This window comes from Scatophagus argus, chromosome 19, assembly GCF_020382885.2.
Source record: "Scatophagus argus isolate fScaArg1 chromosome 19, fScaArg1.pri, whole genome shotgun sequence".
In the NCBI taxonomy this organism is placed as follows: Eukaryota; Metazoa; Chordata; class Actinopteri; family Scatophagidae; genus Scatophagus; species Scatophagus argus.
The window spans coordinates 13,020,533-13,122,836 of record NC_058511.1 but is presented as its reverse complement, the minus strand read 5'-3'; the positions used below and the strand labels follow the sequence as shown (position 1 = coordinate 13,122,836).

The window sequence follows — 102,304 nt, the reverse complement described above, 5'->3', positions numbered from 1 at the left end:
CTATTGGCCTACCTCGTGAAATCATCAGTGAACTAAATGTAAGTAAGGGAACTAAAGTATGCTAAGGAGAGGTGCTTCTGTGCTTCCTTTCTTATCTTCTTTAGCATAGGATACACTGGATCATCATTTGCAAAAGGAAGAGAGAAAACGGTAAAGGTTTCGGGTCAGTCTGATTGCCTTAGCAGCATGATTGTCTTTTCTTCAGTCTTTATGAATTCTCTGTCACATCTTTCCTTGACCTTATGATATTTTCAGTCGAGACCAAAAAAGGGCATATGGAAAGGAATAGAGCACAATGTTGTTGACTATTCGAGTCCAGCCTATGACTGAAGTTCCTTGTCTACAGGTGACATGCAGTTACCATCTCCAGTTTGCTATGCAAATGGGAAACTTATCTCCTTTTAGTTGTCCCCAGTTTAATAATGATCTCAATTAAGGATTCAGATCGGGTGGGTGATTGAGCTGTTGTTATCTCCGCTGAGTAAACAAGGTTTCTTTCTTTTCATCCCTTGGCTTCATTAGCAAGCATAACACAAGGTTGCATCCTGGCCCCCATGAAGACATGAATCCATAGCTCGGTGTGGACTCATACACACAGGTATAGCCACGTGGAAAGATGGGCACAAACACTGGCTTTTAGTTGAATAAAAGCTTAAAAAACAGGGCTTGTCCTGAGGCAAAAGTTGATTGTTTTACCACCAGTAGTGTGTTTACTCGCCTCAGTCTTAACTCTAAATGTATATATCTTATCCAATTCAAAAAAGACTTCTCAAGGATTTTTCAGGTCCTGCTTGTAAAATTTTTGTAAAATGCTCTCGAACTCTTTGGAAACTTGGAAACGATATGTTATACTATTGCTACATATAGGAGGAAAGATAAATCAGTTTTGTGCTTTACAGGGTCATTTGTGTGTGCTTATGCGCTGTGATGCCACACCCGTTGTTCTCCACCAGACAAACACTCATACAAAGGCAACAAAAGAACCATGTCTTTCTATTTAGTTTACGAACATGATTATGAGGAATAACGGAAAAGTACATCTGCTTACAAAAAACATGAGATTTATCAGTCCCTCTCACCTATAGCCTACCCTGACTTTAATGACCCTACTGATATTCATTTGGTTAAAATGAGAAAAAGCACACATTATCCCTCATTGGCCCTCCATTTCACAAATATATGACAACAGACACCCCTTCCTATTTTATCAGTTCACCCCTCTCTCTCTTGCTCTCCCTCTCTCTGTGTAAACTGGGAATGCTTTTCATGCTTCATTAAGACTAGCAGTGAATTTCCATTTAAATCTATTACTTCATAAAGCTCAGCGATACACAGTGGTGATGATGTTCTCATAACCCCATTTAAGATTTCATTGCTGCTAAAATGAGCTCAGCTGTAATTCATAAGTAATAATGACATTTGGACCACTGTCGCTACAGTTTTGTGCCTTTTTTCAATTTCTAAGGCATTTCACCAGGCAAATTCAATGGGGCTGTTCCACCAAAGCCTATTCAGAAGCATCTCTGGTAATTCTGCATAATACCAATGCCGAAAGAGGACACCATACAACATGTTCCTCATCAACTGCTGAGAGGAACACTCATAAAAGTAGTACTAACTCTCAGAAATGAGCAAATGTAATATCTCCAATCATTCACAGGAACAGATGATGTGAAGTTCATTTTGACGATCGACGGCCCCTCTGGCTCCCCTCTGATGGAGCTTGCAGAGGAGATGGCTGCAGCGTTTATTAACACTGATAAACCCCTTACCTGTACATTTCCATCCCTTTTACCTCTTAATAAGCTCAGTTCATCTGAATTCAATTTGACCACAATCAGCCACAGTGATTTCTCACTCTTTCTTTCTCTCTCTCCCGCTCTCTCAAGGCTAAATTACGTCTCGTATATCATCATTTTGTTGAGCCTAAGCAGATGCGCCGAGCAGAATGAGGTTGGGAAGGGTGCATCGAATTAATCTAAATAATTGGTCTTAGCTTGTTTGAGCGAGCTCTCACGCTGATCTCGGACAGTGTAATGAAGTTGCAACCTCCCCACAGAAGACGCTTGCCATTCGGCCCCAGCTCATGTGTCGCATGTGTTGTAAGCATAATTAAATGGTAACAACTGAGGGGAGATGCAGTGACAGTATACTCCTGACCCTAGCACTCATAAATCGTAAACTCCATGTTTCTGGCCTAATCTAGATTATAAATAACACCCTCAGGACCAGAGCTGCTGAATTATTCATATTTTACTAATAGAGGTATTTAAAGATATTCTGTGGGTCCTTACATGTATAATGTGTACACTTACTCTGGTGGCTCTAGGGATGTGTGCAGCCAGGCATTAGCAGAAGCTCACAGATGAATTTCTTTTCTGAAACAACAAGGACCAAGGTTGTTATCAAGGAAAACACAACATGACACTGAGCATAGTGATTTGATTAAATTAGGTATTGTTACTGTATCTCGTAAAAAGCTACTAGCTACCAGCATTCACGCTTTGTCATCCAGTGGCTCATTGTGATGGTTTATTCTTCTGGATACCTGGGAAGATATTGGCAATAATTGTGGTTTGTTTAAAATAAAACAATACAATTTTAAAAAAAGTATAACAGGTGCAGTCATGTCAAGGGCTTCTTCCTTTGCAATCTCAACCTGAAGTTCAACAAAAGATTAAATATTTTAACAAGCAGACATGATAAGCAACACTTGTCTTGATTAATGCAATAACAACGCAAAGCTTTTCGTTGACTAAACAATAATTCCTGAATTTTAGTTTATTAAGTTTATTTGTTTTCAGCTCCACCTCCTCCGCAAGCTGAAGCTCGCTAAGCTAAGTAACTGCTACATTTAAAGCTCAAGAGAAGGAAGAACCTGTAACCACAATTAGCAGCACCACTGAGTTTTACCTGACATTGTAGGCCTACCAGTTGGCTGAAGAGGTAAAACATCAGTATTATTCAGTCCAAAAACTAATGTGTATTAAGACTGTGTCAAAGTCCATGGTTGGCAGGCTTCAATTTTACACAATAGTTAGGGGAAAAAAACCTCACCTCAGCCACATCTCTTCATGGCAGTGGGATTTTATGCAGATTGTTTCAAACAGAAAAACAAGACTGTCCCATTTGTTTCAGATCTATGTCAGAAATCAAACTGCTGCCTCTGTGGAGGTTTTGTGTTGCTATTTTGCCCTGAAGTGGCTTTGATGAAGTGTATACAAAACAGTAATTGATATGGAAAGGCTGTAGGGAGAGGTGAGGAAAAACTCCGATGATCAAAGAGGTGTGTATAGTGGAGAGGGGAAATGGGCCTTACACAGGATGCTTCTCTTTAAACTGCTTTTATAAATAGGACTGAACCTTTTGTCTTGCCCTACAGTCATAATCTCTGACATTTATGAATTAATAAGTAAACACTAAAATATGCATCTGCAGGTTTGCCCAGATAGCATTTGTGTTCAGTGTACTCCTATGCCTTTCTGCAACTGTAATGTACATACATTTTACAGACACACAATGGGGAACACTTTCTCCTTTGGTTTGCTCTTTCCCATTGCTGTATGCACACATTCACAAGCATACAACAGCATAACATCAGCTACTCCAAACGAGGTCAACACATATGCCAGATACATAATGAAGAGTGTACCACTGTGTATTCAATAAAAATGCCCTATTTTGTTTCCTGCATTGTGGAGCTTGAGAGAGTGTATGGATAAATGGAAGGAGCTCTTGCTGTTCTCTGAGCAGGAGGGGGATAGAAGCATGCAGGGTGCTACTGTGATTTGCTATGACAGCCATGCCCCAGTGCAACATTCATTTAAAGCACAAAGTAAGCTTTGTCCATTTGTTTCTGTTGGTGTGTGCATGGGGGTGGGTACGCACAGGGCAGGCAGAGACTAGATGAATGCAGAAAAGTGTACATTTCCCAGCCAGGTGGAATCAGACAGTGTCGTCTGTAAATGACAGATGAGCTTGGAGACCATCTACATACATCATGTTTTGCCAGACTGATCAGTAGAGAGAGAGAGGGTGGGGGAGGGAGCAAGACAGAGAAATCCCAAGAGCACAGGATTTTAGACTTAATAATTTCATGAGAGGCTGACACTGTGAGAATTACACCAGACACACAGAAGAGCCTGTTTATTTTCAGCACCAACTGGGTGGTAGTTTTACTCAGACTGCTTTTTCCGTTGAAATACATCGCTAGGTCAGGCACACAAGCACTGTGCTATTCCCTCCATTTTGTCCCATCTGTTTAACATGGCGCATCACTAACACAATCAGCACATCTTGGCACAGTGTGTGCCAGACACTGGTGGAACAACTGCCACAGAAGCCTGCGTTTTCACACCACGTTTTCTTTCTGTGTCAACCGATTCATTTAGAAATGCTGTAACTCCTGCAGGGCCAGAATTCATCTCTAATCTGCTTTTGTGTTAGGCTACACACTCACCAGACATCTCAGGTCAGAGACTGGTCTGTTTAATAGTGTAGCAGCAGTAGTGTAAGTGTAAATGTTGTATTAAGTTGTATGTATTAAGTTCTTACTAAATTCAAAGCAACTACTAGCCAGTTTCAAACTAGTAATTTGCAAAATCTTATTGTGTTATTAAAATTTAGAAAATGTCTAACCTAAAGACTAAGTAAAGTGTAATCAGCTGCATGGGAAAATCTGTAGCACCATCAAATCATAAACTAGAATATAATTGAATCAACAGTGAAAAACTGTCAGGCAGAAATATTGAATCTACTTTGATGCCTGACATTGAAACTAAATTGAAAGTGCTTGTTATGTTTCATATTGAATAGACGTCAGATATTCAATCATGACTGACACTGAATACCGAGTAATGATCCACCCATTACCTACAAAGGTGCTTGATTTTGATATACTGAAACCATCTTTTGCAACATGAACTTGAAACTTTGCTTTCATTTTTAAAAAAAGGTCACAAACTCATAAACATGAATAAATGATAGGACATAAATTTATTTTTTATCTTGTGCTAGCCGACATCACGGTTTTCAGCAGAATATGCAGCCATATTACAGTTAATTTAATATCCATTTACAACCAGTAGACAGCAAGATAGTGGTATGTGTTAAAAAATTCTGGTCTGCAACATTTATTTATTGATTTTTTTTTAAATCTATTCATTTATTTATTTTGCTTACTTAGCTATAGTTACTTACTTCCTGCCAGATCACCTTCAAAATAACAAGTATTATGATCGATGTAAGGTGTAAGGTATTCCCGAGTCAGTACTGCAGCTATAAGATGATCATTTTGAATTTTCCTTAGTTAAAAGATTAAAATGACATGACAGTTATTTTGCTGGGTTATTTTTCCACAGTTCTTTGACTTCAGCCATGTTTCATTTGTTTGTGCTGTCTGAATTCCTCAGCCTTCCTATCTCTCATGGCACTGCCCATGTCCACGGCTCTGAGAACCATTTGTTATGCAGGTTCTCGAGATCAAGTGGGTGTTTGTCATTCCCTAACTCACTCCTTCACAGTGGTTGGCCGCCTGTCTCCCTGCGATACCACAGTGAGGAGAAAACTGCATGACATGGACCACGGTTGTCTGCCTCACAGAAAGGGAATGAGGCCACGTACAGAGGCCACTCATTGCAGCGCTCTGATTTGCTCCAGTGTTATGTTGATTTCAGGCGAGATGGTCAGGCAGACGGTATTTGCTACAACGGTATCATTCTGCTGTCAGTCATGCAGCAGCTGCTCGTGCTCTGCAGGAGATAAAAGAGATGCACACTGGAAAAAGCAGGCTCACACAAACACACACACGCTCATCGACAGTCACAGCAGGCATGAGCGTGACCCCACAACTAGTGATGAGGTCATTACAGCCGAAGCAGGCAGAGCTGGAGCCTGGAGGCTGAGTGGCAGTAAAACAGAAAAGAGTACAACATGTTCTTCAGAAAGGCCAGAGGTCAGGATGTGCTAGTCCCAGTGCTTGTCCTTAGTGGTGGGAACAGAGGACGGGAAGCCGGTGACATCACACAGGGCCACTCGCAGTGACTCACAGACACTAATTATGGTTTCACCCTCCTGCTCTCGCTCAGTTTGACTCCTCTCCACCTTACTGCTGACATTTCCACCTGCGACATTTTGACAATCTCGCAAATCTCTCGTTCTCTCTTGCTTGAACTTTTTCCCTCACCTTTCTCTGTCTGTGTGTCTTACTTGCACTCACACATCCTGCATGCAACAATTAAATACTTCTCTGCCTTTCCTCGCTGTCTCACTTTCTCTCCGCAGACCTTGCCCTCTTTGGAACCCACATTCTCAGCTCCTGTGAGATCACAGAAGCAACTGTGAACTGCAGCTGGAAATGGACTGAATGGGGATTTTGCTCTACCACTTGACTTGAAAAAAGGCAACACATGGTGGGGTAGATCAAGGCCTTTTTGGTCAACTCTGTTGACATCCTGTTAAGGGTTGATTCAGCCCATATCCCTTACAAACAGGTGAACAGAGAGTGGTGGAGAGGTCACACAGTGAAAGGCAAGATGTGGAAGGACGAGGTGATGAGAAGATGGGAATATAACAAGTAAACTTTATGAGAAAGGGATTTATATATGGGGAGAGGAAGTACTTTAATGGGGTTGGTCTGAAGCAGCAGTTGGTTGGGTTTCTGTTTGCGCTCCCGGTTAGCTCTCAGCCAGCTGATATGAAGGAGCCTTGGCAGAGCAGTCAGCCAGCAGCCAGCACACCTGAGGAGTAAACATGACAGATGCTGATAGACCCTGACACAGACTGATAAGCGCTCTCCCTCAATCCCCCACTGCTGTCCACAGTGGTGCAGAAACCTTATCATGTGCTGCACCATGCCAGGCCTGCCTTCCCTCACATCACCACCATCTCAGGCGGCGTGCGACCACCCTGATAGGTGGGCGGAGCCAAGCTATCCCCTCCCATCGTGTGATGTAGACTGCACATGGTGCAGCTGGAAATTATACTTGATTTCTGCGATTATTCATCTCATCACAGTGACCAGCATATTTTATTAACATCCTGGGGCTTGATTGAGCACCACTCCAAATCCAAGTGTAATGATGTAGAGCGAGCTATCATAGACTGAGAAAATGAGTGATGAGATGCCAACATTACACCAGTTATATGCAAATTGGCCAATATAGATGTCTCTCTATAAAATGATGTGTAGGCTGAGAAATAATCAAACCAGACACTTGGCTGGTTACTGTAAAACATTTCTTTGCAAAGAGAAGTAGAAGTAGCTGGGATTGGCTCAAACGCCCCACAACACTGCAAAGGATAATCAGTTATACGTGATGGATGGATAGATGGATGGATGGATGGATGGATGGATGGATGGATGGAGAGGTAGTGGTGGCAATATTAGAAGTTGTAGATGCAGTTACCATAGAAATACTAGCAAAAGTGTTAAAAATGGCACTAAGCCCGTGTTGCCATGTCCCCTTGGTACTGTCCTCATCATATATAAAAAGGCAAAAATAAGAATAATCGCTATTCACACACACTAAAATAAGGCCCTGCCATTAATCATTAACACCTCTTAACTCTTGGTGTCACTCATTGGTGCTTGTTAAAATGCTTATAATTTATATTGACTTATTGCCATTGATCTCGCTATCTGTTTATACACACACACCTAATCAATTGTAACCTGGCTCTAACTGATCCCTATCACTCTCAATTACGCCATTCAGACTTTGGTCTACTGATAGCCTCCAGCCTCTAAATATGTGCATCATGTTAACTGGTATCGGATCCTCTGGTGGGCGGACAGGCGGGAATCAATAAAAGCAGAGAAGATCCCAGTGCAGCAGCACACAGCAGAGAGCGGGCAGGTCACGCTGCCGCAGGCGAACAGACGGTGAATCTACTGGGAAAGATAAATCTCAGCACCAAACAACAATGTACCATACTTATCCATTTTGCTGCAACCAAGTGATTTAACCTGTACAGATCCCTGAATTCATGGAAAATATATAGTCAAAGGAACATGAAGCAGTTTCTGGGACTAAAAGTGGACTGACTGTACAATGCATTGTGATGTGGAAAAATACATAATGAAAGTTTACATAACTTCTCATCAAAAGCACTGTTTTTCACAAGGACATGTCATTACTAGTGAAATTACAGCTTTGAAAGGCTCAGGAATTGTCTCTGTCCCACGTGTGACTGCTGGGAGGACATCTTTTTAGAACAGGGAGGCACTCACTTAAAAAAAACACAGTAAGCAGTGAGTGCTGAAAGGTCACAAAGGCAGTTCATGCAGAGACAGTACAACATGACAATGCACGCTTGTCGATCTGCATCTTAAATGCATCTCTGAGTGGCAATTTAATGTGTCAGTGAAAAAAGGGATCAGCCAACAGCCAACCTTGTGAAAGAGCTATCTTCCTATGTGTCTGTGGATAAAGATGGTCACTGTGGTCTTTTGAAAGAAGCACAGTAGGGAGACTGTGAAATTTTGGTGACTAAAATGCTACATTAGACCTGTTTGTCTAAAAAAAAACATCTGCTCTGTACCATCCTCCATTTCACTCAAGAGGAAAATGGCCCTATCTGCAATGATGGCACAAGGACTGTGTCATATTTAACGGCAGTCATTTTCTGACATGTTGGTCAGTCTGCAGAGATGTTGTGTGTAATAGCCAAAGGCGTAATGGTTATGGTACGAGTGGGGGTTAATAAAAAAATAAGAAGGGCTGGAACTGGAGTGAGCAGAAAAGTGTGCTCTCAGTGCCTCCATCTGAGATGCTGGGTTTTACACAGCTCTCTCTGATCCACTCTGGCTGCACCATTTGCACATTCATCCTGGAAAAATAGAGCTGCATCTGTCACATTGTCAATCCATCTGAATTACCTCCTTCAAATATTCAAAGTAAAGAGAGAGAGAGAGAGAGAGAGAGAGAGAAAAAAAAGGTTTGGATAGAAAAGTCTCACTTGCCCATTACTCCAAACCCGATCGGTAGAGCTGTTGTCACGGAAACCAGCAGTCACTTTTAACAATCAAACATGCGTGACAGTTCATTTTCTCTCCTGGATTAGAAGTACTGGCACCGAAGTGTGAGCAGAGAGACAGCAAGGCCGAGCAGCAGCATGAGTGTGACAATCAGATGGCGAAGACACAGGCATTTCACAACTTGAGGCACAGTGGAAGGAATTATCAACTACTAATAAGATCAGTGAGCAGCAGCTGCTCACTCAACATCTTCAACATCTGCTTATCCTATCAAACAATTCAGCAATTTACAATTCAGGGGACGCGATTCTGCAGTGGCGCATGACAAATGTTTAATGTTACTGACCCATTGTTTCTGCTCCTTCTCATGTCATCTTCCTCTGCGACTGGCACCAATGCATACTGCGAGATCCCCTGCTTCTTTACGACTTTGGTATGAATTAAATTTGTTCATTCAAATCATCTTAAATATTCACGTTCGCTCATGCTCTCTCAGAGATGTGGGTAATGAGAAATATTTAGTATGGGTCATACTCGAGCCAGACGTTGTGAATTCAAAGGTTAACATCCAAACCAATGTACAAAAGAGATTGACAGACGTGGTTATGGGCGGAAATTTCAATATTGCAGAAAGGGTTATGGCTCTGCCTAGTCTCTCAGAGGCATGAAGTCTGAATACACCCATATTCACACCTTTAGCTTGGTGAACTTATGCTGTATATGCGCGTGACCGTAATGGGGGATTACAGCAAGAGAAAGTAAAGTATATGGAGTGATTGCCCCCTCATGACCTATGTGAGAAATAAATTACAATGCTGACGGAACATCACATCCTCTTAGCCCGAGGAGAGCAGAAAGACGAGGGTCCTCCATGACACCATTTCTCTGCGGACTGTTAAATGCCACTATTTGATCTTTTCCATTTATGAGTAATTTTTTTTCCCGCTGCCCCAAAGCACTATGGTGTGCTAAGCTACATATGGCAGGCCAGTCAAATACAGAAACAGGCACTGACCTCCTGCCATCGTAATCTGCTTCCAGTGAATCTCCGAAGCAAAAGTTTTAGGTTGTTTAACCTGAATTAACCAGTGGTGGACAAAGCACACAACCTGTGGGGTCAAAGTGTAGAAACCCAATAGTTTTTTAATGCGAGTGAAAGTTTTTCTGTCAAATTTGTACTTGAGTTGAAGTGCTGGAATACTCACTTTTGGGAATGTAAAAAAAATGTAGTCAAAAGTACAATTTTCTTTTTAATGTCGGTGTATTGACAGGAATCCACCACCTTTGCATGAAGTTAATAATGCTACTGAGATCATTTGACCAGATATAAAGATATATTTCTGAAAGGACTATATGTCAGCAGTGGATTCACACAGGATTCTGTCCCAATATGACAACTTGGCTGGCAAATCCATAAAAATCCATAAAAAGTCATTTCATTTGACCAACCACAGCACGTGTAATATAGCAAATGTTTACACACCTCAAAGAGAAAATTCATCCTCTCACCTCAAAGCAATGCTTCAAAGGTTATGGGAACTTTCACTTTCACAGAAATGTAGTGGAGTCAAAATTACAATATTTGTTTGTCAATGGCAGAGAAGTTAAATTCCAAAAAAAAAAAGATGAAAACTCATATAAAATACAGGTACTCGAAAAATTTGCATAAGTAAATATACTTCATTACCGTCCACCTCTGGCTGTGAGTACCTTCCCTTAGCCTCAGTATGTGTTCTCTCCTATCATCCACTCCAACCCTCAGTTCTCCTTTGGTCCTATATTCTCCTATCTGGTCATCTCTTTTCCTTTCCTCTCCTTTCCGTTGGCTCTCCTCTTTTGACCATTCATGAAATTATCATTTTCATAAAAACTATCACAATCGACAGTGTTATAACTCAGTTAACATTTATATTACATTTAATACGATTTTCCACTTTTTAATATATTTGAAAGCAATGAAGCGGAGAGACAGGACAGTGTTTCGCACTGGTTGTACCATGGCCTCTGCTGTAACACCGCTGGGACAAATCACCCACAGAATTTCAGTAATACTAGAGCTGGTAGTAATAATAATGGCAATTTGTTAAGTTTAATTATGATTATGGTTACATTTGTTAACAATTGCTTCAAACAGTAGTGAATGCTTGCCTGTAGCAGCAGAGACTTTTTTTGTTTGTATTTTTATATCAATATATTTGAAGGGCTGTTGATGCTGAATGAGCTCATCTTCATATAATTAATACCTTGCCTCAAACCATCCTCGAAGACAGACACAACAGCCTCTCGTCCGCTTTTTCTCAGACGTTTCTATGCCGCCACTTGCACCACATACAACAGAGCAAAGATCACAGTTATCCGTTTGAACATCTTCTGTGCTCACTCTTTGATTTGTCTTTTTGTTTGGCAAAGTCTGTGCTCCCTCAGCGCCTGCCCCACGATTTTCTTTTCTGCTCCAGCTGTACTCCACCACTTCAAATGGCATGGCGTATTCAATTAGATATGCCCAAAGCTGACAGCCTGATAGAGGCTCTGTGTCTCTCTTTTTTCAAATTTTTTTCACTGCGGGTGCTCCTCCCCGGAGATTTGCACAACACCTCCTGTCACCTCACCTTGCAGTGCCACTTTTAGTTTAAGCTGTGGTGCAACACTGCCCCCACAGGTGTGTTTGGGTTCTGCAGCCTATTTTTGCACTGAATAGCAGAGGGAAGAGTGTGATTTATTGACAAACTCGTGAGAGTTGGTGTCCTATATGATTATGTGGGATGTTAAATCCCATCACTTGAAGGGTTTTTTTTATTGTTATTCATAGAGTAGAAAACTACGATCTGTGGCATGCGTGTAAATCTGCCTTGTAGGACTTTTGTTTTAATAAATGAAGGTCAACTCCAGCTTAGCTTTCCCTTTAAAAACAAGTACCAGACCTAAATGCTATACACATCCATGGCTTTGTAAGAACAGATTATCCACAGCTGTGCACAGATGTTTGATGGATTCCTTTGCATTAGAATTGTGCCAACCAAGTGCAAGTACAGCACATGTTGAATATCAAAAAGCATTTTGTACAATATTTTTTTCTATTTGTCACATTAGTAGTAGCAAGCAACACATTTTTAATCTCTGGCTCTGCATGTATTTTCTTCAGCTGGGAAATGACATAGTCATTCAGAGGTGTGAGTGCAGATCACCTGCCTAACTTTTCAAATAGGTGAGACGTTTCATATTCTCTGGTGATCCAATTGTTAAGAGCCCTGCCTGTTAATATTCAGGTGGATGTTGTTTGTCGAATCCAGCCTTTTGTGTTTCACAGGTGTATAATTTGCTTTCTTGCTATAAACTCTGTAAAGTGTGCAAACTGGCAAATTGTGATGCACAGCGTCTGCTTAATTAACAACCATCCCATTATACTGCCTGATGTTTTGCAAGAACTGCTTGTATTGCCGAGAGTTTCAGTCGAAAAGAATCCCTCGTGTAGGAGGAGGACTGGATTCTTCCATGGATACAATATGCACAGACAGATTTGTGATCACCATGAGCCCTTGCAGATTGCATTCATCTGAGATACATGAAACACACCTTAGAGACATAAGCCATACCTGACTTTGCTAGCAATTTGCTACTGCAGTTCAGTCACATGCATCTGGTGGCACCGAGACTTGGCAGCAATGATTTGAGCTTCTGTTTAGGGATGATGCTAAAGTGTAACCTGATTGATACTTTCTGCATTAAGATAGATAAGTAGTTTTAGGAGATTTCAAAATCAAGGATCAGATTTCAAAATAAAGGATTCAAAAATTAAAAGTAAAACTTCTGAGTATTTCTTTAGCATATACAGTTCTCTATATTTATTTTATTTTATTTTTTTTTTTTTTTCTTATCTCTGTTTTCTATATTTAGCTAAGAGTTTATCTTATTATCATACCTGTTTGCAAATAGCTGTTGTTTGTAAACTGCACTGTGTGCTGCTTCCTTACTTTATAAGCTGCTGGAATTCAATTTCCCCAAAGGCATCAATAAAGTGAAGTCTAAGTCTAACTCTGTAAATGAAATGAATACAAGGACCAATAACAAACACCTTATGCAAAGGTTTGCCCAATGAACCTTTTTGGAAGCAAGTTTGAAGGGAATTGGAGGACACACACAAAAAGACAAACACACACACAATCCATTCTCCAATTATAGTAGTAGGATTACCCACTAATTTGTTTCAGCCTGACATTATCTCGCTGTATAGTCTCAGATAAGAGTCGGACACCATTAGACTTAGACTTGCATCCCTTTACCACAACAGTTTAAAGATTTTTTTTGATCAATTTCTTTAGCGTTTTTCCCTGAAAACATGTATAATAGTCCTGCCAAATTACCATAAATTTGCTGTGAAGTATGACATGCTCAACTAAAAATGGGCAAAATGTTGAGTGTGAGGAGAACACACTGACATCTGATCGGGAAATCCATCCATCCATCCATTTTCTAAACCGCCTATCCGTCAGGGCCGCGGGGGAGCTGGAGCCTATCCCAGCTGACTACGGGCGAGAGGCGGGGTCCACCCTGGACTGGTCGCCAGTCAATCGCAGGGCCTGATCGGGAAATCATTTTGTTAAAAAAAATTATAGTATTTTGTTAATTAATTAATTTTTAAAGTAAAATTTGAAAAAAGGTTCAGTCTTTTTCATTTGGTGTCCCTGCAAAGTCACACTAAGCATGTCAAACTCGTCTGTGCCAAAAATTATTCTTAACAGCAGACATTTTTACTTGTCGTGGCAGGTAAAGTACAGGTGTAACTAATAACACTAATGATGGCTCTGTTCCATTTCCATGCCGTAGAAATTCATTCCTGTGAGCCAAAATGCAGCAGGATCTTGGAACAAGCTTGTCTTAATGGAAAGCAGCCATCATTCGTGTTATTAATTACACCTGTGCATTTCCTGTGGCGGCAGGTGAACCACAAATGAGTCAAACACTTTTACTTCGGATGTGAATCTTTCGTGAGCGACTGATAACACTGTAACGCAGTATTTTTTTTATTATTAATTTAGATTAGCCTGAAGATTATAGACACATTTTCTCTGCATTACAGGAGCAATTTCTCAGTTTTCATAATCCCCCCGAGAAATCTATGGAGAAATTAATGTTTGCAAAAGCCATCGAAGCCTAAATTGAGGCTTTGCAGCAGTGGAATGTGTATTCCATGGCGGTTTGAGCGTTAGGACCTGTTTGACTGGAACAATTGAGTAAACCAGGTGCTGCTAACTGGACTGTAATAAAGCTCAGTGTGGTGAACATCACACTTCTCAAGGGAACACATTGAAGCAAGGGAAAATATGCAAGAAAACACTCCAGTCTGGAGATGTTTGTGGCTACAGATATTAGGTAAAAACAAGTACTTTCTCAACCTCTCTATTACTTTTGCTGAAATAAAATGAGGCTACTGTGAACAAAACATCAGCTGATTATCAATATTTAGAGCTGCTTACATCTCAGCCTCTTAGTCACTGCGGAATTTCAGAGTGAGAATAAACTGCTCCTGCCTTTACTGTTGCTTCTTTTTTTTTTTCAATTAATCTTTCTGTTTGTTCTTTTTGTCTCTGGCTGCTGCACTTTTTTTTATTTCCTTTTATTTGCCATCACTCAGCCAACACCGATCCTGCTTTGTTGAAACTGAGGGAGAACAAGTGTGTTTGCTCACCGGCCCTTTGAGGAACCTTGCAGGGAGAAGTGCTTCTTGGTCTAACAGTTGAAAACAGGCAAACCCAGTGGAATATTTCCATGCCAACAGAGCACTTAAACACCCTGAATTCACTTATTTTCCCTATAATCTAGAAGATGGATGGGGGACCTCTGCAACGTGCCTGGCTGTCAGTCGCAGCAGTACCGAGACTCTGAGCCCCAGCCACCACATGAGGGGTCCCTTCTCAGACTTGTGTTTTATTCTGGTTAAGATGTGGCTGTGTCCACAAAGTGTGCACATGGTAATATATTTATAAGGGACTGTGTACAGGCTTGGCACTGTGTGCAGTGTACAGTATAAGAACAGTTTAGGTGTGAATAAAGCAAAAAATAAATAAAAAAATCTAATTCCTCCTCCAAAATATGTTCATTCATACCCATAAGTTCTGATAGGGATTTAGGGTGGCACAGGAAATGGTTTACACCCCTGTTGTTTAAAAGTGTGCTGTGTACAAAACACAACAGTATATGAAAATAGAAAGACTTTTGATTTTCCAACACACAGTATGAACTGCAAAAGTTAACCATGAGGTAAAACTTGAGCCTTAGAAATCAAAATGAGACATTTCCTCTTGTTTTGACTTTTTACTTAAAGCACATTTTGCAATGTTGTGTAAAGAGAAAAAAAAACATTTTAGGACAAGTCCTTCTCAATGTCTTCATCACGCTTAGATAAATGTTGGGCTTCTGGTTTGTTGAAGTGATCTTTGTGCACACAGTTTCGGTTTTCTCCTCTCTTCCATTTAATGTCTTTGCCCACCTTTCCTCGTCTCCTCTCGCCTCTTCTCTTCCTCAGCCACTTCCCTCTACTTTACACTCTCAAAAAAAAAAAACAAATGATTGACAAAAAGGAATAACAGGTAAAATCTTAAGAGAACAAAGGTGAACAGAATGAATTATTCATTAATACAGTCGTTCTGATAAAAACATTAAATACATTGATATTTATCTTTTAAATGAGAGCTTGCTCATCCTATTGCCCTGCATGACCTCTCCACCTGCTCTCCACCTCCTCTCCATCTCCTCTCCTCGTTTCTCAAAGACAAACGGAAGTCAAGGAGGGCTATAAGTAAAAACTTTACATATCAGGTAAACACAGGTATAATTATCACACATTGGATCTTACAATAACATGAAATATGCATTTTTTCATACCTTGTTGCCAATACTATTACACCTTTTACAAGTACTTGTTCCAGTGTGGACCAATGTGAGCGCTGACAGACATCCACCCCTTTCCTATCTCTGCACAGAGGAGGGTGTAACACACTAGAGACCCCCCCCCCCCCAAATCATAAGTCATAGTGCAGCAAGGCCTCATCTCATCCTTTAATTCAGATTAAGTTAATATAATTCACTTCGGTTTAATCTTCATCAGTTCAAATGCATGTAATCATTCTAGTTGAAAGCAATTCAGGTATATTTAATTCAAGTAATAATAAATAATAAATTTGGGTCAAATAAATTCAATTTAAATAGATTTAATTCAAATAAATTTCATTAAAATAAATTCCACTGCAGTTCAGTTCAATGTAAAAAATAAACTGAATTCAAATTCAGGAGGAGTGAGCGAAGGAGCTGGTGCTAAGAAAATATCTAGAGGGAGAGACAGAAGAAGAGCTACCAGAGGAGCAAGTGGTGGGGGGACCAATGGAGGAGTTAGTGGAGGAACAATGGGAAGATCCAGGGGGTTAGGTAGGGGCAAAGTTGAAGGAGGCTCTAATGGACAAACAAAAGGGAGATGTTTAGATATTTGGACCTAGCCAGGGTCAGAGCCAGATGGGGAGCTGTGTGAGCAGCCAATGTGGGAGGTTGGTGCTATGATCCCTCAAAGTAGCCACAGGGCTGCTGGGTCATCTGAGGTTGGGGATGGCTGTCAGTGTGTAGTGTTGGTCTGTAACAAATACAACCACCGTACTATAATGACTTTATGTAAAAGTTATCATGTCACAGACTGAGGTAAAAGCATCAGTACTTCAAAGTAATAATACCCCTTTAAAAGTAAATGTCATGCACGTTATACATACACATATATATTACACACGAACAGCACATATATGCTTTTTTTCGCAGTGTCATTATCACAGGAAGCCTAACAGTGTTCTCTTATTGTCACCTTACACACCATCAAGCACAAGGCTAGGTTAAGTAAGTTTGACATTAACCAGGGATTGGAACAATTTCACTATAAAAGCATCATGACTGTGTGTGTGCTGGTGTCTCGCTGCAATTTGGCTGGTGCCCTTTTTATTTTTTTTCACCCCGGTACCTGAGGCAGCTTAAATCTGCCACTGCTTACTAAAATGGTGTTAGATGAGAGACACAAACTGGGACTGCATTTCAGCAGCAAACTGGTTTATCCACACAGAGGCACTGAACTAGAAAAGAGAGACTCAGCTAGCTTGGATGAAACAGAGTTTTCAGCGTGTTGTATCAGCCGCCTGTCTTGGCAGCGATGTGCTGAGGAGGCAGCATAACCAGAGCATTAATAGACTCGTGAAAGAAAAATGAAAATGAACTGAACATCAAAGACAACACCTTCCTGCCGCCTCCGTGAACTGATGCAACATGGAGCACTTTTGTGTTCAGGTCCTCCTGTCCAACCAGCACACACAGTCCTCACAAACTCTCTTTTAGGCCTGTGGGTTAGAGCTTATATAATATATAAGTAAACATTTTATTTACACATACATCCTCTATGTTACATTGCACATACAGTGACTGTAGTTTGATGGGATATTAATGTCCATATTTTATTCCTCATGCATATATAAATGCATTAGGTTTAAAGGGTACATGCTGCACATACTGCATGCACCGTTTTTTCATTGTATTGTATATTTCATGGCCACTGACATTTATTCATTTTGTACACAGATTGGGTTTTCAGTACCTCATTATAAAAAGCACTACTACTCGAATTTGGCACACTGCTTTGCTTTTTACATCTGTCTTAAATCTTTTATATTGCATTTTCCTGTGCTGAAATTGTAGCTCGTGTGTTCTTACAACCCTCATTTTTGCTGTGATCTTGTTTTTTTCTTTGCCACATTCCACCTTCCCCACCGGGATCATTCAAGTCCCATCTTACTCCTGCCGTGCACAAAGAGATCTGTTATTTATGATAAACAGGACTTTGCCAAACATCATTTATTTGTTGCCCAAACCTCAGGCTGATAGTCCATCAGAGTTCAAGTTCTGATCTAAATATACCCCGTAGGGTCTGCATGGATCACAGTAAATGTTTCAAATGATTTAAAAAGATAAATAAATAACAGCATATCTACCTGAGTAAAATATTTCCTGTGCTCTTTCTGTCTTCCTGTGCAGAATCCTTTTGGTGGTTGTAACCTCACATTAACCACACACACTTTCTGCCAAGACCTTAACTTAATCTTCTGTAGCTGCTTGGGATGAGAAAAGGGGAAAAGTGGCCAGTTATCTGCATATGATAAATGCTGAAGAATGTCTGAATGGTGCCATAGGCGTTTTCTCCATCGCTTGTCTTCAATAAAGAACGTGAAGTGCTGCTGCCATCTAGTGCTCCACACATAACCCTCTTTTAGAGAGGAGAAGACATGATCACAGATCTGTATAGAATCCCACCTGCCTATGAAAGTACTGTATATTGAGCAGAGCTGGCTTGAGAGAGCACAAAACTAATTCTGAGCACTGCTTAATTTGAAAGAGAATAGTTGCTAGGCTGATGTTTTGCTGACTTTGCTCAGTATTTTAAGTTTGGTAGCCTGTGGTCATAAGACATAAATCACGTTGCCGCACTATAGGGAACATATCAGATTTCATTCATTTTGAACCAGACCAGTACCTCAGTGCGTCACCAGATCTTTGCTGTGAGGGAGTCACAGCCAGCAATTGCATGCTGATATGGAAATTTATCAGTTTCTCTTCACTGCAGTGCTGTTTATTAGGCTGCAGTTGCAGAGATCATTTGTGCTCTCTCTCTAAATGTAAACACCTCTGCAAACATCTCAAGTCACTAACAAGCTAATGTGACAGCTTTATCAGAAAAGTCTGCAAGCTTAGTTTCTGTCTCACAAATCTGATATCAAGGTGGCCTGGTTTATTTAATGGATGTTTTCATGTCAAATTAGAACTACTATATTCTATTTATACCTTCTTGCCCAACCATTGTGCAAACTGATTTCCAATGATACCAACCATCTCCCTGGTGTTATTCACCAATTATGTGGATGTCTTCAATTACTACCTAAACAATGGGAAGAAAAACACTTAACCTGCAATGATACACAACACTACAATTAGTCTCGTAACTCTGTACACTGTGCTGTTATACTGGACTGGCAGGTGTCACCTACACCCAATCTATGTCACAGATTATCACAACACAGTGTAGCGACAGAGCAACACCGTAACATGCAGCCCCAAAAACTAGCCGAGTCAACAAAAACATTAAATCTCGCAATGTATTTACGGCAGCACTGCTGAATTTTATTTTGCCAACAGTGTAATTTCAACGTTCAGTTGGTATCAACAAGGTACCCACAGATGAATGATCAGCATGTTCTGTCTCAGTGTGTTCAGTTGTTGCGAATAGGAAATGAATATTTCATGAATAAAAAGACAGTACATTTAGCTTGGTCAAAAAACACAATTTATTTGCAGTGCTGATTTATCCCATCTTTGCTGCCCTTTCAGAGATCAGTTAGCCCGTCTGAGGACGTGTCAGCACCAGACATCTAGTCCAGCTGTGTGGGGGGGAATAAATAAAAATAAAAAAAAAAAAAAAACATTAGTGAAGGTGAAATTACATGCATGCAGCATTGCTGTTACAAATTCAACCAACCAGTCATACAAAATGAAAATGAAATGAAAACACAATAAGTGCATTGCTGACTTAATAATGCTGAATTCCTGCAAAGATGTGCTACCAAATTACAACTTATGAAAAGCCAGTTTGACGTAACATTTAGAGACTACTCCTTAAAATCTAAGTTTTTAAACAATCAAAACTATATTTGTACATATGCTGTGGTCGTAGTTCGCCTTAAAATAAGTAATGACTGCTTACAGGGAGCCTTTACTTAGTCATAGCCTGGTAATGTACTCAGAAAAGTAACCTCACGTAAGGTAAAAATGGACAATACTTGCCTTGACGAAGCCGATGTCTTTAGCGTACTGCCTGAAGCACTGGCGGCACATATTGAGACCGTATTTACGGATCAGACCGTGTCTGTTCGAGCATACCCGGCTGGAAGAAATAAGAAAAGAGGTTGGTGGCCTATCCTCGCATAAAAGAGTATAATGTATCTGAGGTTAGCCATCATTCATTCATACAAACTACAGGTTCGACAGGTAACACACTGTCAGTCTCTATGACTTTCTCTATGCATCTCTGCTAACCCTAACCACATTCTGAAATTACTATTAATAGCGTACGGCTTGCATTATTACAACAAAATTAAATTTATTCTAACCAACTGCGCAAGCCCTATTTGAACATGTTTCAAGCTTTCTGGGGATTCAGTAATTAGGTTTCAAACACAGTGAACGGCTAACTAAACACGACGCTAGCCCCATTAAGCTTGCTGGGTGCATCCTCCACCGCCATATTAGCTCAGGAGCAGCTTCCATGCGGTGCCTGTTTGGTGAGAAATTCTTTGATCCTAAAGGCCTCAGACATCTTAAAATTGACTCGTTTTAGTCCAAATGTCGATAATTGATATATTAAATTGAGGACTGACCAGGATCGGGATCCCTGACCGAATTTTCTGGGGTGACTCCAATAGAGCTGCTGATGGCCCATCTTGTCTCTTTCGCTCGAGCGCTGGAAAGGAAGAAAATCGGGTGCGCGTGCGCCAATGAAGCTTTCAGATGCCGTGTTTCCGGCTGTGGCGTCATTGTGTGGCGCCCACCAGTGGTAGAATGAAGTGCTGCATGTAGCGGGACGGCCTGCTGGCGGCGTTACAGCAAACCCAGTGATGAGTGGAGGTATTTAAGTGGACAAAACCCGAAGTAATGCAAATACTGTAGCTGTTAGTACCAAAACCCGGCTACTCAGAGTTTTAAAAAAGTCGTTAAAGGTGAGGAGCTACAGGCTGAATATGAGCTCTAGTAAATTAATTTTTACATTATTCGTACATATGCTCTGATCTTGACTTGTCTTAATTGGACAGACATTTCATTGTGACAGCTGGGCAAGACAAAATTTTGAACATACATTTATTTTCTAAATGGATTAAATACGAGACTGTATGCAATTTGATGATCTAAAGCCAATTTGTTACTTCCGCCCAAAAATATTCTTTTTTAAAAAAAAAAATTAATTAATTTTAATGATCTTTACACGCAACAAAGTGTTGACCATAAATCTGTACATTTCTGTTGGGAAATATTAAGCAAAACAAACGTTAATCAGTAAACTTTAGTAAAAATTATCATGATGAAAATATATCACCAGTAAAAAAAAAAAACAAAAAAAAAAAAACACCTGCAGTTACATTAATTTTCTGTTCATATTTATACTTGCTTTTATACTATTTTGAAAACAACAACAAATTATAGAGTGAGAATTTTTAGTAACTTGACATTAATAATTGCGTATCATGACAGAACTTAAAAAGAATACTTGTCGAATACTTTCAACGAGTAACAGATGTTTTCTATCTATACTGCAGGCAGTAGACAGCCAGGAGTGGAACTCCTACAGTATACAACTGTGACACAAAACTGTGCTGGATAAAACAGTTCATCATCCACAGGCTACTGATGCTCTGGTCTTTAGCATAAAACACAGTTGTTTATGTACTGGCCACCATCATTGGCGAACACAGTGTGAGCAAAATTCCATTTTAGGGTAACTTGTCCATTTAAACGTATGTATTAAACCTTGCTATGAACTTATGGAATAGCCTACATGTCTAGTAAACCTATTTCAGCCGATAATGTGCCAAAAAACCACACTGTCAGCATCAGGGAGACATGATATTTAGGTGTCTAGGGTGCCCCCAGCTGAACCAGTGCATTGTGGGACAGCAGCAGCCAGTGGTGGTTCCGTATTTGGGTTTTTTTAACAGCTAGCTGATAGCTGCGTTTCCATGCAGCCCGCTGGAAGGTATGGAGGAGAATGGGACGCCGCCGTACTGATGTCTCTCGCTGAAAGGACCGCACGGCTACTCCAGTTTTAGGTGAATAGTGCAAAGGTGGTTGTTCTGGTGCCCTGTGGACACTGTTGTTGACGAGGTTTGGTCTGGACGGACTGCTCGTATGTTGCTAACAGAAGGCGTTGCTAACTTGCTGTTAGCATCGTCGGGATGCTCGCTGCCAGAAAAGACCGAAGCAACGTCGGTTGTTTGCAGTTACTACGAGAGCATCTTTATGTATCAGTCGGAGAAATAACAGTAACGGTACCTCGTCATAAAATCGATGGTAGCTGTCGCTGGATCGGTGTGCCAGGACACAAAAACTAACGGGTAGGCTTGAACTGAATCGTTAACATTGCATATTCACGGGAGCAAAGGAATACGACAGACACTATTATGTGTATTAGAGCGGTTCGTGTGAAATAGAGTGAATTTAAACGGCAGTACTTTGCGATGCGGATCAAGCGTATGTGATTCGGCAAACCACTGAACGTGAAAAAGCCGTATAGAGACATGCTCATTGCAGACCTGTACCGGTTAGTTATCTTTGCTTTTGCCATAAACTCCTGCCTGTAAGGTGTAAATTAAATATAACTAACCTTATGTTAAAATGCATGTTTACTTGTAGCATTTAATTTAGTTTGTTGAGTTTTATCGTATCTACCAGAAATGTATTTATCATATTTGCCATTATATTATCACAGACTCGTCCACCGTCTCCAGACAGGGAGAGGACGAATGAAAGGGTCCGGTAGGAAGCCAGAAAGACCACTAATTTAGTAACAAATTTCAAAAAATGGACGTTTGCGCACCAGATCTGAGCAGAAAGAGCTAATCAATATTGGTGATGTAGTTAAGGAGAGAGATTTATTGAGAGAGAAAATGTAGAAGCGTGTTTGGAGCAATTCTCAGCTGTTAATGTGACTTAAGGGCAGGAACAGAGAGATTAAGCACCAGTCAGAGTGAAGCATGTATTAAATAATGGTTGTGGATGGGGTGGTTCTCATCAATGGTATGATCCGTTTATGTTGTCCTTTTACACATTTTTGCCATCCAAATGAAAATGTAATCAAATTAGTGAGGTTTCACTTTTCAACCACTCATATTTACTAGCTTGTTCCAAAGTAGCTTTCCACTGCATCTCATGGCCCTCATCAACAGAGTATATCATTCTAATGTAGTGTCTTCAGGTTGTGGACTGTTAATCGGACAAAGCCAGGCATTTAAAGATGTCCTCGTGCGATCTCAGAACTTGTGCTGTGCTTTGGGTACATTCACCATACTGTGATGTGCCGCATACTAATCAGAAATTATCAATATTAAGACTGTGATAGTGATTTTTAACTGTATTGCTCAATCCTATCTAGCTTTCTTTAATTTCTTTCTATTTATTTTTCATATAGGTGGTTTATGCTCACTGCTACCCTGCTGCCTCCCAGCAACCGTCATGCCTTATGGAATATTCATCCACTATCAGTGACATTCCTGCTGGATCCATGTTTACATCAACAGTTCATTTTGCCAACAATTAGCCTCACAACAGCTTCGTTTTAATCAGGTTTGCTCCTCGTGCAAAGCACACCATCACAACTGCAAACCTGCACTCTGAGTTTTACTACTTTTCTCCTTCTGCAAGAGGCTGACTCCCTATCATGAGATTCCGAATCTACAAAAGGAAGGTGGTGATACTGACTCTGGTGGTTCTCATCTGTGGCCTAGCTTTCTGGAGCAGTGGAAGGCAGAAGAAAAACGACAGTGCATCGTTTCCCAAGGAAGTGGAGACTGTGAGGAGAAGCAGCAGCATTATCAGCAGCAGTAGTAGCAACAATCATATCCAGGTGCAAGTCACACCTGCAGTCAGCCGGGCACCTGTTCCACCTCCTGTTATACAAGAAAATGACACAAACCAGGAAAAAGGAAAGAGTAAAGAGAAGATATCCAAGCCAGAGGCAGATAACACCACTTTAGTTTACCGTGGAATTGTCTTCCAGCTTAACTTCGACCAGACAATAAGAAATGAGGAAAAGTTTAAAGCAGTGCGACAGAAGGACGATCTTGTTGTGGTGGTTCAGGTCCATAACCGACCAGACTACCTTAAGCTATTAGTGGACAGTTTACGGAAGGCCAGAGGTGTGGAGAGCATACTGCTGATATTCAGCCATGACTTCTGGTCCCCTGAGATTAATAAAGTGGTGGCCTCTGTTGACTATTGTCAAGTACTTCAGATCTTCTTCCCCTTCAGCATTCAGCTGTACCCCCAGGAGTTCCCAGGGCATGACCCCAGGGACTGCCCAAGAGACATTCCCAAAAAAGATGCCTTAAAGCTTGGTTGCATCAATGCAGAGTACCCTGACTCATTCGGCCACTACCGTGAGGCAAAGTTCTCCCAGACTAAGCACCACTGGTGGTGGAAACTGCACTTCGTATGGGATAGAGTTCGGGTTCTGAAGGACCATAAGGGTCTGGTCCTACTGATCGAGGAGGACCACTTCATGTCCCCGGATTTTATCCATCTATTAAAGCTGATGTCAGCCCTCAAAAGGGAGCAGTGCACTGACTGCGACATTCTTTCCCTGGGGAGCTACAGCCACATCGGCTACTCCAGCAAAGCAAACAAGGTGGAGGTGAAGGCCTGGAAGTCCACTGAGCACAACATGGGGATGGCTCTGAATAGAGAGACGTATCAGAAGCTCATCCAATGCACCGACACGTTCTGCACTTACGACGACTACAACTGGGACTGGTCCTTACAACACCTGACTGTGTCCTGCCTGCCCTCCTACTGGAAGGTCATGGTGAGTGAGGCGCCACGGATTTTCCACGCTGGAGACTGTGGTATGCACCACAAGAAGGCTTCCTGCATGCCGATCAGCCAGAAAACCAAGATTGAAAACATCCTACAGAGCAGCGGGAACCAGCTGTTCCCAAAGAACCTCCTGATAACAAAGAGACTGCCAGCCAACGGGGCCGGAGGGGTGGCTCCACATGTGAAAAATGGGGGCTGGGGGGATATCAGGGACCATGAACTCTGCAAGAGTTACGTTCGATTACAGTGACCTTAATTGCTACTATTATATATAAATGTCTCTTTTGCATCCTCTATATAAAAAAAGCCTTTTAAAAGTAAATCTTTATGGACTATTCTTCATATTGCCTGTTTTATTGGACTGTTCCAAATAAAGATGAAAGTTGGATTTTCGGCTTCTTTAACACAAACATGTCTTTACATCATATTATTTAAGTAATTCCTTGCAAGTCTTCTCTGTTTTGTAAGGTGTGATTAATAACATATGAAACAATATATTGTGCTTTCTATAATGAGGCTTCCTGATAAGGAGCACCTCTAAGCAGGCAGGTGTTCATCAGGGCAGTCGTAAATTTAGAAAATCTATCTATCCCACTGTGCACGCATAATTAGTTTCAAGATATTTATATCTCATAAATTTGCTGAGATCAAAGGAGATCCTTTGAGACACCTTGTTCCATATAAATAATCTCCCAGTTATCTTCAACAGGTTTTCTAGAGCACACCAAGACATTCATTCCTCCTGTGACTGCAGAAAGGGAGTCGCCTCGTAGGTAGACAGCATTAGCCAGTGATACATCATGGGTCACAGTAAAAACTACAGTGTTTTCTGTAAAGCTGTAAGAGAAAATGCCCATTCAGGTGCCTGTATCTGTAAGGTGGAGATTTTGATTTCACAGATAAATTCCCACGATGCACCTGGAGGAATGCCAAGGCACTAATACAGCTTTCTTGTTTGTGCCATTGCTGTTGAAGACACCTTTACATTTTAAGTGCTTAAACCACAGCTCGGTATGAACGGTTTCCACTGAGGCTGGAGCTCAGTGGCTACTCTGAAGCTGCATCGATCCCTCACACCATCTCGGACAATGTCTAACAATCAGTTCTGCAAATTGTTCAAAATCTGAAAGAGCTGCAAAATTGTTGCTGACTGGACTCTCCATATGGTTCATAAAACCAAACCAACTTAATTCCAAAAAAAAGTTGTTCTGCTTTGTTAAATGGAAGTAAAAACAGAATGTATACATTAGAAAATCAATTGTGTTCCTGACAGTGCACAATTCCACAACTTTTTAATTTGGAATTAGCCATTATTTACAAAAAAACAATGAAGTTGATGTGGTAAATCTACTGTCTTTGTACAGTTTTCAGTCGAGTATTTGTCAGGAAGGATTATCAAATTATCCCATTCTGGTTTATGCTTTACACAATGCCCTAGCTTTTTTGGAATCAAGGTTGCATTAAATACAGACTTTGCTTGAGGCCTTTCTGAGTCTCAATATAAAATTCCTAAATATTACGTGAATTAGGGCATATACCCCTAGCACAGCTGTTAAATAAGACAAAGGTTTGAAACTGGGTAACACAGATCAAGCCTAACAAAGCTTCCTCTGACGACCAATCTCTGCAGGGTATGAAGTGTTGTCGTGTTGCATATGTGTGAACTTTAATTCCTAATGCAGTGTAAAGACGTGACTCTGGGACTGCTGTGCTGAGGTCATGTGACTGGCAAATCATGCAGCTGCTCCCATGGTGGAGGCTCAATTATTGGGCCCACATCTCAAGGGAACTGGTCTCAGAATAGAATTGAGAATGGGAGGAAGTGGCACTTTGCTCTTGATTCTTGGTGACTAACGGCAAACTGAAGCTGGATCCCCTGAAACTGTACAGCAAAATGCTCTACTTACTTTCATTTTTTAGAACAAGTGAAAAGAAAATACGCTCTTTAAATTGGGCATACAATCTTCTGATGAGGCAGTGATGTGTGGTGCCCAGTAAACCAGCAGCTATACAGCACTTTAATGCTGAAACAAAACAATCAGACAGCCTGACCAATGAGATAGAGAAAAACAAGTTTGAAGAATAAAACTGCAAACAACAGCGATAAGTAAAAAATATATGCCAGGCTTATGAAAGGGCTGTGTTTAAGAAAAATCGATCACAGCTGTCTGCTATGATTTAAAGGTAATCATTGATTTCTGATGTGCCTCGAGGTAGCCACAGGGCTAGCCTTTCCTCTGAATTAATTACTGTAAAAGTGGAAAGCATGTGGGTTTTCCTTCTTCTTTACTAACACTCAGGTGAGGAGTAATAGACTGGAACATGCAGCCAAAACACACTCTTTTTTTTTGAACCATAAGGTTTCAGTGATAACATGATTACATAATTAAATACACAGAAGGGAATAATTTAATTCTCATTTTAACAGCAGCTATAATCACTATCTCGCTGTTAACAATGGATCAAATAACTATGTGTCATAAGAAGTCATTCTTAACGATGAAACCAGTTATGACCTGACTTCAGTTCTCCTCAGCTTATGGGGTGATTTAATGTACTTAAGTTTTTTGTTTTGGATTCTTTTTGGTTTTGTGCTCATAGCATTGTTGACCGGCAGCTGTTAGCTGAAAAGCTAACTTCTGGCAACCTGCTGACTTCCTGCTAGCAAAAAAAAAAACGTTTGCAAACTGACTATGTGCTGCCTGTGGTGGAAGGTTAGCAGTAGGCTTTGGCAATCCACACCCACACACCTGAATACCCTGCACTCCTGTTTTGTTCTGTTCCTAATCCCCAGACACTGGTGGTTTATTTTTCTTAATCAACAAGGTGCTGTGTAGAACATTACCTTTATGCTGGAGTCCACCCTCCCTGGTTGCCAAATGCCAATATAGCCGTTTCTTAAAAGGATGAGCATGAATTCAGTTGGTCCAGATTCATTTATCATCCATTCAGTAGCCTTACTCCCTGACATTACTCAGTCGTTCAATTCTGAACTGACTGCAGGCCTCAATAATAAGCTAAATAGGCATTCCTGTGGAGTTTGTGAAAAACTAGGTTAATTTTATCATTTCCATAATCTGACTAGTCCTGTTTGTTCAAAGGAAAACCATCACTGACGTAACTAGAAAGTGACTTTGCAAACTTATTTGCATATCTACATTTTCTCGGTCCATTAGATTTTGCAACACAATGGACACAGTTTTGAGACTATATTGATCATTCATAGCCATTGCACATATTGCTGGGTTTAAAAAAAAGATACTGGGTCAATATATGGAGGTATGCATACAAGGGAACTGCATCACCAAGAAGATTAAAGCAGGACCTTATGCAATAGGATTCTCTCTTAATCAATTGAGTGGGACCTATTTCCCTGAGGATGCAAGATAAATGTAGGTGATTTCCAAACCCCTGCTGGATGACACAATGGTTTGACTGTTATTCAGGGAAGCTAAATGGATTACAGGGTGGTTGTGTTTGTATATAATGAACAAATGTTGTTTACACCATATGTAGTTCAGAGAAAAGAAAAACAAATTAAGACTGCATACATTACAGACAGTGTGATGTTTTTATGTAAAACATCTGATTAAGCACCAATCCTGACTGATACCTGCACAGCATTAATGTGTGCAGCTCAGGGAGGATCAGACAGTGAGTCAGAGGCCAAAATGATTTGAGTGACACCCTGAGAGGACGACTGGGCTCCTCCCGCTTGCTGATCACACTCCCCACCCTTTCCCTCACTGCCATGCCACAGGATACTGGTTTAACGGCTGTGAGTGATCGCATTTCTTCTAAAAGTGACTCATAAATTATGGAGCAGCAGTTTTATTCCCCACTCAGAATATAAAATATATATGAAGCAGTAAGATGAAGTAGAAAGAATGCATTTGTAAAAAGATTGCAAAAGACAACAGGATAAATATATACGGACAAGGTTTTCCCGAGATGATCAAGTAATAGCTGTTTTAAAGGCAATTTCACTTAATCCTTAGGAGTTCTCAAGCTCTCTTTGTCTGAGCAATACTGCCCCCCACTGGCCAACCACAACACAAACATTATACTCAGTCTTCAGCTACAGGAACGCCTATGGGCGGCAATGGAAGAACTATTCAGTAAAAGTCCTACCTGTCCTTCTGTAAAAGAACATGGTTAGCATCATTTACCTGAAGTATCTGAAGTAAAAGTGAAAAATAACCCTTGTCAGTGTTTTACTATTTACTATTTACTACTATATGATGGTTTGGGATTATTATTACTGATTACATTAATTTGTATGTCACATTTACTGTTATATGTTAAAGATTACTGTTTTCACCTTTGTGATGGTGCATCTTCCAGCTAATCACCAGTGGTAAGAGGAACGTTTGTGTAGATGAGTCTAAAGAAACAAAGGTAAGAACAAAACTTAATGGGTGTTCCGGGTCAGTTTAGTAACATGTTAGTAATAAATTAGAACATTTGAAGTTCAACAGAACCTCATGTAACAGCTTTAATAATGAAAATAACATTGATAAAATGCACAGATAAATGTAAGCCATCATTAATTTGAATGAATCACGCCTGTGCTGCGTCAAACGTCTGGCTTATCGACATCTCCATCATCACTTTCCAATCTGTTGTGCACAGAGCATTTCTCCTTCTAAACGTTTTTTATTTTCATATAGCATGTTTAATAATTATCTCTGAAAAACACTGAATAGTAATGAAAACAATAAATGTTTATCAATATCATATATGACCAAAGAGCTCCATATCACACAGGCAGGTCCATGGAGTAAAAGGCTCCATTGTGACATAAGAGGAATCAATCTGTTTGCCTTAGTTGGAGGTAACAAATTATTAGCGTCAATACTTCAGTACAGCCAGCAGATGGCGGCAAAAACCAGAGATTCCACCCGAATCCACCGTATTGAGTCAATCTGGGGGAACCGTATGGAAGCTGCTCCTGAAGCCTCTCTGAGGACTTGTTTGAGGCCACTCCCTGTCCAGAACTATGAGAAGAAATTAAATATATCTAACTCAGGTGGAACTAATTACACTTGTGCCTTTAATAATTGTTTACGGGGTTGGGTGAACTCATGTAATTCCCAGCATAGGTTTAATCAACCAGAGCAAGTGAAAACACCTGTGGAAGTGTGCAAGGTTTTAATACATGGACCTCAATTCAAATGTTCATGCAAACAAAATTACACTGGGTTAAATGTAAGAACTGACTCAGAACTAACATATTACTTTGTATTTTCAATTCTTGTGAATGGCCTACTTTGCTCTGGATTGAATCAGCAGTAGATCTTTTTTTCGTTTTTTTCTTTTTCATTCCCTTAATTCCTAATGGTGATGTCGGGACATGACCTGCCTGATCTGGTTTAATTGCCAGTGTTCTCAAAAAGAAACACGAGTGTGTCGGTGGGACTTTGTTTTTAAGTCTTTTGCAAAATCTTTGTCCTTTCTTGTCTCTTAGAATTACAGAATGAATGTTATAATAACACACTGGCTGTAAATAATGCTACTATAATGGAAGTGTTGCACAGTGAAGTGATGCTGCGTGATCTCTGGCCTCATGTAAAGTGGAGCACAATGCTACATTCACAACTAACAAAGTATCGCACTCACATTAGGCAGTGTGAAGATATTGACTCGTGGTGAGTACAATGAACTCAATAAAGTAACACAAATGGAACATGTAATCTGTCAAAGCTGTTTTAATTAGGCGTCACATGAAGGAAGAAGCTCCCACTGTTAAAATCCTGTCTTCCTATGCGTGTGCTTGAAAAATAAACACACTCACCTCACGCATTTATTCCAATATCAAACACTGACATTAGTCAGCTGGTATTCAACACAGTGTCAAAAATTTTTGTTCAATTCAGCACAAGTTCTCTATCAGTTCAGTAATTATTACTCACAATCACAGGACTCAGATTTGAGCCCTGTCTGCAGAACATGGTTATCAGTCTTTATTTGTTAGTTAAAGTGAATTCACACACATTGATAGATGAGACTAGTGAGGGGAACTATGCCAGCGTTAGTTTTCCTGTGGTTTACCTGAGCTCGGAGTGATGGCTGAATTAGACCGCTGCGTCTGTCTGCCTATGTTGTAAAAGGAATCTGCAGCGACAGACTAGCTAGCATTCAGCACTACCTGTTAGGTAAGAGTTCATAGACATTTCCTATACCAAACATTTTAATAATAAAAATACACCTGAATTCTCTTTATGTACAACAGAAAACATTTTCGCCTGCATATTCAAGATTGATTTTAATATTACATATAGATTTTCTGTATTAGAAATATTACTATTTTCTCAAATGAGGATCATTGAACTAACGTAATAATGATCATTTCACCCATAGATCACTGAAGTACAATATTTACATATAATACAGAGCCCATTTAATCTGAAAGAATATTAAAATAAATGTTCAATAGATACAAAGGTTTTTTTCAAATTCTATTTATATTTCAACCTTGTCAAGGAGTCCTTACACACTCCAAAAAATGTAAAGCCATTCTCCTCTAACAAACTATTAAGTGCAAACAATTTTTTTTTCCATATAAAAAACTATGATTGCAGCATCCAGCGTTGAGACAGAGGGCAATAACAAGACGTTTCCTCCCCAAGTGCTTCCAAAGCTGTCTTCAAAGTATTTCAACTTGTGTTCCACCGTCATGAATTCAAAAATGGGAAAAACAAAATAAACAACAATGAAAGTAAATCTGTGCAAATTCACTATAAAGTGTGGTACATGTGACTGAAGTATTTGTAAAGGAAGTAAAAAGCTCCAGTCTCTCTTGAACAGGTGTCTCTAGAGGACTGGGGCTGCACAAGTGATGAGCCCAGGAAGTTACAAACGAAAGAGACTTGGTGTTGGGGATATGCTGCTGCTCTGAAACTATCCCTCATCTCATTCCCTTTTATATGTGAATGCATTTGACAAACCAAAATACAAGAAAAAAAAAAAACAAAACGTCTGAATTAAAGCCATACAAAAAGGATAGGGTGAGGCATCTCCACAATACGTATTGGCATGTCTAGTCTGTAAATATCTACAGGCACAAAGGACTGGTACTAGAGATTATTATTTTCAGACTAGATGCGACTTGATATGACAATAGATGGAACAATGATCCAGACAACCAATCCCATAAACCTCCTGGACGATTTAAAGCTTGCACTATTTCACTTCCAATAGCACCCATTTAACCCCCCAGACAGAAGGGGTGAGGGTCAAGTTTCTAACCCTGGCTTGGCCGTCATCGGTTATCTAAACATGAGCAGTAACACAAAGAGAGCTGGGTGGCTGTAGTGATGAGAATGAAGGTGACATTGGAGGTCATGTGGTGTGTGACAGTGTGCGAAGAAGCGCTGCAGGGCCATGGCCTTGGTCATCTCCGTCTCTGTTGCACGGAGCTGTCACTAGCAGCACCAGCACTGTGGCTATACTACTGTTCCACTGGGGGAGTTCGCTGGGTTGTTTTGAGATGATAGCAATCCCTGTGGACAGACAGATAATACACATTGATAACAAACAACAGTCTTCTTTGAATGTATTTAAAGAGCCAGAATAGTGAGGTTTGTGGTGAGAGAAGATGTGCTATAAACCCTCAGATTTTTGATGGTTAAATACAAATAATTAAAACCTTTGGCTGCACACAGTGACATTAGCAGCTTTTAAATGCAGTGAGAAAAATGCTTGTACTTTATACAATGCAAGTAAAGAGGTGTCACATGACAGTATCCTCGAGAGGTCTGTCACTCACCACTTTCCCAGGCCTAGCCCATGTGCAAACGAAACCCTCCTGACAGGCTGTTACCAGACAGTCCTCAAGGAAGATTAACACAGTGAGTCTCTCGTGAGCAATCTTCTTGCACACCAGCGGCTCGAGCAGCGGCACGTCCTCCATGCGCGGGCACAGCGTGGTGCCCAGAGTCTTAGCTACTTCTGTTTTTGCCGTCCGTGATGAGCTAAGCTGGTTGAGCTTGTCACTGCTCTTGCTGCTGATGTGACCCATGCTGTGGTTTCGCTTGTGGTCCTTTTCGTGGCGCTCCTTACGAGAGTCGTGTAGTGACAGAGTTGCAAACTTGCTGACGCCAGTTGCGATGAATGCACTGTCGATGATGCTGTTTCCCTTGGTGCTGCTGCCGCTGCTGCCCGTGTGACTATTGGGGGTGTTGCCCCCTGTTGGGGCAGAGGAGTGTGGCAAGCTGTTGGACCGAGGCAGGGTGCTAGGGAGAGAATTAGCAGGGTTGCCACTCGTGCTGCTATTGCTCACACTGTCTTTACCATTGGTGCCACTGGGATTTGTAGTGGATACAGTAGTCGTGGTTTGTCCAGTGGCTGGAGGGCTTGTGGCACTCATGACATTAGTGTGAGTCCTAGTGCGAGACAAAGGTAGGTGAGGGAAGAGAATGTCCTCTGTTAGGTCCCACAAACACAGCTGGGTATCCTGGCCCACTGAGCCAAATCTGTAGGTCACACTAACAGGTCGACTGTCTGTAGAGTTTCTCTTAGAAAGACGAGAATGAGAACTGTTAGCTCGGTCTCTGCCTGCACCAAAGTGTATGTGCTCATGGAAGTCCTCATCACTACCACTGAACTCAGCAGGGGGGTCACCGTCCTCCACACTAGTGGTACAGTGGTCAAATGCCACCACACTCACCCACGACTTGTGGCCATGCCCCCTTGCAATCACTCTGCAGTCTGAAAATGACCACACCGTCACCAGATCGTCCTCCCCTCCTGCCACAATATATCGTCCGTCCGGGCTCCAGCAAACGCAAAGCAAGCCACCGAAGTAGCTCTTCATTGTTCCATGGAGCTCTGCAGCGTCAAAGCCAAACACCCGCAGGAATCCATCCTGGCTTGCGCAGGCCAGAAACTTGCCATCTGGAGAGAAGGCAAACTCATTCAGCGCCCCTTCACCCACCGTCCAGCGCAGTAATGGGTTGCGAGCTGACTTGCTCTTGCAGGTATGCACAGCATAGTTTTCACCCTGCTTAAGGAGCTGGTAGTGAGGTGCCGTGGCCCCACAGGTGTTTTCCACATTGTACAAATACATGCTGCCACTGGAGTGAGCCACCAAAAACAGGCTCTCTGAACCAGGAACCCATCGTACACATGTTACTCGTGACTTGTCTATAAGTCTCTGGGGGAGAAGGACAAAGAAAGAGAGAAAAAGAAAAACAGTCAATCAGTTATTCCTTTTTTTTTTTTTTATCCAAAGCCCATTTCACTCATGTACGGCTACCCTGAAACTGTTCACTGATTATCGAAAGTCTCTTACATTTGGCCTAAGTAACAGAATATCAGCAGTAATTGAAACCCACCTCTTCATTGAAGAGTTTGCTGGTTTCCTTCTTTATTGGGTCTATGAGCTGCACCTGGCCTGCTGAGAAGCCCACCAGCAGCGAGACACTCTCTGCTGTAGCTGTGAGGGGGTTGAAGTCATGACATGTGGGCTGTGTTCCTTTGTATATCCTCTTGTCTATGGGCTTACTCAGGTCAGCAGCCTGGAACAAAATACATGCAAATGAGTTATTGTGATGGAAATCAATTTACTACTACTACTACTATTTACTTTGTTCAAAATAAAATCTAACCACACATGAACTATATTTCAGATGTTGCCTCCACACCTCAGCACTTTTATTTTCCAAACTTTTCTCTAAAGATTTCTTGTATAGGAAGATTGATACATTTACCATTTATACTTCTTAGTCTTAGTAAAGAACAATGAGCCTATAAATTACAAATGATTCTCTCAAACACCACATGGGGACAACTAGATCAGAAAGCCAGAAAAAGGGTCAAGTTTAGTATGCATAAAAAATAAGCACTTTTTTTAAACTAAACTCCCTCAACCCTCACGCAAACACCTCAAGAGCAGTGTAATCTGCCATCTACTCTTTGTTGGTGTCTGCAGAGCGCCTACCCAGTGTTCTTGGTGCATGATAGTGATGAATTGTGACACATGGACAGTCATTATCCAAAAATAGAGAGGAAGAGCAGCCCAGTCAGACAATACAGGTTAACTGTTTAGTCTGTCTTCCAACAGGTGGTTGCCAACACAACTCAAGTTTAAGCCAAACATGACAGAGTGACATTTTGATGTAATTAAAATGTGGTGTTCTAGATCTACTTTCCCACAGGTTATCTATTTCCCCACACCATGATGACCACAGTCATTATCATCAATCATTGTGCAAGTAGACAAGACAATTAGCTAAACCTGTAGTAGGTCTTAAAGGAAAACGGAGCCAATAAACTGGCAGGAATATAGTTCTTATTGGAGCAGAAAAGGTGACAGATTTATGCTTGGTTGCATAAGTTTCATAACATCTCACTAAAGGACTACAGATGAAAATTAGCTAACACTGCACATTTACTGAAATGTTGATTAATGTGCACAGTCATTTTAAATAAACAGATGAAATTAAAAAACTAAAACTTACTTGTGGTCTGTGTCATGCATTAAAAGAGGCAGAAATAAACCTTACGGAACGTATAAAACAGTCAGAGTCATCAACACAAGGCAGGTCTAAACCAGAAAAACTGAAATTTATAATGCTACCATAAAGTTGAAAAACTTGGTCTAATAAATATACTTCACATTATTCCAAGACTGAGAGAAAAAAAATATTCCAAAACAGTGTCATAAAAGCAAGCGAGAGACAGCTCAAAGATGAACAAAAAAAGCGAAGGGTATAAACAACATAAGACCTAATCATTGTAGATCTTCCCTTTCTCACAGACTGCCTTGGAAATGGTTGGCATGTTGCTAATCAAGTTCAGCTGTTCAAAAGAAATCCACACAACAGTAATTAAATCAAATACAAGTTGGGTCTTGACTACTGGCTGCATACACAACAGTAAAATGTTGAAGGCAAATGGGGGGGTGATTGTCGAACACATTACAATAAATTTAAGCAGAGAGTTAAATGAATATATGTATAGTATTTCCCCAACTATTAAGATAAATGGGTGGGTCACACACTAATGTTGACAACTTTTCCGATGAGCCCAATCTACACTCAGTATGTTTTGTACTTCTGTAGTCCCTCTCCGAATTTCATGTAACAGATTAGCACTTTCCTTGTTCTCTGACCCGCTCTCATCTCCTGTGGTATCAGATTTGAAATTAAGTCAGAGGTAAATGTTGGCTTTGTGATGTTTAAATATTGCATGAGAGGAAGGGTGAGAGAAGATGAGGTCATAGTGAGTTTGTTAAACCAAGAGCTGCAGGGAAGAGGGGCTCATCACAACTTGGTGGAACAGCCAAGACATCACCAATGTAAACAACACTTTTAGCTGAACAGGAAAACATCTGCATCATGTCTGCATCCAAGAATGTAACTGAGGTTGTAAAAAGTATGGCACAGCTATTTTACATCCAAAACTGAATGCATCACACTTTCACTCTCACAGTCCAATTACTCATTAGTCATCTCAACCCATCAGTCCGGCCATCATTGTAAGGAATAGTGGTGCAATGAATGTCAAAACCCGTGGTTTGGATGGTATCACTGCTTTGAATCATAGTTTGGATCATTTTTTGGGGCCAGCAAAAAGTAAAAATTTAGGGTTAATGTTAGAAAAATTTAAAAATATGCTATTTTGGCTCTGATGTAGATATCTCTCTCCGTATGTAGTTAATAACATAGATGTGACAAATATTTTCATTTGATTTATTGTTTATTAGCATTTTTTAATTACTTTGTTAAGTATGGCATTATAAGCTCTTATAATACATTCATGGTCATCACTGTGTTGTCATGCTCAGTGTCACGACCACAGCACCTGACTGCTCAACATCACAGCCTATCAACACTGATGGATACTATGCTTGATGGGCAAAAAGAGACTGTGGCTGCTCTGGTGAGAGCAGAGTTGCGTGTCAAAAGGATGGCAGCAGTTATTTGTTGAGTTGCAATAAACATCACAATCTACTTCTACGATGACATGATAGCTTGCCCAGTTTCCCAGATATACCACTGAGAAGTCCCAGCCAACAGGAATTCATTCAATCGAGGCGAAAGTGGCGGCTTTTAAATCAGTCGTTCGCAGCAATTCACAATAAGATTATCTAGAGGTGGGTGATATGAAGATTTTAGATTGTATTCAAGCTTGAAGCTGTCCACAATGTACTTTTCAATTGAGTCATGTCATATGATTAAAGCAATAGCGTGAAGTCAGTAAAGTCAACTAGATGGCTTTCCTGACTGCATGAATTACTTCACATGGCTCTCCCTTTGGTGATTTATTTCAAACAGCAATGTGAGTTACAGCTCGCAGCATGGCGTATGATGCACTTGTGCCTAAAAAGAACTATTTTTAATGCACTATTTTGTTTTAATGCCAGAAATGGAGAAGTTCATAGAAAATTTCAAGTCTGGCTATAGCCTGCAGAGTATTTCAAAATTGAGGAAAAAAAGGTTGCAATTCAGAACTTGAATAGGGTTGGTGATTAAATAGATTGTGATATTTTTTGGCCGGATTGCCCATCTCTAAGGTGATCCAATATTTTATCACCTATGATGGCTGCTACCAAAATACATCATCAATATACAAAACCGGTTGTGTTTGAGACAAACCAGTTTTATAATTATCAAATAATTTTTCTTTTAATTAAACTTTGATTATATAATATTGCCCAGAAATAAATCAACATACTTAAGTCATAATCAGGTACTTATTATATTGTAAATAACACAGATACTACTTCTAAAGCTCACGTTAGTTGCAACTGACTGATGCATATTTTTGTACACCATAAAATCAAATACTCATGTTCACTCTATCTTTGATTGGGTGGAGTCTACATAAAAATGTAAATAAATGCTACTACCTCTCATGTTTTTTATTTTAACCATACTGCAAAATAGTGAGCAATCTCTGAGAGCACGTAAACTGGAGAACTAGCAGCAGAGTTCTTACTGGAGGGCTAGACTGCTGCTGTTAAGATTTCATATTCTGTAGCTGAAGACAATCACATCATCAGAATAACCATCCCTGTCAGTCACCTCCCTGCTTATTAAGACCAAACGTAGTTTGCTGCAATGACATCATCACTGTGTGCAACCCAACAGTGGATCACATTGCATCACATTCAAACCCTGAAAGCAGAGTACACACATCATTACATCACGAAAAACAAACCCTCGTTGCCACTCCCAAACCTTCCAATGTAAACATTAAGTTCTGTAACTTAAACACCTGAACAGACCATGCTCGTGAGCACTGTTGACAACCTGCCACCCATACGTAGCTTTGCCATGTAAAGAACGAACATAAACAAACACATCATGAGGCATGACATGACAGGCCTTTTCTCACACTATTTGGTTCACTGAAAAATCTCATCTCACAGCTTGTCACTGACTTAGTACTTAGCTGGCGGACTCTTGTAAGTCTACACAAGTCTCATAAAGGCAAAACAACTACTGTGGCGATGTTAGCTAAAAATGCTAATTAGCTCCTAACTTAGCTAGGTCTGCTACATGGCCTTGTCTTGACAATCTGCGCACTTCAATGACAGGAGCTAACAATATTGACAGCCAAGGTGCAACACGTCTGAAGGAGACAAATCAATGAACTGCTTCCTGGACAACGCGGGCTTCGTCGCTGCAGTCAATACTGTTTACCTTTCTCACACCTTTGTAGATATAAAAGTACAGTTCCCGGCCCACATTGAAACAGATCCTGTCACCGTTGCCGGACTGGTCGTTTACATTGACGAAGGAGACCTTGACGGGATTGGAGCCCTGTGAGTTGAAAGGCACCCTGTTCGGGCGGCTGTATTCGGAGTGAGTGAGGAGTTTGTAGACACCTTCTCGAGTAGTGAATTGAGTTTTAATTTCGTTCATCTCCTTCCCTCCTCCCTCCGCCGCCATCTTGGAAATTAGCTTTCATCCTTGTCGAAGCCCCGGATGTTACTAACTGCGCATGTGTGGACTGTTGAAGTCCGGCAGTCATGCGTACAAAGTCATGTGAGAGAAAACTAGAAAAATAAACAGTGTAAACCAGCTTCAAAGACTGTCACCTAACGGACTAATCGGCCTAATGCGTAGTCAGTACATCTACAGATTGCATATATTTAATAGCGTGCACTTCCATACAAATGAAATGTATTTTATTAATTTAATTTCATTTTTATCGCATATATTATTACATAAAATAGAATACCTGTTAGAATCCTGGAGCTTGCCAAAACAGAGACACTTAAATGAAAGGGCAATATAAAGCCGTGTCTTTACAGAAAATATAACCAAAATCTCTCTATAATAATTATAAAGCAATGAACTTGTGTTGCATATGTTGAGATTTACTGAAATTCTATTTCTCTCTTTACCCAGAGAAAAACCATGAGCAATAAGTAGAAAAACACAGATCTAGTAGGTTATATTATAGCTAAGAAAAATAAATTCATGTTGACACAGAAGTTAGAAAATTCTCATTGACAAAAACCAATTGAGATTGAAATTCATGTTCATGGAAATTATTGAAATAATGATATCAGGCCATGACATACCAGGATATAAACCTCTAATCCATTTCTGTTTCACAGTTCAATTTAAATGTGCATGGACTTACCATCTCATTCTAGCAAAATATTTAATTTATGGTGAATTTGGCTTTCTGTTTCAGAAAGTATCATCTTACAGCGATTGCAACAGTTCTCCATGTTTCTCAGTTACATGTACAGTCAGCTTCTAGTAGTGTCTGCTATCAACTAGGAACATTTTGATTACATAACAGATCTGCAACAAGTGCAATATAGTGCCATCCTCTGGTCAGCTGAAGTCACGAACACCCACACTGGACCAGAGAATTCTAGTTTTCTGTTTTATACAATGTTGGATTTACTGTCCCACAAATGAAAACCTCAGTGCGTGAGTTGTTTATGGTATGTTGTAAGTGTGATGGACAGTGACAGGTTCAAACTGCAGTATGCTAGTGAGTGTTCACCTTTTCTCTTTCTCTCATGAGTCTGACAGCTCTCATTGACGTACTTTGTGTTTTGCAATTTTGCAAATCATAATTTTGAGTAGTTACTGTTTAGCACTCCCTTGATTCCCTAACAAATTATGTATCGCCCGTATGCAAGAAGCTGGTTCTGACACATTTTACATTTTAACAAAGTTGAAAACTCTTCATGTTTAATTAACAAATACTGTTAAAACATCTTACAAATTGTGACACTGAAAGTGAACATTTTACAATCCACAAGGTCAATAGTCAAGTCCATTTAAAGATGAAAGTCAAAATAAGTGGCTGAAAGCTTTGGAAAATGTGTAATTAGTGAACATTGTTGTCACACTGCCATAATATATTTTTAAAAAATATTCACCGTGTTTAAAAGATGACAAATTCATAGACACTCATGTGAATTCAGGGGTGAATTCTTGAAATAAGTATCTCTTTTTCTGTTTCTCTGAGACATACTTCACAAGAGTTGCATTCATGAGTCCAGCTGCTTCAAAAATGTGAAACCTGTGAGATTCACCCCAATCATGCATGCCAAAAAAAGAAATGGGCCTGTAGTCCATACGAAGCCCTGTAGTATGTGTGTGTGTGTGTGTCCAATGAGACACTACGACAGCAGGTGATAGCAAAGGCACTGCACAGCTGTGATGCTTTCAGAGGAGTATGGAGCCTAAGAGCTAGACAAGCTATCAGGAAAGCTCTCATTGTGATTGACAGGCACTCCTTGTGACTCTGTATCCCTATATGGGCACATAAACTTTAGGGCTCTGGTGTCTCACATGCTACCCCCACCTTAACACTCCCCTCACTGTAGTGAACGTATCTTCTGGAAGCTTCTGAATGGGAGCTTCGAGAAGCCACCCCTTAAGTATAAAAAGACACCACCATGTCGTGGGGTCTGCAGACGAAAAGCAACTCACTTGAACTCAACTAGAGAGGCGTACTGTCCACAGGAGCCCTTCACAGAGAGAAGACAAGCTCAGTGATACATTTGACTATCTTCAAGAAGTGACTGCAGAAAAAGAGTACATTCAAGGTAAGACAAGAACACCTAAAATCAAATACAACTGTGTCTCTGTTTTCCAGTTGAAATGAAAACAAGTAGCAAATGGTAGAAGCACAGGCAGAAGAATACTTGCTTGGAATAAGTTGGAATAACTGATAAAATTGGAATGAAGCTTAAATAAAAGTAGACATAATTTGGATGTTTAATGTCAGCTATTTGTAGTGTGGCAGAACAGTCTTTACCATTAGTATCTCAGACTGACTGCAACATGCAAGGAGCACATGGCAAGCAGGGTGACCCTGAGTGTGAGACCAATGGCGGGTGAGCAGCAACCAGTTGGCACAAAGGGCAGATACACCAGTTTTGCATCTTTGGGTAGAAAAATAATAGGGTCTGTCCTGAATGCAGTGATAGATATAAACTTTGTATGGCCTGTTTTAACCATGATAGTCTAAAACCTCAAGAAGCTGAAGAAATGTTACCACAAAGCAGTTTTTTTTCTCATGAAAAAAGGATTAGATTATTATTAGATTATTGCTGCCTTATAGTTTAAAGTGAGATTTAGTTTTTCTGCTATCTTTGAAATCCTAGCGTTTATTTCCTCCTTTAACATAAAAGCTTTGAATGCCACATGCTGAAGCCTTTGGGGGTTGGGGGAAGCATCTGATCTCCACCCATTCTGCAAATGGCAAGACTTGATTGACAGAGGGAACACGTGTTCCTCTACCATCAGCAATTGCTGCCCTCCCCAAGTCACAAGGGGGAGAAATACATTGAAAATAAAACTGCAGAAAATGATCCCCAAGATATCTAAAACCTAAATTAAACATGTTCCTTAGAACATTAGAAAAAAAAACTGGTGTTTTAGCATGAGAAGCATAATCATGAATTCAGAATAAAATTTGATTAAATATAATATTACATATGTTTTCTTTTAGATGCCCGAGAAATCTGCACACGTTATGGAGGAGGACGTGGAGACTTTTGCCTTCCAGGCTGAGATTGCTCAGCTTATGTCCCTCATCATCAACACTTTCTACTCAAACAAGGAGATCTTCCTTAGAGAACTCATCTCCAATTCCTCAGACGTAAGTAACATCATCAGTTTATAACCACACCTTCCTTTGTTTTTCAAATGTAAAAAAATCCTGATATGTATGAAAACAACCATTTTAACAAGCTTTTTCTTTTTTGGACAGGCCTTGGACAAAATCAGATATGAAAGCTTGACAGACCCTAGCAGGCTTGAGTCCTGCAAGGAGCTGAAGATTGAAATCAGACCCGACCTGCATGCTCGCACCCTCACCCTGATTGACACGGGTATTGGCATGACCAAGGCTGACCTGATCAACAACCTGGGCACAATCGCCAAATCTGGCACCAAGGCTTTCATGGAGGCTCTGCAGGCTGGGGCTGACATCTCCATGATCGGTCAGTTTGGTGTAGGTTTCTACTCAGCCTACCTTGTGGCTGACAAAGTGACGGTCATAACCAAGCACAATGATGACGAGCAGTACATGTGGGAGTCTGCAGCTGGGGGCTCATTCACAGTTAAACCTGATACTGGTAAGTTTTAAGTTTTCCTTTTTCCTAATAATGCTAATTTTCTTTTTCCAAGTCATTTGAATGATGAATAATGTGACTAAATTCCAGGCTCTGCTCTCATCATCTTTTAGGAGAATCTATTGGCAGAGGCACAAAAGTGATCCTTCACCTCAAAGAAGATCAGACAGAATACTGTGAGGAGAAGCGCATCAAGGAAGTTGTGAAGAAGCACTCACAGTTCATTGGCTACCCAATTACACTTTACGTAAGTTCTGACATTCATTAAGAAGAAGAATTTGCCATCTTAATACCTAATAGTAATCAAAGATATTAACATGCTTTTCATATACCAAAGGTGGAGAAAACAAGGGAGAAGGAAGTGGACCTTGAAGAGGGAGAGAAGGAAGAGGAAGTTGAGAAAGACACTGCTGAGAACAAGGACAAACCTAAGATTGAGGATGTGGGCTCTGATGAGGATGAGGACACCAAGGATGGCAAGAACAAGAGGAAGAAGAAGGTCAAGGAAAAGTACATGGATGTTCAGGAGCTGAACAAGACGAAGCCAATCTGGACCCGGAACCCTGATGACATCACCAACGAAGAGTACGGAGAGTTTTACAAGAGTCTTACTAATGACTGGGAGGACCACCTGGCTGTCAAGGTAAGATAAGTCTACTACCGATAAACATGCCAAAAAAAACACCCCATGAGTACATCTTTGCTACTTGCTATCTACTATGCTATCATCACTTATTGTAATATTTTTAAGCTAATGAATTCATATTTATCAATATTCATTCTTGTCTCTGCAGCATTTTTCAGTGGAGGGTCAGCTGGAGTTCCGTGCCTTGCTCTTTGTACCCAGAAGGGCTGCATTTGACCTCTTTGAGAACAAAAAGAAGAAGAACAATATCAAGCTGTATGTGCGCAGGGTCTTCATCATGGACAACTGTGAGGAGCTGATTCCAGAGTACCTCAGTAAGTAACATTAGTAACACACAATATCATTCACATACAAATCCTTAGTCCGATCTGAAATATGAAATGACAATGAAATTATGCATTCTTAGTCATAAGTCAGAATTATTTGTAACATTATTGTGTTTTAACTTTTAATAAATGAATGTCGTCTCACTTTGAAAGGCTAAGCAGTTTGTATCTTCTCTGTTCAGATTTCATCAAGGGTGTAGTCGACTCTGAGGATCTTCCCCTGAACATCTCCAGAGAGATGCTGCAGCAGAGCAAGATCCTGAAAGTCATCCGCAAGAACCTGGTCAAGAAGTGTCTGGAACTTTTTACTGAACTTGCTGAGGACAAGGACAACTACAAAAAGTACTATGAGCAGTTCTCCAAGAACATCAAGGTATGATTACCCATCTTAATTTATTTCTTGAACTCTAACCCTTTAGACAACAAATTTTAATTTAACTCATATAATGCTGAAATTAAGTCACATACTACCTTATCCTTCAGCTTGGAATCCATGAAGACTCTCAGAATAGAAAGAAGCTGTCTGAGCTGCTGCGCTATTACACCTCAGCCTCTGGAGATGAGATGGTTTCCCTGAAGGACTATGTTTCACGCATGAAGGACAACCAGAAACACATCTACTACATCACTGGTTAGCTAATCTGCTAGATTTTGATTCATTCCCTTTTACACTTAATGTTTCTTAGATGTCTTTTCAGAAGAAATGAATTTGTATCAACTTCTTTCACAGGTGAGACCAAAGACCAGGTGGCGAACTCTGCCTTTGTGGAGCGCCTTCGCAAAGCTGGTCTTGAGGTCATTTATATGATTGAGCCTATCGATGAGTACTGTGTCCAGCAGCTGAAGGAGTATGATGGCAAGAACCTGGTTTCAGTGACCAAGGAAGGCCTGGAGCTGCCTGAGGATGATGAAGAGAAGAAGAAGTTGGAGGAGCTCAAAAATAAATTTGAAAACCTTTGCAAAATCATGAAGGACATCCTCGACAAGAAGATTGAAAAGGTAATGGCAGAAAAATTATCTTATTTATTTTAATGATCCAATACTATTATGCTAACATGTGATCACTTTGTCCGATCATGACAATGGTACAACATTTCACTGCTGACAGGTCACAGTGTCCAACCGCTTGGTAGCTTCCCCATGCTGCATCGTCACCAGCACCTACGGCTGGACAGCTAACATGGAGAGGATCATGAAGTCTCAGGCTTTGAGAGATAACTCCACCTTGGGCTACATGACAGCTAAGAAACACCTCGAGATCAACCCTCTGCATCCAATCATTGAGACCTTGAGGGAAAAGGCAGAGGCTGACAAGAATGATAAGGCTGTGAAGGACCTGGTCATTCTACTGTTTGAGACAGCCCTGCTGTCTTCAGGATTCACACTGGAGGACCCACAGACACATGCCAACCGCATCTACAGAATGATCAAGCTGGGCCTTGGTATGTTTTTTCTCCTCACCTACTGACAATGCATACATCACAGTGATTATTCTTCTGATATACATTAATAAGTGGCTGTGGTTGCTAATGATTGCATTATCATTCACAGGCATTGATGATGATGATTCCGCAGTTGAGGATCTCATTCAGCCTGCTGATGAAGATATGCCAGTGTTGGAAGGAGATGATGACACATCAAGAATGGAGGAAGTTGATTAAAATAGTTAGTAGACTCTTTCCTGCTTTCTTCATTTTTATTTTTTGTAAGTTATGCTGTTTCTTCGGAAAGACATTTCATTCTAACACAACTCTGATCTCTTAAACAGTAGCCTATTCTCCAGTCAGTATACGTTAATAAATGAAGTTAATGTAGGCCACAGTGTGGTTTACTCCACATCCTATAAGCTGCTCATGTAAAACTACTGACAACATTAAGAGTAATATAAAGTCACTGGGAATTTGGCTTATGTCTCTTTTTGTAACTGTTACATTTTTTATGAAATGCATTCAAATTTGTAATAAAATGTATTTAGAAATAAAATCTGCAATCTTTTTTACTGAGTGAGTGTTATAAAGAATTGCATCACTTTGTTGGGTTGGTATTGGTTTAAAACTGATATTCATAACACAAGTGAAGTGACATTGATTTAGCACTTCATCCTTTGTTTTATTCAATGTTCTGGAATTTTCAGTGAGCACTGCATGGTTCATTCTGGTAGCACGCCTTCCTTTGCACGGTTCCCGAATGTTCTTTTCGTAGGACGGTTAAGGAACGGTTAAGAAATGTCCCGGTCTACTCTTCTTTTGATTGGCTAGTACTCGTTGCCTTCTTTGCTTGGATTGGTTAGGTTTATGCTTAGTGAGGGATGGTTGATTAGGATTGGGATAAGAACACCAGGGTAAGCCAATGATAGGCAGAGCAGATTGAGCAATTCCTTCGTCATCCTGAAAAACAAATATGACACCGTCTTAGCCACCCAGATCCTCCCCCTTCCCCCTTCAGTTGCGAATGGTCGCAGGCGTGTGTACGCATAATGATTGACAGCCCATTGGGCCTGTCAACGACCAGCACCGAGCAGTCGGTAGGAAGATTCCAGATGGTTCTGGAAGCTCCAAGCAGGGTTTCTCGAATGCTCGGAAACGGTACTAAAGCTGCTCAGCTTTCCTGTCAGTGCTAGAGATCTCTGTAGCCGACCTGTCTGCCACTCAGAGGCGACCTCTACACATTTCTCAGCGGAGTTTTCCATACATTGAGGCTCAAGGTAAATACATTGAATATTTTTACATAATGTCTAATACAACGGGAGACAACAACTGATAAAACATATTAAGTATTTGAACATTTATATTAGCTTACTTCTAAAGTAGCTTTAGCTTAGCCTTAGCTTTTTCATCGAAGCTGATAGTTAACATGACATCAGTGATAAAATTTGTTGCGGTGTATGGGTGCAAATGGTGATGGCTTAAGTGGAGATAGCATCAAATCTAGTTGATGTACATAGTGTTATAATTAGATTGTGATTATACTTAAACCACTGACTTGTCTATTTCGACAGTTTTACATTAAAGGCTACTTAAAAGTGATTTCTGTCATAGCAGAATATCATGCATATGTCAAAACTTTTTAACGACATTATATTGGTAGCTATCCCTCCCACATTATCGTTTCCTTGCTCGAAACTGGGAGACAGCAGCCACATGGTGCACTCGTCAGGCAGGAATTACGTTAAGCAGGGGAACTGTTTAATTAACTTAAATCAGATTTCCTGAGCCGAGTGATTTGGGTCAGATTTTCAGTCCTTGTCATCTTCTGTTGACATAGTGATTCAGTGTAAGATCAGTGAAGTAAAGAGGCATCATTCACGAAATCGCCTCTCAAGATTGTTGAGAGGAGGAGCTTTCGATTCCTATGGAAACTGCCAGAGTTCTGTTCTCCTCTTGGTACCTTCTAGAAACATGCATTTCGCCTGTGGAACCTCCAGGTGGAGCCAGTTGTGCTGGTCCTGATCTACAGTTGTAGCCACGTGCTCCTGTCTGATCAACCGATATCTTATAATGACAGTTGAAGTTGGAGATGATAACAGTACATCTAATTACACGGTTGTGATTTATCAATGTCTGTGGGCTTAAATACAATAATTCATCATCGTTGTCTTGGTTGTGGAACCAAATAATCCAATTTGTACAAGACAGTTATACAGTATAGATATTTTAAATCTGCTGAGTATTATTAACATTCTAAACACTACATCTTTATTGCAGTTGCAAAAATTTAAATTTGTATTATGTAACTTGCATAAAGACAGAAGCAGAAAAGATTATAGGCAGGTAGAGCAGTGAGTAGTAGGTCTAGGCCATCTGTCGCACCACCTGCCAATACAAATAATACATGCTCACACATAAACTATCATTACTTAAGCATACCACACAGCTATTTCAGATAACAGAGATAACTGATTGTTAAGGGTTTGATGATGTAACTTAATAGCCATGTAGTAGTTATCAGTTATAGTAGTAGTTAGAGTTTGAGTTTTTGTGGGTATTGAGTTAAATTTAAGTATTGGGAGACTACCCGAAGGTGATTTGCAGCACTTGTGCGCTTGTGTGTTGTGTGTGAGCGACTGTGCTGCAGCTAGTCCACAAAAGAATGAACACGATTGTGCATACAGGTCCAAAAATGTCTGTATAACTGCAAAAATAGATGAGATTAAATGCCAGAAAATATTGGACATTTTGGTACAAATTGTACCAATTTAATTATTCAGTTCTCTAATTCAAATAAGGCGGGAGACAAGTGGAGGCAGTTGATAAGAAGTATCATGTATTATGTGTGTTTTATTTATAAACTATGATTTCTGCATGTTGTAAAGACTAACTTTTATTTGTTTTCTCTGGCTAGATGCCTGAATCACGTGACCAACCCATGGAGGAGGAGGCTGAGACCTTTGCATTCCAGGCTGAGATTGCTCAGCTGATGTCCCTCATCATCAATACTTTCTATTCCAACAAAGAGATCTTCCTTAGAGAGCTTATCTCCAACTCGTCAGATGTAAGTTTGTGATGGTATTAGCCAAAAGCTGTTTACTTAATCTTGTGTTGTGTAAAAATGTTAACTGAGCTTGTTGTAATGGATGTAATGTTGCTGTGGCTATAATACACAGTAGTATGCTAATGATTAAAGAATTGGAAAGCAAACAAATATTAAATAATTTCAATTTTTAATTTCTTTCAAAACTTGAAATTGATCTAAACGTTGTCCTTCCAGGCACTGGACAAAATTCGCTATGAAAGTCTCACTGACCCCACCAAACTGGATACTGGCAAGGACCTCAAAATTGAACTCATTCCTAACAAAGAGGAACGCACCCTCACCCTGGTTGACACGGGTATTGGCATGACCAAGGCTGACCTGATCAACAACCTGGGTACAATTGCCAAGTCTGGCACCAAGGCTTTCATGGAGGCTCTGCAGGCTGGAGCCGACATCTCCATGATCGGTCAGTTTGGTGTAGGTTTCTACTCAGCCTACCTTGTGGCAGAGAAGGTGACAGTCATAACCAAGCACAATGATGATGAGCAGTATGCCTGGGAATCCTCTGCTGGGGGCTCATTCACAGTCAAAGTGGACAACTGTAAGTAATGTAAAGGTTCCTACTTTGTTGCCGTTTAACAATCTGGCTTTACTGCTATAGAGATACTTCTGGGTGGTCTGTTGCATTGACTCATCTTTTCTCCATATAGCTGAGCCCATTGGTCGTGGCACCAAGGTCATCCTACACTTGAAAGAAGACCAGACAGAGTACCTTGAGGAGCGAAGAATTAAAGAGATTGTGAAAAAGCACTCACAGTTCATTGGCTATCCCATCACACTCTTTGTAAGTACATTGCCTGATAAACAGCAAAATTGAAATTAACCTCAGTTAAACCTGTCCTAACAAAGTAGCCCAAAAATCTCAGCCGGTGACTGAGTTATGTTCTCGCTCAGGTGGAGAAAGAGCGTGACAAGGAGGTGAGTGATGATGAAGCAGAGGAGGAGGAAAAGGAGAAAGACAAGGATGAAGAGGAAGAGAAGGACGAGGACAAGCCTGAGATTGAGGATGTTGGCTCAGACGAGGAGCATGACCACGACAAGTCTGGTGATAAAAAGAAGAAGAAGAAGAAGATCAAGGAGAAGTACATTGACCAGGAAGAGCTGAACAAGACCAAACCCTTGTGGACCCGTAACCCAGATGACATCACTAATGAGGAGTATGGAGAGTTCTATAAGAGTCTAACCAATGATTGGGAAGACCACCTGGCTGTAAAGGTAGGTCATGTAATGTTTTTTTTTTTTTTTTTTTTTTTTTTAACTTGAAAGTTTTTTACCTTGCCCATATTGGGCATATTTTCATACAAGTAATAAAATCAAATTTTCTCACAGCACTTCTCAGTCGAGGGTCAGCTGGAATTCCGCGCCCTCCTCTTTGTGCCTCGTCGTGCCCCCTTCGATCTCTTTGAGAACAAGAAGAAGAAAAACAACATTAAGCTGTATGTGCGCAGGGTCTTCATTATGGACAACTGTGAGGAGCTGATTCCAGAGTACCTCAGTGAGTATTCACCCAACCGTGGAATTACTAGCTTATTCAATTTCTCTGTTTTCTCTATTTCTATTAGTCATGTAGTTATTATTTTAGAAATTTGGCTATAGTACTGACCAGGGTGTGTTTATCCATCCTAACAGATTTCATCAAGGGTGTAGTCGACTCTGAGGATCTTCCCCTGAACATCTCCAGAGAGATGCTGCAGCAGAGCAAGATCCTGAAAGTCATCCGCAAGAACCTGGTCAAGAAGTGTCTGGAGCTTTTTACTGAACTTGCTGAGGACAAGGACAACTACAAAAAGTACTACGAGCAGTTCTCCAAGAACATCAAGGTTAATGTCCTCACCTTGTACTGTGGCAAGCTGCGAGTCGTCCATGTTCTTGTTAGCAGGATGGAGCTTAGTTTTGCCTTAAGTGCAAAAACTTGGCAAGGAATTTCTGTCAATGATGATTAGTTTGTACTCTGGTAAAGCTGATTTAAATTTTCTATGGAGATCCTCTGTTTAAACAGGGGAACACTGCTTATCAATGGTTACTCCTTATAGACCAACACCAGGGTTTTTACATGCTTTAAAGTGGTATAATGAAGAAAATGCATTTTTCATCAATTTTCAGCTGGATTTTAGTCTACTGATTTTCAATTGCTTGTTTTTTGTCTTCCAGCTTGGAATCCATGAGGATTCTCAAAACAGAAAGAAGCTGTCTGAGCTGCTGCGATACTACACGTCAGCTTCTGGAGATGAGATGGTTTCCCTGAAGGACTATGTTACACGCATGAAAGATAACCAGAAACACATCTACTACATCACTGGTGAGGATATATGAGCAGTGAAAATAACTTAAAAAGCATTTTAAGATGAAGTGAACTGAGTTAATTAGTTACATAATATTGCATTGCATTACATAAAAGTAACAGCAATGCCATGTCTGTATTTCAGGTGAAACCAAAGACCAGGTGGCAAACTCTGCCTTCGTGGAGCGCCTTCGCAAAGCCGGTCTTGAGGTCATTTACATGATTGAGCCCATTGATGAGTACTGTGTCCAGCAGCTGAAGGAATTTGAGGGCAAAAATCTGGTTTCAGTGACCAAAGAAGGCCTTGAGCTGCCCGAGGATGATGAAGAGAAGAAGAAGCAGGAGGAGAAGAAGGCTCAGTTTGAGAATCTGTGCAAGATCATGAAGGACATCTTGGAGAAGAAGGTGGAGAAGGTGAGTAAAAATAAAACTGCATTAAAGCAATCGATAGGGTGTTGTGTATCTTTTTTCTGTGTTGTGTATAATTTACTGTTGCGTATTTTAGGCTGAAAATGATATTACTGCTTATTTACTTCCACAGGTCACAGTTTCCAACCGCCTAGTCTCTTCCCCCTGCTGCATCGTCACTAGCACCTATGGCTGGACGGCCAACATGGAAAGGATCATGAAAGCCCAGGCTCTGAGGGATAATTCCACTATGGGCTACATGGCTGCTAAGAAACACCTTGAGATCAACCCTGACCATCCCATCGTGGAGACCCTGAGGCAAAAGGCAGAGGCTGATAAGAATGACAAGTCTGTGAAGGATCTGGTCATCCTGCTCTTTGAGACAGCCCTGCTCTCTTCAGGGTTTACCTTGGATGACCCCCAGACTCACTCCAATCGCATCTACAGAATGATCAAGCTGGGTCTTGGTAAGTCCCTGTGTTTTTTGACACAATGTAAATCTTTCATGATATTTAGAATTATGCTTGCAAATTGCAAATCCATGAGCTATAAATTATTTCTGCTCCGTGTGAAATAATAAATTTTAAAACATTCTATTATAAATGATAAAAAAATGCAATAAAATAATTTTAAATGAACTGTTATCTGGCATCACTGATAAGTCATTTGTGTCCTTCCTTTAGGTATTGATGAAGATGATCTTACACCAGATGATGTCACGTCTGCTCCCACTGAAGACATGCCCCCTCTTGAAGGGGATGATGACGACACGTCAAGGATGGAGGAGGTGGACTAGGCCTGTTCCTATTTCATGCTAGCTTCAGACGTAGTGTAATAAAATTTAAAGTTTAATGTTGTAAATGAGCTTGTTGAGAGTGTCCTGTGCCCTCAACCCTTTTTGACCAAGTTCACTTTATTTCCCCTTGCATTGACCATATGCAGTTCAGATTCTTTCCTTTTAGAACTTTATTTTTGAAGTTGTCACTTTTTGTATCTCAAGTTTCATTAATGTATTTGTTTTTGTATTTTTGACATTCCAGTGTTCTTTGAGTGTTCTTACTTTAACTGTAAATATATCAAAATTGATACTGTTATTTGGAACAGGTGGGACACACAAATAAATGGAAAGATTTAACATGGTAACAAGTCAAGGTTTTTTTCTTCCTTACTGATTCACTCATGTTCACAGCAGAAGAGTTGCCTATTTGTTGTTGTAACTGAATCAAATGACTGTGAATTCCACTGGGTGGCAGCATTGCTACACTAAAATGGTAATTGCTGTATTCAAAGAAGGATATACGAAGCAGGTCAAACATTCTAAAGTGTGTGGCATATGGATATTTACCATTCAGAGGAAAATAGAAGATAGGCAAAAACATGAAATTATGTAACTTAGGCTAAACTATTGCCATGGTAAAAGTACCTCAGCTAAACATGCCTTAGAAGAATGTGAAAGATATTCAGTAACAGAAAAGTTAGGAGAATAGGGGCTACAATCATAATAATAAAAGATGCAGACATTTTAAATGAAAGTCACAGTGTGCTCAGAAAAAAAGGACTATAAAATGATGGAAAAGTAATGAAAAATGGTCATTACCATTTCCTAATGTCCAAGCTGACATCTTCAAACAATTTGTTTTGTGCAGTCCAGCAGTACAAAAAACAATGTATTATGTATGGGAAGTCCGGATCAGAGAATCTTTGACCTTTGTGCTGGAAAACATGACCTAATTGTTAAGACCATTTATTTTTTAAATTGTGACTTATGATTTGAGCATTTACAAAATACCACTATGATATCTCGAAGTAAGTGGATTTAAAATAATTTCTCTAATTTATGAAAGTGTCAAACTTTTATGCCATCCACGGATGCCAGGAGGATAACATGATCGATGGTGCCTGCTACGGCTGTAATGATGTGTTGTAATAGCCTGCCTGTCACCAGCAGGGAGCTCCCACTTCCTCTCAGTGCTCAACGTGTCAATCTGAGCCGTTAGAGTCAGCTGACAGACAGCAGCCAATGACAGGGTGAGGAAAGGCTGAACCGCCTTACAGTGTGGTGCCTTGAGAGTTGTCAAGGTTTTGATTGTGGAGTATTCGAGAGGGGAGCTGGGCGGTTACGGTTTTATAATGCCGAATAAAACGAAGAAAGACAAGGTGAGTTTGAGAATTGCCAATATGTTTTGACGCTTAGAAACAAAGTTTGCATGAGATGCGTTTAAATGTATTTATTGTTGAACCGGCCTCTTAAGAAGATATTTAGCGTTAGCTGTCCGCTCAGTGTCCCATCACATCAACGTTAGCCAGCCAGCAGTAATCACCAGCTAGCCGCTATCCTGCCAGCATGTTGGTACGTTGTGCTGCTTTATTTATATAAAGGGTTAACGTTATCCAGATGTGATATAGGTCAGGTTAGAATACCTTAAACTAATATGCGTTCCCAGATCATGTGTGTGTGACTGTAAATGCAAGGACTTTTTTAAAGCTGTGAGCCGGGGTCGTGTGAGTGCTATTGACTACTGAAGTAATGATTGCTAGCTAGCAGCAGATCAGTGTATTCAAACAGGAGTGTGAGACTCGTTGGGTAGGCAGTGCTATATTTAGCCAGGATTCTTGCATGGCGGTATTCATTGATAGACTGCTTACTGCGTATTTATCTGTCTGGTTATCTGTCACTGTCCTGCAGAGTACTTAAAGCACTAAACTTTTTGTTTCAGGAGACCCCTAAGTCTGGAAAAGTGGGCAAGAGTGGAGGACAAGAGAATTCAGAGCATGAGGTAGGAGAGATCAGAGCTCTTCACCAGAAAAGTCATGGAAAAGTGTAGGACATTGTCTGACACAAGTTCAGGTGCTTCTGATATTACATCGTCACTGCCTGAAAGTGCACTGGCAGGCCTTATCATTGACATCATCAACAAGCTGAACCCCTGCATTATCAGTGTCCTGTGCAGTGATTCTGGAGATGTGAATTATAATGTACAGATTGGATAGGTTTGTACCTACATAATCGGTAGACAACTCTAAGCATAGTGGAAAATCTTGATGTAGCAAAAATATGGTACAATTGGTCACAGTTTTGACTGATCTCCTCTAAATCAGAGTGTCATACAGATTCAGTGTGCTGTGGATCTTTGGTACGCTGACGTCTGTTTGTGAGTACAGCATTCATTGACAGGACTGGGTTATACTGGTCATGGTTATCCTTCTTTATCCAGTGATAGTGAGACAGGTCTTGAAACGTGAGACTATCCTTTGTCACTAATGCAGCTGTGTGTTTGTTGATAACCTGATGCTAGATTACTTGGAAATTACATCAGTTTAGCGCTCCAGCCAGTCAGTAGCGTTCAATAAGGTTTCTTCTTTATTTGGACTCTTCAGTTGTCTTGCATTCATTTAATTAATGTACTTTACAAATACTTTCTTATACTGCTGCTGTGTTCTCTTACTAATATATTGCTATACACAGTTAAAATTAGGATATTGAATAAAATAAAATAACTTAAACATTATACTAATATGAGACGTGTATAATATGGCAAGGGGAATAGGTTTAAGAAGAAATGAACAATTCCCACTCTACAGGGTTGTCATAAGATTGTGAAAAGCAACATTTAAGCTTGTGTCAAAAATTAATGCTCCAAAACATGTAACCTTTCAAGGTTTTTAATCAAATAGTGACAAACAGTTTCAACTTTTGTACTTGCATCTGTATAGGGTCACATCTCAAGAAGCCGAAGAACATTCAAAGGAAGAGTGTTAAGCCCACATTACAAACTGTAAAAAATGATGTTAGTACTGTGATAACATAGGAATCCAGTGTGATTCATTATGTCACATTAATGCATTGTGTAATTATGTGCTGCATTTGTAGGGATGCTTTCACACCTGTCCAAGAAGAAAAAAAGATACATTGTTCCATTTTAGTTCTAGTGAAGTTTAGTTTGATACCCTTCAATATAAAGTGCATCTGATTGATTAAAGAAACAAAACAAAACACACACAGAACACACCTCCCATGACCATATCTGAATGTCACTGAACCGTTGTGGAAAGATTTCAACTTCTTTGATTCCTTTAAAGTTCTAATGGTTGTTTTTCTGGGAAGTCAAAAATCTTGATGCACTCGTTTCATGTCTGGTATGACAGCTGACATCTATTCATGCAGTTTGAAAAGCAATAGACGGGCTCACTCTCTGAGACATTTAATATTCATATTGTAATGGCTGTTCACCACCTGTTTGTATTTTAGTGGCTGCTGTTATACACTGTCCAGTTTGTTGTTGCTTGCATGCTTGTCCATTATAGGGCTTAATGAAATCATTTGTTCCCTATTTTGAATTCCATTTAAAAAAAACAAAACAAAACAAAACAAAACAAAAAAAAAACAACTTTGTATATTTTGTTTAAATGTCACTTTAATGTATCACCTAGAACACAAATTTCATACTTGCTGTCTTGATGCAAAGAGGTTGTGCATAATGTAGATGTATGTTCCTCCACTGCTGACATTCTGAATTCACTTTTTTCTCAGACTGTGGTTTCGGCCGCATAATGGCAATGGCAACAGCAGCAGTCAGTATTACTGTTGTGTGTCAGCAGCCGTGTTGCAGATCTGCTGCTGCTCCAGCCTTGTGACTGATTGAAATCACTGCAAGCTGTTGTTGTTTTTACCCCCCGCCCTTCCTTTTGTCCCATATACTTGGTAACTAGAAGTATTTGAGACTGATGGGAATGTTTTTAAGCTTTAGGCTTCATTTGCTGTGTTGGTAACAAACATATCAGTGAAAAAATACATTCAAATAACTAAAGCAGAAATCATAGATGACAAAAGTTTCTGCTTTGGCCCAATCAGCTTTATTTTCCACTTTACTGGACAGTTTGCTAGTGGCCCAGCTCAGTTGTACTGCAGCTTGTGGCTAACTATAGCTAGGTTTTAAATGAATTTAATAATTCTTCTGTGACTCAGACTGACACTGTTACACAGCTGCATCTGGTGAAGTAAGTTGTGTGGCATCAGGTGTGTGTGGGTTGATGAACGGATCCCAGCAGGCGGGTGGGACCAGCTGTGAGAAACTTGTCACGTTTAGTTGCTGTCAAATCAAGATTATTTGGAGCCTTACAAACTCTCCTGGGTTTTTAAATTCTTGTGAGACACAGCTTTTAGACTTTAGACAATAAATCAATAAGAAAATCAAAACTGTTTGTTCGATGTTGCCAACATAAATCTACTATTATAGGCAGAATTTTTACATTGGACAAAGTATTGTTTATGACATTAGTTATATAATGGAAGACACTGTTTTGTTAAGTTGTGAAATAAAAGGTCCCTCTGAGTGTCCTGTGGCTCGGGTTATGACTACATCCATGCAGTTTTATTACTTCAATACTTGCACTCTGGTTTCCACTCTGTGCACCACATGTGCTTGCTCTACCTCAGCGCACTAATGTGGGTTCTTCTCTTGTTTCAACAGAGCACTAACAGGAAGGCTAGCAATAGTGTTCCTCCCACCACTCAGCTGCTAAAGGGGAAGCAGCCAGGTTCCCAGACACCTGTCAAAAAGGACAAGAGGCAGAGCTCCTCTCGCTTCAGCTTAAGCAACAACAGGGAGCTACAGAAACTGCCTGCATTCAAAGGTATTTACTGGTGCAATGACTGTCAGCTAATCACATAATTAACTGCCCAGTTCTTTAGTTATTGCATATAAATACAGTATGCTCATGCAAGCACATTTAGTAGACCTGGTTTTCCAGACAGGAAGGGTTTGTACTTGGTTGTAGAGTTGTAAACAAATTGCCCTTTTGGTTGCAAACATTTTTAAGCCTGAATTCAAGACTCAAGAAATTGCCCAGAAGCTATACATAGTGCAGGCGGGTTTAGGAATCCCTGTAATCTTGACACAGATAAGTGTATTCCTCACAGATATACATAGATACAGGTACACACTTAGTTATTTACTCACTCTTTCCAAGCTGAAATACCTATGAACATCCCTGCTGCATCACGCTCATTTTAACACTGAGCTAGGCATGACATTACGCAATACATGGAAACAAACAGAGGACATGCATGGCATGGACTTTGCGCTGGATTTAACCCAAGCGTCTATATTTAGTGGTAATCCAGAGATAAAGCTTTAATTCCATGGTCCTTGTGTTTCAGGATGTTGCCAATGACCAGCAATGTCTGGGAGCTATACTTCTGTTCCTTCTCTCTTCCTCCTGTAGAAGAATAATTGGTGGACCTTTGTAGACGTATATTGACGTTTAATGTGAAAGCTCGGTGCCAGGATAGCACCAGATGGAAAAGTGACAAACGGATGCTGCCGTTATGCCTCTGGGCATATTATCTATGTATGTTTCTGTTAATGCATGCATGAATACACACAACATTTTAGTCTGCTGCCTTTTCACAGCGCTTTAAAAATAATTACATAACTTGGCAGTGCAAACTGAATTGTATTGAACGTGAATTCACTGTTTCATAAGGTTAACAATTGAACACGTTCGCAAGCATGAGTACATGGTAAAAGTTCAGGAAAACCTCAACACTTCATGTTGTGCACAGTGTTATTGTGTTAGTGTATGAGATTTGGAAATGATGGCATTTAGTAGTAGATGCCATTGGGGAGACCTGACTTTTCTCAATACAGACTTAAGTGTCAACCACTACTGTGATTTCATTTTTTTTTTTAGAAGCGGACCTTTGTTTTGGGTTTTTCTTTTTTTGTCAGAAGACTCTGCTTGAACTTAGCACCTTGCCACAACACACTCTAGCAAAGTCAGCATTCCTCTTCAGGGAGAATTTGACTTGGAATAATAGGACATAGTGTTACTATCTGTGACTAAAAGCAGCAGAGGTTTTATTGTGAGCCATTTGCTCATCATTCAGACTTTTCTGTAAGACTAGAATTAATGGGCACACAAAAGAGTTGATTCTTTCCTAAAATATGCCTGTATATGTATCTTAGTTAGCCATTACCCTTGTTTCAAGAAACCAATAAGGATAACTTAATTTCTGATTTTTCTCACACCCCAATTAAATATTTGATCATTTTCTGCAAAACACCATCCCAGAGTGGCCCAGTAGATGTTATCACATTGTCCTGTCCAAACATGCTCCTTGCTCGGCTTGTTTTCACTCCAGGCATGTTCACCACCTCCCTTTGGAAACATGTCTGAGAGCTTGTCCTGCAGAGCCACGAGGTTGAGGCGAGACTGAAAACCCTGACCAGAAGTAGGCCTTTCCCATGAACTCACCCCAAAACGAAGTGTGCTTGTTGTGACTCTAGAGAACATTAGGATTGTTCCAGCATTTGTATTTGGTGGCACAGCAGTTTAAATACCTGCTGGTGGAGACGTGATATGGTGAGCCTGTTGTATGAGGCTCTACCAAAGTACACAAACCAAGACATTTGTGTCTTTTGGATAAATGTTTGCTGTAGATATCTGACTACATCTCATAAACAGATGATAAATGCTCTACAGGGCCCTGTTTATTTCACTGTGGTCTCCTTCCAAATGTAGACGTACTTGCCAAAATGCCCAGAACAACAACAGTTGTTGCCTCTGTATGTGTTCTCTGTTTAAGCGTGAGCTATGCTGCATGAAGCATCTGTCTCATAGGGTTTGTTGCCATCTGCTGGAGAGAGCATCAAATATTTGAGTTACTATAGTTTTATTTCACTGGAGCAAACATTTCAGTTTCCAAGAACTTAATGTAATATAATTTACTCCTGATATTTTAGCCATGGAAGACAAACAAAACTCACTGATCCTAATCAATGAATTTAAAGAGACAGTTCACCCTCAAATCAGAAATGTTTTTCCTCTTCTTGCAGTGCTCTTTATCTACCTTGATTATTTTGCCGTTTAGTTATTTCGGAGATATCAGCTGTAGACATGTCTAACTGGGTCATGATTTCAAAGAAGCATTGCTGTTGAGGTTTTCAAATGTATTTCTTGGCGCTTTGAGCAACATAAACCAAGTGCTGCCTTGTTCCATTATACTGGAGAGAAGGCAGACATCTCTCCTGCCGATATCTCCAAAGCTCAACAACTCACACCAAAATAATCTAGATGTTTATAATGTTTATACAGATAAAGGTGTATTGTCTGTGTTAAAATTTAACATACCAAGTAACATAAGTTATAGAATAGTACAATTCTGGATGATACTTAAAACAGTTTATTTGAGTGCAGCACATTTTTATTTCTTTTTTATCTTAAGCTACAACACTTATTTAATACATGTACTAGGAAGAAAGAGGTGAAAACATAGTTTCTACAGTAGTGCCAGCAGTTACTACAGAAGCTACGATACTTACTATGGACACACAGTCTCTGTAATATTATTTGTTTTAGATGTGAGAGTACTACAGTGTTTGTTTAACGTGAGTAATGCTTAGAGCTGCAGACGAAACATAGTCAAACCTGTTAGATAGAAATGCTTAATGTTAATGCCATCTTTATAAAATTGCTGTATGCTTAGTAATAGTAATTACCTTGTTTGTTGTTTAACAGCCAGTTTAAATGTTATATTGTCTGGCAGGGTAGAAAAGTGACACTGCAACTCATGCAGATATGGTTTTTGTTGGTTGGCAGGATGCAAGTGGGCAAGGCGGGATTCTGGGATGGGTTTCCTGTCCCACTCCTGCAGGTGGTAGAGGAAAAGACCCCTCATGAGTGAGACTTCCCTGGTCAAACATCTTGCATAAAAATACAAATACAATAAAACGTAACTGTGCTAGCTATGGTCAGGGTGTTAATACTGTAAATACTTTGCAATGTTTTAACTCTGCTCACCTACAAGTTATTTTAAAGAAAAGAACAACCTTGATTAATAAAAAGCAGTTAAATGAAGAACACAAATGTTGAAGAAATATTTAGTTTAATATTATCTGTTTGACCTGAAGAGGAAACTTGGCTCCCTTGTTCATTTTTCAAACTATACTCTATACTCTGCATGTATCCTACATTAGCAATTTTTGGCAAAATGTCATGTTACTAAAGTTATTTGCAAACTTTAGTTTTGTAAACAGTTCTAAATTTTTAATTTAATAAAATGTTTTTTAGATTATTAATTTTAGGATCAGTATTTATGGTGATGTTTGTTGATTGTATTCAGCTCACAGCCATGTAGCCAGGTGTTTCCACTTAGCATGTCCAACATTTGTGCCTCAAAGTAATACTCCCAGTATAATTGCAGGTGAGAACCTGAGCTGTTTGTCCCATAATTTTAGTCTTCATGTAAAAATAATAATAGAGCAACCATACTGAGCATGACGTTTATAATGTGGATAGGACTGAATTGAGGTTTCATTTAGATACTGATAGAGATGTGTTTCTGTCGTTAGAAAGCGCTTAAGGGGAAAGTTAAGTTCAGCTCCAGTTAAGAGCCTCAGCTGTGTTGATTGGTCTGTTTCTCCAAATAGATTTGAGCCTGAAGTGCTCATTACAGAGAACCTTGACACTGAAGCTCAGCAGACCTGTAAACGAACCACTTAGCTGTGTATTTTAGGCGATCTTGCTGCTATCTGTGATGAATTGAGGGAAAGCTCTGCTCTAACACAAGCAAGCAAGCACTCTCTCCATCCCATCCAATGCCAGGAATAGCACAGACACAGCAAAGAAAAAAGGTCAGGCCTGACGAGTGCATGTGCCAAAGGAACGTTCAGAGAGTATTTGTAACACGTGGGTGTGTTTAGCATTGTCTGTCAGAACAGCAGATCTTCTGGTGGGAGGTAGCCCCATCCTCAGTGAACAGAATGACAAAAGAGAGCCCTTTATATGCTCAGACTAAACCTGGCAGCTGAAATACTCCACTATCATAAGAACCATCTATTCTTGATGTTAGAGTTCTGTTGCACTGCAAAATTGTGTTTTGTGCCTTGATCTTTCTGCTGATCAACATAGATGGCTGGTTTACAGTTTATAATCAGTGTATCAAAAGCAAATGCCAGTCACACCAAAAATGTGAAAGAGTATAATTTGGGAGAAAAACACAGAAGAAGCATTAAATCCTGTGTTATAGTTATTCTTCTAATGAGTAAGCTTACAAGCCAGAATTAGCAAGCGTAACATTTTGTCCCATATACAATATTTTGTTGAATCAACTATTGACTGATCTCAGCCATTAATCTATCTGATGATCCTTAAATTCCTAAAACAGCAACAGGATTACATAAATGAGAATTTCCCCGCTGGGGGACTAATAGAGGTTTAACTTATCTTATAAAGACAGGATAAAATCAAGCTGTGACCATAACAGTCCTTGAGAAAAAATAGAAACTTGTATTTTGCACACTGTGGGCTAATGCCCTAAAACAACACTGCTTGGCAGGAGATAAGAAGCTATACTATCAGATGCAAACAGACCACAGAAATCAAGTGCTCTCTCCAAATGTGACATCCCGACTTGAACCACCCCAACACCTCCTGCACACTAAAGCAGAAGTACAAACACAACAATGTTCAAATGGTTTGTTTTCTGACAACACAGCAATAATTTTTGCACACACATTATGCAGAGTAACTGTAGATATACTGATCTAAGAACTCACTGCTTTGATTATGAAATCATGGAAAAGTTCCCCAACTATATTACAGTATGTGAAAAACCTCATCTAATTCACAGCTACATCTGCTGGGCAAAAGACACATTATCAGACTGTTACAGACAGTTATTTAGCATCTGTCTTAGTTGGCATGTAAAAAGACTGGTATGAATTAGACATTCTGTATGAAACGAAGTATAAAGTGACATTTGTCTTTTCATATTACCTAGAAATAGTAAGCAGAGTGTTATTGTTATTGATTTTGTTTATATGGCATCTCATGTAATCTTTGTGACTAACTGACAGTCATGAGGAGCAAATGAGTAAATTTTAGATGTGTAAATTGTGACACTTTGTACTTCAGAAAGAAAGAATAGACTAAGGTTAGTATGCTACACACAAGCTCTGTTTATATAGAAAACGTGTGTGGATTGCCTAGAGTAGAGGCCTGGTTATAAAATGTTAATTCTCATGGGGTTAGTAAAGTGCACAGGAAATGACTTTTTTCTTATTAGTGTCTCCCTTATTCTTTTTCAGAAGTGCCCCTCCTTAAATGTGTGAAAGTACAGCAGAAGATTAGAAAATTCTAAATTGTATAGTATATAGTTTTACTTCTGCAAAATTTTGAACTGCATTTGCATGGTTTTGCATGATACTTCGTTGAGTATGCAAAAGGAACGTGTGTGTATGCATACCCATGATGCTTGCAACACAGAGCACATGAGGATTGGTGATAGTATCATCATTGTGGATACATGTCCACTACAACTCCAATTCTTTGCTCTGATAATGATCTTGTTCTTCCATGGTTTGCTATATTTAAAGGAATTGTTTAATTAAACTCAATTTTAATTAAAATCACACAGACAATTGCACTAAAATATGCTCACATTTAGTGCAATTATCTGTGTGATTGCAGATTTGTCCTATTCCTACACAGCTTGGTTTTTCTGAAGGGTTTTGTCCCCGGTGCTGCTTAGACAGCCAGAGTGTTGCTCACTACATATGCACATCCTGTGTTGCTCACATTGAGACTTCCTGCCTTCCTGTTTCTCTGTCACATACACCTGGGCTCAGGCTGTGGTCCTGGAGAAGCCATCTGTCATGCAACAACTCACACGCAAACACAAAGGCAGCACACTCATGAAAATATTTTTTATTTGACAAACAGTGTTAGGCTGTCCTGTCTAGTACAAACCTCAGCTTATAGTTGATGTCTGGTATTCCTCTAGCTGCTAGATATACAGCAAAAATCTTGTCTAAACTTGCCCTGAGGCATGCATATTTGACGCTTGTGGTTTTGTGTGTTACTTTTGATGTACTGAACTTAATGTGTTGTTTTGAGTACTGTAATTTGTTATGTCAGTTGTGGTATTAGGTTTAGTTTTTGGCTGTTAAGCTGTGAAAGAGAAATGAGTGGTGTCTCTTTACTCATCTTCTGATTCAGTACAACCTACATGTTGGATAAGACTGTATTTCCTGACCTTATTCTTACATTTAAATAACAAAACAGACTAAACTGACAGCAGATCTGTGGTTGTGCTTTTAAAACTCTCGACAGATATATGTATGCTCTCGCTCCAGTGACATTAACAGTCCCACCCCTTTTCCCTCAGCCCACCAGCCAATCCCTTTCCTCATGTTTATGTATTCTGACATCCAGTCCATGTGATTGCAGCCAACCAATCGGGCGGCTGCAGTGAGGTATGACATCACTAACTAGCTGGTTCCCTCCAGCAGCAGGGGAGCTTCATTTTCTGCTCCGAGTGTTCGTGCTAAAATGGAGGCTGGCTCCTCGCCTTAGCCTGGGCTGCTCTCTTCTTCCCTGTCTCCTGCCTCAGCTCACTAATGTTGGCATGTACTAGAGCTGCCAGTGGGATGGTTCTGGATGCACCGAGCTCCAATGGGCCTTTCCAGCCTGTGGCCCTCGTGCATTTTAGAGGTGAGAATAGGAAATTTGCCTCTTCTGCTGTTCTGTGTTTGTGTGGTTCAAGGGGAAATGCACAAGAACTGTTGCCATTCAGCAAGTGCAGCCTCTACTTTGGATTTTGCAAAAGGAAGTATTTATGTTGGATGGCTTTCCTAAAAGTTACTGAAAGAGACTTAGACCGTTTATCCTCCTGGTGTTGGTCGCATGAGTATTTCTGGAAGATGAAGCAGGGCATTGTGTTTGTATGTCAATGAGGAATGTTTTGACAAAACATTGTGTAGCTTAGCTGGAGTCAGGGAGGGAAGGCAAGAGAATGAGGAGTGCTACTTTTGAGTTTCCCATCCCCCATCAAGGCTGCTGATGTCATAGGAAGTGAGGTCAAAGCTTGTTGTCAGTGTGTGCATCTGTATTGTATATGGGTATGTGGTGTCAGCTGACACATGCAAACTGAATTGCTCAGGTTGTTGTTGAGTCTCCAGTAGGTTTGAGTCTAACCAGAAATTGACTCAAGATGAATACCAAGTTTGTTTGTTTGTTTGTTTTTAGTGTAGTAAATTTTAGTTCATATATTACTTTCTTAGCAACCGACTTTTCAGTTGCTAAGAAAAGTTGTTTCTCAGATTTTGCAGTGCGTGCTCATTGTGTAGCCTACTGTTGCATACATGCCACTGTTTGCGTGATGTTGGTCTCATGTTGTGACTTGTGAGCAAATTGTAGCCATACAATAACACATAGCCACCTGTCCTAATTTGCATTGCTTGGCCTTTGTCTGCGCTGACACAGAATATGTATGAAGTATTTGCCACAGGTGCTAGTTTTATTAATCAGTTCATTATATATTCACCAGATGACACGACCGGATTTGAGGTCTGAATTTGGGAACACTTTATGTCGATAACTGGCTTCCTGTGTCATGCTGGAGTCTTCAGATGAGTAAAGGTTACTTGCCTATCCATGCAGAGTCCTGTGTGTGCAGTCTGCAGTTGCACAGCATGTCTCTTAATATTTTAGGCCTGTTCAGAAACCCTAGTGCTGTTTTGTAACTGGAGCTGGTAGAACTCTTGTTACTCAGGGATTGATGAGATGAGGAGCTCACAGATAGATCCAAGTTTCAACTTATTAGTAACAGCCACAGATATTTTAGGTACTGGTAAATACAATCTAAAATCAGTTGTTACACTTTGATCATGAACAGATGATCTCTGTTTGACTTAATACACTTAAAAGATTTCCAAAAATACTTAGCTGCCGAGATGATGATTTGACGTTATTATATTTAAAGGGCTACCCGCTTTTGTTCTCATTGTTAGTTTGTGTGCTTTTCTTGTCTTTTCCTGTTGAGTGTCAAAAAGGGCTGAATATTTCTCGTGGGTATTTTATCAGCCAGTGAGAGAGCAGGGAAATGGTGCAGTAATTGACACACACAAAGTAGTTTTCAATTTCCCCAGAAAAGTTATATTGCAATTGATTAGACCCTGTTTGAGGCCAGTGGTTTGGGTAGTGAATGAAGTATGTTGCTTTTACTAAGCTAACTGCAGACTTGCCACTATTCTACTTTCAGTTTGAATATAGACTCAAATATTTGTTGCACTTAGTTGACATAACTCCTCGGCTGATGATATACACTCAAAGACCGAGTTGTGACACCATGTCAGGAAGCACAGGTTGTAAATTCATTTTTACAATTGCTCTGTTTGGGAAGAAGTATCACTCAGAAGTATCTTTGGTTCAAGAAATCAGTAAGTAGGATACAGAACAGAAGTAGCACACAGGTAGCTACATTTCATGCTTGTGTGTTGAATACCAGCTGTGTGACTCAGAAATGTGGAGGTGTAGGGAAAGTCCGTCTATTGGTGCTGTCAGTCCCAGCTTCAGGTTCTAGCCTGTGTGGGAGTGTGCACAACCTACCGTACTGGATTTCTTAGAATTCATTTATTTCAGCAGTTCAGAGTAATTATATCTTTTGATTGGTATCAACTCTTATGTTTGTACCAGTGCCCACAGTTGCTGCAGAGGCAATATTCAAAAGAGGGCTGTGCAGAAAATACTCCAAATGAATGATAACGTATCACAGTACGGGCTGCTTCTTGCTGGCAGATAGGTTTGCATTTCTTCTTCTTTCTTCTTTCTTCTTCTTATTTTGGAATATATCTGTTATTGAACACAAAGTCTAGAGAATAATTTTGAAAAACAGCTTAATGTGTTGGAGTTAAAAGTTATTAATATGGGACTGTTTCTGATGTAATAGAAGAAGAAGAATCAGCTTTTATTGGCAGTATATATATATTTTTTTTACATACACTGAATTTATCCTCTGCATTTAACCCATCCGTGGTTGAACACACATACACCCAGCAAATTACGTGCAGTAAACACACATTTTACGAGGTCAAACACATCTCTTGTCTGCAAGTGGTGGGTGCCGGAAAGCAGCAGGAGAGGATTCCACTGTAACAATGGCAGCAGCAGCCCATATGCATCTTTGATTATCAGTGGTCACCCCCTGGTCCAAAGTCCCATCTTTGCCTGTGGTCACCATGGTGATGTGCAGTACACATGAGGAGATGAGACTGACTCATAAATCACTAGTGTGACAACAGATTAACGCTGCCTTATAGGTGGGTTTTATGAGGTGACATTTAGTTTTAAGTCCCTAATCCCCTTATTGGATCACATTAAATGAGCATTGCAGCATTGCACTTCTTTTTGGCTTCAGGATACTATTGTAGCTGGGGAATCTGACCAGCTGAGTTTAAAGCTGTTTGTCCATTGTCTTGTCTTAAAGACTGCTATTGACTAAGAAATGTAACTGCTACCTCACTAATGGTTACAACTATAGAGCAGCATGAAAATGAAAGTTGCTTATTTAATTGTTTGCGTATAATATTGTATTTTGGATGACTTGTGCTAATCATTCATTTATTTGAGGCACGTGGATGGGGATACTTGGAGCTGCAACGATAAGTTGGTCAAAAGAAAATTATTTGCTAACTATTTTTATAATCATATCAAGCAAAAACATCTTGGGTCCATCTTTATAAATGTAGGAATTTGCTGCTTTTATTTGTCGTTTATGATTGTAAAAGAAGAGCATTTGGGTTTTGGACTGGTTGTGCAAAAGAAGCATTTGAATTTGAAGATGTCACTGGGGCTCTTGGAAATTATAATGAGGATTTCTTCACACTTTTTTGACATGTTGTGGACTAATTGATTAATTGTGAAAATAATTAGCAGATTAATTGATAATGAAAATAACCATTAGCTGCATGTTGGCACAGAATGGAGATGGACTCATTGACTAGATGGAGCTGTAATGATTTTTAAATTGCAAGTCGGTGATTATACACAAGTGTGGTTCAATATTCCTGGAGGCAGATTTAGAGTCTCTTCGCTGAGGTTGAGGTGACACTTTCTTTGAAAGGTTAAATTATTGATTCATGTAGTCTTTAAATGAAGTCTCTGCATGTCACCACATGAACTCCACAGTAGCAAATTAAAGCTGTACTGAACTCGAATGACCTTGAAGGTTTCGTACAAAATTATCACAGACTGTGAAACACGGGATGATGGGAGAATTAAGTTGACCAATGGGGATTTTTGACATGGATTACAAACTATTACCAGCATTTACTGTTACCAGTTTCTGTGACATTTAGTCTAGTTTTGGATCACTTTAGTCAAGCCTTTCATCCATGGTTATAATAGTGGGATTAATTGATTTAATTAAATAGTGATTGATTATCGAACTATTTGTTAAGATGTTGGTCTGTGACAGCTTAAAAGGTGTGAGGAACAATATCTCAGGTGTAACTGTAACTGTTTCTGTCTTGAATACGTAGTCAGGATTAACATTCTGTCTTGTAACCAGATTTGGTCCTGTTTTCTGAGAAAACGTCACACAGTGTCAAAGCTTGTTGATTCCAGTCTTCTTTCTCTTTCTGTCTTGAAGATGTTCCCCCTGCAGAGCAGGAGAAGTTGTTCATCCAGAAGTTGCGGCAGTGCTGCGTCCTATTCGATTTTGTCTCTGACCCACTGAGTGATCTGAAATGGAAGGAGGTGAAACGGGCAGCACTAAGCGAGATGGTGGAGTACATCACGCACAACAGGAACGTCATCACAGAGCCCATCTACCCAGAGGTGGTTCACATGGTCAGTATTTCGACAGCTACACAGTTTTTGTTTTTGTCATTTACATTTGTATCAAACAAAGTAAGGAAAGACCAAAATTTCCTGTGTAAGGAGGGTAAAACAGCAAATATCTTCTTTCATCTTCTGTACAGTGCCTTTGGATGGCAGTGAGACTGATGTTGTTTTTAATAACCCGTTTGCATCAGGTTATAAATGGCTTCAGTTACGTAAAGAGGAAGCCATAGTGTGTCTTGTAAATTGTGAACTTTCATTTTTTGCTACTACAGCGAGAAACAACAATTACACAGAGTAATTATGATGACTCATAGTCTTTTCACAAGTATCTCTTTAGGCGTGCATATTCTACTACTGTTTCTGTAGGGTTTACTTCGTCGTTGCATTTAAAATAGTATCATGATATGCACAGTTTTTTTTGTGAAATTCGCGTCAATAAAAACTAATCATGTCAACAGAAACAAAGACTTCCCCTACTTTAAATTGTTAAATTGGCTGCCATTATCAAGTATGGCGGATAAAATACACTTACCCCATCCAGCAACGTTTTCCTTCAACCAGCTGAATCCTATTTTCTATAATAAGCCCATTTGTAATTTCTGCCCCACGGGAAGACATCTTGGTTCCGACTGCCAGTAATATTTTTCAGGCTTTCAGGCTCATTTAGTCATTATTTTTTCATTTCTCACTGCATCATAGGAAACTCACATGAGCATCACTCACCTCAAACCTTCATCTTGAAATTTAACTTTTATGTTTAAAGTCATCATTGAGCTATTAAGAGTTCCATATATTTTGTTTCCCTCAAATGATATTTGTCTAGAGAAAGCTGTGAAAGTTAACTCATAAAAGACCACTTAACCTGCATCTCCTACAGGAGACAGGAGACGGGACTGGACCTCGTCTTTCAGTTGGGCTGTAGTCAGTGTGGCTGTCACTGAGCTTTCACCGTACTGTATTTTTATTAGAAATGTGTTCCTCTGAGGTTGGGGCCTGAATGTGTTGATGGTGCCAGATTTGCTTTTCCAAACCAAATTAAAAGCCTTTGATGTTAATCAAAGCCCTGCCTCAATGCCACATGGTAAACTGCAGGTGATCAAGGTGCAAATTTAGCCCCATCCTCCTTGTCGTGGCTCTATTTGATCAATGTAGCAGAAAATGCAACAGAGCTGCCAAATCAGCATGAAAATATGCTCTTATTCCTTGCAGCTTCTTTCCCCTGCCCCCTGAAAGACAAATGCTCTTTGAAGTCTACTGATAGCTTTCATCATCAAAGTATGAAGAGTGACACGACAAACTAATTTATAGCGATAAAGAGTGTATTCTTATGTTAAAACTGTACGTATTATTTTCTCCCATAAGCCCTTGTTTTTTCAGGCTATGTTTGATACTTCAGTATTCAGGCTTTAGAACAATATTTTGGCAGAACTTTGGATAACACAAGAGTGGTTATTCCATTAGTCCCTTTCTCTGGGGGAGTAAGAAATGGTTTCTGCTAAGAATATAAACACGATGGTGAGTGAGTGTGTTTTGACCTTTGGTCGACTGCACTCTGGAGGCACTGTCTTAAGTGTGCAGTCTGGAAAGTGAGAATAGACTTAAGAGGGGAAAATAGGTGGCTGCTTTCCAGTTTGGGGAATGGTATTGTCTGCTATCTCAGACAAACACAGATGGGAATATTCAACCATCAGTTCACCTCTTCACTCAGTCTTCTTCATAAAGGAAATGCACCATATTCTCATTTACCATTTTGAATGCAGATTATGAAGATGGATTAACATAATGGAAGCATAATTTGACGGGCGCAGTATTTCAATTGATTTGTCTCCCAGAGCAGTTTTTTGGCAAAATGCTAGAAATTGTTTTTGGGTGGAGTTAAGCTAAGCTATTTCTCAATAAAAGCAAAATAAAACCTGAAGATAAACCAGCTTCCAGAGGTTACACACCATTGCACAAGTGATGCAAGGATTGTTTTCCTCTTTAGTGCTGATTGTTGACACACCCGCCCACCACAACCCACTGATTATTTGTTCTATTATTGTGGGATAAGTTACAGATTGCAAATAGCCTTATTTGCTTGTCAGACACTGGGAGTTATGGATCTGTGTGCCCCAATCAGATTTGTCGTTTTGTCTGTCGTATATGTTTTAAATGAAAGTGTTCAGTCATCAGTTGTCAATGTGGCAGGTAGAGTAGATAAAATTATCAACCAGAGCTAATTTTTCCAAGGGTTTTGCAAAAGCAATTGTTTTTTTGTTTTTTTTGTTTGTTTTTTTTTTTACCCTGGCTTAATGTAAGGTTAATTGCAGCATAAAAGGTGATTGTTTGTCATTGTGCATTGTGGGTAAATGCTCAGTTGCCTGTTGAGCATCCTGTGTGAATGGAATAAAAGGTCAATGTCCATTGCTTCCAGTATGTGCATTCAGAGACCATGTTTTCTTGAGATCACGGATAAAATCTGTCTGTCAGCACACAGCCAGACATGTTTTTTCTTCACTGCAGTGTGTTAAACATTTTTAAGTGAGTCAAGCAGCAGCTGGAATGTGACTTTCCTTTCAAATGATTTAATTGATTTCTTTTCATGTATTTTGACTTTCTTTCTTAAACTTTAAGCAGTAAACTGACTTCATATTTAACATTACTTGACACAAGACTAATGCTGGACTGTGGACATGTTAATTTACACTTCGATGGCTTGCTTTTTCTGGTACCTTTGGGTACCAGAGTTTGAAGAGAAACACCTGCTGTCGTTGTCTATTGATCATATTATTGATATTTTTGTGTTTATTGCATTGTAAAATAAACTTATTGAATGATTTTGTGAATCCCTTATGTCGACTGAGGTTGAATTTACTGTGAATTTTTGAGTTGACTTTCCTTACTTTCCTTTCTCTGTTCCCCTGCTCCCGGCTCCAGTTTGCTGTGAATATGTTTAGGACGTTGCCGCCATCATCCAATCCCACAGGTGCAGAGTTTGACCCAGAGGAGGATGAGCCCACACTTGAGGCAGCATGGCCTCATCTACAGGTACACAGCACACGTACAAGTCTTGTTTATTCACTGAAAATCCATGCAGCTGTTACTCTAAATTCTTTTCACATCTGCTCTTTCTTCAGCTTGTCTATGAATTCTTCCTGCGGTTCTTAGAGTCACCTGACTTTCAACCAAACATAGCCAAAAAGTATATTGACCAGAAGTTCGTAATGCAGGTGAGGTGATAATAATACAAGCTTGTGTGTATGGTTTTCACTGTTTCAGAGTAAAGACATTGATTGAGTGCATTTCTCTTTCAAAGATCTTTGCTCTCAGCAGTTGCTTTCAATTTCTCATTTTATGTCTATGTTCAGCTCTTAGAGCTGTTTGACAGTGAAGACCCCAGGGAAAGAGATTTTTTAAAGACCACTCTTCATCGCATCTATGGCAAGTTCCTGGGGCTGCGAGCATACATTAGGAAACAGATTAATAACATATTTTATAGGTGAGTGAGTAGCTGAGTGAGGTACACTTGTGACGTTATTAGTCATCTGTGTGACTATTTGGAGTGTTAAATATACCGCAATGGTGATCACCGTGTTGCTGTTTTTCAGGTTCATTTACGAGACTGAGCATCATAATGGAATAGCAGAATTATTGGAAATATTAGGCAGGTAAGATATTTTTTGAGAGGTGTACCCTTAAAACCTTCCTGATGTTACATTTTGATGGTACATTTTGTTTTTGGTTTTGGTTCATTTCTACTGATGATTTTCAGCAGTGAAATGATTCGGTGCTTTCGAAGTGATTCTCTGTTGCTTATAGAGACCATTAGAGTCTTGCGTACAATGAGAGCACTTACTAATGGCCACCTTTCTCTTTACAGCATAATCAATGGATTTGCATTACCTTTGAAAGAAGAGCACAAGATATTCCTGCTGAAAGTTTTACTGCCACTACACAAAGTCAAGTCTCTTAGCGTATATCACCCACAGGTAACCACTTTGTGTGTTTAAATATTGTATTGCACTTTGCTCTGATAATATCCATGTTTACAATGCTGCAGTATTGTTAGAAGTGGTAACCTTGTGTTATTTTCCTCCCTTAGCTGGCCTATTGTGTGGTACAGTTCTTAGAGAAGGATAGCACCCTCACAGAACCGGTAAGATATGATTTATTACTATTGTTGTGTTAATTGAATCATTCTTCCATATGCTGTCTCCTCAAGATTAGTCAATGCTTGGATGAACAATAGAACTCTGTTGCCAAAGGCTAATTTTTAATATTTACATAGTGTAATTATTTGTTATTTGATTTTTCTTCAGTACTCATGTGCAGCATATTTGGCATAAAAATAGTCTTTTTTTATTATGTCTTCAAGATTGCCTCTTTGTGTTATTTTAAAATCTTAGTAAGTAGAGGACAAAATGCGTTTCAGATCAGGTATCCTTTTTCTTCTTTAAGCTTCTTGTCCTATTGTGTGCAGACGGTGATGGCTTTGTTAAAGTACTGGCCAAAGACCCACAGTCCGAAAGAGGTAATGTTCCTCAATGAACTGGAGGAGATCCTGGACGTTATTGAGCCTTCGGAGTTTGTCAAAGTCATGGAGCCCCTCTTCAGACAGTTGGCCAAGTGTGTGGCCAGTCCTCACTTTCAGGTCTGAAATCAGTCCTAGCACACATATGATGTAGTATAGTATGTTTAACATGTTTGTTTTTCTCTTCTTATCAAACGTTGTCTGTCTACATATGTAATCAGGTTATACACTGATGTGTTGTTAGGTGGCAGAACGAGCTCTGTACTACTGGAACAACGAGTACATCATGAGCCTGATCAGTGACAATGCTGCTAAGATCCTGCCCATCATGTTCCCATCCCTGTACCGCAACTCCAAGACCCACTGGAACAAGTGAGTCACCCACTCGGGCTTTCCCTTGTGTCTGTCTCTGTTTCTTTACCAAGTACGTAAATCAAGTGACCTGTGGCAATCCTTGTCTGTCTGCAGGACCATCCATGGGTTGATCTACAACGCTCTGAAACTCTTCATGGAGATGAACCAGAAGTTGTTTGATGACTGCACCCAACAGTTCAGGGCAGAGAAAAGCAAGTAAGTCACAAGCGAGGCATCACATCCGAGTTTCCAGCTACAGCACACTCTCTCTCGTCATAGACAAAATCATACAAACATCAGTAGAAATGGAAAAAATGACTAAGCAGACAAGTAAGCCAGAAAAAGTAATCTGAATCATAAACTTCTGAAATACTTAGATAGATTTTTGGCTTCAGTGTGTCTTTGTGTAAATATTTCCTTTTGATGCAGTCTATAATCATTATGCCTGTTTTGGTGCGTCTCTCAGAGAGAAAGCCAAATGGAAAGAGAGAGAAGATGCATGGCTGAAGATTGAGAATCTTGCGAAATCAAACCCGCAGGTGAGCAAAGAGATTTTAAAACAATAATGATGTCTCCATCAGTGAGCAAGGTGGAGCTGAGAGGCGTAGTTAAAGCTCCATATATTCTCAAAAGGTCATTGAGCATCCGAAATAAGTCTGAATGTGAAATCTAAACATTTCTTGATCAAGTTGATCAAAGTCAAAGACTAGTAATGAGTGTACACCAGAAAGGTATGGTGTCTAACCGCTCCTCACTCCTCCTCCCTGCTCCCTGTACAGTTTCTGATGTACATTGACTCGGGTGGCTCAGATGCTACAATGGACATGGAGACTGATGGGCCGCTGCTAGATGACGTCAACATGCTAAAGAAAACAGTAGAGGAGGAAGCCACACAGGTCAGGAGTGGATGTGTGTTTATTGTACTGTAGCAGTGAGTATTTGTGTGTTTCTGTTTGTGGCTGATGCCCAAAGACACTAGACTCCATGTACAATGTGACTGCTTTGTGTGAACCTACTAATGTCCAGATGACTTTGATTCTGTTAGTTTGGACCAACACATGACCATATAAAGCTGAAAAGGACAAGCTATGATTTTGTCTTTATATGCTCCTGCTTCAGATAGCACTCATCAACTGGCTTTTTGCAACCAGTTCTCAACAAATTATTCTCATTTTATATGTAAGCGATGGTAATTTTTCTCAAGAGTGGCTTATACAGCCTGACTTATTTTCCATACTGCACATTATGTTGCATTAGATAAACCAGACAGTTGGCCTTCCACCTCATCCATGTTTTCATTGTTAGGGTTTCTCTGAAGTTACAGATATTTTACTGTGTTCTTAAGTGTAACATTGCTTAATTAAAATTATTTGGGGTCTTTTGCGTTTTAGTATGTTTTGTTTCTGCTGTATATATAGCGTGTAAATGCTCAAATGGTATCTATGTACATGTGATTGGACATAAATGAACTTACTAATACCCAGCCAGAGCTAAAGTATCAGAGGTCATTTCTGGTCTTCAGTCCTATAAATATTATTTCTCTTTTTCTGAAGATGGTTATTCAAACCAGACATGAGTTACAAAGATGTCGTCCAACTTCTTAGTTGAACAGGGCCAACCCACTTATCCCAAATTGAATCATACTGAAAAGACATGTTTTTGTTATGTGCTTGTTTAAAGTGTGAGAGCAGGATGTTGGAGAAACGCACACTTGTTTTTGTTCAGATCAAATTTCAGACTTTTCTGGTTACGTAGTGTACAGAAGTGAGATGATTGCGGAGGGAGGGAGAAGTAGGGCTGAAGTGTGTCTTAGTGTTGAGTATTTCTAATGTTACCATGTCCCCCTCTTTCAATGTGTCCAGCTCCAAAAAGATCAGCGTAAAGAGCGCCCGTTGATGCGGAGGAAATCAGAACTTCCCAGGGACATCTGTACTGTCACAGCCTTGGAGATGCACCGGAGAGCTGAGGACATGTTGACAACACATGAGGGCCACTAAGAGGCCATCCCAGATCCACTGTAAACCAGCAGAAGCAGCATTCACCACAGAGGAACCACAGGCCCACATAGGCCAGCACAACAACAGAACTGTGGTATCTCAGTCCAGCCCAGCACAACACAGAACTTAACAGTCCCAACTCCACCTGACACAGAAAATGTCTAAAGCCGCACATCCAAGCCCGGTTTGGCTTTTGCGGGACAAGCGGTGCTCGGTCCCTATTGACCCTGCCCCACCTCCATGCTCTTTTACCTAACTGGTTGTTGTCCAGCAGAGATGTCTGTGGTGCTGGATGGTCCTGCATGACCATGACATGCACTCCCTGAACTGCACCCAAGATGCTATACTCGGTGTGTCTCTTTTACCTCCCTGTTCTTTCTCTTTTCCTGTCCTCCTGTTGCTTTTTGTTTGGGGTGCTGTGCTGCCCCCTTCTGGTCATTTCTCTCAGGTGTTCTGTGTGGGTGTGTGAGGTGTGAGCTGTCTTCTCTTCTTGCCTCTTCTTTGTAGATGTCAGGTGCTTGTACAAATAATATGAGCCCAACTGTAACCTCCCCAGAGAACGTCTCTGGTTTAATGTTTTGTTTTCATGTTAAGGCATCAGTTGATGAGAAAATGTTGTTTCTATATATGATATTAGCTATTTTTCTCATAATGTTTTAACAAGACAGCTGTTTATATTTTTTCCTACATAGTATATTAGGAGCTCCTCTTGGAGTCAAACACACTTTGTATCAGTAAAACAGTTCTGTTTGGAGCTTGCTATTTTTCTTTTTCCGTTAGCTGTGAAGATTCATTGATCATTCTGTTAATCAGAACAGGAACAACTGGGACTCCCAGTAGAGCATGTCTGGTACAAAAGTGTTACAACACAGGTCTGTGATTCAAACAGTGCTGGCCTGACAGAGGTCCAGGTTCTGGGATTTTCAATGAACATGTGTAGAAACATAGTTTGGTGCCAACTTCTCTCATTAATTTAGTTCCTTTTCTTGATTACCATCACTTGTAGGAAGTAAGTTCACTCGGGTTGCACTGTGTATCAACAGCTCAAACAACGGTCCAACAGTTGATTACATAGAGAGATCCATTTCACTGGTCCTTGGGACAAGTCCAGTCCGAGCCGGGCTTGCCACACAAGTTACATGAGAGGTGATTGTGGGATTTATTTTTAGTTGCCCGTTCACATCCAGCTGTTGTAGGAGTGTGTTTTAACATGGTCATTGTTGCAGTCATTCATGTGAGACTTACGAGAGGTCAAAGAGGTGTGTTTGCTGATCTGGGTTTTACGCAATGTTGCAGTGTGTTGAGAAAAGTCAAACAGGGGCAGAAACAGCTGACGGTGACCGGTTTTTCTACTCTTCTCAAGTAAGACCCTTTTATTTATAAAACACTTAATGTGAGATTAGACTGCTTCATATATGAGGTATGTTTGAAGAGGTCATTAAGCCTTTATTTTTCACAGTGCCTTTTATAGTGTAAGGGGATATTTGCTCAACTGAGAATCGAGTAGTAGCATGAACTGAAATGCCATATCCATTAAAAAAAAAAAAAAAAAAAAAAAATTGTAACATTGGTTTCCAAAAACAAGATGCGTTCAAGTCCATACTAGGCACACTTCCAGCCTCTTGGACTCCAGCACATGCCTTGTTGAAGCTACAAAGTTGATTTTTGTAGTTAGAAACTAGAGAGGAGCAGCAGAGTGGTTGCCCCAAACCACTTTGGCAATGAAGCACTTCCTGATAAAACTTGAAAGAAAATAGAAGTACACACACTCACACACACACAAACACAAACAAACTAGTAAAGAAATGAAATCCGTGATGCTGTCTGTCATGTTGTTCGGGTCAACTCCCCTGGGTGCCTGTTAATGAGAGGAAATCACCTCCCTACTTTTCCATCCTGTGCTCCCACTGTCCCGTTCTGCTAAAGATTTGTACCCTTTTGCCCAGACCTGCACGCTGGCTATACCCCCACCTCCCCCGCCCCTGCAGTGAAACCCTGTGCGGCCCGTTATTTGGACATCTGATTGGATCTGCTTGTGAATGTTTGCAAATCCTTTTTGTTGTGGTTTTTATTCTTCCTTTGCCTGCAGAACCTCCTCATCAGTGTTTCAACTGAATGTGCAAATTGTAAATAATACTGCAGTCGCATTGTTTTACTCTGTCCATGTTTGTCTTGAAGAACAACATTCACCAAAAGCTTTTACAGAAACCTCATTCACTTCCACTCTGGGTATTATAGTGGATTTGATGAAAGGAAAGTGATTCCATCCCTTCAGTTATTTGCATCCTCTGACAAGGTTGTCATGCAGGAGTGTCCCCACTGGTGACTGTTGTTCTTCTTGAAATGGCTTTAATATTGGCTTCTTTGGAGCTCTCTTCATTTTAAATAAGCTTTGTTTTCTTTTTCTTTAAAAAGAATGAAGTGTCCTTTAGTATCTATACTAAATGACTTCATACAATATTGTACATACAATGTACTTTTATGTTATAACTATTATTGAATGGTAGATTTCATATTTTGTACAAACACCCCGTGTACAGAATGTAGAAGTTAGTAGCAATTGCAGACAGGTGGTATGTGGCACAGACTTCAGCACATGTGACTATTTACATTTAGATTCCGTATACAATTTGGATAGTTTTTGTTTTTTTTTTAATCTATTTGTAATCTGACATCTTTTCCGTTTTTTTTGGTTTTTTTTTGTTTTTGTTGAGATTCTACATACATGAGCTTTTTGTGTGTGCTTTTATCCAAATCTCCAGTGGTGTACATCTATCTATATACAGCAAATAAAGAGAACATGTGAGTTTTATATTTTCATCCTAAAAAACTCTTCTCTGAGTCGTCACTGAAGAGAAGGAGGAGGTGGTGGTGTAGAGAAGGAAAAATGGTCATTTTGAACTTAGAGTCTACTCTTTGAAAACACCTGAGATGTGTTACTAGTCTATAATAATGCATGGTGTTTTCTCTCTGCAGCCGCTTCAGGATAATTCAGCCTTTAAAGCTGCTGATGGTAACCAACCAACACAACCACACAAGCGCGAATGCAGGTTGGAAAAGCTCTGGTAGTGATTTTGTACAGGGGCATCCTGTGTGAAGCACTGCGGGGCTTCAAGCTGAATGTCAAATATTCCAATGAACTTTGAACAAAACCATATACAAAGCTTAAGAATATCTGTTTTTACATTATATAGCAAATAATCAGTCAATTCCGTGACATTGCTGTCACCTCTGAAAGATCAGTCTGTTTCAGTCATCATGCTGTGAATCCAGATATCTTAAACTTTAAACTCTTCAACTTTATAATTTAACATGACTATTGTAAACATAGAACACATTAGAAACACATGGGCTTGTATTCAATTTAAACATGGCACCACACATCTATAAACAGCGAACGGCTCAAAGACAAATTACTTGTTTACTTTTTATGCAGTCCTTTGCTGCCACCTGCTGGATAAAATTGGTAACCACTCAACATCCTTAAAATTCACGTGGTTCATATCAAGAAGCATTGTCTTAATGAGAAACATATTTGATCACTGTGGTGTTGGATTACGCTATTACTGTGCATTATGACTTTACTGATATTAAAAGGCATTTAGAGTTTCTACATCTGTGCACGATCAGCATAGGCTTCCGTTTCTACCTCACAATGGGAACCTTTTAATGAAGGTTTCGTAAGCTTACTTACTTACTCCTAACAACTCAGTATCTCACTCTCAATATTATTTTATTTAAAAGAATTGTTTAACTTTTCTCAAAAACAATAAAGATCCAGTCAGCATAACTATTAGACATACTGTGTTCTCTCTGAAAGATGTGAAGTGATGTCTTACGTGTGTGTTTTTGTTTGAAATACTTGCGGCAGTACCGAATTAGGACGCATCAACAGTTAATTCATGCATTACTGACTAAGCTGGCATTGATATTCTGGCTTAATTCATAAGCACTCATATTTTCATACAGTATAATGTGAAGGACACGCTCCCTTTTCTTTGAGAGATGTTGCTAGGTGCCGCCATGAGCCTTTCACAGTTGCCCTAACACTGGCTCGTCTGGGGTCACTTAAGTTCCTCTATTCATTTGAAGGCAACAGTGAGGTTTGGCACCCACCCACCCTCTTGTGTCTAGCACCCCTGCTGGGATCTGCACTGAACCCAAATGAACCTGGAGGGATCTAGAAAACAGATAGATTTCAAAAGCACTAAAGGTGATGATGACGGTGATGACACTGTCAGTTCGTCAATTGGAACTAATTGTTTTATTACTGCTTTTTAGCATTTGATAGATTCAGCCTCGGTGCATTCTACAGATGCCATTTCCAGCATTAAACAAACAATTTCTGTATTTATTGTAAGACAACTAAATATTGTAGCATAATGGCCTTTGTCTCTAATGACTGTCCTAATGAGGATGCAAACTGTCTGCCACAAAAACCCAATTTGCCTTATTGTACCTCAATTATCTAAGAGGAAATATTCCTCTGAGCTGGATGCACCATTGAAAATCAAAATACGTCAGTGGTTTTTGTGCGTAGTTAAAAGACTCTCTGTATCTCTCACTCTCTCTGCTCTCGGATGAGGTCCATTGGATTCATTGTTTTTGCCTGCAGTCGGAGTGCCATACTGTTGTTGTTGTTGACTTCAAATGTTGTGTGTTTCTACCTCTTTTTTCCCAAATCAGGATGCTCTGACAACCGTCTATGATTGTCAGTTTTCAAATCTTGCTGTGAACCCTCCACCCCCTGTTCCTCGCAACAACAACAACAGCAACAACAACAAATAAATTAATAAATAACTATCTTGTCACGACAGGATATGTCAGAATCTATCGCCATGGAAACAGTGCTCAAAAGTTTGGAGTGTAGACCCACATTGTGAATACATCCAATCAGATTTTAAGAAAAGCTTTCAGTGCTGCATTACTTTACTCTTAAGCGCAGTGTGGATACATCTGTGAGGACCGGAGTCTTTGTCTGGGTCTATGTGTGTGTGTGTTTTCAATCCTGGTTGATGGATTGTGTCTGTGTGTGTATGTGCGGTGATGTGATGTGGTGGGAGACAGAAGATGAGTCATCACACCACCTCAGGGGTCTGAGATCCGACTTAGCTTCATGGTCTTGTGTGCACCTCTTCATGTCTTTCTCTCACACTGTGGCTCTATAGTAACTGAAACCCTCTTGAGCAAAGACGCACCTTGCACTTCAACCCCCCCCTTCCCGGCCTGAGGATGGGATGTGCAGAGTGGGGTGCAGGCCAGTCACCGTTTCTTTGATGCTTGACACTCAGCTTCAAAGTCCTCTGCATCAAAGCTGGGAAATTTGGGATCAGGCCCAGCTGCAGCCCGGCATCCTGCCTTACATGTACAAGAGAGAGGCAGCATAGGCCCGTCTTGCCTTTAGGTTCATGCAGATTTAACAAGGCTAACTTCTTTCCAGGGCACACGACAAGACAAAGTGGGTGAAATTACAAAGATTACAATATATATTATTATATTTGACCAGTCTGAACCAAATGATATTTAAATTATCAAAACAGTGGCAGATTCATTTCTTATTATTATTTTGACCAATAATTCCAGCTCAGTTTTATTTGAGTGTGGTGCTTGTAGAACATAATAACAAATATTGTTTCTTACTGTTTAGAGATGTTCTAATCATTTATATAAATGTGCCCAAAAATGTAAAAATAAAATAGCGCATGTTGATGTTAGTTACACATCAAGTGTCTGTTGTGATGCACAGATGAATGAATCTAAACATGGAAGTGAATTATATCTCTGAAGTAACATGTAGCTCAGTATATATACGTTCTGTAGCTCCATACAGAAGTCCTGTCTTGGTAAATTTAGACCAATGACTGAAACTGGAGAAGACATTGTTCACTGCCTTTTGAATGATGCGTGCATCAGTCTTCATGACCATGTAGCTCCCTCTAAGAACAGTCTCTAATTAAGAGGACTGAGTTGATAAAAGAGTGTACCCGGAGGCTCCCTGGCTTCAGTATATGATCCAACCCTGATTGCTGCGTAGACAGCAAAGGGCTGATTGGGCTCTTGTCTCAGATAGATAACGAGATCAGACTTGCAACCCTAAATGCCACTTCTGCCTGAGCAAAAATATATGAGTGTTCACATTGTTCTTCTTCTTCTCCAAAATAGTGTGTGTGTGTGTTTGCACTGTGGTCACCTCTTTGAGCAGTAATCCTGCTGCCTGTCAGCCTGGGCACAAGAGAAGCCATACCAGGATGCTCTTCTGCTGTGATTGTCTGGAACATAAACACACAACCTTTATTATCTTTCAGTATCTGGGGCACCTGGTGTCTGAAGCCACGCAGACACATAAGCCTTCTGCTGTAAGGAGGGACACAGGACTATATGTGGGACAAATGAAGCGGAGCAGCGTCAACACGGTAGCCTCACCTGACCGTCTGGAGCCTTGCTTTTCTCACACACAAGGTCAGAACACATTTGAGACATGAGGGGGAGAAAACACTAAGAGCACAGCACTCGTGTTTGGAAATAAGACAAGGAAGACAGAGGGAAGCAACTGCAAAAACAGACAAGCAGAGAGAAACACACACAGAGGGCTTTCACACTCTCCTGCTTTTTCCACTTGACTAAGCGATAGACGGATGTGCAGAGAGTGATGGAGGCAACCTTTTGCAGAGGGGGATGTTCAGATGACAGACTTTCTCTAATCAGTACGGGTGAATGCTTTTTCTCAGCATTTGATGGATGCATTCATGGGCGTTTTGCACTTACTGTGTAGGTTGCAAGGGGTATGCTCAGCAGGTAAATTGTTTCTGGGCACATTTTTCATAAAGTGTATTACATGTAATACAGCAATTTATAGATCCATCTCATCTAACCCCCATTAAAGCTCCACTCAGACAAGATGTGAGCACATGTGTTCTCTGCAGACCTAATTTTAAGCTAATTTCTAGGGCCTGTTATTAGTATGAGTGCCCATTTATCATTACTATATATATATATATATATGAAGAAATCCTGAAATACTGTCAGTTCAGTTAATTACAAATTCCTGTGAGTACAAACACATCATACATAGGAAAACGCATGCTAAGTGCAGTCGAAACAACAAACATGAGCAAAAAAGCTAAATGGAGCCTTTTCTGCTGGATCAGCGTGAAAGTTATTGTGATCCCGAAGTAGCCAAATATAGTCAAGCTGGTTTAATACTGCTCAGTGCTTAGATGGTCCACCCTCAGTTTCAGGAGAAAACCTGCTGCTGCTTAAACAACCCCTCTTAAGGTAATTCACAGATCATGGTTGTTTGTTATGCCTGTCTGCACCTGTTGTGTAAACTTGGGTAGCATTAGCTACAGCTGTTGGTCCCTGTGCGCTCATAGTTCAAGGACATTACATGGGCGTTGTCCACTCTTAGCCTGTTAACAATCATTTCTGAACTAACATTAGTTTGTTAGTATTTCTCAATTGCTGAATTCAGCTGCCTAGTTTTGGCTTCTGCGCTGCCTTGCGTTTTCTTATTTCTATAGCTGTTGAAACTTGTGTTGAAATATTAAAAAAAAAAAAAAAAAATTTTACATCAAAAAAATATCAAGCTGCTACCCTGAACACCAGTAATGCAAAAATACAGTATCAGTCTCAAAGTCCTAAGCAGCATGAACTCAGGCAAATGTGTAACCGTGAAAGCTGCAAATGTTTCAGCTTTACCAAATAAAGTTCCCCCTCAGGCTGAGATCTTATGACTCCACTGTATAGATGTAAAGAGAAGAAGAAAAAAGGGGATAAACTGGAGGAATACAACTGTAAGAAAAGGATTTGGCAGCTACCAGCAGCTAATGTACCTTGGCTGCTTGGGGCCACTGAAGAGCAACTACAAAACCAGTCCGGCAGTTTGTGGGAATGACTGTTTTGCTGAAATGTGTGTGACAGTTTCAACTTTAACATGTCACATGTTTCCATGATGATTCAGGTTTTTTTTTTCTTGTTTCTGAGACACCTTGGTGCAGTTCTTCCTCGACAAGCAGTGTTCCCACCCACACAACATTATACCCGCAGGCTGCACTCCATAAGTGCTGTTTCCAGGCTAACGCGGCTCTGCAGCTTTGTTCACAGTGTTACGTGCCATTGTATATTTTGCTGTCCCTTGTATGTGTGTCTGTCTGTGTTCTAGGTGCAGTTTCCTGAGAGATGATGCAGGGCACCTGCATCAAGCTGTGGGTGTGGCCTATATAAGTGGCTCTTTTCTCCGCCCTCTCTCTCTCTCCTCTCCCTGGCACAGGATCCCAGCCTTTGTTTGTGTTACTCATCTTTTGTTGTAAATAAATATGCTTTTCTTGCAACATATCTAGTATCATTTTACCTTAATGTGTTGTGACTTTGAGCCGGTCATAACATAATGGGGGCTCGTCTAAAGTTTAGTTTGAAGTAGGTGAGTTTGTTTTTGTTCCTCCAGACTCACGTTTTCCATTTTGTTGGTTAGTTAGGAGGTCCATGCTTGTGTTGCCACATGAGGTAGGGTTTTTTTTTGGAGAGCTTGCCTGGTTAAGTCAGCCGGCGGGTGTTGGAGTGACCATCACCACTTTATTGTTTTGGAGCGGTAACCCTGGGGTGGCCCCCGGCGTGCCCAGGAAAGCCGACGAAGACTAGTTGAGTCTTAGTAAGTCAGATTAACAGTCTTAGTTAGAGAGGGAACCAGGTAAGCTCTAGAGTAGGTTAGTTAGGAACACCAACTTCCAAATAGTGATAGCATGTGGTGGCATGTGCTGGCCTTTGTTTTCACACACACCGTGTGCTGGGTGTAGTGTGGGGAGTTAGAGCAATTTTTTTTATTTGCACAGTAGATTTTGTCAACTACTAGGCTGTAGTTGTGGTCTTTTGGAGAATTTGTGACCCTGATACTCATACATGCATGTGTGGGCTTTGTTTAGTCACATGGTTTTTGCAGGGATGACTCCATTTTCTTCTCAGTGGAGAAGAACAGTAGACTTTAGTGCTTGAGTGGTGTTGGCTCATGTAAGGGTGGCAGTAATACTATTTCTATACTGTGTGGCAAGAAATGGTTGTTGAGTAACTGCTACAGTTCAGCCTAGTGTGTTTTTTGTCAGTTTTTTTGCTTATTTGTGGCCTGGTGTAGTCCGACGGTGACATTAACTGTGCTTTCTGTTATGTAACACTTTGATTCTTTGTGGAAATGTAAAATTGTGTTATGCTGGGATGTTTGTAGTTGTTTAGTGTGCTTGGTGTTTGTAGCACTTGCTCTGTGTGGTAGTGTTAGTTGGGGTGCACTAAGTTGGGCCTCTCAGTGGTAATTTGTCTTTGCGTAAAGTTAGTGTGGCATTTCATTATGGAGTTCGATCTAGAGAAGTTTAAAGAAGCTCCTACAGCAGAGCAGCTTTCTTATTGCAGTAAGGCACAGCTCATGTCCATTGCGGAGCATTACTGCATTGAAACTGCGTCGACTTCTCTTAAGAAGGATGAGCTCAGAGCTAGAGTTGTCACTGCTCTTGCTAAACAGGGAGTGATTTCGAGTGAGTCGGAAGATTCAGACTTAAGTCACCCTTTTGAGGTTTCTACTAGTAAGACAGAGGCTGTGCAGTTACAAACTCAGTCTGTACGTTTACATGAGTTGGAGTTACAGTTTAAAATTAAACAGCTAGAAATTGAGGCAAAAGATAGAGAAGAGGGGAGGAAAATGGAAATGGAGAGGTTGCGGCTGGTTCATGAGGAGAAGATGAAGGAACTGGAGCTGAGGTCAAGTGAGACGCAGTCTCAGAGTGCCAGTTCTCATGCGTCTACTGCTTCTCCTCGGTTTGATGTTGGGAGGAACATTAGTTTAGTTCCTCATTTTTCTGAAAAAGAAGTGGAAAAATACTTTTCCCATTTTGAACGTGTAGCCACCACATTTGAATGGCCTAAAGATGTATGGACGCTGTTGCTGCAGTGTGTTTTATCAGGTAAAGCACAGGAGGTCTATTCTTCGTTAACACTCACCCAAAGCGCTGATTATGAAATTGTTAAAGCAGCCATTTTGCGGGCTTACGAGCTGGTCCCAGAGGCCTATAGGCAGCGATTTAGAGGTTTTCGTAAGATTGACAAGCAGACTTTTGTAGAATTTGCCAGAGAGAAGGAAATTCTGTTCGATAGATGGTGCACATCTCAAAAAGCTGAAACTAGAGAGCAACTTCGCGAGTTGGTACTCCTGGAAGAATTTAAAAACTGTGTTCCTGAGGCAGTTGCAACCTATTTGAGTGAGCAGCGTGTGTCCAAAGTTGGGGACGCCGCTGTACTTGCTGACGAATATGTTCTGGCTCACAAAGGGGTCTTTAATGATAAACATCTTGAGGCTAAGAACCATGCTTTTACTCGTCCTCTTCGCTTTAAGGCTAGCAGTAATGGTCCTGGTTCTTCTGTTTTTGCTTCAAGGCCTGCTAGTTCTGGCTCTGGAAACTCTGAGAGGATTTGTTTTTTTTGTAAAAAGCCTGGTCATGTCATAGCTGATTGTCATGCTCTCAGTAAAAAGCAGAAAGCTGCTAAGCCAGTGGCATTGTTGGCTTCAGTGTCACGTCTGCCTGGTGGAGTTAATTGTCCCAGTCACTTCACTGAAGACAGGCCTGGGGTGGGAAAAGGTCTGAGTAAGTCCAGTGAGAACAGCACTGAGTCTGATCTTTTTGCACCTTTCCGTATGGAGGGGTTGGTGGCCATCTCTGAGTCAGATAAGTTTGTCCCCGTTCGTATTCTAAGGGACACAGCAGCCGCTCAGTCTTTGTTGGTGGAGGGAGTTTTGCCCCTCTCTGAAGAAACTTCTACTGGTGAAAATGCTTTGGTGCGGGGGTGTGGTCTGACTTGGATTGAAGCCCCATTGCATGTTGTGTATTTACAGTCTGGGTTGGTTACAGGCTCTGTGGCAGTGGCTATTCGCCCTGAACTTCCTGTGGAAGGAGTGGACATGATTCTGGGGAATGATTTGGCTGGTGGGGAGGTGTTCCCTACACCCATTGTTGTGAACAACCCAGTTGGCTCTAGGTTTGTTAACCAAGGTGATCAGGCATCTCAGATGACAAAAGTCTTTCCTGCTTGTGTGGTAACTCGCGCTCAGTCACGTAAGGTTGAAGATGTGGTAGATCTTTCAGAAATGTTTATTGCTCCATGCAAAGAAACTGTCGAGAATGTGCCTGCTGGTCCCTCTGCTGCTTCTAAGTTCACAGTAGCTAAGCAGTCTAATGATTCCACTGTATCTGAGTCTATTGAGGTTACATTGTCCAGTCCTGTCACCTTGTCTGATGAGTCTGAGGCTCAGTTAAAGGTTGGCAGGGAGCAGTTGGTAGAGGCTCAGAAGGCCGATCCTTCTTTGGCTAAGTGTGTAGCAGCAGCATTGCCTAAAGATAAGATTGGTGCCTCTCAAGTGGCTTACTACTGGGAGGATGGTATCCTCATGCGCAAGTGGGCTCCTTCAGCTGATGACAGTGAGTGTAATGATGTACATCAGATTGTTGTCCCTGCTGGTTACCGGGCACAGATATTGAGCTTAGCTCATGATAATGTTTTGTCTGGTCATCTAGGGATAGCTAAAACTTACTATCGCATATTAAAGCATTTCTTCTGGCCTGGTTTGAAACGTGATGTTTCCCAATATTGCCACTCATGTCATACATGTCAGTTGGTTGGGAAACCAAACCAAGTGATCCCACAGGCTCCACTTCATCCTATACCTGTGATGGGGGAGCCCTTTGAGAGACTCCTCATAGATTGTGTTGGCCCGTTACCCAAGTCAAAATCTGGTCACCAGTTTCTCCTGACCTTAATGTGTGCTGCAACTCGATACCCTGAGGCAATCCCACTGCGTTCTCTCAAAGCTAAGGTGGTAGTAAAAGAACTGATGAAATTCTGTACCACTTTTGGATTGCCGAAGGTAATTCAAACAGACCAGGGTACTAACTTTATGTCGAAAGTGTTTTCTCAGGTGTTGGAAGAGTTGGCTGTGAAACATCAGGTCTCCAGTGCCTACCACCCAGAGAGCCAGGGGGCACTAGAGCGCTTCCACCAGACCCTGAAGACAATGTTGCGTGCTTACTGTCTTGAAACTGGTAAGGAATGGGATGAAGGTATACCATTCCTGCTTTTTGCTGTTCGAGAGACTGTTCAGGAGTCACTGGGTTTCAGTCCGGCAGAATTGGTATTTGGCCACACAGTTCGTGGACCTTTGAAGTTGTTGCGTGAGCAGCTGACGGGGGTTACTTCTCCTGTCCAAAATGTGCTGGACTATGTCAGTTCTTTCAGAGAACGTCTCCATCATGCCTGTGAGGTAGCGAAAGAATCACTGTCTGGCTCCCAATCTAAAATGAAGGCTCACTTTGATAAGAGTGCTGTTAGACGCAGTTTTAAACCTGAAGATCCTGTGCTGGTTTTTCTTCCTATTCCTGGTTCAGTGCTTCAGGCCAAGTTTACTGGCCCTTATGTAATTGAAAAGAAACTGAGTGAAACAGATTATGTTATCCGTACTCCTGATAGGAGACGAAAAACTCGTGTATGTCATGTGAACATGCTCAAGCCCTACTGTGCCCGGCTCAGTGAACCTACCTATTCCCCTCCAGCTAAGGTGTTGCCTGTAGCTTTAACAGCAGTACTGCCATGTTATTCTCCTCAGGATGATGATCTAGTGATGCAAGATGATCCTGTTCTGTGTGCTCGGCTGTCAAACTCTCAAGTGTTGAGTGATTTGGAGAATTACTTGTGTCATCTTTCTGGGACAGATAAGAGTGACATTCTCAAGTTAATTGAAAGTAATCACATGCTGTTCTCAGATGTACCGACCCAAACCACAGTGTTACAGCATGACATTGACGTTGGTGACTGCCCTCCTATTAAGCAGCATGCCTACCGTGTGAATCCCACCAAAAGAGCTCAAATGCAAAAAGAGGTTGAGTACTTGCAACAGCATGACCTGGCTGTTCCCAGCTCCAGTGCCTGGAGCTCTCCATGTTTATTAGTGCCAAAGTCTGATGGAACATCACGCTTTTGTACTGATTTCCGGAAACCTAATGCTGTAACTAAACCAGACTCTTTTCCTCTTCCTCGCATAGAAGATTGCATCGATAGAGTTGGAGCTGCTCGCTACGTCACCAAGCTGGACCTGTTAAAGGGCTACTGGCAGGTACCTTTAACGCCACGTGCATCTGAGATTTCTGCATTTGTGACACCAGATAGTTTCATGCAGTACACGGTCATGGCATTTGGTATGCGCAATGCCCCTGCCACCTTTCAGCGCCTTATGCAAATAGTGCTGTCTGGTGTGGCAAACTGTGAAGCCTATCTTGATGATGTGGTGGTCTATTCTGCTGACTGGCAATCCCACGTGGAAACCTTGTCTGTTGTGTTTCAGTGCCTGCAGGATGCATCCCTCACCCTGAATCTAGCAAAATGTGAGTTTGCCAAGGCCACCATCACTTATCTTGGCAAGAAGGTTGGTCAGGGACAAGTGCGGCCAGTAGATGCCAAAATAACAGCTATTGCTGAGTTCCCTGTTCCCACCACTAAGCGGGAACTGCGTCGCTTCCTTGGGCTAGCTGGTTATTATAGAGGGTTCTGCCGTAATTTTGCTGCCATTGTGTCTCCTTTGACTGATCTCCTTAGCCCCACCAAGGATCTATTGTGGGACACCAATTGTGAGCTGGCTTTTCAGTCCGTGAAAGCTTTTCTCAGCTCTTCTCCAGTGTTGTCGGCTCCTAATTTTGCAGTTCCATTTAAGTTGGAGGTTGATGCAAGCGGAACTGGTGCTGGTGCTGTACTGCTGCAGGAGGATTCCTCGGGTATCGATCACCCTGTTTGTTATTTTTCTAAGAAGTTCTCTGCAGCCCAACGTAGGTATAGCACTATTGAAAAAGAGGCTTTAGCCATGCTTTGGGCCCTCCAACATTTTGAGGCTTATGTTGGCTCAACACCACAGCCGGTGTTGGTCTTTACTGATCACAACCCTCTAGTCTTTCTAAGCCGTATGTACAACCACAACCAACGGCTCATGCGGTGGGCTCTTATGGCCCAGAACTTTAATATAGAGATTCGGCACAAGAAGGGGTGCGATAATGTTGTTGCTGATGCCCTCTCTCGTGTAACCTAGGAGGTTGATGCTGACAGCAGGGCTGTCATCTTAAGGGAGGGGGTGTTACGTGCCATTGTATATTTTGCTGTCCCTTGTATGTGTGTCTGTCTGTGTTCTAGGTGCAGTTTCCTGAGAGATGATGCAGGGCACCTGCATCAAGCTGTGGGTGTGGCCTATATAAGTGGCTCTTTTCTCCGCCCTCTCTCTCTCTCCTCTCCCTGGCACAGGATCCCAGCCTTTGTTTGTGTTACTCATCTTTTGTTGTAAATAAATATGCTTTTCTTGCAACATATCTAGTATCATTTTACCTTAATGTGTTGTGACTTTGAGCCGGTCATAACAACAGCAACAGGTGGGCAGCGTTAAGAGGGTCATCAACACTAATGTTTCTCACGTGGACCTGGTGTACTCAAGATTTACAAACCTGAACTACTGCTGTCTGTTGTCACATTTAAAGTTGTACTGGTGCACTTGTGAGGACATTGTGTTAACTTACACTCACTTCCTGAAGGCCAACCTTTATCCATAAGTTCAGCTTACCTTGTCATATTTCTTTAACTCAATGTCTTAACCCTAGTATAATTAAGAGGTAACCCTGCATGGAGCAGATTTTTGTTCTTGGAGGGGAATGGAGTCCCGACATGCAATGATACCACTTCATGTGATAAAGACAAAAGAACAATGAATAATTTGAATAAGCTGCTCAGGGGTATTAATAACTAGAAGCAAGTAGGTGGTATTCCCACTTCTGTAGAGCTCCACACGTCTGAGGTGCAGAGAGATGCGTCATGCAGGGGTCGCACTGTGCAGCAGGAGGATGGGAGAGAGGAGTGAGACCGGAGGGGAGACGCTGTTTGTCGCTCTGCACTCTGGCATCTCATGTTGTTCATCCGATGTATTGAATGCTTCATTTGGATCAATATTTTTGACAGAATGATCAGAGGAGGGAAGTCGTACTAAAGCGGATCCACTGCACAAAAATATCCACGTTGTCTGATGCTTGGCTAACATCATTAAAAAAAATCTTGCATAAAAACAAAAAGAAAAAAAACCAAACAAACATTAAATGTTTTTTTCTCAGTTTGCACCAGAGTAAGAAACGAGTGTGAGCCTTAACTGTGCGTAATTCGACCGAGGCTTTGTTATTGAGAGCGGCACCCAGTGACATCTGCGACAGCCAGATCTCTGGATAAATTGATCTCATAGCAACCACATTGCCATGGCATCCAGGCTACAGATGCCATGCTGAGGTGATATGTGCAGAGGGAGTGACTGCAAGACTGACAGTTTTTCCAAAAGAAAAAATTCTGAATGATTCATCCACTTTCCATCCCTAAATTATTATCTGCAATCGTTGGCCTCCCACCATTTCCTGCCTATTCTTTTAAATACTAATTACTTTTAACCATTTCTCCACAGCAGCCTCCTCACTCTGTGATTGATGTTCCTCTTCACTGTGGATCAGTGAGTTTTGTGCAGGTCAGCATAGGTAGCACTTGGAAGTCCTTGCTGCATTTTTAGTTATTTACTCTTCATATAAGTTAAATAAGCTCCTGTCATTTCTTTGTGGATGTACACATGTACCCATGCACACGTGCATTTAGGCACGTGTGCATGGGCACTGAAAACCCTGTGAGTTTTGAGATCTTGTAAAAGTCACGAGTCACTGCCCTGATACATATGTACTAAAATAAACTTTTATGAATCTGAGACTGAAAGAAAATATGATGAACTTAAAATGAAATGATGCGTTGGAAATTCCATTTTGTTGTTCGCTATGCTTGATGCAAATTCTGCCTACCCAAAATACCTCTTATAAATATATTATTATTTCTTTAATTATGCAGTTAAAGAATCACAGAATTTCAAAAAGATATAATTAGAACACTCATTTCATCTTAGCACTTAATATGAAACTTATGAAAGTGCTTGTTTCCATGACAATTTCTTGAACTTTGTGTCAGTATTTATCAGTAATTGCAATTTGTCTGTATAGTCTGCTGTCTCTGTAGATTAAGAATTAACAATTGCTTTATTGGCAGTATAAATATTTTTTATATACACATACATTTTTTCTTCTGCATTTAACCCATCCTTGGTTGAACACACATGCAACACCCAGCAAATCACATGCAGTGAAACACACAGGAGCAGTGGGCTGCCACTGTCAAACGCCCAGGGAGCAAATTGGGGGTTAAGTGAAGTGCTATGCTCAAGGGCACATCAGTCGGCTGATGGGGGGAGCATTTTTCTCATTAATCACTCCACCACACCCCAGTTTTTCCTGCCCGTCCAGTGGGGGAATCTAGCTGGCGACCCTTCGATCACAAGCCGCTTCTCCAACCTCTAGGCCATGGCTGCCCCCTGATTCTATCACTGTGGTTTTTGTAAGTTAATGTAATTATACAAACACTGTTGAACATGAACTTAAAATGTATTTTTGAGGACTTCAGATTTTGTCCCTCATCTCTTAAAATCCCATTAAAGAAGAATCTCTTCACAGCTAGTGTGGAGAAAAGGAATGCTAACAATATCCAGGAATTGTACTTATGATGTTGACCATGAAAGACTGAAATAACACATTTATACTTATAGGGACATATATCAAAGTCAAATACCAACATACTGTCATCCCTGGACAATGCTCCGCTGGAAATGATTCTGAATTTCAATAATGTTGTTATTGCTTAGGTTGTGTGCATAGTTTATGAAATGGACCCTAACCTCCCCAGTGTTATTGTCTAGCCCATTTTGTTTATTATCAGTATATGTTGTTCTCACAAGTTATATTGTCTGAATTTTTCTATTCACCATACGAAGCTACGATTTCTCCTCCACAAGAGTCTGATGTGATTATGTTAAAATGCTGCTGTGCTCAGTACAGGTGTGTTGTCCTGCTGGACTGTGTAGAAACCACCACATGTCACATGTTTTCTTTTCTTCACCTGTGTGACATTTATTATACTTTTATTTTATTCATTTATTATACTATACTACTAGAAGTGAACCTGTCTCTGATTAACAGCCAAATTTCTGCCTTCTATCTCACCACCAAACACAAAGCTCCTGTGAGTCACAGCGGTCAGGGCATCTAAAATTGTAAAGTGTATTATCGAGTGTCTCTCTCTGCATGGATACACTGTCCCATGGTTACAAACCTTGTTTCACACCATCACATGACTTGAAGAGCTTGCAGATAAATGGAAAGTCATGAGATTGGCTTGATGAAGAGATATTATTTCAACAAGGCATTCTACCTTGTCTCAAACAGCATAATGACTTTATTTCATGAACTGTATGTAACAGTAGGACTTGGGAATATCTTCTGATATGTGCCAGGTTAATTAAGGCTACTAATCAGAGAAGAAGGGAGTGCTGTTTATTTGTTATACCATAATGTGACCAAGATGGACGTCTTGTTGTCTGTGAGTTATCCAGCATGCCGGAGAGTGGAGTTATGGGTGGAGTTGAGTGATCAACAACAACAACAACAAACAAAAACATGGAACGTGTGCATACATAATCTACAATGCAACCTGCAGAAAACAATAAAAACGGAAAAAAAGAGGACATCCTCACCCTACTTTAAACCCATAAAATATACTAAAGGCAAATACATTTTATGAGGAAAGGGGGGATTATTTGTTTTTCTTTGAACTAATCACAATTGTCTTGGGCAATGACAAGCCGGGAAGGTAAACGCCCTGCAAAATACTCTTAAGAATGTGTACTGCACATGAGGCAAGCTCCTGGCATTAATATTGTTAGTGAATCTGATTTTTTCAGCTTGGAGGTTGTTGTTGTATACAACATGCAAGTCAGATTAGTGATAAATACACTTACTGTTTGTGGTTGTTTAAAGCAGTATTCATTTTTTATTAAATTATATTTATTTATTTATTTGGCTACTTGGGCAGTACTGAACAACAGCACCAGCTGTGCTGATCACTGAGTTATGTGATTGGTCAGCAGCGTAATACTGGGCTGCCTTTTTTCAAAAGTTCAGTCTGGTTCAACTTTTTGCCACAGGGCAGTCGTGTTCTTTTTCATATACCCATGTGGCCTGCAGCACAAGCAGCCTAAAATACAACTTAAAATAAATAGGAAGGTTGCCCTTTTTGTCTTATTGTCCTTTATGCTCCCACTGATGCTCTCACCTCCTCTCACACCTCCACCATCCCCTCACACCCCCAAACAACCACACGCTGAACCCCAATCTGTCCCTCTCTACTGAGCAGGTGAGGAAAGAGTTCAAAAAGATCAAGGCGAAAAAGGCTGCAGGTCCAGATGGCATGTGCAGACCAACTCTGTGGGATTGTGGAGCACATCTTCAACCTGAGCCTGAAGCTGGGGAGAGTTCCACAACTGGTGGAACCAGTCAAGGCAGATGGCTGCCCATCTTGAGCAGGGGTCTGCCCCGAGGTTTCTGCCTTCTAAAAGGCAGTTTTTGCTTGCTCAAGTGCTTGCTCAAGGGGGAATGTTGGGTTCTCTATATTACAATTTAATTAAAGAGTTTGGTCTAGACCTGCTCTAATTGGAAAGTGTCATGAGATAACTTTTGTTGTGAATTGTCGCTATATAAATAAACTGAATTGAATTGAATTGAACTGTGGAAAACACCCTGCGTGGTGCCGGTGCCAAAGATACCACACTCAAAGGACTTCAACAGCTACAGGCCAGTAGAGCTGACATCACACCTGATGGAGACGCTGGCAAGGCTGGTCCTCGTCCATCTACGCCCTCTGGTGGGACCATCCATGGACCCGATGCAGTTTGCCTATCAGCCTGGCATCGGGGTGGATGACGCTGTGATACAATGGCTGAATGATGTCAGTCTGCATTTCTTAAGATTTGATCAATCTCCCACTCCTCCCCCCACACAGCCGCATGTCCCCAACCTGACACGTAGACCACACCCCAATCCTGAGGGGCAAGCTGGAGATGGCTGTGGTGGACTCTGACCTGACGGAGTGGATCCTGGACTACCTCACAAACCGGCCCCAGTTTGTGAGAGCCCGGGACTGTGTGTCTGACCTCCATACTTGCAGTGTGGGGGCTCCCCAGGGAACAGTCCTGCCCCCCTTCCTCTTCACCCTCTACACTGCAGACTTCAGACACAACACAGACAGCTGTGTCCTGCAGAAGTTCTTGGATGACTCTGCGCTTGTCGGCCTCATCACCGATGACGACGACGTGACGCCTCGTTGGTAGTAAAGCTATTGAGATAGAAAGAGCTCATCGTATTTACAACCCGTACGCGAATTGGATGTTTATGTTTCAGAGGGACAATTTCAGTTATTTCTATAAGATATAGCCTGAGTTTTCCGATAGTAAGCTTTATGTCCACATATGTTTCAGCTGTTTATATACCTGTGTCAGGTCAGTTATGTTTATAAGTGGGATACAGCAGTGGTCAGGTCACACAGAAACATGTGTTTTGGGGCATGAGTATGGCAGCAATGGGGTGGGTGTGGGTCTCTTACTGGCCTATAAGCTTAGATACTTGGTTTATGGTCAAGTTTATAACTGGAATACAACCACACTGATTTTCGATAATGGTTAAATTGACTATCCTGAGTTTGATTGGCAATATCAAGAGGGTTAAATGTCAAAAACTGATGCGACGAGTAAAGGCTGTCGTTTTAAAGTCTGTCACAGACTCTATTATACACCTGTCACCAGGTTTCTGGCTGATTTACTTTCACAATATAGTGTTACTTGAGTTGTCTACTGCACGGATTAATAATGCCAAAGCCTCCACTCTGGAAGCGTGGTCGGGTGAGGCTGCACAGATAAAGGATAAACTTCTTGGATTGTGAACAGAGAAACACCACTTACTACAATATACTGTTGATACCTGATGATGTTTGACTGGTCCAGGGGAGACCTGAGAGGGGATGGAGGGATGCTACTGGGAGGGAGAGGTGGGGGGATGGGATGTTTGGATGTATGTTTTACTTGCAGGGGTTCAATAAAAACTCTTTACAAAAAAACCCCAAAAAACTAACAATAATAATAATCACAAATTTATTTATATAGCACCTTTCAACAACCAGAATGTGTCCTGGGTCACTCTGAAAGACCACCTACTCTGACATTCTTGGTAAGTACACACCAATCACACTGTCTAATTTCCATTTGATTCACAGTAATGGAAATTACGCAGCTCTCTTACCTGCCAAGTTCAGTAGCGGATGTTTGTGAACACATTGTCTGTTTCACCACTGAAGTGGTAACTACGATATAAATGAATATAAAAGTAGTAGTAGATAAAATTGTGCTATCTTGAGAGCTGTTGCTCTTGGCCTAATGAGTGTCATAGATGGCAACATTTAGCAGTTGTTTGAACACACTGTTTCAACTCTTTTCACCGTTTACACCAAGTTTGTGGAGGGTGCTACATTTTTCATTGACAGAGACCTGTCAGAGTTTACATATCAGTGTACAGTTACAAATACTTTTTTGTTACCTGTAGAGAAAATGCCCAGACTCCCTCAATAAATTGCACTATTTTGTGAGCGAGGGAGCTAGAAGAAACAGCAAACAACAAATTCTCACTTATTTAGGTAAAATTGTTAAATTGTAAATTTAACAATTCTTAAACTAAAGTTATTTCTTTCATTGTGGCAAAAAATGTTTCTTTTTGTCCCAGCGTGTTGGGCTGTACTGTTGGCCCACTGCTTAAAAACAACAACATATTTGGTCTTTGCAAACAGAAAGATGTACAAAGATCTATGGGTTTCTTTGCATAACATCACAAATGATCACTCAAGACACATGTTAAAAGGTCTGAAGAGTACACCCGTACTTTGACTCTCAGCCAGTCTCTGCTGCTGACTGCCTCTTACTTTTGCAGTCTTAGCTGTCTGAGATCAGCTGTGAACCAGGACTTGTCCTTGTTGTAACTCACCCTCGTGTGGTGAGTCCTCGTGGAAGCTGATGTGGAACTACGATGTGTTGCATACAAGTGACCACTTCCTCATTAAAAATAGTCATTTGTCTGTTGTTATAAAATAATTTATTGCTGCAGTTTTAAATAGACATAACTACAGTGGTGTAAAAGATGAACAGCTATGTGATCAGACTGTCTTATCTCATACATGTTGTTATAATTCATATTTTTAAGTTTTCTCCTCCTTGGAATTTCTCATCCTGCTACAAGAGGGATTATGAGTTGAGACGGTTGTGTGGTATTCAACAGTTAATAATTTTATTTAACCAGGAAATACCTTACGGGGATTAAACATCCCTTATGAGCTGGCCAAGATAGCAAAGAATTTGTTTGGTCCAAATTAAATCACACTTGATAACCCAGTAGAGGTCTCAAACAAAAAGGATGTTCTTGCAACCTCTGCCTGGTGCCTGTGAGCCTGGAAAATAAATCCAGAAATTCTGCCACATAATTGGCTAAATCGAACACAAAATGTCAACATGTATGAGTTAATAACAAACAGGCAAATAGTCATTTTATTTTGACAAACTTCAGCTGTTCTTTTCTAGTTCAGTGTAGAAGAACAAAAGGTCATTTGACTACAACAACAGAGACATTGCTGCTTATAGCGGGTCACTAAATTTCCACCTTTAGACCTTCAAACCATCCTTCAATACAATGTTAACAGTGATTTTGTTTTAGAAATATGAAACAGCTATGTGTCCTATAGTAATACACATTTTAAAAAATTATTAAAAGTATGCTACATTTCCAAAAGCCAGAAGTTGAAGGTATTTAACAAAGTTTAAAAAAATGATATTTACTCACATGTATAGACAGTGCAGTTATTTTTCATGAGTAAATGGAAATGAGGATACAAATTGGGTTGAAAAAAGTACTCATTTTCAAGAAAAGAAGAATTTAGTTTAGCTTTCAGGAGTCAGACTTGGAGAATCAACACTGACCATGTTGTCTCACAGATGCTAGGACTGAAATGGTCTGAACCTATGCTGCATTTATTTTGAATAAACAAAAACACATTGTTATGTGAATGTGAACTGTTCACACCAACACTTTAAATGTCTGTGTATTGTGAGACGGAGCACTCAAACCAGACCCTTGAGTCTAGTCTGCACAGCAACACTGAGTCCCATGGAAATGTGATTCGTGTGTGCTGCAAGCAGTGGCATAATCTAATGAAACACCAAAGTATTACACCTTTTTTTCTAAAATGTATTTTATATATTAAAAAATTACCTCAAATAGATTTAACTTATTTCAACTATTTCAATATCAAATTCCAGTGTTTTCCCGATTGTTGTGCAACAGTCTCAAGTTTTTTTGTGATATTACAACACTGACTTCTGGAAACCTCCTGCAACAAGGCTAAAACTCGTTCCAGGGTATTTAATTAGTCCCAGAACTTGCACTAATAAAAACCAGCTTGACCCTCACCATGCGCTCGCAACTGCTCAACACTCATCTAGGTGGCTTTTGAGAATTTGGAGGTGAGAATTGAATAATCAGTGACATAACCTTTGATTGACTGTGATGCCAGTGATGAGAAGTGATGCAAGAAGCACTCAGATCTTAGAAAAATACATTAACATATACTTAAGGTACTAAAAGTAAAAGTACTCATTATCCAAAATGGCATATTTCAAAATAATGTATATTATAATATCAGATTATAATTATTTCTGCATTAATGTGGTCATCATTTTAATGTTAAAGTGGTTAGCTGTGATTTAAATACTTTGTGCAGTTTATCCTCTGGTGTAGCTTGTGAATTTTCCCTCAGGTATCAATAAAGTTTTATCTTAAGCTAAATCTCGTTTTTAAACCGTTACAGCTATTAAAGCACAACACTGTGATAAGAGAGTCAGTTAATCAGCAATCGCTGACTAAAGAGCCTTTTAACATAACAGTGTTTGCCTGAGACTGACACAAAAAGAAAGGTGAGCTGTCTAGCATCTCTCTCTACAGAAAACATCTGTCTTGACAGCAGAGATGCTGTTTGTACATCCTTTACAGAATACTGCATATAACAGCGTGGGCCAGTTGTAACTGTAAATATCACAACGTAGCAGCAAATTAATCACACAGCAAGAAAATGCACGACAGAGTGGGACACAGTCAGAAAGCAGTCAAACTTTGTCAGTGTCAGATTGGCATGTTTCAAAATGCATTGTAATGAGAATACAGTCCACATGCACTCAAGTCCTGCTCACTCTGAAGGCTTTTTGTCACGACCCCACAAACACCACAGAGTAACACCATCTGCAGTGAGCCTGTAATATCTGCAGTCAGCTGCTCCGGCAACAATTTTGCACTGAATAGCATGTGCAAGGTGTTGTAGTATTTCTTTCATATCAGACATCTCGTTATCTCTCCTGAGCAGCCACTCTGAAGCTGCTGGTAGTGAGTGCATACGCCTCAGCGTAAGTACACCTAAAACAGCACTGTGATGGGACCAACCTCTCAGAGAATCATTCACGGGCTAAAAATCTGATTGTCCTGAAAGCTGTTTTGTTCTTTCACCACCAGGCCTGACAGCAATACACAAATGGGTTTCTTGCTGAGTGAAGCAATGTTTTTCACAGATGTTTTGTACTTTCTAATTTTCCTCCCCGGCTTTGCGCTAGTTTGAAAAGACTCCTTTCACAAATGTGGTGTCAGCTCTTATCGTCTCCTGGATGAGAAGCCTCTTTTTTAACGCCTTCGGCTGGACAAGCTCAGTTAGTTGACCATCGAAGGTGAAAACAGTAGCAGGTTCAGAAGCAGCGGGTGTAGATGCAGTCTTGTTCATTAGATGGTCTAGGGTGACATCCCGCTTATCAGGGCTGGTGTGGTTACAAGGTCCAGGTTCACAGTTAACAGTTCTGTAGCCGTAACTTATGCGAGCTGGATCAATATTTTCTCTCTCTCTCATTGCTGCTCTGGTTGAAAGGATGGGAGGTTCATGAAAAATTACTGAGTTGGTGAAAGAACTGGGAGAACTACCACCGATGGGTATGTGGAAGGCTGATACAGAGTTTGTTTGGTCATGATTGATTGACCAAATTAGAAGAAATGAATCCTTTATTTGCCACAAGAACTCCAAGACATACACTTTAACTAAAAGTTTTTGATTACAAATTATTTGTGATATAATGTGCTCCATAAGAAGTGGAGGTTGTACCCCCCTCCACGTCCCACATCCATGGACGAGTGGGACCTACAGTAATCGCATTGCTCTCTAATCCTAAATACATGCAGCAGTGCGCCTATGTGAGAATTCTTGTGTGTTATGTATGTGTTTGAACACATAAATGCATAGGAGAGAGTGAAGAAGAGATTCCAGAAATAACAAGAAACTGAGAAAGACATAAATGAACTGAAGCCGCTGCATCACACCACCTAATCAGCTCAGCTCCCTTTGTTTTTAAGACTAATCCACATATGGCATGTCATGACTCTAGCTAACACAAAGGAAACATTTGATCAGATGGGATTTTTCTCCTCACAAACAAGTTTACTTTGAGCTACTTGTCGTGGGTGTGATTTCCTCCAGACATGAATGTATAGCTTACACTCTTTTGAATCAGTTCGTGAATCAGGTCAGTAAAGACTTGATTCAGTTCATCAAATTAGCGGCCAAAAAAGGCACTATTTAAATATAGTAAAGAGAATAACTAATATTAAATTATCTATTTTCCCGAAAACTTGAAGCACTCTTTGTTGTACTGGGAAATTTTTCTGACCTTTTCTTGATCACCACGCATCCACAATTCATGATCTCTTCTGACTGTGAAGTAGCTTTCTTCCTTTAAGTTGTATAAATAAAACTGACTTCTGTTTCCTTGTTGCCTACTCGTACAAAAGTGATTTCTAGCCTCCCTTTTCACATATTTCATGGATGAATGTGGGCTAATGAAAAGTGAACGGTTTACTAATCAGTCACAAGGACACAGTATTTGCATTCTGCTTAGATTAGTTTGGGGGACAGTTGTGACATGAATAGGGTTGATTATAAGAGTTGGGTCAGTTGAGGTAAGTCTGATTTTCCATTTCTTAAACAGTCATAAATCATGAAAATAATTTCAAGCTGTCAACAATCATGAAACATCCTAAAAGGCAGTGCAAACAGGCGACATCATCAGATCTGAGGGCAAAGACATAAGCCTGATAGGCAAAGGATTTACACAATCAGGGGCTTAAATTCATCCTAATTTTCTTGTGCACTCAATAAAAGCCCAATTAAAACTGAACTTTGAACTTCAAGGTGTTTGTTTCACAGTCGACAGTAAATCGTCAATGTGCCATCTGACATTTATTTAAAAACATTTGTTCAATTACATGGGTTCAACATTACATCGTCTGGCAGTCGATCATGGAGGAAAGCATCCTGCTAATATGGACCCGGTGTCAGAGACATCAGTGTCGGTTTTCTGGCTTCGCCTTTTAAAAACCGAACTTCACAGAAACACCAGGGTTGAAATATTAGTCTGAACACACACACACACACACACACACATCAGTATTGTAGAAAAATAGAGTGATCACTTATTGAATCCAGTTTCAACAGATTCAAGACTTTTCCATACAAAAAAACAATCGCTATGAGCAATCATTTAAGGTCAAGACGAGCACAACAACAGCCTACAGCCTATAGAGTTAGGCTGGGATATGACTTTAGGCTATTTGTCACAGAGTCCTGAATATCTTTAGGCAAAAAACAAACAACAACAACAAAACAAAAAACAAAAACAAACAAACAAAAAAAAAGACATAATGTGCCATTTGTGAACATTTGACAGCAGCATCTGAATATTTTGCACTGTGAGTTGGACACTTAAGCAAAATGGGCAGAGAGTCAGGCAGTTCAGCATCTTTCAACTACACATGCAGCACCGCCGTTTGGGAATCCACCAGATCGTTCCTGTACTGCTCCAGCCAGTTTCTAAGCTCGGAAATCCTGTATCCCTCTGGACCTCTGCCCCCCTGGTACACAACTCTCTCATCCCTCACGATGTAAAGTCTCTCAAAGTAGGCTCCGTACGCGGCGTTGGATGAGTTGTCCATATTATCCACCACCACGTTGCTCCCCGGCATCTCGGCGAGCATCAGCTGAGCGGCTCTCAGTCTGTCTTCCAAACACCGGTGCTTGGGAATCTGATACGGAGCGTCCGAACTCACCCAGCCGTCCAATGGATGCGCCTCCTCGATATATACAACTAAAAAGTCCGCAATGTCTGCGTACTGCTTCACGACGCGCTGAAACGCCGCCAGGCGCGTCATGAATGGCGGTCAGGAGCAGCTGCCAAAGTTAAGGATGAGCGGTCTCTTCCCTTTCATGCAGTCCAGGATCCGGACCCTTTTCCGCTCCTGTACCAGCATCACCTCGGTGTTGGGCGCAGCGCACCCGAGGTGTGCGGATTTGAGAAAGTCCAATTTCTGACCGTACCACACGGCCCTGAGGGACTCCAAGGTGAACATCTTATTAGAGTCGGAGACGCACACCGGCGGGTCGTCCGAGCTGTCCTGCCTCTCTCCCATTTTCAGGAGCACTTTTTTCCTAATACACAAGAAATCCAGAAGCCACAGCATTACGGCGGCCAGGAGGAACCGGGGCAGCAGCATCAGGCACAGGGCTGCATGCTTCAGCGCCCTCGCCATTTGGACACCGCCAGAATCGTGCATGATCTCTCCCTTTTCCCGATAGGATGAGATTAGGCGGCGAAGGAGACTACTAATATTTAGTCACCTTTACCCATTGGAGAAAACTAACTGACGCACACAGACACTCTTTTTATAGGTACAGCAGCATTTGAATAATGGGGGAAAAAGAAAAAACACCACGCCTCCGGTGCCCGCGCCGCCCACTCACATGGTGGGGATTACCTCTTGTCAGCTCTGGGCGTCAAAGATCCAGAGAGAGAGAGAGAGAGAGAGAGAGAGAGAGAGAGAGAGAGAGAGAGAGAGGCGGGGGGGTGAGCAAGATGTACTCGAGACAGCCGGAAAGACTGTCTTCATTCACGTGTGGATAAAACATGACAGTAGACGGGATGTTTCTTTTTGACCACCGTGAGACATCGGTTGGTTTGGTTTTAATTGGCTGTAGCTGAAGGCACGGTTGGTCCTGGGAGTCAGGAAAAGAAAAACATTTGACTTAGGTACGCCTGTGAACTGAAATGAGTTGTAGGTCCCCCTGTGACCACTAGGCGGCGCTGGATTCATACTGACTAGCCGGATGAGTCATTCATTGATCTGCCAGGGCTTTCTGAACACCGTGTGAGGAACAGTGGCAGGATAAACCTGCCACAACCAGTTTCAAAGCTTAAAGATACTGAATACTTTAAAGTTCGGGTTTCTTGGGACAGTTTTTGTAAAGCAAGAACTCATTTGAACTCATTTTCTGTGTATGCATGGTCTATTTAGCACTTCTTAACATCTTTCTGACAATATTTAAGAAACAAATAAGCATTATAGGCATTATGGCAGGACTTGATATTTTACTGTACAGGGGCCCAGTTTCAGTGACTGCAGTTAAAGCTCTGGAAAAACCTCACTCATCTGCAGACAAGTTTCAATTACTGTTTAAGTGCAGTGTGGTCTGCTATCGGAGACAATTGAAAAATCTGTGATCAGAGAAATATTTGTAATTGTCTGTATTTTCCTAATTTGATCCCTTTTTGGTATATTCATATCTATTTTTACTATTCTTAGATTTTATTTACTGATTTCCCTTTTAAAATATGAGTTTCAGCCTCAGTGGGACATACATAGTGATTAAAATAAAATGTTAAACCATTTATATTGGTTATGATGGCACTGAATTAAAAGTCGTTGAGATCTGGGAATAGTGCAATACCAACACAGTGAGTTAGATGGAAAGCAGAAATGGTAAGATGACGAAACATGTTTTCTGGCACTTCAATTGAGGGTAAGACTGAAACTGAATGTACCTCAAATGTCACTTAGAATCCATCACTATACACAAAAAACTGTATTCGTGGAAAAACTGGACTGAGTAAGTCAAAGTTGAACCTGAAAGTATGTCTGTAAACTGATGGACTTTTACATTTTGGATTTTTACAGTGTGCCTTTGTTGTCTCTTCCGTAAAAAATTGACTTATTCTGTTTTTGTCTTTCCTGTATAAGCTCACTGATACTGAACCAGTGGCAACCAAATAAGATTCAGGTTGTGACAGCTAAAATCATTCTTTAATAGTGTGTGTTTCTCTGTGAATTACACCTGTGATGACAGTGTCGATGTCCAGCGATGAGAGGAAGCACCTGGAACAGTTTAGCAGCTCGGTTAATGGAGGCCTCTAATGGTGTTGGGAGAACTTTAAAGGGAACAGCAGACGAGCTGTTAAGAAATGGCCATAACAAACCACATGTGCAACAGCTAGCCGGCATATCTGACATCC

General features: G+C 40.6%; 8 protein-coding genes across 15 annotated transcripts; 5 read left to right on the top strand and 3 right to left on the bottom strand.

The window, feature by feature from the left end:
• Window positions 1-19,319: 19,319 nt before the first annotated feature.
• Window positions 19,320-20,583, bottom strand: rps29 (ribosomal protein S29). Its single transcript, XM_046374014.1, has 3 exons — window positions 20,428-20,583; window positions 19,835-19,934; window positions 19,320-19,431 (listed from the first exon to the last, which is right to left on the bottom strand). The coding sequence occupies exons 1-3, from the start codon at window positions 20,487-20,489 to the stop codon at window positions 19,423-19,425; spliced, it is 171 nt and encodes a 56-aa protein (XP_046229970.1). The 5' UTR covers window positions 20,490-20,583; the 3' UTR covers window positions 19,320-19,422.
• Window positions 20,584-21,685: 1,102 nt separating this feature from the next.
• Window positions 21,686-25,019, top strand: mgat2 (alpha-1,6-mannosyl-glycoprotein 2-beta-N-acetylglucosaminyltransferase). Of its 2 annotated transcripts, none has more exons than XM_046373787.1 (2): window positions 21,686-21,870; window positions 23,229-25,019. In XM_046373787.1, exon 2 carries the CDS (start codon window positions 23,478-23,480, stop codon window positions 24,879-24,881), a length of 1,404 nt encoding a protein of 467 aa, XP_046229743.1. In that variant the 5' UTR covers window positions 21,686-21,870; window positions 23,229-23,477; the 3' UTR covers window positions 24,882-25,019. The 2 variants fall into 2 exon arrangements, with proteins under 2 accessions (XP_046229743.1, XP_046229744.1); XM_046373788.1 differs by lacking the exon at window positions 21,686-21,870 and adding an exon at window positions 21,934-22,155.
• A 5,299-nt stretch (window positions 25,020-30,318) lies between these two features.
• On the bottom strand, window positions 30,319-38,590 carry wdr20b (WD repeat domain 20b). 3 transcript variants are annotated; one of them, XM_046373358.1, is made up of 4 exons: window positions 38,466-38,590; window positions 33,967-34,149; window positions 32,400-33,785; window positions 30,319-32,133 (listed from the first exon to the last, which is right to left on the bottom strand). In XM_046373358.1, exons 3-4 carry the CDS (start codon window positions 33,696-33,698, stop codon window positions 32,077-32,079), a joined length of 1,356 nt encoding a protein of 451 aa, XP_046229314.1. In that variant the 5' UTR covers window positions 33,699-33,785; window positions 33,967-34,149; window positions 38,466-38,590; the 3' UTR covers window positions 30,319-32,076. The 3 variants fall into 3 exon arrangements, with proteins under 3 accessions (XP_046229314.1, XP_046229312.1, XP_046229313.1); XM_046373356.1 differs by having other exon boundaries at window positions 38,281-38,575; XM_046373357.1 differs by lacking the exon at window positions 38,466-38,590 and adding an exon at window positions 38,292-38,459.
• Window positions 38,591-40,519: 1,929 nt separating this feature from the next.
• On the top strand, window positions 40,520-45,151 carry hsp90aa1.1 (heat shock protein 90, alpha (cytosolic), class A member 1, tandem duplicate 1). Its single transcript, XM_046373015.1, has 11 exons — window positions 40,520-40,658; window positions 41,567-41,716; window positions 41,828-42,194; window positions 42,305-42,438; window positions 42,529-42,834; window positions 42,986-43,151; window positions 43,346-43,536; window positions 43,647-43,794; window positions 43,894-44,162; window positions 44,272-44,605; window positions 44,715-45,151. Exons 2-11 carry the CDS (start codon window positions 41,567-41,569, stop codon window positions 44,822-44,824), a joined length of 2,175 nt encoding a protein of 724 aa, XP_046228971.1. The 5' UTR covers window positions 40,520-40,658; the 3' UTR covers window positions 44,825-45,151.
• A 485-nt stretch (window positions 45,152-45,636) lies between these two features.
• hsp90aa1.2 (heat shock protein 90, alpha (cytosolic), class A member 1, tandem duplicate 2) lies at window positions 45,637-51,528 on the top strand. The gene is made up of 11 exons (XM_046373014.1): window positions 45,637-45,867; window positions 47,505-47,654; window positions 47,871-48,237; window positions 48,347-48,480; window positions 48,591-48,911; window positions 49,026-49,191; window positions 49,326-49,516; window positions 49,848-49,995; window positions 50,123-50,391; window positions 50,519-50,852; window positions 51,069-51,528. Exons 2-11 carry the CDS (start codon window positions 47,505-47,507, stop codon window positions 51,179-51,181), a joined length of 2,193 nt encoding a protein of 730 aa, XP_046228970.1. The 5' UTR covers window positions 45,637-45,867; the 3' UTR covers window positions 51,182-51,528.
• An 870-nt stretch (window positions 51,529-52,398) lies between these two features.
• Window positions 52,399-80,050, top strand: ppp2r5cb (protein phosphatase 2, regulatory subunit B', gamma b). Of its 5 annotated transcripts, XR_006841618.1 has the most exons (17): window positions 52,399-52,542; window positions 53,103-53,162; window positions 55,857-56,019; window positions 66,818-67,017; window positions 69,928-70,038; window positions 70,128-70,220; window positions 70,359-70,489; window positions 70,599-70,658; window positions 70,871-70,979; window positions 71,093-71,146; window positions 71,471-71,641; window positions 71,766-71,893; window positions 71,990-72,091; window positions 72,342-72,414; window positions 72,655-72,771; window positions 73,738-74,342; window positions 80,035-80,050. XR_006841618.1 is itself a non-coding variant. In XM_046372936.1 (16 exons), the coding sequence occupies exons 1-16, from the start codon at window positions 52,516-52,518 to the stop codon at window positions 73,870-73,872; spliced, it is 1,734 nt and encodes a 577-aa protein (XP_046228892.1). In that variant the 5' UTR covers window positions 52,399-52,515; the 3' UTR covers window positions 73,873-75,431. The 5 variants fall into 5 exon arrangements, 4 of the variants coding, with proteins under 4 accessions (XP_046228892.1, XP_046228893.1, XP_046228895.1 ...); XM_046372936.1 differs by lacking the exon at window positions 80,035-80,050 and having other exon boundaries at window positions 73,738-75,431; XM_046372937.1 differs by lacking the exons at window positions 72,655-72,771; window positions 80,035-80,050 and having other exon boundaries at window positions 73,738-75,431.
• Window positions 80,051-83,206: 3,156 nt separating this feature from the next.
• LOC124050946 lies at window positions 83,207-93,169 on the top strand. The gene is made up of 7 exons (XM_046373945.1): window positions 83,207-87,013; window positions 87,242-87,933; window positions 88,078-88,120; window positions 92,197-92,380; window positions 92,602-92,703; window positions 92,868-92,981; window positions 93,066-93,169. The coding sequence occupies exons 1-7, from the start codon at window positions 83,207-83,209 to the stop codon at window positions 93,167-93,169; spliced, it is 5,046 nt and encodes a 1,681-aa protein (XP_046229901.1).
• A 6,013-nt stretch (window positions 93,170-99,182) lies between these two features.
• Window positions 99,183-100,664, bottom strand: LOC124050924 (thyroxine 5-deiodinase-like). The gene has a single exon (XM_046373909.1). It carries the CDS (start codon window positions 100,569-100,571, stop codon window positions 99,768-99,770), a length of 804 nt encoding a protein of 267 aa, XP_046229865.1. The 5' UTR covers window positions 100,572-100,664; the 3' UTR covers window positions 99,183-99,767.
• Between the last annotated feature and the right edge of the window lie 1,640 nt (window positions 100,665-102,304).

What these genes read in the sequence shown, in the direction of transcription:
- rps29 (XM_046374014.1), bottom strand. Translation starts at nt 20,489, where the DNA reads ATGGGCCATCAGCAGCTCTATTGGAGTCACCCCAGAAAATTCGGTCAG. An exon ending in GGTCAGGGATCCCGATCCTG is followed by an intron (nt 19,935 to 20,427) that starts GTCAGTCCTCAA and finishes TATTTCTTCCAG; the next exon opens with CCGGGTATGCTCGAACAGAC.
- mgat2 (XM_046373787.1), top strand. Translation starts at nt 23,478, where the DNA reads ATGAGATTCCGAATCTACAAAAGGAAGGTGGTGATACTGACTCTGGTG.
- wdr20b (XM_046373356.1), bottom strand. Translation starts at nt 38,529, where the DNA reads ATGGCGGCGGAGGGAGGAGGGAAGGAGATGAACGAAATTAAAACTCAA. An exon ending in GCAAACTCTTCAATGAAGAG is followed by an intron (nt 33,786 to 33,966) that starts GTGGGTTTCAAT and finishes CTTCTCCCCCAG; the next exon opens with AGACTTATAGACAAGTCACG. An exon ending in GGGCTAGGCCTGGGAAAGTG is followed by an intron (nt 32,134 to 32,399) that starts GTGAGTGACAGA and finishes GTCTGTCCACAG; the next exon opens with GGATTGCTATCATCTCAAAA.
- hsp90aa1.1 (XM_046373015.1), top strand. Translation starts at nt 41,567, where the DNA reads ATGCCCGAGAAATCTGCACACGTTATGGAGGAGGACGTGGAGACTTTT. An exon ending in AGGACCACCTGGCTGTCAAG is followed by an intron (nt 42,835 to 42,985) that starts GTAAGATAAGTC and finishes TTGTCTCTGCAG; the next exon opens with CATTTTTCAGTGGAGGGTCA. An exon ending in GCTGATTCCAGAGTACCTCA is followed by an intron (nt 43,152 to 43,345) that starts GTAAGTAACATT and finishes TTCTCTGTTCAG; the next exon opens with ATTTCATCAAGGGTGTAGTC.
- hsp90aa1.2 (XM_046373014.1), top strand. Translation starts at nt 47,505, where the DNA reads ATGCCTGAATCACGTGACCAACCCATGGAGGAGGAGGCTGAGACCTTT. An exon ending in GCTATCCCATCACACTCTTT is followed by an intron (nt 48,481 to 48,590) that starts GTAAGTACATTG and finishes GTTCTCGCTCAG; the next exon opens with GTGGAGAAAGAGCGTGACAA. An exon ending in ACACATCTACTACATCACTG is followed by an intron (nt 49,996 to 50,122) that starts GTGAGGATATAT and finishes TCTGTATTTCAG; the next exon opens with GTGAAACCAAAGACCAGGTG.
- ppp2r5cb (XM_046372936.1), top strand. Translation starts at nt 52,516, where the DNA reads ATGCCGAATAAAACGAAGAAAGACAAG. An exon ending in ATAAAACGAAGAAAGACAAG is followed by an intron (nt 52,543 to 53,102) that starts GTGAGTTTGAGA and finishes TTTTTGTTTCAG; the next exon opens with GAGACCCCTAAGTCTGGAAA. An exon ending in ATTAATAACATATTTTATAG is followed by an intron (nt 70,490 to 70,598) that starts GTGAGTGAGTAG and finishes GCTGTTTTTCAG; the next exon opens with GTTCATTTACGAGACTGAGC.
- LOC124050946 (XM_046373945.1), top strand. Translation starts at nt 83,207, where the DNA reads ATGGAGTTCGATCTAGAGAAGTTTAAAGAAGCTCCTACAGCAGAGCAG. An exon ending in TGTTAAAGGGCTACTGGCAG is followed by an intron (nt 87,014 to 87,241) that starts GTACCTTTAACG and finishes GTTGTGTTTCAG; the next exon opens with TGCCTGCAGGATGCATCCCT. An exon ending in GAGCAGGGGTCTGCCCCGAG is followed by an intron (nt 92,381 to 92,601) that starts GTTTCTGCCTTC and finishes CCGGTGCCAAAG; the next exon opens with ATACCACACTCAAAGGACTT.